General features: G+C 48.8%; 5 protein-coding genes and 1 long non-coding RNA gene across 14 annotated transcripts in view; 3 read left to right on the plus strand and 3 right to left on the minus strand.

Annotated features, from left to right (window-relative positions):
- DDX19B (DEAD-box helicase 19B) overlaps positions 1-1,605 on the minus strand; it is a 39,018-nt gene extending 37,413 nt beyond the window's left edge. Inside the window, exon 1 of one of the 2 annotated variants that reach the window (XM_084906740.1) lies at positions 1,408-1,545. In XM_084906740.1, the coding sequence (XP_084762866.1) occupies positions 1,408-1,464 (57 nt within the window). In that variant the 5' untranslated portion in view covers positions 1,465-1,545. Of the gene's footprint in view, positions 1-1,407 lie in introns of both variants that reach the window. The other variant, XM_084906741.1, reaches the window with a different exon arrangement.
- Positions 1,606-5,155: 3,550 nt separating this feature from the next.
- Positions 5,156-28,246, plus strand: AARS1 (alanyl-tRNA synthetase 1). Its single transcript, XM_084906694.1, has 21 exons — positions 5,156-5,257; positions 7,495-7,651; positions 10,406-10,594; positions 11,189-11,334; positions 14,007-14,198; positions 15,520-15,664; positions 16,008-16,153; positions 16,722-16,830; positions 16,984-17,134; positions 18,376-18,500; positions 18,891-19,035; positions 19,784-19,962; positions 20,543-20,656; positions 22,469-22,675; positions 23,190-23,374; positions 24,560-24,668; positions 25,241-25,354; positions 26,217-26,336; positions 26,462-26,548; positions 26,983-27,096; positions 27,721-28,246. The coding sequence occupies exons 2-21, from the start codon at positions 7,508-7,510 to the stop codon at positions 27,904-27,906; spliced, it is 2,907 nt and encodes a 968-aa protein (XP_084762820.1). The 5' UTR covers positions 5,156-5,257; positions 7,495-7,507; the 3' UTR covers positions 27,907-28,246.
- Positions 28,247-29,517: 1,271 nt separating this feature from the next.
- EXOSC6 (exosome component 6) lies at positions 29,518-33,328 on the plus strand. Its single transcript, XM_084906788.1, has one exon. The coding sequence runs from the start codon at positions 29,572-29,574 to the stop codon at positions 30,388-30,390; it is 819 nt and encodes a 272-aa protein (XP_084762914.1). The 5' UTR covers positions 29,518-29,571; the 3' UTR covers positions 30,391-33,328.
- Positions 33,329-33,685: 357 nt separating this feature from the next.
- LOC311633716 (C-type lectin domain family 18 member C-like) lies at positions 33,686-69,455 on the minus strand. Of its 2 annotated transcripts, XM_084906747.1 has the most exons (13): positions 69,357-69,455; positions 51,810-52,054; positions 51,147-51,238; positions 48,428-48,667; positions 45,046-45,143; positions 44,538-44,659; positions 44,258-44,365; positions 43,526-43,618; positions 43,087-43,193; positions 42,380-42,509; positions 42,052-42,148; positions 39,356-39,447; positions 33,686-33,791 (listed from the first exon to the last, which is right to left on the minus strand). In XM_084906747.1, exons 2-13 carry the CDS (start codon positions 51,946-51,948, stop codon positions 33,709-33,711), a joined length of 1,401 nt encoding a protein of 466 aa, XP_084762873.1. In that variant the 5' UTR covers positions 51,949-52,054; positions 69,357-69,455; the 3' UTR covers positions 33,686-33,708. The 2 variants fall into 2 exon arrangements, with proteins under 2 accessions (XP_084762873.1, XP_084762874.1); XM_084906748.1 differs by lacking the exons at positions 33,686-33,791; positions 69,357-69,455 and adding an exon at positions 38,462-38,868 and having other exon boundaries at positions 51,810-52,146.
- On the plus strand, positions 60,706-101,000 carry PDPR (pyruvate dehydrogenase phosphatase regulatory subunit). 6 transcript variants are annotated; one of them, XM_084906695.1, is made up of 18 exons: positions 60,707-60,917; positions 73,127-73,413; positions 75,915-76,048; positions 79,718-79,799; positions 79,892-80,055; positions 80,920-81,041; positions 81,810-81,927; positions 82,620-82,769; positions 83,944-84,136; positions 85,242-85,366; positions 87,775-87,930; positions 88,100-88,233; positions 88,575-88,723; positions 89,189-89,301; positions 90,556-90,650; positions 92,129-92,218; positions 94,488-94,670; positions 96,470-101,000. In XM_084906695.1, exons 2-18 carry the CDS (start codon positions 73,190-73,192, stop codon positions 96,872-96,874), a joined length of 2,637 nt encoding a protein of 878 aa, XP_084762821.1. In that variant the 5' UTR covers positions 60,707-60,917; positions 73,127-73,189; the 3' UTR covers positions 96,875-101,000. The 6 variants fall into 6 exon arrangements, with proteins under 6 accessions (XP_084762824.1, XP_084762823.1, XP_084762821.1 ...); XM_084906698.1 differs by lacking the exon at positions 73,127-73,413 and having other exon boundaries at positions 60,706-60,917; XM_084906697.1 differs by lacking the exons at positions 79,718-79,799; positions 79,892-80,055 and having other exon boundaries at positions 60,706-60,917.
- LOC311633739 lies at positions 91,350-116,229 on the minus strand. Of its 2 annotated transcripts, none has more exons than XR_014797006.1 (8): positions 115,756-116,229; positions 107,275-107,561; positions 105,553-105,686; positions 103,038-103,249; positions 101,732-101,924; positions 96,292-99,043; positions 94,703-94,830; positions 91,350-92,283 (listed from the first exon to the last, which is right to left on the minus strand). It is a non-coding gene; the product is annotated as an uncharacterized lncRNA (long non-coding RNA). The 2 variants fall into 2 exon arrangements; XR_014797007.1 differs by having other exon boundaries at positions 103,038-103,160; positions 115,756-116,226.
- Between the last annotated feature and the right edge of the window lie 5,667 nt (positions 116,230-121,896).

Below are 121,896 nucleotides of genomic sequence, written 5' to 3' on the forward strand. Positions count from 1 at the left end.
CTTGAGACATTAATGAAAGTACCAGTATAAAGCCAGCAAAAGGAAGCACAGTAAAATATTTAAAACATTCTTTATTTCAGCTTTTATTACTTTTGTGTATGCTTTATAGTGTACATAATATATTTAGCAAAACAGTACAGTATGCAATATCTAAATATGTATATATTGAGAATGCATGTCCAAAAGTTTCTGACAGAGCCATGTAATATAAAACAAGCTATAGAGCTTATTTACTCAATTAACAGTGCCAGCTAGGCATGAGAAACTCTGACATGAATAAGCTAAGGGCTACAGTAGAGGAAGGGGATGCCATGATGAGAATGGGACTATTAAATGGAACCAGGCATACTGAGTGCTGAGACCTCCACCTTCTCCTCCCACTCCACTGACACTGGTCAGACCTCTACCCTCCAGGCAGGAAATCTGAGGATCCTCTCTGCAAAATCTAGCCTGACAGGAGGAACAGTCTGAGGACACTAAATGGTATAGCCACTTTGGAAAACAGTGTGGCACTTATTAATTTAAAAAATTGGTGGTGGGCCCTAGCTGGTTTGGCTCAATGAATAGAGCATCAGCCTGTGGACTGAAAGGTCCCAGGTTTGATTCCTGTCAGGACACATGCCTGGCTTGCAGGCTCGATCCCCAGTGAGAAGCTTGCAGGAGGCGGCCTATCTCTCTTATCATTGATGTTTCTCTCTCTCCCCCTCTCCCTTCTTCTCTAAAATCAATAAAATATATTTTTTAAAAGGTGGTGGTGGTGGTAACCATTGTTTAAAATTATTTGACTCTGAATTATGTGCATATTACTTATCAGTTATAAAAAATAAGACAAAGTCCTTATTCTCGAGTTCAGAGGGAAAAAAAGTAAAAGAAGTAGGTTCAAAGCAATATGAGAATTTAGAGTGTCTAGGTGATAGAAATTAATTCTACATAGTAACATTTAACTCATATCTTGCTTCCTTGGTGTCAGTCCCAGAACAAAGATAAGCAGATCAGGAGAGGATTTACTGACTGCCAGGCCTACTGAGTGGCTCACTCATTATCACTAAACAAGCTGAGGAAGCACACAGATATGACTAACCCCTGGACCCTAAACACAAAAACATCAGAATCGGGAGATGGAAAATAACACCTACAAAAGTGATTCCAACCCACGGTTTGATGCAATCTATTATCCGGATTCCAGGAAGATAGGCAGGTGGCTGGGCTCTTTATAGATGGGAGCACCCACCTGTGTTTACATAACATGAGAGTGGGTAAACAAAGATAGCTCAGGGTTCTGGCCCCGTCCCCGCCGGCCGGCGTCCTCTCGGGCCCAAACCAACCTAGGGAGTGTTCGTTCCCGTGGAGCTGATCCCCGGCCAAAACTGATTCTGACCCTTTTATGGATGGCGCAAGCCAACTCACCGACTCGGCCGCCGCTTCCTGCTCATCCACCGCCAGGGCCCACGAGTCAGTGGCCATGCTCCCGGGCGCGGGCGGGACGCTGGTGCTAGCGGACTCGCCGGCTGGCACGGCGCGATCGTGGGCTCCCGGGGTCGCGGTGAGCCCGGCTCCCGCCCCACGGAGGGGTAAGTCATTCGCATCGGCGCCGGGACCGGAAGCGGCGCGCCGCAGTGACGTCTAAGTCCGCGTCGGCCCTGGCCCCCTTGGGGCACTCCCTTCTGTCGCCTTCAGACCCCCACCCTCAACCTTGCTTAGCTCACGCTTTCTTTTTTTACTTATTCTTTTTTTAAATATGTTTTTATTTATTTTAGAGAGAGAAGAGACAGGGATTGAAAGATAGAAACATCAATGAGAGAGAAACATTGATTGGCTGCCTCCTGCACACCCCTACAAGGGATGGAGCCTGCTACTGGCACATGTGCCCTAGCCAGGAATGGAACCAATGTCCTCTTGATTCATAGATCGACCCTCAACCACTGAGCCACCTCGGCTGGGCTCACAGCTTCTTATTTAACAACTAGAACAGAACTGAGGTAGTTACCTTAACGAGGCTACACTCTTGTCAATTGCCTCCAACCGAAGAGCAAAACCACATTTCTGCTCAGGATAGTGACATAGAAGCGGCTCATACAGATTGAAGATATTGAAACACAAAACCATTACAAATAGTCACCAGCCAAAACCGGTTTGGCTCAGTGGATAGAGCATCAGCCTGTGGGCTGAAGGTCCCGGGTTCGATTCCGGTCAAGGGCATGTACCTTGGTTGAGAGCACATCCCCAGTAGGGAGTGTGCAAGAGGCAGCTGATCGATGATTCTCTCTCATCGATGTTTCTAACTCTCTATCCCTCTCTCTTCCTCTCTGTAAAAAATCAATAAAAAATATTAAAAACAAAACACAAATAGTCACCTAATACATTCTGGAGTGGGAGAGACTTCCTTTCTGTTATGTACACTTGATCCTCTGAAATTTATTTTCCAAGTGCTTGTTTTCCTTTTAAAATTGTATTTCAGACAAACAAGAAAGGGAATAATATAACAAACATCTAGGTTACCTCCTCACAGCTTAAGAAATAAAACAATTAAGACTCCCAAGAGACAGCAGCTCTCCTGAATTTGGTGCTCATCATTCCCATAAATGCTTTAAGTATCTGTTGCTTTCTCTATTAAAAAACAATAGACTAGCAGAGATGGCTCAGTGGTTCAGCACAGACACATGCACCAAGAGATCACGGGTTGGGTTTCCAGTCAGGGCACATACCCGCGTTTCGAACTGGACCCCCAATGGGGGATGTGCAGGAGGCAGCCCATGGGCATTAATGTTTCTCATCATTGTTTCTATCTCTCCCTCTCCGTTCTTTTCTCTCTAAAATCAATACAAACATTTAAAAACAACAACTAAAAATAAGCATCAGGATTCTAGACTCTCCTACATCCACCTTCCCAAACCTGCATAATATGAGACTCCTACCAAGGAGAAATCTGGTCTCAGAATGGAATGTGGAGAGGACTCGGGAATAAAGAGCATCTAGATTTGAATTCAGCCTCCTGCATTTGACTCCCATGTGGCCTTAGGAAGCCTCTTCTCTGCAATCATCGTAAATACCTATCTCACTGTTCAAGGGTCCAATGAGGTCACCAGGCTAAGGCCATCGGTCCAGCGCTGGACCAACAGCGAAGGCTCCATAAATACTAGCTATTACTCGTGCCCCACCCCCAGTGGCGAGGCAAGGATGACACCTAGATGTTGAAGAGAGGGTCATCCTCTACCCTTTGAAATACTCACATCTCCCACGGGCAGGGAAGCAGAAAGCACCTCAAGGCCTAACCTGGGCCTCGGCCAGCGGCCCCGGCCATCGCGCGGCAGCATGGCCGTTGGCCCCCCACCAACGGCCTCCCGAACTCATTGGCTGCGGCGGAGGACCCGCCAGCCAATCAGCGAGCCAGGTTCCTGCGGGCAAAGGCCAGGTCTAGGCTCCAGTGGGGGCGCCTTGGTGTGAATTTTGTCAATTTTTGATAAATGTAAGGCTGCCGGGCTGGACTTGGGGACTTACAAGGACAAGGCAGTATCTGCTTTCTTTAATGTTGATCTTCTGAGACTAATGCATAATAGACACTCGTTTGGTGAATAGTTAGATGAGAAATGCACACCCCCTCGGTAGATCAAACTTTTAAATCTTTGTCTCTGAACAAACAGGTCAAAAAGTTCATTCTGGAGTTTAGGCCTTTGCTACTCCAAGTGTGATCCCCAGCAGTACAGCTTTCTCCATGGAGCCTATTAGAAATGGGAAATCTGAGGCCCCACTCCAGATCTACTAAATCAGGATCTACATTTTAATGTCCCAGCTGATTTCTACACCATCTTATGGTCTGAAAGCAACGATTCAGTCACTCCTGTATGATGCTAAAAGTAACCTAGGTGCTAGGGAAGAATCAGAATCTAGGACCAGTCTTTACAAAACTGAGTATTTTAGTTGAACTACCTTGAGCCCCTATTATCTTCCCCATGCTCCAAGGTGAGGGTCTACCAATGTTCAGTTGCAGAGCAAGCCGTGTGTATAGCGTTTACTCTTATAATAGGTCTATTTGCTTAGCCCAGAATAAGAAGTTTCCTAAATATTTAATTCACACGTTGCATTGAGATAGCTTCTACTAGTCAGGACACATGCCAGGGTTGTGGGCTCGATGATTCTCTCTCATCATTGATGTTTCTGCCTCTCTCTCCCTCTCCTTTCCTCTCTGAAATCGACAAAAATATCTTTTTAAAAGGTAAAATTTTTCTGCAATATCTTTAACTCTGTTTTGAACAGTAGTACAATTGTATACCAGGGTATTTTGATATATCGGATACTGTAGGTTGTAGAGTATGGACTTTGGAATTAGAGGTGGGCTTGGATCCTGGCTTGGCACCATATTCTTCAGTGTGAACTTGGGCAAGGCAGTTACCTCATCAGTAAAAATGGCATGGCAGCTGACCAGCCTCATACAGTTTAGAAATTAAATGTTAGAAGTAATCTATATGAAATTATAAGAATATGTTTTTATTGTTCAGAGGAAGGGAGAGGGTGAGAAAAACATTGATGAGAAACATCCATGGGCTGCCTCCTACACGCCCCTACTGGGGATCTAGCCCCCAGCCTGGCCATGTGCCCTGACCACGAATCCAGTGGGCAGCTTCCTGGTGCATGGGATGAAGCTCAACTGAGCCACACCGGCCAGTCACCTCTGTGAAAATTTTAATACAATATACCTCACACATAAATATTAACTATTGCTTTGCAAAGGCAAGTCAAGGGGCAGATGCGAAATTCAGCTATTACATTACTTCTTCCACAACTATTGTACATCCAAGGAAGTCTGACAAGGACAAAGGGGTGTATCCGTAGGCACATGATATCAGAATCTTTCAGGGCTGCATGCTGTTCTGTAACCACAATGATCAAAACTACATTCTCAAGAGCTGTGACCTGTATCAAACACACGTCACCGTCTCCCCTTATGAACCATGTCAGCTATTAGGACTTTCTATATGGAAACCAAAACGTCAGCCCTCAGGAGTCCGCACCCTACTCCGTCACGTGACGTGCCCCTTTCCTTCTTTTTCCCCCTGCCGTTGCATCAGCCAATTTAGAGCTGCTTTCCCATAAACCCGCTGAGAAGCCCGGTTGATTGGCATACTCGTAACCAATAAAGTCCCGTAGAGGTGAGGCGCGGCGGGGCACTGTCGATCCTCGCGCTCTGATTGGACGGGGCGCTGCGCGTTGCGGCCGGCGGTGGTTTCTGGCTGTGCATCTGCCGGGTGTGCACCTACAGGTATTCGCGGGCCGCTGGCGGTGGGCCGTGGGAGGGAGGAAGGGACGGCGACCTCGGGGGGAGTAGGCAGCCTTGGGGATCTCCCGCGAGGGCGGCAGGCCCGGGGGCCGGGAGCGCAGCGGCCGCAGCGGCTCCTTAGCCAGGCCTCGCCCTGCCTCTGGAGTTGGACCTTGGGCCGGAGCCGGGGTCGGGGCAGCTTCCTTGCGGGCACGACATCTCTTAAGTTTGTATCTCCTAGGGATGAGCGGAACGTTGGGGGTCCAGGGTGACATCTGTATGAACCGTATTAACTGAATGACCTGATAGTGGTCCAAGCCCTATCATGCTCAGCTATTACTTTCTCAGACAGTCTGCGTTTCCTGGTGTGCTTTTAAGTTCAATCAGAGTTTGCTCTTAAAGACTTATTAATACCTAGTCATGGAATTGTTAGCGACCACTATACTAGACGCTGAGGACATAGTACCTGTCACGGAGAAGCAAAGGCCACTCGTGGTTTGCACTGGTTTAGAAATTGCAGCCTGATGGGGAGATGGCTTACACAAGCCATCAAATGCATGGAAACTGAAGGAAGATGCCCGGGGCTTTGAGAATAAAATGAGAATCAGATCGGCCAGAAGAAGGCTTCCTAAAATAAGTCTCTTTGAAATTAAGATATCAAGCATGAGAAATTAGAAAAAATAGATAGTTGACCTGGCAAACGAAGAGCTTGTTGAAACGCCCTTCAAGGCTAGTGTGACTTAGGGTACTCGGGACTCTCCCAGTTCCTGCTAGGAAGTGGAATCTGAGAGCCGCCTTTGTATCCCATACCGCCTGCCAGCTTATTTATATTGAGTAGATGAATGGGTGGTGGTGGTGGTGGTGATACCGTTTTTTAATAGTCCCAGGATTTATTGGGATTATTGTTGTCCATTATAGTGGATTCTTTTACATCATGCTGAGGTTATTTCCGTATATGATTGTCTCCCCATTCTCCTTGGTTTGTAGGACCAAGGTATGCATTCAGTAAGTTGAATGAAGAAGCAAAAATGGAAAGTTCCTGCTTACTCAGGTAGCCCAGGTAGAGGATGAGCAGTGAACATTGCAAAACAGCTAAAATGGTGCCGCTCAGAATTACCACCGTGAATTCATTTTTGTCACCTTTATTGAGATTCATTGAGAGCATGATGAGAAGGGATAAGGAAGAACGTGGTGTGACAGAGTTTCGAGAAACCCCAGCCTTGACACCTTATGGACACAAAGTCCTCATCTGTAGAAATTTCAGTCAGATATTTATTTGGCTCTGTCAACCAGTGTTTCACCATCTTTTTGATCAAAGGGCTTTTGTTTGAATAATGAGTTGATTGAGTTGTGAATAAATCAATTGAAATTTTGGTTAAAACAAAATCTGAAGAGAGTTTCATGTTCACTGTATACAGCCTTAAAAATTTTTTTTAAAATATGTTTTTGTTGATTTTAGAGAGAGGAAGGGAGAGGGGGAGAGAGATAGAAATATCAATGATAATCATCGAGATAGGCTGCCTCCTGCCGACCCCCTACTAGGAATCAAGCCTGCAATTCGGGCATGTGCCCCAACCATGACCTCCTGGTTCATGGATCAACACTCAACCACTGGGCCACAGTGGATGGGCAACATAGAGGTTTTATTTTTATAAATATTTTTTTTTATTGATTTCAGAGAGGAAGGGAGAGGGAGAGAGAGATAGAAACATCAATGATGAGCTGAAACCGGTTTGGCTCAGTGGTAGAGCATCGGTCTGCGGACTGAAAGGTCCTGGGTTCGATTCCGGTCAAGGGCATGTACGTTGGCTGCGGGCACCAGGAGGCGGCTGGTTGATGTTTCTCTCTCATCGACGTTTCTGGCTCTCTATCTCTCTCCCTTCCTCTCTGTAAAAAATCAATTAAAAAAATTAAAAAAAAGAAAAAAAGAAAAAAGAAACATCAATGATGAGAGGAAAATCATTGATCAGTTGCCTCCTGCACCCTCCCCCCTCCCCACTGAGGATTGAGCCCACAACCTGGGCATGTGCCCTTGACTGGAATTGAACCTGGGCCCCTTCAGTCTGTAGGCTGACACTCTATACCCACTGAGCCAAACCAGCTAGGGCAACAGAGATATTTTAGATCAAACCGTTTACCAGTGACCTGCTTTGACTTGGCCTAAGAAGCCAGGGGTCTTATGTAATGCCTACTTATCTCTTAGTTTTTTCCTCATTTTTTTCTTTGGTTATTTTCCGTAGGATTACTTTCAAGATGGACTCAACCCTCACAGCAAGTGAAATTCGGCAGCGATTTATAGATTTCTTCAAGAGAAATGAGCACACCTATGTTCACTCATCTGCTACCATCCCATTGGATGACCCCACTTTGCTCTTTGCCAATGCGGGCATGAACCAGGTAAGGCTTTTTCAAAACCCTTCTTCCTGTCTATTTGTCCATATAGGAGGCAGAGAGAGTGATAAAAACAAAGCGCTCATAGTCCTACAGAATCCCGGATCTGTCACTCACTGTGTGGTCTTGTGGAACTTACTTTAGTCATTGAATAATAATAGTGCTTGCCCTTAGATTGAAGAAAGGAGTACATAAAGCTAATGCATTAAAAATGTTTAGCACAGCCGAACCGGTTTGGCTCAATGGATAGAGCATCGGCTTGGGGACTGAAGGGTCCCGGGTTCGATCCCGGTCAAGGGCATGTACCTTGGTTGCGGGCATAGTATCTCCAGTAGGGGGTGTGCAAGAGGCAGCTGATCGATGACTCTCTTTCATTGATATTTCTAACTCTCTATCTCTCTCCCTTCCTGTCTGTATAAAATCAATAAAATATATTTTAAAAAAATGTTTAGCACAGTATTTGAGTAGGTACTCAAATATTAGCTTTTTAAAAATATATATTTATTGTTTTTTTGTTTTTTACAGAGAGGAAGGGAGAGGGTTAGAGAGTTGGAAACATCCATGAGAGAGAAACATTGATCGCCTGCCTCCTGCATATCCCCTAATGGGGATGTGCCCTCAACCAGGACACATGCCCCTGACCGGACTCGAATTTGGGACTTTTCAGTCCGCAGGCGAATGCTCTGTCCGCTGAGCCAAACTGGTCAGGGCTATTATTTTTAGTTGTGATGAGAAGTCCCGATATCCATAGATAAAACCTGTATGCCTCTTAAGAAAAATGCAACTGAAAGTAAAATTGTCAGGCCATGTCAAAAGAAGAACATGGGTAAGCAGTTACATCCTGTGTTTAGTTTATTAAGTTTTGCCTTTGTTTTCCCCTAAGGAAAAAGCTGTTTTATTACAATCAGAAGCTGGGTTAGCCTTGCTGAGCCCGGAAGAGAGTTGTTAACTGTTGTGATTCTCCTTCATATCTTCATTATCTTTGTTGTTGTTTTTTCCTTTATAAAGCAAGCCAGTTCTTCATGATTCTTTTAAAGCTTTGCTTTCATTCTCATTCTAGGACATGCACAGTTTTATTGGGGTTTTTATAGTCTCTCTCTCTTTTAAATTGATTTCAGAGAGAAAGGGAGAGGGAAAGAGATAGAAACATCAATGATGATGCCTGGCCAGTATAATTTAGTGGTTGAGCCTCATCTATGAACTAGGAAGTCAAGGTTTGGTTCCCAGTCAGGGCACATGCACAGGTTGCAGGCTCCTGGGCATCCAGTGGGGGGTGTGCAGGAGGTAGCTAATCAATGATTTTCTCATTATTGATATTTCTATTTCTCTCTCCATCTCCTTTCCTGTCAGAAATCAATAAAAATATATTTAAAAAGAAGAAGAGACATCATTTTCATTTAAAAAAAATATAATTACTGCCATAGCTGGTTTGGCTCAGTGGATAGAGTGTTGGCCTGTGACCAAAGGGTTCCAGGTTTGATTCCAGTCAAGGGCACATACCTCGGTTGCAGGCTCCTCCCTGGCCTAGACCCTGGTCAGGACACATGTAGCAATCAACAGATTGATATGTTTCTCTCATATCAGTGTTTCTTTCTATCGTTCCTTCTCCCACTCTCTCTAAAAATCAATGGAAAAGTGCCGGGACCGGTTTGGCTCAATGGATAGAGTGTTGGCTTGGGGACTGAAGGGACCAGGTTCGATTCTGGTCAAGGGCATGTATTATACCTTGGTTGCGGGCGCATCCCCGGTAGGGAGTGTGCAAGAGGCAGCTGATTGATGACTCTCTCTCATCGATGTTTCTAACTCTCTATCTCTCTCCCTTCCTCTCTGTACAAAATCAATAAAATATATTTTTAAAAATAAATAAATAAAAAATAAATAAAAATCAATGGAAAAGTATCCTTGGGTGAGAATTTAAAAATATATATATAATTACTAATTATTTCATTTTAATTCATTCAGTTTTACATATTCACAAGTGGCTGGTAGTTACCACATTGGAGAGGTCTAGTGGGAAAAATAAGGCAGAGTTACACATATAACAATGGTGTACCATAGCAAGGTGATACTGTCTCCCTACACATCCAGTCATGTTGATTTTACTCCCTTAATGAAGGTCTCAAATTTTTTTTTTCTTCCTTCTCACCTTTACTATCAAGCCAGTACATCGTTTTATTTTTTAATTTTTAAAAATATATTTTTATTGATTTCAGAGAAGAGAGAGAGAGAAATATCAAGGATAAGAGAGAATCATTGATCAGCTGCTTCTTGCATTCACCCTACTGGGATGGAGCCTATAACCTGAGCATGTGCCCTTGACCGGAATCGAACCTGGCACCCTCAGTCCACAGGCTGACACTCTGTCCACTGAGCCAAACCGGCTAGGGCGCCAGTACATCACTTTTAGAATAAGCTCTTCCAGAAAGATGATATAAACCCTGACTGTCAGATTTGCAAGGAAGCACGTTTCAGCACATCCACCTGTGGCTATTCGCTGAGATCTGGCAGGCCTTTCCCCTGCACACGTCCTGTCACTGGTGGGGACGGTGAGAGAACTAGAATCGGGGAGAAGCTGCTCCAGGATAGGTTGCCTCTGCTGTAGCCTCACAGGGCCACCTGCCTCTGAATAGAGGTTTCTCTATTCCCTGCTAATTAAATCACAAACTGAACAGTTTGTGTGTGCAGTCTTCCTGTCAGTCTGTGGCCACCTATTCTACCTACAGCTCTTTAGAAGTTGAAATGTGCCCTTTTTTTTTTCAGTTCAAACCCATCTTCCTGAACACTATTGATCCGTCTCACCCCATGGCAAAGCTGAGCAGAGCTGCCAATACCCAGAAATGCATCCGGGCTGGGGGCAAACACAACGACCTGGACGACGTGGGCAAGGATGTCTATCATCACACCTTCTTCGAGATGCTGGGCTCCTGGTCTTTTGGAGATTACTTCAAGGTAAGGTCAAAGCAGGACGTCTGTTGGGGTTTTGAGCAAAATAGTCATTACTACTAAGGGAAGCGGATTCTAATTTTGCTTGTTTAGAGTATGAAATATCACATAGGGAATAAATCTTCTAAATGATGATATTTTTAAGACTTCCTTGTGGCAATACTTATAACTTGATGATTATAGTTCACATTTGGATTTCTTGCATAAATCACTAATCAATCCTGAATTCTGTTGAGTTTACTTACTTATTTTTAAAAATATATTTTTATATTTCAGAGAGGAAGGGAGAGAGATAGAAACATCATCGATGAGAGAGAATCATTGATCAGCTGCCTCCTGAACACCGCACATTGGGGATCAAACACGCAACCCAGGCATGTGCCCTGACCAGGAATTGAACCATGATCTCCTAGTTCATAGGTCAATGCTCAACCACTGAACCATGCTGGCCAGGTATCTGCTGAGTATATAATGAAGATATTATCGTTTTCTATCCGCATTCTCAGGATCTGGACTTTTTGTCCTCATACTAGAATAGTAGAATAAACCAAACACTGGCTTATCCATGTTCCACATCTTCCTTTTTGTTCCTTTTCGTAGGAATTGGCATGTAAGATGGCTCTGGAACTTCTCACCCAAGAGTTCGGCATTCCGGTGGAAAGACTTTATGTTACTTACTTTGGTGGGGATGAAGCAGCTGGCTTAGAACCGGACTTGGAGTGCAAACAGATCTGGCAAAACTTGGGGTAAGACTGCAACTCACATTTGAAGGGAATGGAGGAGTAAAGTGATTGGCGCAGAGTAGGCTTTTAGGACTTGGAGTGCATTGCCATTTCCCATGTCACGATGGAAGTGCGATGACTGGGTAATTATTCTTTGGTACGCACATTGTTTCTTAGCAGGTTTGATTGGTCATTCTATTTTATTTTATTTTTTTAAATATATTTTATTGATTTTGTACAGAGAGGAAGGGAGAGAGATAGAGAGTTAGAAACATCAATGAGAGAGAGTCATCGATCAGCTGCCTCTTGCACACCCCCTACTGGGGATATGCCCACAACCAAGGTACATGCCCTTGACCGGAATCGAACCCGGGACCCTTCAGTTCCCAAGCCGACGCTCTATCCATTGAGCCAAACCGATCTCGGCTGGTCATTCTATTTTAGAAAGCCAACATAAAGAGTCATATATATTTTTTTCAATGTATGCATTTAAAGTCATATTTTTAAATTTTTGTATATTTTTAGAAATTGTGCATATAATTCATGTGTTGTAAAAATCCAAACTACATAGAAATGTAAACACAGAAATTAGAATATTTCTAAGATTAACCATTGTTAATAGTTTGCTATCCCATATATACTCTTGCAGGCCTTTTTCATTTCTGTAGCCCTATGTGAATCTTTTTCAACAAAGTGATATTCTTAATATGAAACAGTTTATTTCTTATGGAAATGTAATGGCATCAAACAGGTCTAGGACAGGAAGTTGTTTTTGTTTTTGATTTGGGGATGTGGACTGAGGAGAGGTCAGACCTTGGTTAGGGATGCAGGAGAGGAGTAGAAGAAGTCATCTGGGTTGTTTTTTTGTGTGTGTTTTTTTTAAATATATTTTTTATTGATTTTTTACCGAGAGGAAGGGAGAGAGATAGAGAGCTAGAAATGACGATGAGAGAGAAATGTCAACCAGCTGCCTCTTGCACACCCCCTACCGGGGATGTGCCAGCAACCAATGTACATGCCCTTGACCGGAATCAAACCTGGGACCCTTCAGTCCGCAGACCGATGCTCTATCTCTGAGCCAAACCGGTTTCAGCAGCCGTCTGGGTTTTTAAAAATGTAATGTAATTGTAAAGTAAAATCATGTAGCATAAAAGGTAACATGATAGATGAGCTCTATGTGTCCTGTGCTTTAGACTGAATAGAATCTGTGAAGTGCTGTATCACAAGGAATCTGTGGAGCAATGGGGTGCCCATGGTGTCCTGTAGACAGCTGGGGTGCCCATGGTGTCCTTGTCTCATCTTCCATTTTTGGTTGTTTTGTTGTCTCTTCTTGTTCTTTTTACTGAACTCTGTTCTTTAGTATGTAACTTAAAAAAAAAAAAAAAATACTATGTATGGCCTTAAGCTAATATCTTTTTTTTTTTCCTTTTAAATCCTCATCTGAGAATATTTTTCTTTTTCTTTTTCTTTTTTTTTTTTTTTTTTACATTTTTTTTAAAAATTGATTTCAGAGAAGAAGGGAGAGGGAGAGAGAGATAGAAACATCAATTATGAGAGAGATTCATTTATTGATCGGCAGCCTCCTGCACGCCGCTTACTGCGGATCGAGCTCACAACCCAGACATGTGCCCTTGACTGGAATCAAACCTGGGACCCTTCAGTCTGCAGGCCGACACTCTCCACACTGAGCCAAACCAGCCTATCTTTTTTTAAAAAATATTTTTTTATTGATTTCAGAGAGAGGAAGGGAAAGGGAAAGAGATAGAAACATTGATGATGAGAGAAGCATTGATCGGTCACCTGTGCACTCCCCCTACTGGGAATTGAGCCCACAAACTGGGCATGTGCCCTGACCAGGAATTGAACCTCGACTTCCTGGTTCATGAGCCACACCAGCTGGGCTAGTGTATAACTTTTTAGTAACGTAAGCAATGCTGTCTTTCTTTTTTTCCTTTTTTAACTTTTACTTCAGATATATTATTCCATCCAGCTTCCCCTTGTACTTGGCCTGAAATTCCTACGTGGTTAGACTCTGTAGTACTTGAACATTTTGGGCAGTAACATATGTGAAACTTAAATAATCACCTTGACTTTTTGAGTCCTGTTTTACTTAGCTTTCTCTGTGTCTGTGCTTTGTTTATTAAGTAAGCACAATCTTTTTGGATTGCTTTATTATCCAACAACTTTCAGCAGTTAGCTATTTTTGAAATGTTTTAATCTTATTAGATTCTTTTTGGTATCATTTTAAGGTAAAATGTAGATGACTAAATTGGGGTGTTTAGCGGTAACTTTAATCAGCAGGTTTTTTTGTTTTTTTTTAACACTTCTGTCATATAGTCATTTTTTAAAATGAAGAACCATTTGTTAAGAAAATATTTGCTTAAATTTAGGTGGTATGCAGCATAAATGTTTCCATTTTTAATGTGTTCCTTTCTAGGTGTTATCCGTATCTTAGAATACTTTTATTTAGTCATGTTTGGAGCATAAGTATATTTTGTATTCTATTGTTATCAGTCTTGAGAAGAATCATGTTCTGCCTCTTTAGCAGGGTCTGTATGTAGGCTTGGCATTAGTAATTGCTGGAGAGTGGTCCATCTTTGTAGAAATTTATAAGGATCTCTTTTTACAGTAGATGCAAGTCTGTGCTAAATCCTGTCCGTGGTTATAACGAGGCTTATCCTCCCCACTGTGTGCAGGGTGGATGACGCTAAAATCCTCCCCGGCAACATGAAGGATAACTTCTGGGAGATGGGTGACACAGGCCCATGTGGTCCCTGCAGTGAGATCCACTATGACCGGGTCGGAGGTCGGGATGCTGCACATCTTGTCAACCAGGATGACCCCAACGTGCTGGAGATCTGGAACCTCGTGTTCATCCAATATAACAGGTGGCCATCTATACTGAGATACCCCGTATAACTCTTCCAGGCTTTTCTCATATATCTGTAGCCCCGTGTGCTTCTTTTTCGACAGAGTGGTATTCTTCATATGAAAGTTTATTTCTTAGGGAAATGTAATGGCGTCAAACAGATCCAGGACAAAGGAAGTTTGGGTTTTTGTTTTTATGTCCTTGAGCTGCACAGAGAAAGAGGAATCAGGCAGGTAGCTGTCTTCTCATCCTGGTCTCTGGGGACTGGGGCAGTGCTAAAGCAGGCACTGAAGGCATCATGGCATCGTGTGGCTCACTCTTTTATTTCTCAAGTTTTCCCTCTGATCTCTGGGTCAGAGCTGGGGCTATTCTTTTATAAATGAGTTTTATTCCCCATGATACCTTCTTACCCAAGAATAATTTTTTCCATTGATTTTTTTTTTTTTTTTTTTTTTTTTTTTTGAGAGAGGAAGGGACGGGGAGAAACAGAGAGAGAGAAACATCTATGTAAGAGAGACATATCGATAGGTTGCCTCCCATCCACACCCCAGTTGGGACTGGGGATAGAGCCTGCAACTGAGGTACATGCCCTTGACTGGAATCAAACCCAAGACGCTTCAGTCTGTGGGCCAATGCTCTACTGAGCCAAACCTACTAGGCCTAGACTGTTATTTTATTTTTTATATATTTTATTGATTTTTTCACAGAGGGGAAGAGAGAGGGATAGAGAGCTAAAAACATCGATGAGAGAGAATCATCGACCAGCTGCCTCCTGCACACCCCCCACCGGGGATGTGCCCGCAACCAACACACATGCCCTTGACCGGAATCGAACCTGGGACCTTTCAGTCCGCAGGCCGACACTCTATCCACTGAGCCAAACCGGTCTCGACTATTTTATTTTTTTTAAAATATATTTTATTGATTTTCTACAGAGAGGAAGAGAGAGGGATAGAGAGTTAGAAACATTGATGAGAGAGAGTCATCGATCAGCTGCCTCCCCCACACCCCATACTGGGGATGTGCCCGCAACCAAGGTACATGCCCCTGACCGGAATCGAACCTGGGACCCTTCAGTTTGCAGGCGGACGCTCTATCCACTGAGCCAAACCGGTTCCGGCTAGACTTATTTTAAAGCTTAATTTTTTTTGAAACTTTGCCTCCCTTCTAAATGAACCCCAGAATACTTCTTACCTTTCTCCCTTCACTCCCCTCCTCCCACCAAGTCAGGCAAGGTCAAATGACAAGTCCTGATCTGCAAGCTGCTGTGTAAATGAGTTTTAATTGACACAGAGAGGTCTGAGTCCTCGTTTCACCTTCCCTTTTCTCTTATCATGCAGGGAAACCGATGGAACTCTGAAACCTCTTCCTAAGAAAAGTATTGACACAGGGATGGGCCTGGAGCGACTGGTGTCTGTGCTGCAGAATAAGATGTCCAACTACGACACTGACCTCTTTGTCCCTTACTTTGAAGCCATTCAGAAGGTACTGGCCCTTTTGCAAACACTGCCAGCTTGTGTGGAAGTTTTCAGGTGGGGCTCTTAGCAGTGCTGTCTAAAGTAGAATAACCAGATGCTTTGCCAGCTGATGGTCCTTTGACCCTCTGCCATCTTTACTGCTAATAACACAAGGTTCTGGGCACAAGGCACTATAATGTGTGGAGAGCAAGGGGCTGGCTGAAGGCTCTCTAGCCCCATTGCTCTCCCCTTTCTTGGCAAGATGATTGTTCTTCCTCCGAATGCCCCTCAGTCCTCTCGGAACCTTTTAGGGCAAGGCAAGGCCAGAAAGGCTGTTTCCTCATGTGCTGCCTCCTGGATTTTATCTGTAGGGCACAGGTGCCCGGCCATACACTGGGAAAGTTGGTGCTGACGATGCTGATGGGATTGACATGGCCTACCGGGTGCTGGCTGACCATGCTCGGACCATCACTGTGGCTCTAGCCGATGGCGGCCGACCTGACAACACAGGGCGGGGGTACGTTACACTTGGGGCCATGCTAGGACTCCGTGGAACTTAAAGCTATGTTTTGTTATTGTTTCTTTGTCTTCTAGGTAATTGGAGGGAAGCTTTATTTGTTAAGGGATGAACTGAGTTTCAGATCACAGTAAAGAGTTGTCGCTTTATTAATTCTTTGCATAAGTACAGAGGATATGGATTGATAGAATATTGGCAGCAGTGGGGTAGGGGTAGGTCTTGACTAGCTCCAGGCAACTTCTTTACTGACAGGCAGGGCCTGGGATGGGGGAATCATGTCCACCATTTGGTCTGTACTTGCCTCCATCTCTGGGGGCAGGAAAACAAACTACGATTACCCCAGGTCATCCTTGATGCATATTTGTGGATATGTTACTGAGTTTTGTGTTGAAATTCATGTTAATGACCTTGGGGAATGCAAAGAGAAGCAATCATAGGATAAAAGAAAGTCCTTGAAAGAGAAAGACAAGAAGTTGGTCATCTTGCTTTGGATCGAATTCCAAAGAACTTCTACAAAATATTCAGCTGGGAACTTACCTAACGGAGGACTGGGTTCTGCCTCTTATAGGTATGTGTTGAGACGGATTCTCCGCCGGGCAGTGCGATACTCCCATGAGAAACTCAATGCCAGCAAGGGTTTCTTTGCTACATTAGTAGACGTTGTCGTCCAGTCCCTGGTATGTCTATTTCCCTGTTTGCTTCTTCTATACAAAGCACATACCTTGAGGGGGCTTGGGAGGGAGGGAGCATACTGTTAATGAGCTTTTTTAGAGGGGGTCCTGGAATAGTCCCTGGCTTCACTGGGTCCTCATTTGTTTCCCCTCTGCCAGGGAGATGCATTTCCTGAACTAAAGAAGGACCCAGATATGGTGAAGGACATCATTAATGAAGAGGAAGTGCAGTTTCTCAAGACTCTCAGCAGAGGGCGTCGCATCCTGGACAGGAAAATTCAGAGCCTGGGAGACAGCAAGACCATTCCCGGTGAGGACCAGTTTAGTTTTTTCCTTTCTCCAACTAGGCTGTTTCATCTTCCTGGAAGAGGCAAGCTCTTTTTTTACAAACTGACAGGGGACTCCCATGCCTCCAGAGGCTGAGCATAGCTTGGTTAGAAGCTTTTAAAATTATAAAATACATTATTATGGTAAAGTATTCAAACAACATAAATATAAAAGTGAAAATCCTTTCCCCAAACATATTTCTCAAAAGTTACAGCTCTTAAGAGCTGGATGTATACAAATGTGTGTGTGTGTGTGTTTTCCAGCAAAAATGGGAACAGATAATTCTGGTTTTTGAAAATTGCTTTATTTTTTTACCAGACAGTACAAATTCATTCTGAAAGTTTTTTTTCTTTTTGAAATCCTATATAATAAAGAGGTAATATGCAAATTGACTGTCATGCCCTCACAAGATGGCTGCCTACAACCAGGCTGATAGAGGGGTTAGTGAGGGACGACCAAATGACTGAACAAGAAGGTTGCATGGGATGACCAGGTCGGCAGGGGAGTTAATGAGGGACGACCAAACGACTGAACAGCAGGCTGTGTGGGGTGACCAGGTTGGCAGGGGTGACCAAACTACATGGGGTGACCAGGCGGGGGGAGGAGGGGAGTAAGTGGTGACTGGCTTGGGGGGGTACAGTTAGGGGCAACCAGGCCAGCAGGGGAAGCAGTTAGGGGTGATCAGGCTGGCATGCAGAGGTAGTGAGGGGCAATCAGGTCGGCAGGGGGGGCAGTTAGGAGTGACCAGGCAGGCAGACAGATGAACAATTAAGAGCCAGTAGTCTAGGATTGTGAGAGGGATGTCCTACTGCCAGTTTAGGCTCTATCCCTAGGATGGGGCCTAAACTGGCAGTCAGACATCCCCCAAATGGTCCCGGATTGGAGAGGGTGCAGGCTGGGCTGAAGGGACCCACCCCCCCCCCCAGTGCATGAATTTTGTGCACTGGGCCTCTAGTATAATATAATTTACAAGGGGAAAGGCTGATGAATTTCACAAACTGAACACACTTGTTTAGATTAAGAAACAGAACTTCCCTAGAGACCTCTCGTGCTTCCTCCAAGTCATTTCCAAAAGATTTGATGGCTTTTGTGACAAGTGCATAGCCCCAATACTCACCTCATCTCTTTAATCCCTGGTCACTGTCAGTGTCCTCCTGGAAAGGGCCTGGGGGCTAAAGGCAGGGGCCATCCACAGTACTTGACACATTCCTTTGTGCTGTACAGGGGACACTGCGTGGCTTCTCTATGACACCTATGGCTTTCCCGTGGATCTCACTGGTCTGATTGCTGAAGAGAAGGGCCTGCTGGTAGATATGGACGGCTTTGAAGAGGAGAGGAAACTGGCCCAGGTAAAGAATTTGGGGAGTGAGCAGGAGAACTAACACCCACCAAGGCAGGACTTGGCTGCAAAGCAAGCAAGAGTTTCCTTTCATTAAAGTCTTTGAAATCCCGTTTTCCCTAGACCGGTGGGTCTCAGCTGGGGGCATTTTGGCACCCCAGGGGGCAGTTGGCAATAATGTCTGAACATATTTTTGGTTTACACAACAGGGGGCATGCTACTCGCATCTAGTGGATGGAAACCAGAGGTGCTGCTCACACCCTACAGTGCACAGGGCGGCCCCACAACAAAGAATTACCTGCTGAGATTCAAAACCCTGATCTACAGTTTTACATTGGACACAGTTGAGCAGTTTGGAGTTCTACATTAGGATAACTATGCTTGCTTCTCTTACTGGCAGCTGAAATCACAGGGCAAGGGAGCTGGAGGGGAAGACCACATTATGCTGGACATCTATGCTATTGAAGAGCTTCGGGGAAAGAGTCTGGAGGCAACAGATGATTCTCCAAAGTACAGTTACCGTTCGGACTCCAGTGGGAGCTACGGTATGTTACTGAGCTCGTTTGGGCATTTGCAAGAGACACCTGGGGTGCCTGTGGTAGCTTCTCCATCAGTGCAGTAAGGTCATGCTGTGTAATTTCGTACTCTTTTGAAGTAATTCTAGATCCATAGGGAGTGTTTTGTTTTTAAGTTTACAGGGTGATTCCTTATACTCTTCACCCAGTTGCCTGTCATTGTAACATCGGATAGGAAAACAGGAAATGGACATTATATGATTCACAGTGGCTGTTGAAGTTTGCATTGGGGATAGTAATATTCTAAGATATGAAAAATCAAAAAGGCACTATACGTTCTTCCCCCTTTTGCTCCAGCAGAGATATCTAAATCTACCCAAGCAAGCTCACAAAAGAGTATATTCTTTGTGAATTGACCTTGAAGTAGGGAATTTATTACTGCTATTAAAGAACTCCTAATCACATTCACCACATTTCTGCTCAGTAGCTGAGTTAGGGTGACCAGCTGCCCCAGTTTCCCCAGAACTGCCTCAGTGCTGACACTGAAAGTCTCGCATCCCAGGAAACCCTTGGGTCCAAGCAAACCAGGACAGTTTGGACGCCCTCTGAGTGCTGCATTTTCTGGTCTGGAGCCAGTGTGTTAAGCCTTTTCATGGAGTCTAGTGGAGCTTGCTTTCAAACAAAATTATATAATTAGGCCCTTTGAGAAATAGAATGCAGCAAAAGCCTGGTAAGAATGTGTGACCGAAGTCATTGACCCCGTCCCCCTCCTCTGCAGCGTTTGAGAGCGCCGTGGCCACAGTGATGGCTCTGCGCAGGGATAAGATGTTCGTGGAGGAGGTGTCCACGGGCCAGGAGTGTGGAGTGGTGCTGGACAAGACCTGCTTCTATGCCGAGCAAGGAGGGCAGATCTACGACGAAGGCTACCTGGTGAAGGTCGATGACAGCAGTGAAGATGTGAGCCAACACGCATGCTTCATTGTTAGCCAGAGCGGGGGTCTGACAAAGGGCAGGCCTGGTCTGGGGCAGCTTTGCTGGCCTTGGGGAGCAGACCCAGAGTTTTGGGTTGTGTTCCAGTCTGCAATTCTGAAGCTGAGGGAGCTGCCTTCTGCTCCATGTTGCTGTCTTAGCCATTAGGTCCCCTTGTAGCAGGGTCCTTGCAGCCAGATGCATGGGTTGATCCTCAGTTTCTCTGTGCTTTCCTCATAAATAGGGAGAGGCAGCTCTCGGAGGGGCAGCATCCTTGTCAGAGTCTCAGCCTTTAGCTCTGCCACTGCTGACTGTGGTCTTGGATGAGTGACCTAGTCAAATATGTGTCCATATATAAGATGGCCTGTGCACATAATGTAAATATGTACATAATGGTGCATGTGTATGTATAGATAATAAACATGTCGCATTAATGGTGTATAAGTATATACATGCATGCCAGTGAAGAATGTCTTAGAGAATGTGTGTATGTGTAATTTGTATCTGTAAAGAGAATTTATATACATTTGTTGGTTTATTTATTGGTCTCCTCCTTGACTGCCTTCAGAAAACTGAGTTTACAGTGAAGAACACTCAAGTGCGAGGAGGGTATGTGCTACACATAGGAACGATCTACGGCAACCTGAAAGTGGGAGATCAGGTCCGACTGTTTATTGATGAGGTGAGTTGAATTATATTGGTCAGCATTGAATCTGGTTAATATTCACCTCTTTTTTTTTTTTTTTTTTTTTTTAATTTTAACATTGCTTTTAGAAAGAGACACAGAGAAACATCGCTTTGTTGTTCCACTTATTTCTGCATCGATTGGTTGTTTCTTATATGTGCCCTGACCAGGGATTGAACCTGCAACCTTAGCATTTTGGGATCATGCTCTAACCTGAGGTACCTGGCCAGAGCATTTTTTAAAAATTTTTATTCAGCTTTGTTGAGGTATAATTGACATGTAAAATTAATTATAAGGAATTTTAAAGTTCAGTCATATGCCACTTAACAATAGAGATATATTCTGGGAAATGCGTCGTTAGGTGATTTCGTCATTATGCAAACAGCATAGAGTGCACTTACACAAGCCTAGATGTTATGGCCTCCTACGCACTAGGCTGCATGGTATATCACCGTTGTACATGTGGCCTGTCATTGACTGAAACATCGTTGTGCAGCATGTGACTGTACATCACAGTGATTTGGTGTATTTACTATTCACCTCCTCCAATAAATTGGTCCATAATTGTAAGGGATGAATCTGAGAGTTAAATTTATATATATGCTCCCATGTCAGACCACAGTGATTTCCATTGTGATCCTATAGACTTGTTTTCATGAATTGCCTTTCTCCAGGTTAACTTCAAATACTTCTTCAGGACCCAAAGATCCTGTATTAATTAAGAAATAGATTTTAGCCCTGGCATGTACCTGAGTTGCAGCTTCCATCCCCAGCCCCAGTTTGGGCTCATGCAAGAAGCAACCAATCAATTCTCATTCCTCCCTCTCTCTCTCTGTCTTCCCTTCTTCCTAAAAATCAATGGGAAAAAATATTCATTGGATAACGATTAACAACAAAGAAATAGATTCTATTGTATGTGACGAAGCTCCAAAATAACAGTAACGTTTATTTATTTATTTATTTTTATATATTTTTATTGATTTTGTACAGAGAGGAAGGGAGAGAGATAGAGAGCTAGAAGCATCGATGAGAGAGAGTCATCGATCAGCTGCCTCTTGCACACCCCCTACTGGGGATATGCCCGCAACCAAGGTACATGCCCTCGACCGGAATCGAACTCGGGTCCCTTCAGTCCCCAAGCCGACGCTCTATCCATTGAGCCAAACCGGTTTCGGCCAAAATAACAGTAACTTTAAATAAGATAGAAATGTGCTTCCCACCTAAAAGTCCAGGCATAGAGGCTGTGCCCCACAAAGTTATTGGGCCCAGCTTTTCCTTGCTTGTTGCTTTGCCATCATTCCTGGGGTGTTGCCCTTGATTTCATGGTCCACAAAGGTAGCCATCAGATAGATATTCTAGGTCTGGGATCGGCACTGTTTTGGAAAGGGCCAGATGGTAAATACTTTTGGCATTTTGGGACATAACAATCTCTATCACAACTGCTCAACTCTCATTGTGGCACAAAAGCACCATAGATGATATGTGCACATATGAGTGTGGCTGAATTCATAAACCTCTTTATAAAAATGGTGACAGCCAGATGTGGCTCACAGGCCATGGTTTACCAGCTCCTGTTCTAGGCAGTGGGATAGCATGCCCTTTCCCGTAAGGGTATGCTTACAGCTCATTGACTGGAACTTATCACATGGCTACACTTAGCTGCAAGAGAAGCTAGGCTGTGTAGTCTTTATTCTAGGCAGCCATGTGTCCAGCTAAAAATTACAGTACTTGGGAAGATGGGGATGGCAAGTATTGGGGGACAACCAGCAGTCTGCTGCAGATCCCTCCACCAGCCGCCTCTCCTTACAGCCCCGACGGAGACCTGTCATGAGCAACCACACAGCCACCCACATTCTGAACTTCGCCCTGCGCTCCGTGCTTGGGGAAGCTGACCAGAGGGGCTCCCTGGTTGCCCCTGACCGCCTTCGGTTTGACTTCACCGCCAAGGGAGCCATGTCCACCCAACAAATCAAGAAGGCTGAGCAGATTGTTAACGAGATGATTGAGGCCGCCAAGGTAGGCTGGATAGTGTGTAAGCTCTTGGGGCATGAACATCACTCCTTGCTGCACCCTCACTTTCTGTCCACAGAGTGTCAACCCACATGCTCTCGCTCCATCGTATCATATTCTGTCCTGCACACAGATTTGCTTAAAGCAGTGATTCTCAGACTGTGCTCAGTGGGGGCAGTGCCGGTGCTCAGCAGAGGGTCTGAGGGCCTCTGGGGAGCGGCAGAGAGAGGTCCTGCTCCACTCCCTGTTTAGGACAACCAGAGCCCTTCTAGGTATGTCTGCTTTACATAAAGCACAGCCATGTAAGATTTGGTTCACAGTCTAACAAAACATTCTTGGGAATTTCTATTTTGATTTCCTCGACTATACATAGTACCTTCTTTCAGGAGGCTGTGGCACATGAGGGGCAGAGCCAGGATTAGACACCCCAAGCCCTGCCTGCAGGACCACACTCGCTTTAGTGCTCCCTGCTAATCTCCAGGACCTTTCCCAACCTCTGTTCTGTCTTCTTTCCCCGCAGCCCGTCTATACCCAGGATTGTCCCCTGGCAGCAGCGAAAGCCATCCAGGGCCTGCGCGCTGTGTTTGATGAAACCTATCCTGACCCTGTGCGAGTCGTCTCCATTGGGGTCCCAGTGTCCAAGCTGCTAGACGACCCCTCTGGTCCTGCTGGCTCACTCACTTCTGTTGAGTTCTGTGGGGGAACGTGAGTACCTCAGGGGGAGCTGTAGTGGGGCCCGTGGCATTTCCCCTAGTGGATGTAGGTCCTAGACCGGCTCTCGTTCATCTAAGGTTTAAACAAAGCCCCAGAAGCGCAGTTGGCAGACAGCATTCCCAGGAGTCTCACGTCGCAGTGTGTGTGATTCCCCGGGTTGTGATGAAGTGTTCTTCTAAGAGGAGGAAGCACTCCCCACACTCTGTGTGCTCTTGTTCCTGTGCTGATCCCATAGAGCTGGGATTCGTGGCCTGTGAATTCAGGATTCAGCAAGGCCTTAGAGTGCTCATCCAGCCCCTGGTCTGGTCCCAGCCCCTTTCCCTTCCTGGGGCCTCACTTAACTCCCTTTGCTGCTTGAACAGCATCTGAGCTATTAATCTCATTGTCCCAGAGCCCGAGTCAGACCCCTTGGTAGGCCCAGCTCAATTTGGCTTGGGATAGCCACTTATTTCCGCCAACTTGAATCCCTCCATAGCACTTGGTACCTCCCTGGGGTCTTCCGGGATGTTCCTGCTTCTGAAGGAAGCTTGGTGAAGCATTCTTGGGGCCTTTCAGGGCCCATCCAGGGCCTTCTGCAGGCCCCAGGCAGGCAGAGAGCAGGAGAGCATGTAGAGGGTGAGGGAGTATATGGGGACCAGGCTCCAGGCCTAATTTTGCCCTGACACTTTGCATAGAACTCTTTAGAGCACAGAAGCAGCTTTCAAAGACTCTATGCCTCACAGGATGACTGAGAGATAGTGAGAATTTGAGGTTCTCGGAGCAACAGGGAACAAAACCTGTTTGTTTAAAGGGTTGTAGGATTTTAAATTAATCTCCAATATTCTCAACTAATGAACTGGGATAGAAAAATATAGCTTATGTTCCACTAGAGAGAACCAAAAACATGAATGAATGTAGAGTCCACCAGCAGTTATATGATATTGGGTATTAAGGACTACAGTTTCATTTGATCTCATTTGATTTTCCTAACAGCCCTGTGAGGGAGCATAACACCTATTCATACATGAGAAAACAGGCTCAGAAACATGGCGTCTAGCTTAATGTCACAAAGCTCAGCTCCTTCCTGGCCAAGCTGGATGCTGCAGCCTGGCTGCAGGGCCAAGGGCTTCGGGGGTGCTATGGGGACCAGGGCACCTGGGCTTCCTCATAACCACGGGCTTTGTGTTCTGCCATCAGTCACCTGCAGAACTCGAGTCACGCGGGAGCTTTTGTGATTGTGAGTGAAGAAGCGATTGCCAAGGGCATCCGGAGGATCGTGGCTGTCACAGGCGCTGAAGCCCAGAAGGTGAGGAGATTGGGCTGGTTTGTGGCTTAATTCAGCAAGGCAAGAGGAGCTTAATCTTCAGGTCCACAGATGGTTATGTGGCTGCTGCAGTCAGCAGCAGAAATACCTGGCAGAAGTAAGCCACCAGAGCAGAAGGCTTTACAGCTTAATCTTACTTTTCATCTGTACAATACATGCAGTCCTGCCTTGTACCCAGTAATATCTGTGTCTAGGAAGGTTAGCCATAGTTTTGCTGTGACTTCCAGTGTCCCCAGCACTTACTCACGTTGCCCTGGGGGTACGTGCCCAGTTTGAGACGGGAATGGTTGTGTGTGGTGGGGACTGGCTTGTGCCTGATGTGTGCTGAAGCCTCGAACCTGAGCTAGTGCATCCTTTCCGCTGGCATGTGAGGAAGGTGCTCTTCTTTGGGTCAAGAGGCTGCAAACACCTGCTCCCTGAAGGAGGAGAAACTTCTGGTGTCTTAGGGATGTGCTGTTCCATTGCCCGCCATCAGCGATGGCCACAGCTGTTTATAGACAGAATAGTGAAGCTGAAAGGTATCTGGAGTTACAGCTCTGATTGTCCCCTCCCAGGCCCTCAGGAAAGCAGAGAGCTTGAAGAAGTCTCTCTCTGTCATGGAGGCCAAAGTGAAGGCCCAGACTTCGCCCAACAAGGACGTGCAGAGGGAGATCGCTGACCTTGGAGAGGTAGGTGGCTTCCCGCTCTTCAGAACCTGCTCAGTGCTGGATCCTAGGCCTGGTGATCAGACACACACTGTTCCTAAACCCTCAAGTCTTGGTTCTCAGTGCAGCGGGCCTTTGGACTGATTCTGTTGTCACACAGCCTTGCAATAGGGAGTCTATATGGATCCCGGAACCTGCCTGCAGCCCATTGCCAGGAGCAGGGGGCCCGTCCCAAGCATGTGCACACTGGTGTGGAGGGAGTTTGGGGAGGAGCTGTGGGTGCCCGGTTTCCAGGCCTTCCGGTGTTTGTTAATATTCAGGGACTTCCAGTAAGCCCTTCTCAGGCTGTGTTCACCGCTTGGTAGGGACGAGGTCGTACAGGGCTCCCATCTCTTTATTCTGCCTTTCTCACCAGTCCTGCTTGTTAAAGCTGCTGTAGTTAACCCTGGCTGGTGTGGCTCAGTAAACTGAAGGGTCTCCGGTTCCATTCCATGTCAAGGGCACGTAACCTGGTTGCAGGTTTGATCCCCAGCCTGGTCAAGGCAGCTGCTGAAGGCAACCAATTGATGTCTCTCTCTCATTGATATTTTCCTCTCTCTCTCTTGCTCCCCTCCTCCACATCCCTCTTCCCTTCCACTATCTCAGAAAGTCAATGGAAAAAATATCCTCTGGTGAGGATTAACAAAACAATGAAGTGCTGTAGTTATTCATAAGTGACTGACCTCAAGACCGATGAGATACCATTTTTTTGTTTTCTCTTTCCTTCTGGACACTAATCAGGGCGGACTTCAGTGTTCAAAGCTAGAAGAGTGGGTGGGCTGGGCTGGATCCTCACATCCCCGCTCCTGTGGTTCATAGCTGAGTGGTCTTCCGGTTCTGGTTCCAGGCCCTGGCCACTGCAGTCATCCCCCAGTGGCAGAAGGATGAGTTCCGGGAGACTCTCAAATCCCTGAAGAAGATCATGGATGACCTAGACCGGGCCAGCAAAGCTGATGTCCAGAAACGAGTGAGTCCTGGCAGTGCTGGTGGCTGGAAGGGAACCGACAGGAATTACCCAGAACAGACCCCTGTCTGGGTGTCAGTCTGGGCCTTGGACCTGAAACCTCTCTTACGGACCTTCCTCCCTTGTAGGTGCTGGAGAAGACAAAGCAGCTCATTGATAGCAACCCCAACCAGCCCCTTGTCATCCTGGAGATGGAGAGCGGCGCGTCCGCCAAGGCAAACGGGGGCTCCAGGGGCGGGGCTCAGGGGCTGGGTCTCCAGGCATTGCTTGGTGCCTATCCGCTGCTTGTCTCCTCTGGGGGCTCACCAACTTTCTGGTGGCTGCAGACTGAGTTTTGTGGCTCAGAGTGGAGTGGTCATCTGAAGGCCCACTCTCTCTGGATTGAGGTTAGGCTAAGCCATGGAGAGATGTGGTGGCTGGCGAGCTGTGGCTCTTGGAGATGGGAGGCAAACCTTAGAGAGTCCGAGGGTGGCCAGGCCCTGTGCTTGGTCCTTCTCCATGCAGGCTCCTAGGACCAGCACCTGCTCTAGGAAGGAGAGGGGAGGTGGGCAGGGAAAGCTCCGAGAACTGAGCTCTGCAAACTCGCTGCACTTATGGGGAGCCTGGCCCCTTCCCCAGGGCCGTGGCCTGACGCCAGGTTCTCCCGCAGGCCCTGAACGAAGCCTTGAAGCTCTTCAAGACGCATTCCCCACAGACGTCCGCCATGCTCTTCACAGTGGATAATGAGGCTGGCAAGATCACATGCTTGTGTCAAGTCCCTCAGGTCAGAATACCCTGCAGCCCTACGCCAGTGGGTGCCTGTAGCTTTTCTGAGGGAGCTCAGTTCTTACGGTTGTTTGCCCAACCCCCAAGTGTGTTTGTGCAAACCCCATTGGAAATGGTCCTTCTCTCTTAAAAAAAATTGATTTTAAAGACAGGAAGGAAGGGTGAGGGAGAAAGGAAAGGAGGGAGGGACATCAATTATCTGCCTCCCAAACATATCCCAACTGGGAACTGAACCCACAACCTGGGTATGTGCCCTGGCCAGGAATCGAACCTGCCACCTTTTGGTGCGCGGGAAGACACTCCAACCAACTGAGCCACACTGACCACGGCAAAGAAATAGCCCTTCTCCTGCCTTCCTGTTAGTCCCCTCCAGCATCCCTTACCCTCAGGCCCTCTCCTTGGTGGATTTGTTTAACTGTGCTGGCTGATTCCTGGTTTTATCATTCAGTATATCTTGTCTTAACCAGGTACAGCTGTAGGGTCTGCCTCAGCCCCCGGCAATATCACCCAGGGCAGGAGTGGGTGTCTGTGGTCCCCCATCCTTTTTCTTTCCCTCCCCTCTCAGTGCCTCCCTCAGTTCCATCCTCTTTCCTGACTCCCACTTCTCCTTCCTGTCTTCCAGAATGCAGCCAACCGGGGCCTGAAAGCCAGTGAGTGGGTGCAGCAGGTGTCAGGCCTGATGGATGGCAAAGGTGGTGGCAAAGATGTGTCTGCTCAGGCCACAGGCAAGAATGTGGGCTGCCTGCAGGAGGCGCTGCAGCTGGCCACTTCCTTTGCCCAGCTCCGCCTGGGAGATGTGAAGAATTGAGGGGAGGGGTGGCTTCCCCTTGGAAGCGTCTCCCCCACACCCAGATATATCCGCCAACCAGGAGATCTCCACCTGCCACACGGACACTGGAATCTTGGGACCTTTAAATAGCCCCACTTCTCCTCCTAACTCAGCAGTAACTGGAACTCACTTAGGCGCCCATGTTACATTTCTGCTGGAGCCCTACACCTCAGCACCATCTGTGTAGAACCACTATCCCAGTATTGCTACTTACCATTGTCATGCTTATGTCTTTAGACAGTTCTCTGCAGACCCGAGGCTCTAGGTCTGCGGGAAGGAACCATTTTTGCTGCAGAGAATAAAAGGACCATGTGCAATACTCGATATCCTGAGATTTCTATCACTATCCATCCTCCCACCACCACCACCACCTATAGGTGCCCCTGTGTGACAGCCGGTGGCTCCGAGTGAAGACTAAATACTGTGGTTCTGGCTGCAGTCCATACAGCATCCAGCCCCAGACCCCTGGATTTTGGGAATGGCCCCCCAGGATTGCCTCACGATGTTTGTGGAGGTGGCCCCCAGGATGGAGCAGGAGTGAGATGGAAAGGCGTGAACCACCAGAAGATCCACAGAGATCCTGGGAGCAGAGAGAAGCTCCTTTTGTGGAGCCTCTCGTGGGAGAACTTCCCCATTTCTTGGCCTGTGTCCCTCTTCCCTTCCCCTTTGGGATGTCCCCTGAGACAGGAGGTATTTAGGGCACATCAGTTGCCTCCCCCAACTCCTTTGCCCCATCATTCCTGTTTCCTTAACTCAAAGATGGAGAGTGAGCATGGACACCCTACCTGGCCCTGAACCACTTCACCCAAGCCTGATGCAGACAGTTGGGTTTGGAAACGTGTGCTGGTAGGTTAAGTGTCCTGCTGACCTACACTGGCTTCAGCTGGTTTCCTGTCCTCTGGGCACAGCAGGCTGGCTGACACGGAGGGAGGGGGAAAGGCAGGTCTGCGCTGTCACAGTAGGAGAAGGGTGCCAAAACCCTGGATCCAAGCACATGCTGGGCATACAAAGCTTCACAATCCAGGGCAGCAGAGATAATTCCAACAAGTGCCAGCCAGGGTACAGGAGTGAGCAAGACAAAAAGTCATTGCCCTCTTGGGTAAGGCAGTGGGGAATACATAAAACAGTCACACAAGTAAGTGTAGAATTAAAATAAATACAATCTTGCCCTGCTTGGTGTGGCTCTGGCTAACATCAACTCATGAGCCAGGCCACAGATTCCCAATCAGGGTACATGCCCGGGCGTGGGCTTGGTCCCCGGCAGGGGGCGTGCAGGAGGGAGCCAATCAGTGATTCTCATCATTGATGTTTCCATCTCTCTCCCTCTCTGAAATGAATAAAAATATATTTTAAAACATTAAATAAACACACTCTTCACAAGTGAAAGGAAGAAGACACGTGCCCTGGGATTGCCCTGGTCCAGGAAGCTAGAAGTCAGCCGGCGAGCTCAGGTCCCACCTTTGCAGGCCTGCCAGGGGAGCCCACCCTGGGAGCCTTTCACCGCCTTTGCGGCGGGCCCGGGGCTGGGAAGCGCTCGCTGTTCACCCTCCGGGACGGCAGGGGGCAGTGCGGCGCCGCCCGCTGCTATCCCGGCAGCCCTCGCGAGCGCGCGCGGCGGAAGCGGCTCGCACGCCCAGCGCCGCCATGCCCGGGGACCACCGCCGCATTCGCGGGCCCGAGGAATCGCAGCCGCCGCAGCTGTACGCGGCCGAGGAGGACGAGGCGCCCGAGCCCCGCGACCCCTCGCGGCTGCGGCCCGTGTACGCGCGCGCCGGGCTGCTGAGCCAGGCCAAGGGCTCGGCCTACCTGGAGGCGGGCGGCACCAAGGTGCTGTGCGCCGTGTCCGGGCCGCGCCAGGTGGAGGGAGGAGAACGCGGCGGCGGCGCGGCGGGGGCCGGGGGCGAGGCCCCGGCCGCGCTCCGGGGGCGCCTGGTCTGCGACTTCCGCCGCGCGCCCTTCGCGGGCCGCCGGCGCCGCGCGCCGCAGGGCGGCGGGGAGGAGCGCGAGCTGGCGCTGGCCCTGCAGGAGGCGCTGGAGCCCGCCGTGCGCCTGGGCCGCTACCCGCGCGCGCAGCTCGAGGTGTCGGCGCTGCTGCTGGAGGACGGCGGCTCGGCGCTGGCCGCCGCGCTCACGGCCGCCGCGCTCGCCCTGGCCGACGCGGGCATCGAGATGTACGACCTGGTGGTGGGCTGCGGCCTGAGCCGCGCGCCGGGGCCCGCGCCCGCCTGGCTGCTGGACCCCACGCGGCCGGAGGAGGAGCGCGCCGCCGCCGGCCTCACCGTGGCGCTCATGCCGGTGCTCAACCAGGTGGCCGGGCTGCTGGGCAGCGGGGAGGGGGGCCCGACCGAGAGCTGGGTCGAGGCCGTGCGCATGGGCCTCGAGGGCTGCCAGCGCCTCTACCCTGTGCTGCAGCAGTGCCTGGTGAAGGCTGCCCGCCGGAGGGGCGCCGCCGCCCCGTCCTGACCGGAAGCCGGAGGAATAACGGACGCCCAGGACCTTGCTGCCACCACCGCCACTGCGCGGCCCTGAGAACTCCGAGCACCCGAGACGATCTGGGGAGACGTGCCCGGAACTGATGCACTGGACAGCTGTGTTGGAACAATTTTGTACAAACTGACTGGTTCAAGATTTTTTTTTTTTTTCTTTTCTATTTAAGCTGGCTCTTCTTAGCCCCGATCCACGTTGGAAAGGACTTCGGCTGGGCGAGAGGTGGAAAATGGGACCTGACGCTGCTACTGACTTGTGAGGGGTGGACCCTATGCAGACCGGCTAGGGACTCCCTCCTCTGTATGTAACTGGGCTGCTTTTGAGAGAGCGGACAGGGAGGGCTGTGCCTTCTCACGTAGATTTGAGCTAACACAAAACAAAAACTCTTTTCTATCTGAAAAGCCTTCTCTTGTGGTTCTTGGTACGGGGTTTAAAAGAGCAAGGCTGTCTTGAGCTTTGTCGTGTGTTCTGGGGACGCCTGGTGTGAAGGGCTAAGGGCAAGCAAGGTCTAAAATGTGTTCTGTCTTTAGTGGGACATGAGCAGAAGAGACAGGCTAAAAGGGAAGAAGCTGCGGGGGTTTCTGTGGGGGAAACGTAGCTTTGGAAGAGAAGCTGCCCCTCAAGTGCCAGAGTCCGAGCCGCTGCTGAGGTGTGATGAGCGTGGAAGGCTGTGTGCCTCCAGGGGCATTCTGGGTGCACACCAGCCTCTGTTTTGGTGCTGGGAAGGGTTTGGGTGTCGGTGGAAGCCAGACCCCACCCTTTCTTGGCCGTGTGCAGAGCCACACAGCCAGAGGCCTCCACTGCTGGTAGGAAGGAAGTGAGGGCCTGGACTGGCTTCATCATGGGTGTCCCTTACCCAGTCCCAGCTGCTGGGAGAGAGCAGATGAACCACCAGGAGTGAGAGTTGGATGTTGGGAATGCAGATGCACCCTGGTCATTCTGCAGGGCAAAGCCGGCCTGGCTGACTGGCCACAGGGATAGGATCTCCCCTGGGGGGCTCCTGAGCCCCAGGGGTTTGTGCTCATGTCTCTATTGGAGGAAGGCAGGGCAGCGTAGTCTCCTCTGTGCCTTGGTTTGGTATGACCTTCTGAACTTGAGTGTCTTGGATCTGCTCAGCTCCTCTAGGAAGGGCTGGCCTGGAGCAGCCCAAGGACCAGAGTGAAGCTCAGAGACAACCTTGATGGCCAGGGAAAAATACAAATTTAGTTTTTCCCCTTCTGACACATTTCCAGAATGGGATTCGAGGTTAGGGGTTCTGTGCATGGCACTGTTATAGCAGCGTTTGCTGCAGACAGGGGTGGTCCTGCAGATAGTGGGGGGGTCTCCCTGCTCTGCCTCCTCCCCACCTTTCCTAGGTCATTGGCCAGGGCTGAAGAGCAGCCTGGTCATAGGTCCTCAGCCGCACCAGTCCCCCTAGTCTGGGCTAATGGTTGCAGTCTGCAAGCCTGGGCTTCCTAAAAGATAAATGAATGCACATTTGGGATAGTGCAATGGGCAGAGGTCAATCCGCCTCCTCAAGTGTCCTCAGGGTCAGAGGCAAGGGCTGGTGGTCGGGGAGGGTGGTGGGGGCGGTCTTCCCCACAAACCTCTCCCTCCAGGCTGCCAAGCTCCCTTTTGAAGCCCAAAGCACGTGGCCTGGACTTGGTCCAGTTCTCAGGACGAGGTCATCCAGCAGCTTAGTAGCCACCAAACCCCATCCCGAACCTGTGCTTCCTCTAGGCAACTTCCCAAGAGACCCGGCCACAGTCTGCACCCACCCTCTGCTGCCCCAAACCCTGGGGAAGCCCTTCCTTCTCCCCCCTGGAGTCCCCTGGGGACACATGATCTTAAGGAGGTCACCCCTCCTCCAGGCCTTGAAAGCAGGGCCCATCTAAATGGATGTGAGCGCCTGAGGGACAGCTGCCATCACTCCCATTGCTTCCCTGTTGCTGCGCCTGCACCCCTCAGAGGGCCACCGGAACTGGGTCCGAGCCTGCTGGGCAAGGGGGCGGTGGTGGGATAGGAAACCTGGAGACAGCAACAAGGACTGAAAAACTGAGTTCAGAGTTCGCTCAGCCTCCAAAGTGGCCGCGTAAAAAAAACACATGGGAGCCCTAACCGGTTTGGCTCAGTGGATAGAGCATCAGCCTGCGGACTGAAGGGTCCCGGGTTCAATTCCAGTCAAGGGCACATGTCCAGATTGCGGGCTCGATCCCCAGTGGGAGGCGTGCAGGAGGCAGCCGATCAATGATTCTCCCTCATCATTGATGGTTCTCTCTCCCCCTCTCGCTTCCTCTCTGAAAAAAAAGCAAGCTAACAAACAAACAAACAAAAACACACCTAAAAACATGAAAGAACTGTGGGAGAGAACCACGGATTTCACATCACAGATAATTTCACAACTGCACCAACAGGCACCTCCCCAAAAACAGGCATAAGAGTCTCACATACGAGGCAGCTATCCAACACGTGCAGTTCTGCCTCATAGAGAAATACAAGTTAAGGAAATTGGGTTACCCATGAGTACACCTCTTCTTGTAACCCAAAACAAACACTGCTCACACAGACCCTCAGGCTGCCTCCTGCAGGGAGAGGTTTGGCCGGTTCTCTCTCTGTCATCCTGGAGGTGCAGAGGCTCATCAGAGCAGCGCGCCCAGCCCTGCCATCCCACCTCCGGGGACGAGAGCCGGGCAGGACCCAAAGGCAGCCGGAACCGTTGGACTGGTCCCAGGGTGTTTACACGGATGCTGTTCCTGAGAGCAACCACCTGCCCGTGCCTCCGCCTCCCCCGCCCGCCAGACAGCAGCACCCACCCAATGGCCCACCGAAGGGCCAGGAGCTCACGCAGCTGGCACAGATGCCCCGCCACAGGGGCCAGCGGGTGCACACACCCTCCCAATGCCTGGGACAGCGGCACGTTGGCTGGCAGAGGTTGGTGACATTTAAAAGTTTCTTGAAGATTTCTTTAAGCTTCCCAAGTTGACGGCCAAGATTTCACCCAGAAAGGTTCTTACTGGTTACTTCTCCCACACCTAAGCCTGCAAACCCGCCTCCCCCCCCACCCCCAGGGCCCCGCAGCGAGGCTCCCCCGGGAGGAGGGGCACCCTGGTCTGAGGGCAGCATGCTGACCGGTGACGTCGGTGAGAAGGGGCCTGGGAATGAGCCGGGCCGACTCCCTCAGCCCAGACCGGGGAGGAGGGACCCCGTCAGGTGCCACAGTGAGTAGGACGGACGCAGCCTGAGCTGGGGTCCTTGTTCCATCCCTTGTTTGGGAACCCAGCGCCCCAAACGTGCCTCCTTCTCCAGCAGGAAGACTCACCGGGTCACGGCTGTGTCCTGCTGCCTCTTGGGGCCGGGCCGGACCGGGCTGGGTGTGGGCTTCTGAGCCATATCTGAATCTGAAGAGAGCAAGAGAGTGGGCAGAGCGTGAGAGGAGGGAGGAAGGGATGAAGGGAAGGAGGGGGTACAGGAGGAAGGGCCAAGAACATGTGGGCTCCCGCTTGCCTTCGAAGCTGGCCCTTCCCTACACCCCTCCGCCCTGAGGTGGGCGGTGCCCCGCATGGCCTCCTATGGACCTGGGTCCTCCTACCCAGGCCTGGGGCACATGTGTCAAACACAAGGCCCGCGGGCCAAATCCAGCCCGCCAGGCCTTGCAATGTGGCCCGCACCTCGCTGTCATCACTGCACTCCGCTGTCAGTTTATGACATTGTCAGTTTATGACTGTTCAGTAAACCATTCGGCCCGCGATTTAGGCTGGATTTTAGATTTTGGCCCCTTCTCTGATTGAGTTCGACACCCCTAGCTCAGAGGGACCGCCTTCATCCTTAGAGAACCATGGCATTGAGATGAAACCCCACTCTTGGGCCTCAACCCCGTCTCCCAGGCCCTGGAGTTTGGGGGTGGTGCTGTCAGAAGGCAGGAGGAGGGGGGGGGGCGGGGAATGTCTGTGATCCTCATGTCCTCTGAGCAGACACTCAGCCTTGGTCAGGGTTAATCCTTTGGTGTTCTCCCCCTGCCTGCCTGCCCGCCTGCCCCATTGCCATGTCCACACCCCACAGCTGCCTCTGGGCCAAACCCCTGGGCTGGCTGTGTCTGAAACGGCCTGAATGCTCTGAGTGAGTGCCAAGGGAGCAGTCAGTCTGGGCCCAAGAGCGGACACCCCACTGCCCTCTCTCAGTGGGAAGTCGAGAGTCAGCTGAACCCAATTCAGGGGATGGGGAGCTGAGAAGTCAAGCAATGTAGCCATCTGTGCACCAGGCATGGGAAGGTTGTCTCATTTCTGGGCTCCTCCCGCGTTGACTACCCTAGAGATGGAGGACGATGGAGGGAAACCCTGCTTCCTGCTGGGTCCCCCCCGGCCCACGGCCCACCAAGGGCCTGGCACTAGGAGGCAGGTGCTCAAGGGATGTCTGCTGAATGTGTGAATGGCATTCCATTCATTCAGTTCTGGGCTTTGTTTGTGACTTTGAGGCCCCTCCTGGAACCCACCCCTTTCTGCCTGAATCTGTGGCCCTCACCCAGGGCTCCCTGTGGCTGGCAAGACCGTCATGAATGGGAGCCTTCTCCTTGTCCCCTTCTCAAGACTTCTGCCACACGGTCACCAGGAGCATCCGCTTGCTGTGGTGCGGAGACTGGCAACGATGCCTGAATCAATTGTGATAAAATAATATTAGCTAATAGGTGATTATAAGAAGCATGAGAATAGGTAAGACTTACTGAGCATTTACTATCCACCAGGCACAGTTTTAAGCATTGTTCTTACTTAAAATGTACTTAGTCAACAAATGACATGTTGATGGCTAACATTCATCAGTGTTGTCTCGCCGGGCCCTGTTCCAAACACTTTAATATACTAACTCACTCTCTTATTCTCATTTTACAGAAGAACATGAGGCAGAGAGATGTTTTAGGGTGACCAACTCCTTTGGTTTCCCAGCATGTGGGACTTTGCTCAAACTGGGACAGTTCAAGACAAATTGGGACAACTGGTCCTTCTTGGTGTTAAGTAACTGGCCAACATCAGACAGTTAGCAAGTGGCAGAGCGTGGCCTCACATTGGGGTGGTTTGACGTTAGCCTCCAGCTCTTTGCCTCTCTCTCTCTGGTTCTGGAGCCAGAGCCCCTGTTTGAAGTAGCTGAGGTCTTGGTAAAGCCCAGATAGCCCTCCTCGCCGTCAGAGTTTCCCCAGGACAAAGCTAGATTTGGGGCAGCTGAGAATTTGCTCTTCTCACGTGTTCCCAGATGACGCCGATGCTACTGGTCTGGGGATGGACATGGGGAACCTCGGCATTGTGCTCTGGTGCCCAAGGCTGCCACGGACTTCTCAGGTAGGACCAGCTGATGGCCACCTCCACCCACAAACCCTGAGATGGCCCCCAAGGCGAGTCCTTTGCTGTGGCATTGAGGGACCAGGCCTTGTGGCTTCCAAGGGCACTGGACGGCCACTGTCAGAGCCCGAGCAGAGGTGGGGTGGCCACAAGGTGGCGCCAGTGTCGCGGCTGCTGGAGTACACTCCTCATTCCTGCGCCTGCAGCAGGGACTGGAGTCCCCAGACGGGCTCTGTAGCAGAATCTGGGCCACTGTTTCTGGCCACAGAGACACCTAGCCTGGCTCTCTGACTCTCCCTGGGATCCTGGGACCAATTATTATCCCTCCCTTAAAAAAAAAAAAATTATTGATTTTTTACGGAGAGAAAGGGGGAGAGATAAGAGAGTTAGAAACATCGATGAGAGAGAAACATCCATCAGCTGCCTCCTGCACACCCTCTACTTGTAACCAAGGTACATGCCCTTGACCGGAATCGAACCTGGGAACTTTCAATGCGCAGGCTGACGCTCTATCCACTGAGCCCAACCGGTTTCGGCTCATTTATCCCTTTTGTTTTTAAATTGAGGTGAAATTTTTGTAACATGAAATTAATCAATATGGTGGCATTTAGTACATTCACAAGGCTGAGATTTACCTAGGTTCCACATTTACCTAAGTTCTATAGCATTTTCATCATTCTCAAGTAAAATCTGTACCCATTAAGCAGCTAATCCCATTCTCCGGCTGCATTATTTCAATGGCTTTTCCTGTTCTGATTAGGCCTGCCTGTGTCCTTACAGCACTGCAGAGAGAGGAGGGAGGAGACAGGGCCACAAGAGCCCCTATTATTCCATGTAAAAGGGATAACGCAAGATGTGGCCTGTTGTGATTATCTTCTTTCACTTAAAATGCATGTTTAAGGTTCATCCACCCGGGGTATGTGTCAGTACTTAATGCCGTTTCATGGCTGGATGGTATTTTTCACTATATGTATATGCATACACGCCACAATTTTCTTTAACTACAATATGTTGTTATTCATTTTTATTTTTATTTTTATTTATTTATTTTTAAATATTTTTTATTGATTTTTCACAGAGAGGAAGAGAGAGGGATAGAGAGCTAGAAACATCGATGAGAGAGAATCATCGATCAGCTGCCTCTTGCACACCCCCCACTGGGGATGTGCCCCCAACCAAGGTATATGCCCTTGCCTAGAATCGAACCCGGGACCTTTTCAGTCCGCAGGCCGACGCTCTATCCACTGAGCCAAACCGGTCCCGGCTGTTGTTATTCATTTTTAGAAAGAGAAGAAGGGAGTAGGATAGAGAGAGATAGAAACATAGATGAGAAAGAATAATTGATCGGCTGCCTCTCGCATGTCCCCCACTACAACTCGGGTATGTGCCCTGACTGGAACCAGGGGCCTCTGAGCCACACCCGCGGGGCCACAATTTCCTTACGTATTCATCCATCGGTGGACATTTGGGACATTTCTACCTTTTGGCTGTTGTGAACGATGCTGCTATGACCTTTGTGTGTAGGGATTTTCTTGTTTTCAGTCCTCCTGTGTACATGCCTATGAGTGGAGTTGCTGTGTCACGGTCGTTGCGTGTAACTTTTGAGGAATGGCTGCGCTATTTTTCACAGCGGCTGCACCATGGGACCGTCCCGCCAGCAGTGCATGCGGGTCCCAGGTGGTCCACGTCTTCCCTGACCCTTGTGATGGTCTGTTTCTTTGGAAACATCCACCCTCATGGGTGTGAAGTGGAGTCTCCCTGTGGTTTTGGTCTGGATTTCCTCATGGCTAATGGTATTGAACATCTTCGCCTATCATTTTGGAGAACTGCCTATGCAAGTCCTGTGCCCATGTCTACACCACTGTCCTTGGGATAAATTGGTTTTTCTGCTACGATTAGCCAGAGCTCACTCGCTCTTTCTTTCTTTCTTTCTTTCTTTCTTTCTTTCTTTCTTTCTTTCTTTCTTTCTTTCTTTCCTTCCTTCTTTCTTTCTTTCTTTCTTTCTTCTTCCTTTCTTTCTTTCATATATTTTATTGATTTTTTACAGAGAGGAAGGGAGAGGGATAGTCAGAAATATTGATCAGCCACCTCCTGACCCCCCCACACTGGGGATGTGCCGGCAACCAAGGTACATGCCCTTGTCCGGAATCAAACCTGGGACCCCTCAGCCCGCAGGCCAATGCTCCATCCACTGAGCCAAACCGGCCAGGGCTAGAGCTGTTTCTATTGGCTGCAACTAAGAACTGTGACGGATACACTTCTCCCCACCCATGGTCCCGGCCACACTTCTACCTCCAACTAGCAAAGCAACTCGACGTGGGCACACGGCCATGTGCCAGTGGGCGTGGCACATTCTGGACCCGAACAATAGTGCCTGCCCGGGTCTCTGCACCACTGCAGGGAGAGGAGGGGGCCAGGGCCACAAGAGACCCCAGAGTAGACAATCACAAAGAAAAAATAACCACGTGGCGCTGCAAAGAGAATGAAGGGAGAGGGCGTGATGGAAACACAAAGCCACAGAGGCCGTGCTGAGAGGAGCTGGAGCAGGGCATAAGGGACACGCAGGAGCCTCCTAAATCGATGCGTCACTCAGGGATGAGGAGCCTGAGAACACCCCTGGGGTGAGCAGGGGAGGGACTAGGCTGGGCAGGAGGCAGCGGCAGGGGAGCCCGGGCCTCTCTGGTCTCCCAGGGCCCTCCTGGCTGGTCTGGATCCCCTTCCAAAGGAGCATTCACAGGCGTGGCTGTTTCATAACTTAGTTTAATCTCTGGTGAGGTGCATCCCGGGCAGCGAGGAACCTCCGCCTGCCCCAGAGGGTCCCGCCCAGATGGAGAAGTGTGGGCTCATCTGACCCCTCTCCGTGGCTCAGGTTTCAGCACCTGATTAAGGCCCATCCCCCCAATCAACAGCAGGCTGGGGGCCTCCCTCCCCTCCCCCTATGTCAGGCTTCCTGTTGGCCCTGCCCCACTTCCTGCAAGGTCTGAGACCTCTTTGGGTATTGGGATTGAGGTCCTGGCCTGGCCCGGTTCCGGACCAGTGGACAGGCAGGCAGGTGGGCTCAGGGCTGGTGCGCCTCCAGGCAGTGGCAGGGGAGAGGCCTGGCGAGCGTCTCAGGGCCCTGGGTCCCACCGGGAAATGTGCTCCTCAGCTGGGAAGGAAGCAGAACAGAGCGAGGGTCCCCGGCCGCCCCGGGCACCCTGGGTTGGGGACCCGCTGCACCTGGTCCAGAAGCACCCAGGGCCGGGGTCCCCTGGGTAGCTCAGGACCCTTCCAGAAGGTGCCGCTGGGAGCCGGTTCTGAGCTCGGCTTCACCTCGGCCCCCCACCACTGGGCTCTCGAGAATCAGGTAACATTGAGGGACCCCACAGGTCCCCCAGTAGCAGCTTTAGTCACAGGAGGACGGGACCTTGGAGAACCCCCGCCAGGCTGTCCTTGGTCCTGCCGCGTGTGGATGTGCTGTGTGTGGGCCCACCTCCCTCCCCACCCCCCCACCCCCCCCCCCGGGCCTCTCGCTGGGCATCCTGCGTGTGATCTGCTCTCTAGGCCTGTGATCTGCGTGTCCAGGCGCCCGGATGGGGCCAGCAGCCACCCCCGGGGACAGGCACCGCGGGAGGGGAGCGGGGGCGGGCCCTCACCGAACCGGCAGATGTAGCGGTTGCGGGTTTTACAGCGCTGGTCGTTCCAGTTGAAGGCGGCCGAGGCCTGCAGCTCCACGCAGTTGCCGAACCTGCCGGGCCAAGGTGCCGGGCGCTCAGGTGGGAGGGCGTGAGGCGTCCGGGAGTCTCAGGTCCTCCTCCCCAGCGGGCCACCTGCACCTAAGAGGCCTCCGTGCCTCTAGCCCACATGTGTCAAACACAAGGCCCGCGGGCCAAATCCAGCCCGCCAGGCCTTGCAATGTGGCCCGCACCGCGCTGTCATCACTGCACTCCGCTGTCAGTTTATGACATTGTCAGTTTATGACTGTTCAGTAATCCATTCGGCCCGCGATATAGGCTGGATTTTAGATTTTGGCCCCTTCTCTGATTGAGTTCGACACCCCTACTCTAGCCTGTAGGTGGGGCTTCTGGGAGCCAGACCAGCCAAGCGCCCATCGCTGCCCGGACCCCTGCAGTGTTCCCAGGGAAGCCGGGAGAGTCCTGGCACACCGCCTGCCTGGGGCAGCAACTCCACCCGCCACTGCCCCACTGCGGCACTCAGCCACACCGGCCAACGGGGCGGGGAGCCGACCGGGAACAGGCATGCCCTCCCTCCCGGGAGGGAGCCTGCACCTGGGAGCCCAACCAGGCTGCCTTCCTCTAGGCCAGGGGTCGGCAAACTCCTTCGTCAACAGAGCCAAATATCAACAGGACAATGATGGAAATTTCTTTGGAGAGCCACATTTTTTAAGCTTAAGCTTCTTCTAACGCCACTTCTTCAAAATACTAGACTTGCCCAGGCCGTGGTATTTTGTGGAAGAGCCACACTCAAGGGGCCAAAGAGCCTCGTGTGGCTCGGGAGCCTCAGTTTGCCAACCACGGCTTTAGGTGATGGGCCAGAGGCATAGGCCTGGCTGCCTTCAAGGAGCGGGGGGCTGGGTGAGATAGTTGTGGGGGGGCTGGGTGAGATAGTTGGGGGGGTGGAGGGTGAGATAGTTGGGGGGGGCTGGGTGAGATAGTTGGGGGGGTGGAGGGTGAGATAGTTGTGGGGGGGCTGGGTGAGATAGTTGCGGGGGTGGAGGGTGAGATAGTTGTGGGGGGGCTGGGTGAGATAGTTGCGGGGGTGGAGGGTGAGATAGTTGGGGGGGCTGGGTGAGATAGTTGGGGGGGTGGAGGGTGAGATAGTTGTGGGGGGGCTGGGTGAGATAGTTGGGGGGGGCTGGGTGAGATAGTTGGAGGGGTGGAGGGTGAGATAGTTGTGGGGGGGCTGGGTGAGATAGTTGGGGGGGTGGAGGGTGAGATAGTTGGGGGGGGCTGGGTGAGATAGTTGGAGGGGTGGAGGGTGAGATAGTTGGGGGGGGCTGGGTGAGATAGTTGGGGGGGTGGAGGGTGAGATAGTTGGGGGGGGCTGGGTGAGATAGTTGGAGGGGTGGAGGGTGAGATAGTTGGGGGGGGCTGGGTGAGATAGTTGGAGGGGTGGAGGGTGAGATAGTTGTGGGGGGGCTGGGTGAGATAGTTGGGGGGGTGGAGGGTGAGATAGTTGGGGGGGCTGGGTGAGATAGTTGGGGGGGTGGAGGGTGAGATAGTTGGGGGGGTGGAGGGTGAGATAGTTGTGGGGGGGCTGGGTGAGATAGTTGGGGGGGTGGAGGGTGAGATAGTTGGGGGGGGCTGGGTGAGATAGTTGGGGGGGTGGAGGGTGAGATAGTTGGGGGGGGCTGGGTGAGATAGTTGGGGGGGTGGAGGGTGAGATAGTTGGGGGGGTGGAGGGTGAGATAGTTGTGGGGGGGCTGGGTGAGATAGTTGGGGGGGTGGAGGGTGAGATAGTTGTGGGGGGGCTGGGTGAGATAGTTGGGGGGATGGAGGGTGAGATAGTTGGGGGGGGCTGGGTGAGATAGTTGGAGGGGTGGAGGGTGAGATAGTTGGGGGGGGCTGGGTGAGATAGTTGGGGGGGTGGAGGGTGAGATAGTTGGGGGGGGCTGGGTGAGATAGTTGGGGGGGTGGAGGGTGAGATAGTTGTCGGGGGGCTGGGTGAGATAGTTGTGGGGGTGGAGGGTGAGATAGTTGGGGGGGGCTGGGTGAGATAGTTGGGGGGGGCTGGGTGAGATAGTTGGGGGGGGCTGGGTGAGATAGTTGTGGGGGGGGGGCTGGGTGAGATAGTTGCAGGGGGGGGGTGGAGGGTGAGATAGTTGCAGGGGGGGTGGGAGGTGAGATAGATGGAGCCCTGGGTGGCCACACAGCCTGACCACCTCCACCCTTGTCACCCCACCCTGGGCATTCCTAGGCTCTGAAGACCAGGGCAGGGCCACAGAACCAGAAGGCACTCCGTGCAGGCTGGCTGGTGGGTGGATGCTGTGTGAATGGATGCAGGTGGGTGGTGGGTGGGTGGCCACAGAATCCGGGAATCGGTGCACTGACACAGGCACAGGGCTGGGGAGGGGGATGGACAGTCGACGGGGCGGACCATGGGGATGGGGGAGGTACGGATAAAGCCTCCTTGGGTTCCCTGGAGCATCCTCATCTCAGCCCCATGCCCACCCCCGGCTGTGCCCTGCCCTCCTGGCACCGGGTAGCAGGGGAGGCTCAGACCTCAGAGGCTCGGCCAGGCTGGTGGAGGTTCTTCAGTGGGATCTCAGGGCTTAGCGAACAGGCCCTGGGGAGAGGAAGGGCCCAGGGGAGGGAGGGCAGCCCAGACTCACCCCTGGTTGTCAGGCTGCCCAAAGGCAAAGCTGGCGAAGGCCTGGAGCTCCCCGGTGGCCCAGCGGAAGGCGTCCTTGGCGGTCTTGTAGGTGAGCCCTGGGCCGGGCAGTCCAGGAGGGCGGGAGCCTGAGCCCGCGGCCTCGCGCCTGCCTGGTCCCGGCCCTGAGGCCCCTCCCTGCTCTGGCGTTCCCCGGTGGCTCTCTCTCACTGCCCCACGGGGCTCCGAGCCCCCACCCCCCTCCCCCCGCCTCGCTCTCTGCTGGTGGGTGGGGGCTCTGGTTTCCACGGCCCAGATTCCTGGGGGCGGCCCAGCCCCCCGACACTCACCGATCCAGAAGTTCCTGGTCTCAGAGTCGCTGTGGGTCACCTCGTTGGCGGTCTCCAGGCGGCCCAGGTAGAAGGAGAGGATGTCCTGCACCTTCTGGCTCTCGATCTGGGCGAGCACCCCGCCCTTCCCCTGTGTGACCCCCGCTCTGGGTCATGCCGGCAGGGACCCAGAGCTCAGGCAGCCCTTGCTGCCGCCCCACCACGGCCACGAATGGCAGATACGCGTACTGGCTGTGCTGTCGTCGCCCTCCCCCCACCCTACAGCCTCCCCCTTCCTCTCCCCCGCCTGCACCGGGGCCCAGCCTGGCGGGGTCCTGCCACTGGAGGGTTTTGGTTTGCTTGCTCAGTGCCTTAGACACATTTGAGTTGGCTGCCAACATGAATAATTCTAGACATGCCAATGAAAGTCTGGATTTCTGGTTCTGAAAAATCCCGAGTTCTGGCCTCCCCGACTCGTATCCCTGTTGGCAGCCGGCAGCTGGAGCTGAGTCAGGACAGCTCCTTAGACGGGGGCTGGGTGGGCCTCATTCCGGGGCCCTCGGCTCATTGCGAGACCTCCTGGTCTCCATGGCTCTGAGTGGACACCCCTGCTTCATGCTAATGATGAGAAGATGTCGAAGGAACCGCCCCTTAGCCCAGGATCCCTCCTCAGTCCTTGAGACCCTAGAGGGGTGGGGCTTCCTGGGGAGGCAGGGGTCAGCTGTCACCTGGCATTTCATCTTGGCTCCGTAATAGGTGTCCGCCTCCGGAGACACCACGAAGCAGTCTCCGTCGATCCTCAGGTCACAGGTGTGGAAGGGAAAGTGCACCTTGGCTGGGGGCAGGGGAGTCAAAGTCGTCACCCCTCCCACCCTGCCAGGGAGCTGAGCTCAAGGTACCACCCCCTGGAGAGTGGGTGGGGCCAGTGGTGTGCTGGTAAACGTATAAAAGCCAGCTCTCGGCCTCAAAATCAATCAATCAATCAATCAATCAATCAATCTGTGATTTGTAGCATTTGCCAATTCCCATGGTGTAAATACCCATACCGTGGCCCATTTCAAGCTACCAATATCACTGACCAGGAAAGTACAATAGGCAATTATGTGGTGGCCTGAGCCAGACCCGGCACCCTACCCGGCTTGTTGGGGGCCTGGGGTCAGAACTCACTGGCACATTGGGCTCCCCCGTAGCCGACGTCACAGACACAGGAGCACTCCTCTTCCCGGAACCGGCCATGCACGCACTGCATGCTGCACCGCACTGCAGGACGGGGCGGGAGGGGGGACTGCGCTCAGCCACAGCACTCCACCCCATGCCGCCCCCCGCAGGCCAGGCTGCGGACATGCAGGGACTGGCCAACCACAGAGAGGTCCCCTCCCAAGGCTCCCAACCGCTGCCCCTCTGGGCGTCTTTGGTTTGATCTTGTGGAGAGAAGCAAATTGGGGTGGGGCGGTGACCTGGCCGTGGCCACAGAGCTGGGGAGGGGAGACAGTGGGAGAGGAATCCACTTTGAACCCTAAGTCTGCCTTCCACCACCTCAGGATGTGTGGGGCCACTCCTGATTCTGTTTTGAACCCCCTCCCCCCGCCCCCTGCACAGCTCAGGGTCTTGCCGGCAGTAGGTGCTCAATGGATGCTTGTTGAATGACTATATGCAGTGCTCAGATCAGCAAACACCCTCCTCCCCCCCCCAGCACACTTGGTATGCCCTCAAAACTCATTCACAGAGTGCAACACAGCCCCTGGACACACCACACAGCGCCTGTATGCACACACATGCCCACATGCACTGGGCTCAGCCCCTCCTCTCCCCCAGGGGCTGCCTGAGTGTGCACCAGGCCCAGACTCCCCTCGCCGGGCCCCTCAGGCCGCTGTGGTCTGCAACTCCGGGGCTCCTCACCTTGGCAGAATCTGCCCGTGTAGCCAGGGGGGCAGAGGCAGCGGCAGGAGCTTACGTTGAGCTGTCCGTGGTTCCGGCAGCTCATGCGACAGGGGTTCCTGGGGACCTCTGGCCAGAGAAGGAGGGACCTCTGAGAGGGGCTGCCCCAGGCAGGGGCCTCCCGGGGGGCTGGGCCCAGGCTTCTGGGACAGCCCCTCGGGGCACTGCCACTCTCTCCAATCGCCCGTCACGCTCTCAGCTGCCCGCTCCCACAGGAGGCGGCGGGTAAGGGGGCACTTACCACAGAGCCCCCCTGCGTGGTCCCAGGCTTTGAAGCAGCCCGAGACGCTGGCCGTGCAGAGCGAACACCAGGCACCTTTCTTGTAGGGGATGATTGGCTGCCCGTTGACCTCCCAGTTGCCTCTGTGAGAGCAAGCACCGGAGAGGGGCTGGGAGCCTGCCCCACCCACCTGCCCCTCAGCTCAGCCAGGGGACTCGGGGAGCTGGGTGAGACCAGGAGATTTCCCAGAAAAGGAGAGAGGGCCTCCCAAGGAATCCTGGGAAACCTCCTGCAAGCAGAGAGTGCTTCCAGGAGGAGGCATCCATCCGAGGAGACTCCACCTCCTGCGTGGCCAGGATTGTGGTGCGGCCACCTCGCCACCCAATCCCTAACCCCCTTTCTTCCCTCTCTCCCTCAGGGTGGAGATCTATGGGTAAAGGCCTTGTGGGTGAGTGGGTAGACGCCTCTCCCAGGGTGAATGTGTCCTCACCCCAGCCTGACAGCCCCGGGGGGTTGGAGGGGAGCTTACCCAGGAAAGTAGGCACAGACAAAGGCTTCCATCCCGGCCTGGTCCCCAGAGCAGGGATGACGCCCACAGCCCAGCTGGCTCGAGGTGGCCCACACGAGCTGTGGGAGACACAGTGGCTCAGAAGTCCTATCGGGCCACCCCCAGACTGGGGCCAGCAGCACAGGTGATGCTCTGGCCCCAAACGAGGCAGGCAGGCAGCTCCCTCGCCTCCCCGGGGGCCTCAAGAGTAGCAGCTATGATGATCAGGGCCGTAAGGATGGGTGGGAATGGTCTGGGAGGCTGTCTGGGTGTTCAGGGGTGTGGAGAGTGAGGGCAGGCAGGTACCTGAAAGGAGGGAAGATTGTGGAGGGATGAAGGAGAGATGCTACAGGAAGACTTGGACGTGAAAACCTTGTGACAGATTGCAAAAACTCTGGCCCCACCTCTTGCTTCAGCTCCTTTTTAAATGTGGCTTTGTAGTTCTCTGTGTCAAGAGAAGTACTCTCTTTCCCACACCCTGAGTCTGGCTGGCCCTGTGGCCAATATCAGAGGTGATATTGAGCCAGTTTTGTACCTAGGCCTCAGGAGACCCTGCAATTTTCTACTCACTCTCATAACACCATGCTCAGGTCACCTCATAAACAAGCCTACTGGAGGCTGAAAGACCTCCTAGGGCTGAGATGAGCCAGTTAGAGCCACTCTAGCAGCCAGCTTCTGCCAACCCCGCAGCTGATTGAGTTGCACGAGTGGGTCCAGCCAAGACCAGAAGAACCTCCCAGCTGATCCCAACCCAAATTGTGTATTTGCAGAATTGTAAGATGCTACGTTATGGAGTGTGTGTGCATCCAAAGCTAATCAATACAGGTTGCTAACAGTATTCAAAACTTAGATTTAAAGTTTTAGATTCAGTGACAATGTGGAAATAGAACAAGTGGTCAAAGCACAAGAAGAGCTAAGCAAATTGGTAGCCGTTAAAAATGATAGGTGTGGCTCTAGCTGGTTTGGCTCAGTGGAGAGAGCATTGACCTGCGGACCAAAGGGTCCTGGGTTCGATTCCGGTCAAGGGCACGTGCCTTGGTTGCAGGCTCCTCCCCGGCGTGGGCTCTGGTCAGGGCTCACACAGGAGGCAATCAATCTCTGTGTTTCTCTCACATCAGCGTTTCTGTCTGTCTTTCCCTCTCTCTTCCACTCTCCCTGAGAATCAATGAAATAATATCCTTGAGTGAGGATTAACAAACAAATAAAAGACAGGTATGAGGCAGGGAGAGATGAACATGTGGTCATATGTATGTGTCCAACAATGAAAGAATATGCATTAAATATATATATATATATATATATATATATATATATATATATATATATATATATATATATTTAAAGAGGAAGCGAGAGGGAGAGAGAGAAACATCAATGATGAGAGAGAATCATTGATCTGCTGCCTCCTGCAGGCCCCCTATTGGGAATCGAGCCCACAACCTGGGCATGTACCCTGACTGGGAATCCAATTATGACTTCCTGGTTCATAAATCGATGCTCAACTACTGAGCCACACTGGCTGGGTAGAATATGCATTCTTTTTAGGAATTCATGGAATTTTTCCAAATGTTGACCCCATCAGCAAACCACAAAGCAAGATTCATCCATTACCAAAGAACCAATATCCTATAGGCCATGTTCTATGACTTCCATGCAATAAAATCCAGAGTAATTTCGAAGTAAAGAAGAAAGTATAGTTTAGAAATTTAAATATACATTTTAAAATCAAAGGCAACATCATGATGGGAAGTAGGAAACACTTAGAACTTAAATGATGTTGAAAACACTATCAAACTTATAGAATGTGGCTAGCAAAGTTTAGGGGGAAATCTATAGCTTTAAATGCATAAAGCAGTAATGAAAAAATGCTTAAAATTAATGAGCTAAGAACCCATATCACGAATATAAAAAGAGATAATAGAGTAAGTTGAATAAAATAGAAGAAAAAAATAAAAATAAAAACAGAAATGAACAAAAAATTTTAAATGAAGACAAAGATTTGTTCAAATAGAGAAACCGTTGGGAAAATTGGTCAAGACTAAAAGAGAGAAGGCACAAATAAATGTGGGGCTTTTAAAAGGACATTAGCTACACAGGAAATACTTTAAAATCTCTGTTTAATTCTAGTTTTAAAAATCTCTGTTAAATAATGAACAACTATGAAGTATTTGTTTTCTCACTGTCACCATCTAACTGCCATTCTATTGTACAGATTCAAGGAGTTTCTATTACCTTTAGAATTGGATGTTAATGAAAAGCAAACCACCAATCAGTTTTTTCTATTACCAATACATTTTTTAGAATCTGAAAGACTAGTTCTAAAAGTCAAGAGAATGAATGGCTACCTATTTATAACTAACTCATAAAATAAACTTTGCAATACATTTTTTTTAAAAGAACAACTATGACCAAATACATTGGAAAACACAGAACGGACAGTTTTCTATGAAATAGAAGTTGGCAAAACTCTCTCAAGAAGAAACAAAAAATCTGAAATGATTTATGACCATTTCTTCCTTTTCCTTCTATATTTTAAAATATATTTTTTATTGATTTCAGAGAGGAAGGGAGAGGGAGAGAAAGATAGAAACATTAAGGATGAGAAAGAATCATTGATCGGCTGCCTCTTGCACACCTCACACTGGGGATCAAGCCTGCAACCCAGGCTTGTGCCCTTTCCTGGAATCAAAGCTGGCACCCTTCAGTCTGCTGGCTGACACTCTATCCACGGAGCCAAACCAGCTGGAGCTGATAATTATTGAAGCTGGGCGACAGGTACATGGGGGTTCATTGTAGCATCTGACCATTTTGTTTATGTTTGAAATTTTCTGTAATAAAACTTTTAATCCTGACCTGAGGATATTTTTTTACTGATTTTGAGAGAGACAGGAAGGGGGCGGGGGAGAGAGAGAGAGAGAGAGAGAGAGAGAGAGAGAGAGAGGGAAAGAGAGAGAGAGAGAGAGAGAGAGGGAGAATATCATCAATCAGTTGCCTCCTGTTCGCACCCCATCCAGGGGTCAAACCCACAACCTACGAACATGCCCTGAAAAAAAGTAAAACTGCCCTGCTGACGTGGCTCAGTGGTTGAGCGTCAACCTATGAACAGGAGGTCACAGTTCGATTCCCAATCAGGGCACATGCCCGAGTGGCGGGTTTGACCCCCCAATGTGGGGCGTTCAGGAGGGAGCCGATCAATGATTCTCTCCCATCGTTGATTTTTCTTTCTTTCTCTCCCTCTCCCTTTCTCTCTGAAATCAGTAAAAATATATGTTTTGTAAAAAGTAGAACCACACAAATTGGAGGAAAAGCAGCCACTAATCTTAGGACAAACTCCAGCCCCTCTGAGCCCGCACCCTGGCCTCACCTGAGTGTAGTGGCTGCAGGTGGCGTTGAGGGCACACTCGGCCGCCTCGTGGCTGTACCGCTGGCCCTCCGCAAACCACAGGCCCACCACGTGGACGAAGGACGCCACGCCCACGGGCAGCAGCTGCACGTTCCAGCCCACCTGTGACGTGGCCGCCTGCGTGGGCGCCCGGCTTGAGGCTGGGACGCCACAGAGGGCTGCCCTGGCCTGAGCCTGTCGGGCGAGGCTCTCACTCCAGTCCTGGGGGCGGTACAAACAGAAACATCAGCAGGGGGTTCTCCCTTGCCATCCTCCCCACATCCCCGGGGTTGCTAGCTGCAGAGAGCACTGGGCCAGGTGTCCTGCTCGGCTGCCTGACCACTACTCTGCGCTGGTTTTACCCAGTTCACCGGGCCGGGGAAGGTCTGGTAGGACTGGCACAGAGCTCTCCAAGGCCTGTTGGGAAGGGCCCTGATGCTGTCTGGATACCCAGCCCAGAGCCGGCTCCACCCAGGACTGGGAGCCTCCATCCTCCTGACTCCTGTGGGCACCCTCAGGCCCTGATCCAGGCACCACCATCCTGGGGGGACAGGTGCCCCGGAGGGAGCAATGGGATGGGTTTCTGCAGTAATCTTTCCCGCCTGGGAATGAGCGCGCGGGCAATGCCCACGCCTTCCGTACTGGTTCTGGGTTGGCCATGAGGTACGCCTGGCCCTGGCCATGTCCAGCTGCTCCCACTCGGCTTCCCTTCTGTGATGCCAAAAGCTGCAGCAGCTGGGCCTCTGTACCCTATTCCCCCACCCACTCCGGCCTTGGCGTGTGAAGGGCACCCACAGGGAAGGGGGCCGGCGGGGGCGTTGGGGGTCTCTCTGGTCCCAGAGAGCAGTGTGTTCTGGAGCAGTTGTAATCTGCTCTCCCTACCCAGGCACCAGCGGACCTCCCCGCACCCCCACTCTGCAGCACCTCCTCCTCTGAAACAAGGCCCTCTGCAGGCAGGATAATGTATAGAATCCGGTCGCCATGCCCTGGGCCACCTAGACACCTCATCACAGCTGTGGGACCTCCAGCAGTCCCCTAATCTGCATAAGACTCAACATCCCCATTTCCCATCTGTAAAATGGGAACACTAAGGCACCCATAAGCTGAGACTATCATGAGGATTAAATGGATGCAGAGCCCAGCTGGCTCAGTGGCTCAGTGGTTGAACGTTGACCTGTGAACCAGGAGGTCAGGGTTCGATCCCCAGTCAGGGCACATGCCCACTTTGTGGGCTTGATCCCCAATAGGGGGTGTGCAGGAGGCAGCGGATCCATGATTCTCTCTCATCCTGGATGTTTCTATCTCTCTCTCCCTCCCTTCCTCTTTGAAATCAATAAAAACATATTTTTTAAAATAAAGTAAAATAAATGGATGCAGGGAGGAGAGTGCATTGCCGAGGGCCTGACTCACAGCAGGGGGCCCTAGTGACTTTACTGCTGGTGGGGCTAGAGCTGGGAGCAACAGGGCCCACTGGGGCCCCTCAGCAACCCTGAGCCACCCCCAGCGCCTCAACCCCACGGGGAAAAAAGCTGTAGAAGCCCACGGGGGTGCCCAGGACCAAGCCGCAGGTATGAGGGAGGCTGCGTGGGGACTTCTTTTTGCATCTTTTGTGAAACGCTGTTTTCTAAGAGTTTGGCAAAGAGGGCATGAAAAGTGTAGAAACGGCGCCCTGATCGGTTTGGCTCAGTGGGCAGAGCGTCGGCCTGCAGACTGAAGGGTCCCGGGTTTGATTCCGGTCAAGGGCATGTACCCGGGTTGTGGGCACATCCCCAGTAGGAGGTGTGCAGGAGGCAGCTGATCGATGTTTCTCTCTCATCAATGTTTCTAACTCTCTATCCCTCCCCCTTCCTCTCTATTAAAAAAAAATCCATAATATACATTAAAAAAAGAAAAGTGTAGAAACAGCTGATCGGGGTGCCCTCACACCAGAGTGTGGGGAGGGGCGTGGGTGCCAGGACCTGGGCCTGAAAGAGGGGCAGAGCCACTGCAGCGCAGGGAAAGTGGGAGAAGTGACCCCCCCCCTCCATCTCCCAGTCCCACCCCCACCTCCTGGGAAACTGACCCAGGAGCTCTCAAGGTCACCCGTGCTCAGCCAGGGGAGGAGGAGTCTGTGGGAGGCAGTCATGGGGAGCCCTGCCCGCTCCCACCCGGCCCGCCCTCCCTCCCAGGCCTGTGCGCATCGGCTGGGGTAGCGGAGGTCCCACACCTTGGGGGCAGAGTTTCTGGGCCCCAGGATGACACCTCCAACCCCAGAGCCCCAGCCAGGGGTGGTGGGAAACCCTGTACCACTGACCGTAGTCCCCGTGAATGAGCAGGGAACTTAGAGGGGCCTCCTTTCCCCAGACAAACCCGTGAGGAAGCAAGCACTGGGTCCCGGCCCCACACAAGCCCCTCCCCTGAGCAGGATGCTTCTCCCTCCATCCTGCTGGGACTCCTTTGTGAAGCTCCTTCCATGCCTCCTGGTCTCCAGGACGACCGGGTGGGAGGTGAGGAAAGGCCAAAGGAGGGCCCTTCTGGGAAGCAGGAAGCTGCGGAGCCCCCAGCAACCAGGCCCATCCCGCTGCGTGCCAGGGGGCTGGCTGCCCCTTCCTTCTGCCCTGCTCAGGTGGAAGGCGCCTGGTGCCCGCAGGGCCCCCTGAGCCCTGTTCGGGACTGCCCTTCCACCGCCCCCTCCGTGAGCCGGGCCGGGCCGGGCACTCACCAGTCTCTGCATGTTGGCCGCAGGGGGGTGCACCCGGCTGCGCAGGCGGTTGTGCAGGGAGAGGAGCAGGAAACCCTCCTTCCTGCTCAGGGCTGGGATGGGAGACAAGGTCAGGGCCACCGGAGCCGCGGGCCCGTGCCCTGGCTGACGGGGTGGGGTCACCATGTCAAGAGGAGAATGCAATCCTGCCCTTAGGAAACAAGACCTGAGGCGGGACGGGAGGACCCGGAGCAGAGAGATGGGGGACTAAGAGGTGGAGAAGAGTCGGGGTGAGAGGGACAGGTGTAAAGGAGCTTGGCTGAGAGCTGGGCGTGGCGAGATAGAGGCCATAGGGGCTGGGGGTTGGGTGTGGGGAGGACACCGGCCCTGGGCTCCCAGAAGCCCCCTGCCTCGGGCTCCTCTTGGCCACTGGGGTTCTCCTAGGGCCCCAACTGCAAACTCTAGACTGCATTCCTCCTTGACCCCCAAGCCTGGGCCCGCTCCCCTTTATCCTTCCTCCTCCCCCATTCATCTCGGCTCTTGGCCCCTGGACTGGCCGAGGGCTGCTCTTTAGACCACATCCGCATGCCCAAGGCTCAGGCCTCGTGCTAGCTTCTAGAAGCCCCTTAGAGCCCCTGAGCCACACCATAGCTCCTCCATCTGGCCTCGCCCCGGGCCCCTTACCTCCGGGCATTGGCGCCTGCTCCTCCCGCAGCTGGAGCGGCCGCACCTCTGCCCAGGCCACGCAAAGGAGAGCCAGGAGCATGGGCAGGAGGCCAGGCCCGCGGCCCCCCAGCCCGGAGGCGGGCTCCAGCCACAGCATGGGTCTGCAGGGCGATCTGGGAGCAGCCTGGCTCCGCCGACCAGCGTCCGGCTCTCGCTTCCCAGGCTGGACTGAGCTATTCACAATCTCGAGGAGTCAGGCTGGGCTGGCAGACAAAAGGAGGAGGCTGGTGAGTGATCATTGTGTCCAAACAAGCCTCCCATCCAGGCTGGCATGAAAGGGATAGACAGCTGCAATCCCAGCCGCCCCCCCCAACCGCCGACCTACCAGCCAGGCGGTGTGCACTGACCCCGTGGCCCCTGCTAATCATTGCAGGGTTCTCAGAGCCTCGGGCGCCCTTGCGGGCCTTGCTGATTGGCCCACGGACATTCCAGGGCTGCGGATTAACAAGTGATGGCGGTGCCCTGGCCGGGACAGTGTCCTTCCTCAGAGGCTTCCCACTCCCAGCCCCAAGCCCAGGCGGGAGGCCGGGGCCTCAGCCGTGTGCCCTGCGTGCGGGCAGGAACTGGGCAAGACCCCAGGGGAGTTCTTTCCTTTCTTGGGAAGCTAGTCCCAGCCCCCAGCCATGAATTAAACATGGGCAGGTGGTAACTGTACACCAGACAGGTGCCGTCGGTGGGTGGGCACTGGGGCCGTAGGCTCAAGGGAAGTGGGCTGGGAGGAAAGGGTGCTGTAGGAGCGTCTGTCTGGGCAGTGTGGGGGCTGGCTCCCCTCACACCTCCCCTCTCCCCCCACGGTCTCCCATGTGACTACTGGCCAGGAGCAGGCAAGGCAAGAGGCAGGACAGCACGTGACAGCCTTGGCTGGCCTGAGTCCTGCAGGGAACACGTTGGCCCCTAGACAAACAGCCGGTGTAGTTAGGGGGCAGCAACTTGCCATGATGCTTGGGGTCTGGCCACGGCTACACAATCCGAAGAGAATATATTGATCTGCACCATGGCTCACGTTTCTTAGAAAACAAAAGGCTGTCTTGCAGGCCACAGGCAAATTGTCCACGTTCCCCACAGCGCGGATCAGAGGGTATTCAGCCGCCCAAAGGACAGCCTTGCAAGACAACTACCTCTTCCTTCTGCAGTTTGTGCGACCCCTGACCCCCGGCCTGACACTCTCTGAGCCCGGTGTCAACTCCCTGGGAGCTTTGCTGAGATGCAAGCAGGCTTGTAAATAATAATGGTTTAATCCAAAAAAAAAAAAAAAAAAACAAAGTTAAAAAATAGGTGGCAAGTGGGGAGTGTGGCAGGAGAGCTCATTTTCCAGGTCCGTAGAGAATATCTGAACACTGAATACTTGAATGCTGGCATTCAGACCCAGGCCAGGTCAGCTCCAAAGTCATTCTCTTGACCAACCTCAACGAGCCCTTCCATCTTGGACTCTGAGGGCCTTGAGTCCAAGGATGCCCCAGATCCAAGTGTCTGAGGGGCCCCGACTCCATAGAGCCCCGCTTGGGAAGGACAGTGGGAGGAGCCTGGCCCATCCCTCCTCCAAGGCTTCACCAAAGGAGCATCTTCTCAGTCCTTGGCGTGCACAGGAGTGCCACGCGGGGTTATCTCCTCTCAGGGGAGATTTGATTAACCCTGACATCCTGCACTCTGTAGGAGGGGCCCTCTGGACGCAGAAAACCTGTGAATTCATATGCCACAGCGCCACCTACTGGTCAGGTAATATGGCCAACGGCAGTAAACTAATATCACTACGGTGTTTCCCAAACTTTTGACGTATGTGTACCCCTTCTATAATTTTCGTAACGCTAAGTAACCCTCGAACTCATGAGAACGTAGAATTAGGCACAGCTAAGCACGGTGCAGTGCATATCCCCACCAAACTCTTCCCGTACCCCTGGGGGTACGCGTACCACACTTTGGGAAACACTGCACTACAGGATTAGCCCCGTTTCACAGATGGGCAAAAAGGACCCCAGCCTTCCCTTCGGTCAGTGTGGGTCAGCGGAGGTGCTTTGGTGGGACCACTCTGGCTAGAACAGGAGACCCCCCTGGTCCCTACACACACTCACTTGCTCCAGGTTGTCTGGGTCTCACCAGTAGGAACGCAGACAGGTGACCGGTCACCTTAGAGCCTAGCTCCTCAGAGCCCCTGTGTTGGGAGCCACCAGAGTTGAGACAAGCAACTCCGTCTTAAGAAAATACAACTCCATCTTAGAATTAAGTTCCTTCTAGCAGAAGTTATGCGGTGCCCTGCGGGTTTGGCCAGAAGCTAAAGATTAACCTGCCCCTTAACACGTCTTGCTCCGGAGGATCTCTGCAACTCCCCTTCCTGATCCTCCCCCATAGCTAGCCCTGCCTTGGAATGTTCCCATGGCAACTCAGCCAGAGTCAGCCGCTGGTTGAATCAGAGCCGCGCCAGTAACCGTAAAGATAAGACACCACTCTAGCAACTAAAAGTTAGGACACAGCCCTAGCAGCTAGAAGTTAGAGTGCCGCCCTGGCAGTTACCCAACCCTGTGTTGCCAGATACCTTACCACCTTGTCACTCAGTACCTAAACCAATTATACACTGTCAAAGACCCCGCTGCGTAGGCAACCCTGCCCCCCCTTTGTTCCTGCTGTATATATACTGCTGTTCCAAAAATAAAGTTTGAGGCTTGATCAGAATTCTGTCTTGCCTCCATTTCTCCGTGCCCCTGTCCCTTCTTTTCATCCTCCACAGGTCCTCCCTCTCCCCACGTTGTCGTGCCCCGCGGGTCGGGGCACCCCCGTCCACATGTGCTTTCACTCCCTCAGCCTGCAAGGGTCAGACGGACATCAAAAGCAACAACCTCTGCTTTTTTCCTTTTGTATTTTGATAAAACACCGAAGAAACTAGAGCTGATAAAATTTACCTTGGAGAAAACCTCAGAACTGGTTTATCTGGTGTCGTGGAACCTCTTACTGCTTTTAATACACGATTAGTAGTAAAAAAAAAATTAAAAAAAAATAATAATAATAATAAAAATAGTCAACCTCTGACAGCCAGCCAAGCTCCTTACATTGATTGCTCTTTTCCATATCTCTGTTTCTAGTCATTGGGTCAACTCGGCCTTACATGCCCTCCTGGCCACTTGTTCTAGCAGGGGTCCTCAAACTTTTTAAAGTGGGGGCCAGATCACGGTCCCTCAAAGAGCTGGAGGGCCGGACTATATTAACTACTAATTCCTACTGTAACACCTTGGCTGCGCTCACTGCCCAAAAAACCTGGCGGGCAGGATCAGACTCCCCTGGGGGCTGCATGTGGCCTGCGGGCCGTAGTTTGAAGACCCCTGTTACAGGAAACGGTAGAGGTCACTGGCTTCAGACATATAACCTTGGCTCCAGTCCCAGACCTTCCCACTAGCTGTGTGATCTTGAAAAAGTCGTGTTACAGCCCTACCCAGTTTTGCTCAGTGGATAGAGCGTTGGCCTGGGGACTGAAGGGTCCGGGGTTTGATTCCGGTCAAGGGCACATGCCTGGGTTGCAGGCTCGATCCTCAGTAGGGGGCTTGCTGGAGGCAGCTGATCAATGATTCTCTCTCATTATTGATGTTTCTATCTCTCTACCTCTCTCTTCCTCTCTGAAATCAATAAACATATTTGAAAAGAAAAAGTCATGGTGCATCTGAGTCTACTAGTACATCATCTACTAAAAACTTACCTCTTAAGATTGCCATAAAGGTGAAATGTATAAGATAAACCCTTGTCCCGTGTAAAGCACACTCTTAAAGAACCAGCTTAAGGCCCTTGCTGGCAGGGCTCAGTGGATAGTGTTTTCCCACGCACCGAAGGGTCACAGGTTCGATTCCCAGTCAAGGGCATGTTCAAGGGCATGTACCTGTGATGCACGTTTGATCTGGGTTTGGGGGCATGCAGGACGCAACCAATCGATGTGGCTCTCTCACATCAATGTTTGTTTGTTTTTTTCTCTCTCTCCACTTCCTCCCTCATTTCTACTCTTTCTGAAAAAGCAATGGAAAAAAAAAATCCTTGGATGAGGATTAAAAAAAAAAAGAAGCAGCAGTTTAAGTTCTCCCTCATCCACATAGCTTTAAATAACTATCATTTCTTCTTCTAATTAGTTGGCACCCAGGCAACTTCTCTAGATACTAGAGAACTTCCTGGAAAGTTCTTTAGAAGTACTTACCTGCCCTTCAGCCTTATTATTATTAATTATTATTTATTATCTTCGGCCTTATTACATCACTTCATTTGGAGGGTCTTGGTTTAAATTTCCCCCAAGGGATTCTAATGCATTAGAATCTCTAGTGCCTCACGTAACACCTACTTGAACAGTTCACTATTTCATGTGTGAAAAGACCCAGATGTGAGTCCTTGAGAATGTACTTCTAAGCCTCATCTTCCTCGTGGTGAGTCAGGGCTGCTCTCATCTCTAGGACACAGATTCAGGGGACATTCCAATGAGGGAATGCAGTCAGGGCAGTTGGCCCCGGGCCAGGCACAGGAGCGAGCTGCTGTCTTCCTCTGTCTTACTCAGACGACAGGAAGTAGTTCCATAGCACCCAGCACAGTGCGAGTCCCTTGCAGGTGTCTTACTGCATAAACACACCAGGATCTGTGGATGCAAGTGGATGTGGTGAGAGCACTGGCTGCTTCTCATAGATAACGTTCTGAAAACTCCCCACGGCTGTGACCAAGAACACACACACACACACACACACACACACACATACACTCCTTGTTTCCACATAAACATGGGCTCATATGAGTGATGCATCAAGTGCCAGGTTTCTAGCATGAAGTCAGTTGTGAGGCAGGATGTTGAACCCAGGGACAGGCAGTAACCTCAGGAGGAATGGAGGCTTTCTCTCTCCTGCCAGGCCAGCACCGCAGGGAGGGGACAGAACGCCTGTATCTACGGCACCTCGGTTTCCACATTCTGTTTTGCATTTGGTAACACAGGAAGCAACAGTGTGTGTTTTTGTTTGTTTGTTTGTTTTTAAAAAAATATATTTTATTGATTTTTTTTTTCAGAGAGGAAGAAGGGAGAGAGGTAGAGAGCTAGAAACGTCGATGAGAGAGAAACATCGACCAGTCGCCTCTTTCGGATGTGCCCACAACCAATGTACATGCCCTTGACCGGAATCGAACCCGGAACCTTTCAGTCCGCAGACTGACGCTCTACCACTGAGCCAAACTGGCTTCGGCAGGAAGCAACAATTTTATGTGATGGCAAACACAGTTGAAGAATATTTCACAGACATGGTAACGGTCACCCTGTGGGCCTGTGACCAGGGCCCTTGAGAGAAGATCCCATTTACCTAAGTTCCTCAAATGGCTTCAGGACCACACAGGACCACATGCTAACGCTGCACAACAAAGGGACAGAGAGGGCTGGACAGAACGGCACGTTTACAGATGCGGACAATGAGCTGTGGCACTTTACAGTCATTACAGAGGCGCTTTGACACATGGAGAGAGTGGACCGGAAAGGAGGTGTGAGCTGTGCTGCTGGAGAACCCTCACCGAGACGGGCTGGGCAGCCTCTCCCACACCCGCCCATTCTGGGGAAGAAGGGGTGAGCGGGCAATGGGACCTCAGCCTGGAATGGCGTTACCTTTGCCTCCCTCCTCCTCCCCCCGCCGGGGGACACTCTGGGGTGTAAGGCACGAGAACTGGCGGGAGGAAAGATGTGCTCCAAGCCCCAGTTCTTGGTGTGCAAGGGGATTCCTGGCTGAGAGCTTGCGAAACAGGTGCTAAAGATATCCTTCCCGTCTCTCGTAATTTCTGTCCTTGAGAGACAGAAAAACAAGAAGGACTGCAAAGGATAAAAATAGCTGCGCCTAAATACCACGGGAAAAATGGCCCACGAGAAATGCGTAATTCTGCAAGGGATGCTCTGCTCTGGGAAGTCTAGGCTCTCACAAGGAATAACCCTGACATTCTGTGGAAAAAGGAGAGCTAAAAACGTAAACACACTCAACGCTCTTAAAATACTGCACTGGTGCTTATGAGAGTCTGCCAAAGTACAAGTCAACATTGGCAATGGAAGATGTTTTAGGATGTAGCCTTTTTTTTTGGACTTAGCATTTCAAAGCAGAGGCCAAAAATGGGGATGGGTGAGAAAGAAGGCACATTGACTATCAACACATTAAATATCACTTTGGTCCTCATTTCCTACAGACAACTAGGTTTCTCCCAAATTCATATGTCTGGAAATGGCATGAGCCAGATGGCTCATAAAAAAAACAACAACATCAACGACAACACAAAACCCATAAAAACTTGTGAAGCTTTTCTCTTGAAAGAGCCACTTCTGGGCACCAGGAATGGCTCCCCCAAGAATATACCTCAGCCGGGTCCGGTTTGGCTCAATGGATAGAGCGTCGGCTTGGGGACTGAAGGGTCCCGGGCTCGATTCCGGTCAAGGGCATGTACCTTGGTTGCGGGCATATCCCCAGTAGGGGGTGTGCAAAAGGCAGCTGATCGATGACTCTCTCTCATCGATGTTTCTAATTCTCTATCTCTCTCCCTTCCTCTCTGTACAAAATCAATAAAATATATTAAAAAAAAAAAAAAAAGAATATACTTCAGATCCATTAGTCTGTCCCCTCTTCTTTTCTGGGCAGAGTTTTGGGCTAAATGACTCCAAGCATTAAGCCTTTAGCTAAAATATTAAGGTATTTCTCTAGGACAGAAGCCCAGAATGGCCTGAACTTTTCATGAAGCAGAATTAGCAAGAGGCAGAGTTTCTGTTCTCAGGCAGCGAGATGTCATGTGGGCTGTCTTGTGTGAGTTAACTGGCAAGTGTGTGGGGTATGAAGTATGCAGGTTGCCCTAACAGTGGATAGAGCATTGGCCTGCGGACCAAAGGGTCCCGGGTTTGATTCTGGTCAAAGGCACGTATCTTGGTTGCAGGCTCCTCCCGGGCCCTAGAGTGCATGCAGGAGGCAACCAATCATTGTGTTTCTTTCACATCGATGTTTCTGTCTGTCTTTCCCTCTTCCACTCTCCCTAAAAAAGATCAATGGAAACCCTAGCCCAGTTGTTAGCAAACTGTGGCTCGCAAGCCACATGCAGCTCACGAGCCACGGTTTGCCGCTCTGTTGACTAATGAGTTTGCCCGCCACTGCCCTGGCCTGGCCGGTTTGGCTCAGTGGATAGAACATTGACCTGCTGACTGAAGGGTCCCTGGTTTGATTTTGGTCAAGGGCACATGCCTGGGGCTCGATCCCCAGTGGGGGGGGGGTGCAAGAGGCAGCTGGTGAATGATTCTCTCATCATTAGTGTTTTCTCTCTCTCTCCCTTTCCCTTTCTCTCTGAAATCAATACAAATATATATTTAAAAAAAAATTAGGAAAGATCCAGTGCATGAATTTCGCGCACCAGGCCTCTAGTATAATAATAAAATCATAATATGCTAATTAGACTGGACATTTTTCTGGATGACTTTGGGACGAAGTCACAATAGCGGGGGTCGAGGCGGCTGTCTCAGCAGCAGGGGCTGAGCCCCTTGCACAAATTTTGTGCATTGGGCATCATATATATCTACATATACATACACGTACACATACATACATATACATATACATATACATATACATATACATATACATATACATATACATATATATATATATATGCTTTTGTGGTGAGATAGGCTTGAATCCAAGAAATGGAACAGGAGAGAGTGTAGCCCAACACTCAGGGGTGGTTATACCATTAGATTGCTTTCCATGCAAAGGAAGTTTTACTGAACAATGTGCCAAACACTGTTCTAAGTGCTGCGGATACAGTCATGCATTAGATTAAGGTTTTGTGTGAGGGCAGGGCTCACAACTAGTTGGTAAGGCAGTCAACAAACACTTTCCATAGGGTTGAATTTTTAAAAATATATTTTATTAAAAATATATATTTTATTGATATTTTACAGAGAGGAAGGGAGAGAGATAGAGAGCTAGAAACGTCGATGAGAGAGAAACATCGATCAGCTGCCTCTTGCACACCCCCTACTGGGGATGTGCCCTCAACCAAGGTACATGCCCTTGACCGGAATCAAACGCGGGACCTTTCAGTCCGCAGACCGACGCTCTACCACTGAGCCAAACCGGTTTCTGCCGTGGTGGTGAATTTTATAAAGGAAAGAAAACAGGGCAATGTGATAGTAAAGAGGGGAAGGGGGTGTTCTAAGGTGATGGAGTGAATGATTCCTCTTTCCCAGGCTAGAAAATGCAGAGTAAGATCCTGCCTCCCAGGTGGAGCAGGGCAGCAGGCTGGATTTGTTTGATTGATTGACTTAAAAATATTTTTTTATTTATTTCAGGGAGGGAGAGGAAGAGATAGAAACATCAGAGATAATTTATTGGCTTCCTCCTGCACACACTCCCTATGGGGATCAAGCTCGCAATCCGGACATGTGCCTTGGACCGGAATCAAACCTGGGCCCCTTCAGTCACAGGCAGCAGACCCGATTTCTAATCTGCTGTGTTCGAGTTTTGCCCACGAAGAACCGAATGATTCCAAGAAACAAAGTGACTGTCCGTCCATGAAGCCGCCTTTGCGTCCTGAACTAGAGTGGCTTTCGGCTGCAGTCCCTCCCTGGGCCAGACCGGTGAGCACCCTCGAGGGAAGAGAGAACCCGCCTCCCCACACCCCAGCGGGGCTGCCGCCATCTCGGACGTCCCGGTCGCACTTGCAGAAATTAACAGCGTCCGAGGTTGCGGTTCCAGAGCGGCCTTGAGAGGAGACGCCTCCAAATGGCCTTCAGCTTGGCTGAGGCCGGGGCGGGGCACTGCGAGGCCCAAAGAGCCCCACGTGCGGGGCGGGGGCCGCGCGGTGACGTCACGGCGCGCGTGCGCGTGGGGGGTCACGCACGTCGTCCCCTTGCTCGGGGCCGTAAAGCGCGGAAGGTCGCGGCCCGCTTCCTAGGAACCTTCACGCCCTCCGCCCCACCCCCTCCCGTTCCCGGCCCCCCACTCCCTTCCCGGCCCTGGGACCCCAGGACCCCAGGACCCGGTGACTGTGGAGGCTGCTGCCGGCCTCCCGCCGGGGGCTGCTGAGAGCGGAGCCCGTGGGGCCCGTGAGGTGAGGAGACGGCGGCGGGCGCTCTGACGTCCCCGTCCGCGCCGCCTTAGCGCCCCGGGACCCCGGCGCCCCCCTTTCCGCTTCGGTGTGTCTCCGGGGTGCTCCCCGCGGCCCCTCGTTTCCCGTCGGTTCTGCGCGGTTCTCCCGGGAAGGCGCGTCCTGGCGCCAGGGCTCCGCGGGCCCGGGGAGAGCGGTCCGCCGGGTCCCGCTCGGTCTCGGCGGCGGCGCTCGGGGCGGCGGAGGTCGTCCCGGCCTCGGAGACCCGCCGGCGGCCGCCGCGCTCCCGCTCCCGCTCCCGGGCGTTCGGGGTGACCTCGCCGCTGGCTCCCGCCTCGGGCTCGCCCAGCCCCGCGGCGCAGACGAGGCGCGTCCGGCCGCTCGCCCCTCCGCAGGCGGCGGCGTTTTCCCGCGGAGAGTGCGGTCCCCGGGCTCTGCTCGCCGGTGGGACTGCGGGGCCCGCGGCGCGGTCCGCTGGGGGCGCCCGGGCCGGGCCGGTCTCCGCTGGTCCCCGCGGGTCTGTGTGGATGGCGCGCAGATTTGGTTCAGGAATCTCGAAGCCCATTTGGCCCGGGCCTGGAGCCTGACGCTGGAGGATGCAGGTGGGGCTGGGAGGTGGGGTGCATCTTTCCGGTGCAAGGGATTTACAATAATTTCTTAAACTTGCCTGATCACCTGGCACAGTTGTTTGAAAAACACAGCGCCCTGACCAGTAGGACCAGACCCTCCAGAGAGGCAGCCGGGGAGGGAGTTAGTGTGTGAGAGTGTGTGAGTGTGTGTATGTGAGAGTGTGAGTGTGTGTGTGTGTGTGTGTGAGTGTGTGTGAATGTGTGTGTGTTTGTGCGTGTGCGTGTGTGAATGTGTGTGTGTGTGTGTGAGAGAGTGTGTGAGTGTGAGTGTGTGTGTGTGTGTGTGTGTGAATGTGAGTGTGTGTGTGTATGTGAGTGTGAGTGTGTGTGTGAATGTGAGTGTGTTTGTGTGTGTGTGAAGTGTCCCAGGCCGCTCTTATGCGGAGGCAGGAGTGGGAAATGCTCTCTGTATCTGTGGTCCGGTCTTCCTTGTGGCCCGCAGCCCATGAGTACACTAGGCTGCATCCCACAGAGGAACAGCTCGGGGAGTTAGAGCTATCTATCCTCTTGCTCTTAGTGAGAGCAGATCTGAACCGGCCCACTATTGTAGTTGTTTAGCAGAAATTAGTCCTCTCAGCAGAGAATGTTGTACAGTTTGTTTGTAATACAATATATTTTGCCTTTGACATCTTTAGTGTCTTCCTTACTGGCTTTCCTTGTTTGTTGCTATCAATCCTTGCTCTGCTTTTGCTACCAAACCTATTAGAACAGACTCTAGTTCCTTCTTTTCCTGTTGTTTGCATCTGTTTTGAATCTGCCTTCTTCCTCCCTCCCCCTCTCATTTTACTGACTCTGTTGAAGGCCATGATAAACTCATTTGTTATTATGTTTCTTCTGTCATCTTTGCAATTCTCTTTTCTCTGTTGGGGATGTGCCATGTGGTTCTGTCCTCTTAGTTACCCTTTCTTTACCCATCTGGTTTCATTTTATTTTTAAAAAAATTTATATGGTCTTATTGATTTCAGAGAAAGCAAGTGAGAGGGATAGAAACATCAATAATGAGAGAGAATCATTGATAGGATGCCTCCTGCACGCCCCCTACGGGGATTGAACCCGTAAACTGGGCAGGTTCCTAGACAGGGAATTGAACCTAGACCTCTCGGTTTATGGGACTAGTCAGGGCTCGTAGGGTGGGGACCAATTGCTATGCCTCTTACGTTGATGTTTCTCTCTCTCCCAGTCTCCCTCTCCACCTCTCTATACGATTTCATGCTAACTACAAGTAATAACAGTTTTACTTCTTTCTTTCCAATTTGGATGCCTTTTTTCCCTCCCTTATTTGTTTGCTCTGGCTAGGACTTCAGTACTATCCTTTCTAATAAAAAGGGAACATGCTAATTGACCCTCACACTGTTGCAAAGATGGCCATGCCCACAGCCAATAAGGAGGGAATATGCTAATTGCTGCCATGCCCTCAAAGATGGCAGTGCCCACAGCCACAAGATGGTGGTGCCCAGTCCCCTCAGCCCCACCCGGGCAACAGGTGTGCTGCTCTGTGCACCTGCTTCCAGAGTCCCCCAGTCCCCTCAGCCCCCTAGTCACCCAGGGTTGGCCTGAGGCACAGGCAAGCCTCAGATGGCGACTGCCCAGCTACCCAGGGCCAGCCGGAGGTGCAGGCACGCCTCTGATGGCAGCTTCCCAACTGCCTAGGGCCACCTGAGGCTCAGCTAACCAGGGCCGGCAGTGGCAGCAGCCTGATCTCTGTCTGTGTCGCCTTTTTGCTTCTGAGGGTTCCCGTATTGTGAGAGGGGGTAGGTGGCCTGAGGGACCCCCCTCCAGTGCATGAAGTTTCATGCACCCGGCCTCTAGTGTTGAATAAAAATGGTCAAAGTGGACCATCTTGTCTTATTCCTGAACTTAAAGCTTTCAGCTTTTCACTCGAGTATGACGTTAGATGTGGGTTTGTCATATATGGTCTTTATTATGTTAAGGTATGGTTCCCTCTATTCCACTTTGCTGAGATTTTTAAAATATTAATAGATAATGGATTATGTCAAATGTGTTTTCTGAATCTGTTGATGTGATCATATTATTTTTATCCTTCATTTTGCTTATGTGGTGTGTCATGTTACTTGGTTTTCAGATATTGAACCAAGCTTGCATCCTGGGAATAAATCCCACCTGGTCATGGTGTATAATCTTTATATAATGTACTAGAGGCCGGGTGCATGAAATTCGCACACAGGGGGAGGTGGTTCCCTCAGCCCAACATGCAATCCATGGGATCCCTCTCCAATCCTGGATCCTTCGGGGGATGTCCAACTGCCAGTTTTGGCCCTATCCCTGGGACCACTGGCTCCTAACTGCTTACCTGCCTGCCTGATCACCCCTAACTGGTCCCCTCTCACTTCCCCCCGCCCATCAGCCTGATCACCTCTAACTGCTTCTCCTCTGCCTGCCAGCCTGATTGCCCCTTAGTTCTCCCTCTGCTGGCCTGGTTGCTCCCAACTGCACCCTCCCCCCTTGCTGGCCTGGTCACCCCTCACTGCCCCCCTCTGCCAGCCTGGTTGCCCCTCACTGTCTCCCTTGCTGACCTGGTTACCCCATGAAGCCTGCTGGTCAGTCATTTGGTCGTCCCTCGCTAACCCCCCGTCTACCTGGTTACCCCATGCAGCCTGTTCGGTTGTTACTGTGAGGGTGTTGTGACCAATTTGCATATTACCCTTTTATTAGTATAGATTGTTGGATTTGGTTTGCTAATATTTTGTTGAGGAAATTTGTCTCAAGGTATCTTTTGATTTCTTCCTTGATTGTTTTTTTTATTTTTTAAATAAATCTTTATTGTTCATATTATTACAAATGTTCCTCATTTTCCCCCCTCCATTGCTCCCCTCCACCAGGTTCCCACCCCACCCTCTGCCCTTTCCCCACTCCTCATTGTCCTCATCCATAGGTGCACAGTTTTTGTTCAGGCTCTTCCCGCACCCCCCTACTCCCCTTTTTCCCAAGAATAGTCAGTCCACTCCCCTTCCATACCTCTGATTCTATTATATTCACCAGTTAATATTGTTCATCAGGTTTTTTAATTCCCTTGGCTTTTAGTTTCACTTGTTGATAGTTACGTATTTGTTGATCATAATTTTTATCTATATCTTCTTCCTCTTCCTAAAGAACCCTTTTCAGCAATTCATATAATTCTTGTTTGGCGGTGATGAACTCCTTTAGCTTAAATTTATTTGTGAAGCTCTTTATCTGGCTTTTGATTCTGAGTGATAACTTTGCTGGGTAGAGTATTTTTGGCTGTAGGTTCTCATTATTCATCACCTTGAATATTTCTTGCCATTCCCGTCTGGCCTGCATGGTTTCTGTTGAGAAATCAGCTGACAATCGTATGGATAGGTAACTACCTGCTTTGCTCTTGCTGCTTTTAATATTCTCTCTTTGTCTTTTGCTCTTGGAATTTTAATTATGATGTGTCTTGGTGTGGTCCTCTTTAGATTCCTTTTGTTTGGGGTTCTGTGCACTTCCTGGACTTGTAAGTCTATTTCTTTCCCCAAGTGGGCGAAGTTTTCTGTTACTATTTCTTCCAGTATTCTTTCGGTATCTTGCTCGCTCTCTTCTTCTGGGACCCCCATAATTCTGATGTTGGTTCGTTTGAAATTGTCCCAGAGGTTTCTTACACTATCTTCAACTTTCTGGATACTCTTATCTTCTTGCTTCTGTGGAGGAGTGTCCTCTGGCTCTTTGTGTTCCAAATCTTTGACTTGATTCTTGCGATCTTCCATTCTGTTTTTAGGACTCTGTATAATATTTTTTATTTCAGACAATGTATTCTTTATTTCTAGTTGATCCCTTTTCATATTCTCATAGGTCTTGTTTATTTTATCGGCCTTTTCTAGGAAAGTCTTGAAAAACCTTATAAGCGTGGTTTTGAACTCTATATCCAGTTGCTCTTTTCCTCCATTTCTTTTGTGATCTGTTTCCTTGTCTCGGCATTTTCACAGCTTCCCTGAGTTGGTAGGGTGGCTCTGTGTGCTAAGGTGTCCTATATGGTTCAGTGAGTCAGCCTCCCAGTTACCTGAGGTGGACAGTCTTGGTGTAGCCCTTTGTGGGTTGTGTGTGCAGTCTTGTTGTTAAGCCTTGCTTGTTGTTGGTTTCACTGGGAAGCGTTGATCTCCAAGCCAATTGGCTATGAGGATCAGAAGTGTCTCAGCTTGGAGGGTTTCTGTATTCCTCTTGAATGGGGCGGAGTCTTGGGGTGGGACAGACAAGCTTTATTGAATCCCCGCACAGTTGGTTGCAGGCATGCACACCTCTTTGGTATAGGCGCAGACAAGCTTTAGATTCCTGTCTGTTCCTCCCTAGGAGAGTCCCATTCACTGCGAACGAGAAAGCTAGCCACTGGAAGGGCTTGTGTGCTCCTCTTGGATGGGGCTGAGTCTCGGGTGGTGCAGACAAGCTTTATTCAGCTCCTCCCTATGAGGGTTTGGTTTCTGAGTCGCGCAGTAATGGCCGCTGGCTTCACACACACCTCCGAGAGATTTCTGCCCACTGCCTGACAGTCTGGCCTCTCCCTGTCTGGGGCCGTCTATCAGCACAATAGGGTGGTTCCATTTTCCTCATGAACAAGAAAGCTAGCCATGCATTAGCTGTCCGTCCTCTCCGCACGCAGGGAGTGAGCCAGTAGTGAGCTCAGCCTGCCCTCTCTGCACTCTGTAAGCAAGCTGGCAGCGAAGTCCGGCGGCCACCTTTTTGCACACAGTTCTCCACACCTTCACAGTTCCTGAGGTTCAGAGTGCCTTTTCTCTCCTTCCCAGATGGAAGAGCCTCCTCTCAGCCAGCTGTCCGGCGCTTCAGGGCGATATTTCCCCTGTTTTTCAGTTCTAAATTCAGTTCTAAATTCAAATTTGTTGTGGTAGGCTGCATTCGGGTGTCTACTCTATGCCGCCATCTTGGTTTCTCTCTGTTTTTCTTTTTATTATTCATTTTTTACAGAGAGGAAGGGAGAGAGATACAGAGTTAGAAACATTGATGAGAGAGAAACATTGATCAGCTACCTCCTGCACACTCCTCACTGGAGATGTGTATGCAACCAAGGTACATGCCCTTGACTGGAATCGAACCTGGGACCCTTCAATCCACAGGCTGATGCTCTGTCCACAAAGCCAAACCAGTTAGGGCTCTTCCTTGATCTTGTTAACCCACTCATTGTTTTAGCAGCATGTTATTTAGTCTTCATGTGTTTGTGTTTTTTCCCCCCAATTTTTTTCTTGTCATTGATTTCTAGTTTTATACCATTGTGGTGAGAGAAAATGCTTGATATGATTTCAGTCATCTTAGATTTATGGAGACTTGTGTTGTGGGCTAACATGTGGTTTATCCTAGAAAATGTTTCACATTTTCTGAAACCAGTTTGGCTCAGTGGATAGAGTGTTGGCCTACTGACTGAAGGGTCCCAGGTTCGATTCCGGTCGGGGACATGTACCTTGGTTATGGGCACATCCTCAATGTGGGGTGTGCAGGAGGCAACTGATCGATGTTTCTCTCTCATTGATGTTTCTGACTCTCCCTCTCCCTTCCTCTCTGTGGAAAAAAATAAGATATATTTTTTAAAAAAGAAAAAAATGTTTCACATGCACTTGAAAAGAATGTTTCTTCTGCTGCTTTTGGGTGAATTGTCTTAAAAATACCAATTATGCCTACCTGGTCTAATGTGTCATTTAAGGCTACTGTATCCTTGTTAATTTTCTACCTGGATGACCTATCCATTGATATTAATGGGGTGTTAAACCCTTATTATGACTGTATTATTGTCTTTATATCTTTATATCTGAGAATATTTGTTTTATATATTTAAATACGACCCCCCCCCCCCCACACACACACACACACATACACACTAGTGATCTGGTGTACGGATTCGTGCACATTGGAAAGAAATTAGTTAGAAAAAAACTTTAATATCACTATTTGCCCTTTCTCTATAATAGAAGTGTCAACCAAATTCACAATCAACAATGACAGATGGAAACACATGCATACGCGAGTCAACTTAGCTTTTTATAGAATAAACTTGCTTAATTAGACCTGCTTTGTGATGTAGCTAAACTTTTTCCAGCCCAGTGAAGCACCCCAACTTCTCTTTCAGGTAACTGTCAGCAACACAGCAGTAAATATCAACTTGAAGCAGAGTATTATTATTATTACGCAGGGAGAACAAAGGGTAAAATATTTGACTGCAACAGTGTTTGACTATATTCTGCACAGTTAGAAAACCTGAAGTCATTTTCAAGGTTTACCATTTCTTATTTTTTTTCTAGTTAAATTTATAAACTTTCTAAATCTTTGTTTTCCTGCTTTTAATGAAAAGAAAATAGGGCTGAAACCGGTTTGGCTCAGTGGTAGAGCATCAGTCTGCGGACTGAGAGGTCCCAGGTTCGATTCCAGTCAAGGGCATGTACATTGGTTGCGGGCACATCCCTGGCAGGGGGTGTGCAGGAGGCATTTGGTTGATGTTTCTCTCTCATCGATGTTTCTAGCTCTCTATCTCTCTTCCTTCTTCTCTGTAAAAAATCAATAAAATATATTTAAAAAAAAGAAAAGAAAAGAAAAGTTTACTGAGTCTCCTATCTAGCTACTCTAGGATTTCTATGAGGATCAAATGAGATGAGACACAGGGAAAATGCTTCACAGACATTTGGTGAAAGTGTAAAATGTTTGCACCTGGCTATAAAGCAAGTTGTATTCCTGGGCTGAAGAAACTGCAAGGAGGCTAGTTGTTGCTACTTGACATCATTAACTGGTGCCCACAGCGACCATTTCCTGGCTGGGCTGTGGGCTGCATTTTGAGCCATGGAGTCTCAGCAGCATTGGCTGTGATTTGTGTGCTCTGGGTGTTGCCAGGACTTGTGTCTCACCTGGGGGAAGCCAAGTATTTCTTTGTGGGCACCAGGTCCATGGTGCTGTTTCTCTACAAATGGCCAGTGCAAGTCATGGAAGCTCCTGCATTGAACATCTGCACCCTGATGGTCAGTGCGCATCATAGTGACCAGTTGGATGGTCAGACACTTAGCATATTAGCCTTTGATATATGTAGATATATGTACACACACACATCTACACATTGGATGTGTAGATGTTTATGAGTTATTATTAGGTTGATACCTTATCATTATGGAATGCCCTTCTTTGTCTCTTGTTACATTCCTTGTTTGAAAGTCTATTTTGCCCAGCTGGTGTGACTCAGTGATAGAGCATAGACCCATGAACCAAAAGGTCATAGTTTAATTTCCAATCATGGCACATGCCCAGGATTGCAGGCTTGATCCCCAGTAGATGGTGTGCAGGAGGCAGCATATCAATGATTCTCTCTCATCATAAGTATTGGTACTTCAGCTTTGTTTTTCATTTTCCATTTGGGTGAAATATCTTTTCTATCCCTTTACTTTCAGTTTATGTATGTCTTTCTATCTGAATGAGTCTCTTCATGGCAGCATATATATGTTCACTTCTTGTTTGTTTGTTTGTTTCATTCATCTACCCTATATCTTCTAAATGGAACATTTAGTCCATTGATATATAAAGTAATTACTGATAGGTAAGTAGTTATTGCCATTTTAATTGTTTTTTGTAGTCCTCTATTCCTTTATTATTTTCTTGCTCTCTTATCTTATAGTTGGTGACTTTCTATAGTGTTGTGCTTGTATTCCTTTCTCTTTATTTCTTGTACTAGGGGTCTGTTGTACAAAATTTGTGCATGGGTAGGGTCTCTAGGCCTGGCCGGTGACCAGGACCAATCAGGTTCCCCACCTCCCCACCTTCTCTTTCCCTTGCCACCCACGCACCACCACCACACAGTTTCCTATTTCTCCACCTTCTCCTTCCCTCGCTTCTTCAGCACCGTCTGCCACTGGTTACCTGCCATGTTCCGCACCATCCCCTGGTGGTCACACACATCATAGTGAGCAACCAAACTCCCATTTTCCTGGTTGAACTCCTGAGGGGACATTTTGCATATTAACCTTTCTCTCTCTCTCTCTCCTGAGGGGACATTTTGCATATTAACCTCTCTCTCTCTCTCTCTCTCTCTCTCTCTCTCTCTCTCACACACACACACACACACACACACACACACACACACACACAGACTAGAGACACAGTTCACGAAACTCATGCACTCAGGGTGGGGTCCCTCAGTCTGGCCTGCACCCTCTCTCAGTCTGGAAGTCCTTGGGGGATGCTGGACTGATGTGGAGGCGAGAGAGGCTCCCCCCACCGCCACTGCGCTTGCCAGCCATAAGCTTGGCTTCTGGCTGAGTGGTGCTCCTCCTGTAGGAGCACACCACTGGGGGCAGCACCTGTGTTGAGCGTCTGACCCCTGGTGGACAGTGTGCATCCTAGCGACAGGTTGTTCTACCCTTTGATCGATTTGCATATTAGCCTTTTATTATATAGGATATATCTTGTAGATTTTTGGTTTGTGGTTACCATATGCTTTATTTATCCAAAGTATGTTTATTGTAGTCTATTTTAAGTGGATGGTTGCTTAAGTTTGAACACATTCTAAAATCACTACAATTTTTACTTATCCCCTCCATTTTTAAAAATATATATTTTATTGATTTTTTTACAGAGAGGAAGGGGGAGAGAGAGAGAGCTAGAAACATCGATGAGAAACACATCGATCATCTGCCTCCTGCACACCCCTCTCTGGGGATGTGCTCGCAACCAAGGCACATGCCCTTGACTGGAATCGAACCCAGGACCCCTCAGTCTGCAGGCCGATGCTCCATCCACTGAGCCAAACCGGTTTTGGCCCCTCTCCATTTTTGTCATTACTTTTAACTTCTGGGGTGTGTGTGTGGGTGTGTGTGGGTGTGTGTGTGTCCCTTGATTTGTTGTTAGAAATACTAGAGGCCCAGCATGCACAAAATTGTGTATGAGTAACTTATTTCCGCTCTGCCCATTGTGCCCTGCCCTCCACCAATTGTAGCTCTCTTCCGCTAGCAGCTCGCTGCCCCACCCTCCATGCTCATAGCTCTTCACTGCTAGTAGCTCCCCACCACAAGTAGCTCACATCGTTATAATCTCACAACCACAGGCCTTTTGTGATGTAGTCTAGAGGCCCGGTGCACGAAATTCATGTGCCGTGGGGAGGTTCCCCAGCCTGACCTGTACCCTTTCACAATGTGGGAGCCCTGTGGTTGATCTCCCCAGAGAGATAGGTCCCGCCCACCCATCCAGGGCTCCCATGATGGATTGCCCCAAAGAGGTAGGTAGGCTGGAGTCGGGTCCCACCTTCATGCCGCTCAGAATCGCCGGGATTCCCTGCGTTGCTGCGTGGAGCCGCCAGGACCTGCCTCCACGCAGAGCTGACTCCAAGCCATGCATGCAACATCAAGTCCTCGCCCACCTGTACACACACCCGCTGCACAGGTGGCCTCCTGGTGATGGATTGTTACAGCGTGAGGGCATCATAGTGTGAGAGTGTGATGACCACATAGGCTTCTATATACATACATTCATATATATGTGTATACACCTATACACACACACACACACACATATATATATGTAGGTGTATACACACGCACACCACACACACCCACTAGAGGCCTGGTACATGAAATTCGTGTATGGGTAGGGTTCTTAGGCCTGGCCAGCAATCAGGGCCGATCAGGACCTTCTGGCTGCTGACCAGGGCTTTCCTTCCCTGACTGCCTGCTGCCAGCCAAGGCTTTTCTTCATTCCATGTTGGCCCCTGGTGAGTGCACCTCATAGTGAGTGATTGAACTCCCAGTCTCTGGGTCAAACTCCTGAGTGGACACTTTGCATATTAGCCATATTATTTCCTATTTTACCTTTACATTTTATAGTTGGTTGATGAATTGCTTTTATTAAATGTTTGCCTTTTTCAGTAAGAATTTTTCTTTCCTAGATTTTTTACAGAGAGGAGGAGAGAGGGATAGAGAGCTAGAAACGTCAATGACAGAGAAACATCGACCAGCTGCCTCTTGCACACCCCCTACCGAGGATGTGCCTGCAACCAATGTACATGCCCTTGACCGGAATTGAACCTGGGACCTTTCAGTCCGCAGACCGACGCTCTACCACTGAGCCAAACCGGTTTCGGCAGAAATGTTCTTCTTGAGGACATCAGGACCTCCGTGCTGTCACATCCCAGTGGACACTCCGCCACCCGCTCCACCCTCAGCACTGTCTGTAGTTCGCCACTTCGTGGAACCTGTGCCTGGTTTTCCTTCTACCTTACTAAACGCTCCTCCTTCATCTCTTTAGCCACTTGCATTTGTCTGTACTCTGATTCTGCCACGGCGTCCAGTCCTGTCTCTAGTCTCATCATCTCTGCCCAGTCTGAATGCTGGGGACCTCAGAGTGCTTGTTGCTCGAAACGTTAGGGTTTTCAACATTGTGCATATGCTAATGACTCCCAGCGTCCTTCCCATTTCAGATTGTGTATCCAGCTGCTACTTAGTGTTTCCACGTGGATGCAGATGGTTATATTGTACTTAACTCTAAAAGTTGAATATTCAACTGTGTACACACACACACTCACACATATACCCGTACACACTCACCTTCAGCCTCCAGGCTCACTCCCGGTTCCTTCCTGCTCCTCACACTATAGCAAGTGGCCCAGTTGCTTAACCCAGACACATAGGCAACGTCCTTAATTCTCCCTCTTTGCATGTTAGCATCTTGTTTGTTGGCAAGTAAGTTCTGCCATTTCTACTTCCAAAACAGTCCAGTCATGCCTTGACTCCGCTGCCCCCTCCTTGTCTCAGCCACCGTAACGTCCCCCTGAAATACTGCTGTAGCTTCCCAGCCCAGCCCTGCTCTTCCTCTCATTCTGCAGTGCAGTCTCCACCATGGAGCTAGGTTGGTTTTGGAAAATAGGTCAGATCATTTCATTCTCTCCTTTAGTATTTTCCTGTTTACTTAGAATAAAATACCCACATCCAAGGGCGGTGTGTAGTGACTTTCTGCCTGCCTCTCCAGTTTTCTCTTAGATCCTGGCCCCTTTGCTCCTCACGCTGGGGACAGGCTGGCTTCCTCTCTGTGCTTGGGCTCATCAAGGTTTGTCTCACATCAGGGCCTTTGATAACACTTGTTCCAGCAACCTCTTGGTGCATGGGACCATGTTCAATCCACTGAGCCACAGTTTCCTCACCTTCATACATACTCAGCCTCAGCCTGCCAGGCACATTTCTACTTTGGAAAACCAGGCAGAGGTATCACAGAAGCCAAGAGAGGGCCATGTTCAATCTATTGGAACTCTCAGATAGCTGGTTCCATTTCATCGGTCACATCTTTTCACAATGTCACCTTCTTCCTTCTTTCCTGATCATGGTATTAAAATTAGTTACTCTTTGTGACTTACTTTGTTTATTGTTGCCACTTTCATGTACACACCCTCAAACAGACTCCCTTCCTCTCAGATATATAGGTTACTAAAGGCTGGGACCTCTTTATTATTGCTCGCTGCTGAATCCAAGTTAGCTCAATGTATGGGATTCAGTCCTCACCTACTTGCTAAATGAACAATGGTGGTTTTTATTTCATCCTTTTCTCATGAATCATATGCACTCAGCACAGTGGAATGAAATGTTTGTTTTTTCTGTCTAGGTCAAGTGCTGGGGATCTCCTCCTGACTGAGTGAGCGCACACCTCCCATTGCTGACAGACGTGATGTTTTACCGGTTGCTATCGGTGGTCCAAAGACAAAGAACCAGCCGAGGATGGCAGAACTGGTCCTCAGCCAGGAGCGGTGCATCAGCGGCCGAGGCGCATTCTGTCGCCCTGCCTGCCCAGGCGCAGGTGGTCATCTGTGGCGGGGGGATCATGGGCACATCTGTGGCCTATCACCTGTCCAAGCTGGGGTGGAAGGACATTGTCCTTTTGGAGCAGGGCAGGTGAGGATCCACTGGGCATGAATTCCCTCCTGTCCTCTCCTCCTCCCTTGGGCGATGCTGTCCCACCACTAGCTAATCAGGGTTGCTAGGGCCATGAGAAGACTCACAGGTGGAAACCCTGCACTGGGTTTGGTTTGTTGATGCCTAGAACTCATGTTTCCTGGTTTTGGAGAGCTGGCAGAGTCCAGCAAACCAAGTCTCTGAAGCATGTGTTTATTCACGTTCAGAGCACATCTTGCCATCTGTTCTCCTCCTTATACTAGTAGTCAGGCAGCAACACAAACCCTGGGGCCAAGAGTTCCCCCAGGAGTCAGCCTGAAATTGCCTGCATCCTGCTCTGTTTACTTGTTTGTTTTATATATATATATATATATATATATATATATATATATATATATATATATATATATTTTAATTTACTTCAGAGAGGAAAGGAGAAATAGAAACATCAGAGATGAGAGAATCATTGATTGGCTGCCTCTTGCATACCCCACATTGGGAATTGAGCCCACAACCTGGCCTTCAGCCCTGATTGGGGATTGAACCATGATCTCCTGGTTTATAGGTTGATACTCAACCACTGAGCCACGCAGTCCAGGCTGCTCTATTTGTTTTTGTTTTTCATTTAAGTAACTTATTGTGAAAAAACTTAGGATTTACAGAAAAATTGAGTATACAGAAGGGAGTTCCCATATAACTTACCCCCAACTTTCACTTATTAACATCCTATATTAGTGATATCAACTCATAAACGACCCAACGTTTATATGTCGTTATTAACTACTAGAGGCCTGGTGCACAAAATTCGTGTGGGGGGGTGGAGGTAGGGGGCGTTGTCCTTCAGCCCAGCCTGCACTCTCTCCAATCTGGGACCTCTCGAGGAATGCCCGACAGGCATTCCAGGACTGCTGGCTCCCAACCGCTTGCCTGCCTGCCTGCCTGCCTGATTGCTCCTAACCGCTTCTACCTATCAGCCTGATCACCCCTAACCACTCCCCTGCCAGCCTGATTGACACCTAACTGCTCCCCTGCCAGTCCAGTTGCCCCCAGCTGCCCTCCCCTGCAGGCCTGATCCCCCCAACTGCCTTCCCCTGCTGGCCTGATCACTCACAATTGCCCTCCCGTGCTGGCCATCTTGTGGCAGCCATCTTTGATCACATGGGGTGGTCATCTTGTGTGTTAGAGTAATGGTGAATTTGCATATTACCTCTTTATTATATAGGACTAGAGGCCCACTGCACAAAATTCATGAATGGGGGGTGGGTGAGTGTATGTCCCTCAGCCCAGCCTGCACCCTCTCCAATCTGGGTCCCCTCTCACAATCTAGGGGACTGCTGGCTTTCAACCACCTGCCTGCCTGCCTGATTGCCCCTAACTGCTTCTGCCTGCCAGCCTGATCACCCCCTAACAATTCTCCTGCCAGCCTGATCAATGTCTTAACTGCTCCCCTGTTGGCCTGATTGCCCCTAACTGCCTTCCGCTGCAGGCCTGGTCCCTCCCAAATGCCCCACCCTGCAGGCTTGGTTGCCCCCAACTGCCCTCCCCTGCAGGACTGGTCCTACCCAACTGCCCTCCCCTGCAGGCCTGTGTCCCCCTCCAATTGTTCTCCCCTGCTGGCCTGATTGCCCACAACTGTCCTTCCCTGCCAGCTATTTTGTGGTGTCCATCTTGTGTCCACATGGGGGTGGCCATCTTTGACCACATGGGAGTGGCCATCTCGTGTGTTGGAGTGATGGTCAATTTGCATATTACCTTTTTATTATATAGAATAGTTCATAGTTTTTTTTTTGAATTCTTCATTTTGCCCCTAGTTCTTTATCTGTTTCAGGATTTTGTTGTTCTTTTGCCTTTGACAAATTGGACATTTAAAAAAAGTTTATTATTTCTTAAAAGGCAATACATTGACATAAGTCAGAATAGAAAATTGTAGAAGAGTGTCCAGGGAAAGTCTCTCTCCCAATCCTGACCTCTGGCTTCAAGTTTCTCTCACTGGAGGCAAGTTAAGTTTCTGGTGAATCTGTCCAGATCCCCTCTCTCTATATTCTCTCTCTCTCTCTCTCTCTCTCTCTCTCTCTCTCTCTCTCTTATATATATATATATATATATATATATATATATATATATATATATATATATATATATACATACACACACACACACATACATATACACTATATCTCTTCAATATATACTGAAGAACACAGATCTGGTGTAAATGAGTGTTCATTTATTTGTTCTCTGTTTTATACAAGCGGTAGCATTCCTAGCCATGCTTTTCTCAATAGGATTGCTTCACATTGTGGGATAAAAGCTTTCTCATTCATTTTTATGGCTGTATAGTATCCCACCATGTAGGTGAACTCCAAAATGTGAAATCAGTGTCATGTCAGTGGGCATGTAGGTGTTTCCATCTTTTGATATGACAGACTGTAGTTGGGACTTGAACGGGCTGCATTCACAGGTATGAGTCCACCTAACAGCCTTTGGGATCCATCCTGCAGGCTGGCTGCTGGCTCTACGAGGTTCTGTGCGGGCATCATAAGCACTGCCAGGCACTTGAGCATCGAGCAGAAGATGGCAGACTATTCAAACAGACTGTACCAGCAGTTAGAGCAAGAAACGGGGATCCAAACAGGTAAGCAGGGGGTCTGCCGTTTCCTGGGCATTGTGTGTGGTCCCACAAGAGTTGGCCTGGTGAGTGGTAATTCAGACCCGAGTTGTAGTTTGGGCTCTGCTACTAGTCAGAGTATTACCTTGGGCAAGTCATTTTGCTTTTGAGCTGTCTTTGTTTCCCTATTTTTACTTGGTTTTATTTTAAAAATGCTTTTCTTGATTTCAGAGATGAAGGGAGAGGGAGAGATAGAAACATCAATGATGAGAGAGAATCATCAGTGGGCTGCTTTTTGCATGCTTCCTACTAGTGATTGAGCCCACAACCCGGCTTGTGCCCAGACCAGGAATTGAACCTTGACCTCTTTGTTCATGGGTTAACTGATCAACCACTGAGCAAAGCCGGCCAGGCTTTGTTTCCCTATATTTAAAATGAGATTCAATCATCATTCCAGATCCTTTTCAGATGCTATAATTCTTGTGATAGTAAGGTTTTCCTGGACTATTTCCTATATATTTCACTTGTTGAAGGATAGTAAGTGGAGGAGGAGGAAGAAGAGGAATTTAAGTTAGGTGCTTAGGCCGAAACCGGTTTGGCTCAATGGATAGAGCATCGGCTTGGGGACTGAAAGGTCCCGGGTTCGATTCCGGTCAAGGGCATGTACCTTGGTTGCGGGCATATCCCCAGTAGGGGGTGTGCAAGAGGCAGCTGATCGATGACTCTCTCTCATCGATGTTTCTAACTCTCTATCTCTCTCCCTTCCTCTCTGTACAAAATCAATAAAATATATTAAAAAAAAAAAAAGTTAGGTGCTTGGAAGTTAAGTCAGAGTTTGACCCATTGGAGTATACCAGTCGCTAGTAAAGGCGTTCCTCACTCTACAGCTTTCTCACGTCTCTCCTTACCTGTGTAATTGGTGGGGAGGACACAGGGGTTGTAAGCCAGCTAGCACTGGAGTGAAGGAACTGTCCCAGGAAGAGAAAGACCCATCTACACGCTGGTCCATTCGATCAAAGGCAGAGAGAAAGGCCATCAGTTTGCTGTAAGGGGACGGGTTAGTGGAAGCCCAGCCTGGAGCCTGCTCTGGTGGCTGATGAGACTGTGGTGAGCACACAGGCATCCTGAGTGGTAGCCAGGCCCAGTGATGAAATTCCAGACACTTCATATGTCAGGGTCGCTCTTTTGAAGACATCGCACAGAATGAATCGGAGCTCAATGGAGACTATCCTGACAGAGGGTGGTAGCTTTGACTTTTGCCAGCTGCAGTGGCTCTGCCATGTGCTCAGTAGCAGACTATTCAAACAATAGTCTAAGCACAGTGTGTGGTTTACCTCGCCAGCCCTTTTCAAAATCATGTGACCGCTGACAACATTTTCATTAGGGAAAGGGAGGTTTGAAATTTTGATCACAAGTAAGGGTTTATCACATTTCCATTTTCTATAGTTCATACTGTCATGAAGTAAACTGTAGAGGAAGACTGGTTGTCTGGTAGGTAGGATTTGGGAGCCGTGGAGGGGGAGAGATGCCAGGAGAGGATCCAGAGGCTGGAAGAAGGGGCTGTGTATTCTGGGGCACATGGCAGGGCCAGGACAGGTGAGACAAGGACGCATCCTGGGGTGACCGTGCAGTCACAGCGCTGAGTGGGGCCCCTTACACGGTGTGCCCCTGGCGCCTTGACCCCCTGGTGTCACTGCACTTGGCCAGGCCTCCTGTGAAGGGCAGGGCTCTCCAGGGAACGTGGTGAAAGTGCTTCCTGCTGCCGCACAGTCTCTGGCTCTGACTAGGGAAGATGCTGCTCCAGGCAGGACAGCTGGGAAGCAGTTCCTTTGGTTGGGTTTAATGATGGCAACAAGGTACTTGAGTCAGATATTAACTGGGTTTGAGTCAGAATAAGGTTCACAAAATGGGCCAGAGACGAGTGCATTGCCCGGCCTTGCATCCCTCAGGTGGTGGGATTGCACAGGAATCGGGGTTATAGGTTCTTTTCTGTAAAGTGAGGGAGCTTAGCTTGCTTTCTGGATCACCATCTGGAACCCTTATAGGCCCGACTTCTCCTTGGTCCTTGTGGGCAGTGAGGAAGCCAGGTGAGGGAAAAGGGGATCAGCCTCAGTTTCACATCGTGGTTGTTCACCAGTGGCGCAGGGAAAGGTGACAGGGCCCAGGAGGAGAGGTCTCCTGTCCCGCAGCTGGGCAGGTGCCTGCCATGTCACTTCACTCACGGACTGCTGTTGGGATGAAATAAGGATGAAGTGACACACGTGCCCCTAGGTTTAAGGGAAGATGTTATCTGCTTTTCCTCTGAAAACAGTCCATTTACTCGAGATGTTCATTCACTACCTGCTAATCGGACTCAGCAGATGACCCCCAATCCTCACCCCGACTGTGATGTTAGTGTCGGCAGTGCTTCAATCTCAGTGTCTTTTGTCAAGTGAATGAAAGAGGTAACATAATAGCTTTTATAATCTTTGGAAAATATTCCATATAGTCATTGATCTTATAATACAACTCATTCTTTTATAGCTGAAGAAACCTAGATTCAGAGAGTTGAGTAGTTTTTCCAAGTCAGTGATAATGCATTTATAAAAAATTATTTAGTGGGTTAAAAGGAACATATATACAGTGGTACTCTGCTATATGTAATCTATGGTAGTGAGCAGAAAATGACTTTTGAACCCTTTGTCTGAAATTCAGGCTGTGTTAGCCACAAGTCGTTGGACTACTCTGGTGAACAACTATATTTAAATACCAATCTCTGAAATTTCAGTTCTCCAAACTGAGACATTCTTGTCATGTCAGCGAAGGGTATATTTATATGATTTCTAAAGAAACTACGAAAATAAATTATTCTCATTAATAATTCCTTTGAAATGATAACTGATTCAACTCTTTCTCATAAGAGCTAAGATACATGGCATTTTAGGGGACTTGTAATTGACCCAAATGTAATAAGGTGGAGTCTGGTATGTTGATTTCAAACAACAGAAAATGACTCTGGCTGCAGTGGGCACAGGGAGTTTGTGGAAGGCTGTTGGTGCCTTTAGATTTGTCAGGAGGTTGCCAGAGGCAGCATGGAAGCCAGGACATGGGTCCCCACTGCAGGCAGGGCCTCAGCTGGAACAGGAGCTGTCTGGCCTGGATGCTCCGCATCCGTGATGAGTGACCTCCAGCCATTCACTTACTTGCTCAAGGCTGAGTATTCTAGGGCAGTGGTTTGCCGCTCTGTTGACTAATGAGTTTGCCGATCACTGTCATATACTACCTTTTACCTCTTTACACACAATATGCCACAATTGCCTAATCCTCACAGCTTCCAACTACACGGTAACATTTAGTCCAGTCCAGTGGTCGGCAAATTCAGTCAACAGAGCGGTTTGATGACCACTGTTCTAGGGGGTTACCTGCCACCAAAACTCTGGGGAGAAAATCTAAACAGAGTGAAGACTATGAGTCTGGGTTAACTCCACCCGCCCCCCAAGTGTTTTTTAGTGGTGGAAACTTAATTTTTATTTTATGAGTGATTTCATGTGCATTAAAATCTCATTTGATCTTCACAAAAGTCTGAGCCAAGAATGTTTGGATGGTGGCAGTGCCGGGGCTCATCACAGGTCTTCTCACTTATAATCCCGGGGGCTTGCCTCTTGGCCACCCCACATTTATCCTGGTTGGTCTCATTCCGGCTGTTTGTTCTTACAGGTTACACACGGACAGGCTCCATCTTTCTGGCCCAGACTCAGGACCGGCTGATCTCCCTGAAGCGCATCAACTCCAGGCTGAAGTATGTGTGAGCTAGAAGCCTGTCCTGGCGTTACTGCCCCTGCCCTCTGTCGGAGGCCGGTGATGTCATTGTCCCCTTGTGTTCCGTGGCAGTGTGATAGGCATCCCTTCTGAGATCATCTCCCCCAAGAAAGTGGCTGAACTGCACCCTCTGCTCAACGTGCATGACCTGGCAGGGGCCATGCACGTCCCCGAGGACGCGGTGGTGTCCTCTGCTGACGTGGCTCTCGCCCTGGCAAGTGCTGCCTCCCAAAATGGTAAGCAGGCTGGGGACAAGGGAGGAAGAGGTTGTCGGAGAAATTGTCTCACAATAGGCAATGACACCAGCTCAGCTACTGTGTTGTACCCTGGCTCTTTTATTTTTTAATAAACTTTATTGATTTCAGAGAGGAAGGGAGAGGGAGAGAGAGAGAGAAACATCAATGATGAGAGAGAATCATTGATTGGCTGCATCCTGCACATCCCAAACTGGGGGTCGAGCCCACAACCCAGGCATGTGTCCTGACTGGGAATAGAATTGGGACCTCCTGGTTCAGTCCATGCTCAACCACTGAGCGACACCAGCTGGCCTACACTGGCACTTTTTGTTTTAATACTCTCTGTTACTGTTTTTCCTCGGGGCCATGTTTTTCTCATTAAAGTCCTGAGGAACCCTGTTTTAGTGCTGACTTAGTATGCTTCAGACTTAAAGAACTCCTTTCCCTCCTGAACTGAGGGCTCCAAGGTTAGTACACTCCTTGGGAACTTAATCCACACTTGGATCATGTCCTGGGTCTGAGTAAATGAGGGGAGGACACCTCAGTGTCCATGGTGATGTGCACTTTGAGTGAACTGACTCATGATGTGGGTAGATTGGATGTAAGCTCTCCTATTTGAACTTTTCTCCCTGCCCCTTTTATGATCCCTGGAATCGAATTGTGCACTCAAGTCTTTTTTAAATTTGCCTGCCATTTTTAACCTCGGGAAATCTCATTTACAGTCCCTAGGAGTGTTTTGTTTTTTAAAATGAAAGCTTTGACCTGGCCTTTTCAGTATTTCTTATGAATTGAGAGTCTGCTGCAGTTGCCTTAATTGTGGACCATCTGAGGAGCAAAGCCCAACCCTTTCTTTACCTTGGACAGGGGTTCAGATCTATGACCGGACAAGTGTTGTTCACGTGATGACCAAAAAAGGTGAAGTGACTGGTGTGGAGACAGATAAAGGACAGATCGAATGCCAGTATTTTGTCAACTGTGCTGGTCAGGTAAGTCAGCAGCAACAGCGGGATCTCTAGTTTTCTTATTTACCTTTTATCTTCAAGACTTTTTGGTGTAGAGACTTAAGATCATTTAGTGAGAAAGAGATGCAGGGAGCACCATGAGGGCTGGAACTCGGGGCTCTTGTGCTTGAACTCGGAAACCTGCACTGCTCCCCTGTGGAGCTACAGTGTCTCTTCCCCTCCTCCCTGGTGAACTGTGCTCCCCGTCCGGGCCTGGAAGCACTTGCGCATTGACATAAGTCCCTGGCATTGGACCTTCCTGTGGTGATTTGTTTCCTTCTACAACCTAGCAGGTAAAGTACTAGGCTGTATGATAGTGTCAGGAGCATAGATTCAGTTTCCAGACCTCTGAGCTGCTTGTGCTTTCAAGACAAATTGGTCCTTTCTGTCCACTCTACAGCTTAAGGTGATCTAGGGATACTTCCTGTTCTGTAAGCTCATTTATGATGGTACTTGGGGTTGTCTTAAAGCCAGGCATTTCGTTAGAAGGCCTCCTTTGCTCCCCATTAGCTCCTTTTACTATGGGGAAATCTGTCTTCTTTTGATCTAAAAGTAAGTTTATTACTTAAAACATCGTGTTGTTCCCCATCCAGATAATGAAACGAAAGCAGGCTGAATCTTGGCTTCCCACTGCTGACATTGTTGCAAGAGCACACGCAGGCCACTTGAAATTAAACTCTTTTCAAGTGGCTGAACTTGCTCATTTGTCTTTCTGTTCCTCTTCCACCCACAAGTCAATCTGTCCGTTTGTAGTGGGCATACGAGCTGGGTCTGTCCAACGAGGAGCCGATTAGTATCCCGGTACATGCCTGCGAACACTTCTACCTCCTGACTCGCCCCTTGGAGACCCCTCTGCAGAGCAACACGCCAAGTGAGGACCTGCTCTTTGTTTTTAATCTTGTTTCCTTGCCACTGTTCTGTCCTCTGGAGGAAGACTCTCTGCGAAGGACAGACTGCGTCTGAAAGAGCCTTTTCTTTTCTAGAGCATGCTCCAGGGAGGTGGCCCAGTTCTGACTTTTCTTTAAGAACTCTTTATGAAAGGATGGCCAAACGGGCATTCTACTGAAGCAGTTTTTTCTGCACGCTAATTGTACTCCCAGACAGAGGTCTAAGTTGACAATATTTGGAATATAACCTGGAGTTTTTTACTTGAATGCTATAAACTCAGGCTATTCAGTGACCCTGAGTGCTGTGGAGAGGGCTGATCTCACTCCGAAGGTCTGAATCCCTGCAGTGGGCTCGGCAGTGCCCCCTTTTCTTAGGCTTTATGTGGCACAGTGGCAATTAACATAGTTTGGTTGTGAGGACTAGTCAAAGCTTCTACGTAACTGATTGGGTAAAGGGTAATCGGAGAAAGTCTCCGTTGTGAATCTGCGCGGGGAAACCTGGATGGCCTGGAAAGGTATTTAAAGCTGATGTGCTATGAGATGCTGTTCCGTTAACAAAGCCAACGGTGAGCGGGTGTTTCTGCTTTGCTTTTTTCTGACTATTTAGAAAACTGGCTCACATCTAACCCCTGCTCTTCTCTTCCACTCCCTACTCCCTTATTGTTTCTCTCCTCAGACATTGTGGACGCCGATGGCAGAATTTATATTCGCAACTGGCAGGGCGGCATCTTGTCTGGGGGCTTTGAGAAAACCCCAAAACCAATTTTCACCGAGGGCAAGAACCAGCTGGAGATTCACAACCTACAGGAAGACTGGGACCACTTTGGTGTGTGAACTGTATAATAATAAAAGCATAATATTATTAGATCAGACAGCCAAACAACCTTCCAGGCCAAGGCAGAGGTGGTTAGGGGTGATCAGGCAGGCAGGCCAGCAGTCCTGGCAGTTGGACATCCCCCAAGGGGTCCCGTATCGCAAGAGGGTACAGGCCATGCTGAGGGACACACACACACACACACACACACACACCCTGCCCGCCCGCCCCCGTGCTGTAATTTTATGCACTGGGCTTTTAGTAGTAGTAATAATGTCTTGAACTTATCTAAAATGTTACATTTTTTAAAGCATTTTCAAGAACAGCATCTCACTTGGTCTTTGTAACAGCCCCATTTGGAAGTTAGAGTTTGCTGGGTCTCAGGACAGTTACTTGGTAGCAGATTCAGGAGACTATTCTTTTTTTTTTTTTTTTTTTTAAGGAGACTATTCTTGATTAGTGGACTTTTAGCTTACTACTATTCACCTAAAATTACTGCTGAAATTTTAAGCTAGGAGGAAACCTTTTCTTAGGATTTCATAGAAGATTAAAGACATTTTTAGAAAGCAGAATTATTTTGTTAATGTCTGTTACTCAATTTTAAAATACTTTTTATTTATTGAATAGTTAATATATTCACATATATTCCAAATATAAAAGATATGAAAAAGGTCTATAATGAAGTTTCTTTCCTAGCCTTAATGGATTTTTTTAAGGTAAACTTTTTATGGTAGAAAATGTCAAACCCTACGTACCTACCAGCCAGCTCCACGGTCTGGTGTCGTCTGTGACCACTGCCCACTGGACTGCTCCCAGATGATGGACTCTCTTTAAAACAGACTGAGCATCTGTCCTGGAAGCCATGCCAGCTTAGGGGGCCTGCCCTTCATGGCATCTCCCTCGGGCTCCCCGAGAGAGCTTTAGCGCCGAGCCCTTTGAGACCCTTATCTGTAACGTGTTTGCTCTCCCACAGCATCTTCTGTGTCAGTCTGCAGGCCAGGCACCTCGGAGGCGTGCTCCATAATCCCAGCAAGGGCTCTGCTCTCTGATAAACGGCCCCGTTGCTCTTCTGAGAAACCTCTTCCCAGAGATTTTGTGAAAGGAGGCGAGGAGTTAGGAAGTGTGAGGAGCTGGAGGTTTGAATTCCCTGAGCTGAGGACTCTGTCTGGCTGTTTTTCTTGCTCAGAGCCCCTGTTGAGCTCCCTCCTGCGTAGGATGCCAGACCTGGAGACGCTGGAGATTGTGAAGTTGGTCAACTGCCCCGAGACCTTCACGCCAGACATGAGGTGCATCATGGGCGAGTCCCCTTTGGTTAAGGGCTACTACGTCCTGGCAGGAATGAACTCTGCTGGCCTCTCGTTTGGTGGAGGAGCTGGAAGGTAAGTCTTTGTCCTCACACTCAGTTCACTGGGCTGCTTTCTTTCTAGAATGACTTGTTAAATTTCAAAAAATATATTTAATGTGGTATGTTATTATAGGAAGGTATATGTAACTTTAAAGTCCTTTCAAAGTAATTAACATGGAAGGCTCTCCTGATGTTCCTGAAATGTGCAAAATGTTTTTGGAACCCGTTTTGGAGTTAGTCACTAAGCCTGTGGGATGGTTATACTTGTGTATACTTGTTACTCTTTCCGCTGTAACAAATGTGGGTCCTTTGTGTATTTAAATTTGGGTACATGCAAGTGTGGTGAGTGAGATAGATGATCATGCTGAATACCACTAGTTTTTATTTAATTGGTAATAATAAACATTTAACAAGCTGGTCATGAAAGGACAGATATTGTGTGGTTCTCTCTGCAAGCTAGTCTAATTCATAACGGATGGCACAGGCAGTAAAATGCTGGTTGCTAGGGGCTGGGGTATGGAATGGAGAGTGATTGCTTAATAAAGAGTTTTAGTTTGAGAAGATGGAAGGTGGTGAAGGTTACACAATAATGTGAATGTAGGATGCCACTGAACTATACACTTGAAAGTGGTTTAGATGGTCAGCTTATGCTATGTGTATTCACAATTTTAAAACTTTTTAAAAAATTAATGAGGCCATTTTTCTTGAATGATTGTAGAATGGCTCTGAAAACAGTTATGGAAGTGGAGTTACAAAAAACCTGTGGAGCAGAGGAAATGTGTTCAGATAACTATAACCTCCTGTTTTTACAGAGACTGTTTTATAGACAAAAATACATGGATGTATAAATTAGAGTACATTTGTATACCTTTTAGTCTTATTTCTTCCTAGATGCGCCCGCGTCTTAAACACTTTCTGGGGAATCCTATCATTAGAGCTAAAATCCTCATCGTGGTCTTGTGAGCGCAGGAGATGGATCCATGTTTGTTTCTTCCAAAAAGTTAAGGAAATTGCCCAGAATTGCTCACCCAGTCTCTGTCAAGACAGGATCTTTGATCGTGTTGGTTTTTGATTCCTGATACAGTGTTGAGAGTATCACATCTGAGTCCCAACTACTAGTGTCCCCCTCCCCCCCACAGGTACCTCGCCGAGTGGATGGTGGATGGTTACCCCTCAGAAAACGTCTGGGAGCTGGACCTGAAGCGCTTCGGAGCCCTGCAGAGCAGCCGCACCTTCCTGCGCCACCGCGTCATGGAAGTCATGCGTGAGTGGAGCTTCGTCCTGCGCTCCTGCATGCAGGTGTCTTTCTTTGGCGCCTGTTCTGTCTTTCAGAGGGCAGGTTTTCCTCCGTTCTTCAGTAATCGCTTCAAGCTGAGCTTGTGGTGTTTAACTGTTTCAGGCTTGTGTTGGGGACATGGTGTCCCTGTGATGTTTGCGGAATGTTCTCTCTCGCATCTTGTACTTGTTTACGTCACGGGGCAGGACAGTGCACTGACTTTCAGGTGTAATTCCTGCCAGACTCAGGCAGCAGCTTCTATTGATAGTATGTTCCCAGCATTGCCTGCTTCCCACTGTGTCCGGAAAGCCGACGTCACGAGTGCTCTGGCTCCCCACTTGGTCTTTGGGATCACGATTTGCTTTCCAATGCAGTGAACTTGCCAACTTATTCTCAAAGCTTCAAGCTTCTCTGAGTGACTTCTGTCCTTAACCCTGATACTCTGGCAAGATAGAAAACCACTTCTCATGTACATACAAGACATGTCTCTGCCTCTTCTCCTTGTTCTTGCTTCCCTCCACCTTTGAAGGATCCAGCTCTTCATTTTAACTTAACTAGGTACTCTTCCTTGTCTTGCATTTGTTTTCTAACTTTTATTTTGGAATTAAATCAAATCAGGTTGTAATTTCATTTTTTTTTTACACTGGGGAACTATTTATAGACTTTGCCAAAATATGTCTAAACTAGAGGCCTGATCTGTGCACAGTTGGGGTCTCTCGGCCTGGCCTGTGCCCTCTTGCAATCCGGGACCCCTCAGGGAGGTCAGAGAGTCAATTTTGGCCTAATACCCACAGGCCAGGCCCAGGGACCTGTACTGGGCCTAGTATGCATATAAGATCTTTGGTTAATCACTTCCTGTTCTTTCCTCTTACCCCTTCGGAGATTCATCAGACTGTTCCATGTTTCCATGCCTATGTGCGGAGCGGCTGCCCCCTGGTGGTCATTGTGCGTCATAGCTATTTGCCAGTCAGCTTGTCAGCAAGTTGCTTAGACTTTTAGACAGACAGATAGACAGACAGACAGACAGATATTTTTGGGATATTTTGGGCATATTTATGCTCAGGACTAAGTTTCTACATTGGCTGTGATCACTATTCTTGATTAAGAATGAGCTGCTCACCCTGGCCAGTGTGGCTCAGTTGGTTGAGCATTGTCCCGTGCACCAGAAGGTCACCAGTTTGATTAAGGGTCAGGGCATGTGCCTGTGTTGTGGGTTTGATCCCCAGTAGGGGGCGTGCAGGAGGCAGCTGATCAGTGTTTCTCTTTCACATCGATGTTTCTTTTGTGCTTTCTCCTTTTCCCCTCTATCTAAAATCAGTAAAAACTTTTTTTTTAAGAATGAACTGCTGGTTCAGTAGCTGGTGGTTCCATTCATCGTGAGCATTTGCTGACCTTTAACACCTCGATGCCTTATGGCGGAGAATTCATATCTGGGGGAGGTTTGGGGCTCGCAGCAGTATGTGTGATTGCTAAGCTTCCTTCTTTTTAGCAAATATTTTGGTTAAAATGTTGAACTGCCCTAAGTCCAGATTTCCCCATCCATAGTTACTTTAGAACATAAGCAAATCATAACAGCTTGACTTTCTCCTTGATGACATGACATGTTAGATGGCATTTTCTGATTCTCATAAAATAGAAATCGTAGGCATGATAGAACCTAAAATACCAGAGATGGACAAGTTGTCACAATATAAGAAAACCGGGGTTTTAGTTTCCTGATTTTTAGTTTCCTAACCTCCCCCACTCCCCAAGGTCCCTCCTGTGTGGAATGGTGTGAGGTCAGGTCTTCTCTTCGGAAGGGATAGAGGCCACACTCTTTCTGGCTATTTTTACTCATTGCTGTTGCAGACTGGACATTAGGAGAACTGAATCCTGACCCTAACTTGTTATGTGAATGATGTCACTGGACAATACTGTGGAAGCCGACAGGTTTCAGAGCTACCAAATGAGGTGTGCTGTGACCTTTCACTTCAGACATGGGCCAGCATTACAGAGGAAATGTCTGTAATGGGTCTGAGATCCCAACAGCACAGGCACTGTGAAGAATCAAGTGCCATTTTTTCACACTTGTAACCACTTGAGACCTTCGATATCTCCTTCCTCTCTCCTACAGAGCTATCAAAGTTTAGATCTACTTACGGATTTGGAACCATAATTGCGAACAGGGATGTAGAGTTGCCATGTGCCTCACAGCCATATAACTGAAGGGGTGACACCAGCTCTTGATACTTTTCTTTCTCCTGGAACATGCCTGTTATACTGGGTGCCGTATGGCAAGTTATGCTATGTTAGCCTGGAAAGATGCTCTTTTGAATGGGAGCAACTCAGAGTCTAGTGGGTAGTGTGCACTCAGCTCCCTGGCGTGGGCTTTCATGGACTGTTCTCCTCGGTTCTAGCTCTGCTGTATGATTTGAAGGTTCCTCGTTGGGACTTCCAGACCGGGAGGCAGTTACGCACATCCCCTCTCTACGACCGGCTGGACGCACAAGGAGCCCGGTGGATGGAGAAGCATGGATTCGAGAGGCCCAAGTACTTTGTGCCGCCAGGCAAGGGTAAAGAGGCGCATTCTCATTTTTGTTCACTTTTTTCGCTTTTGAGAATTAATACAGTTTATTTTTAAACGTATAGAGTTAGAATGTGTTCCTGGAAGAATAAATAATAAAGCCTAACTATACAGGAGCCTCCCCAATATAAATCTTCCTTTGTTTTTCTGGTCCGCAGACCTCCTGGCTTTGGAGCAGAGCAAGACTTTCTATAAGCCGGACTGGTTTGATATTGTGGAGTCTGAAGTCAAGTGCTGTAAGGAAGCTGTGTGTGTCATTGACATGTCCTCTTTCACAAAGTTTGAAATAACAGTAAGTAATTGGAAACCAACATAACAGATTAGGAGACGGTGCCTCCTTTTTTCATCTCTCTCTTTAAAACGGATTCTGTAAGAACTCTGGTATATTTTAATATCATATCTTCATTACATTTTCCTGAATTCTTAGCTCTTTGTTTCTGGTTTTTAATCTGCTTACAGAGACCCATTTATCATTTGAACCAACAGCTAGCTTTCTCTGGTGCTTCTTACAGTGATAATTAAATCTGAAAATATTATTGGAGTGAATTTTTGTAGCAAGTCACATTGCTCAGGAGGCCGTGTTACCAGCCAGATGTTCTTGTGCTTTCTCTGCTTCGTGTCTTAACTCTGCAGTCCACCGGAGATCAGGCATTAGAAACCCTGCAGTACCTCTTCTCCAATGACCTTGACGTGCCCGTGGGCCACATCGTGCATACCGGCATGCTCAATGAGGGCGGAGGCTATGAGAATGACTGCAGCATAGCGCGCCTGAACAAGCGCAGGTGAGGTCAGCTGCCGTGCTGGCTCCCTCCGGCACTGGTCCCGGGTTCTGTGACAGCAGAGCACCAGCTCCCCCAGGAGCCCTGAGTCATACCAAGGACAGAACCACCTCACTGCCTCATGGCCAGTCCATTACCAGTCCAGTACAAAAAAAAAAAAAAAAAAAAAAAGTCACCAGAAAGAAAAAAAAAATCACCAGATTATGCAAAACTGGATGTGGAAAATTAGTTATCCTACTGGAAGAAGACGTCTTATCTTGTATTAGTAGGTCTGTAGAGTGACAGAAGTCAGTCTTCTGCTTGTCCTTACATGATGTCCCCTCAGGTCCCATGCTCCTGGCCCTCTGAAGGCTAAGAGTTCATTGGCCAGTATTCTACCCACTGCTTTGACACCAGCTCAGAACTTGATTGCTTCCCGATCCTCTTCTCTGCTGCCTGGTTTTGATTGCTTGTGGGTCTCACTTTCAGTTTCTTCATGATTTCTCCAACCGACCAGCAGGTCCACTGTTGGGCCTGGCTTAAGAAGCACATGCGGCTGGACAGCGACCTGATCCTGGAGGACGTCACCTGGAAATACACGGGTACTTCTCTCCGGGCCCCGGGGAGCTGACCCAGATCTGTCAGGACTAGGAGCGGGGCAGAGGCTCGTGGTTATAGAAAATTGGTCTCTGGTACTTCCCGAGTCTTTTAAGGGAAATGTGGAATGAGTTCTTCAGTTACTGTTTTGTTCACCGCTATGTCCCCTGCAGCCAGCATGTTAGGAGTGTGAATATTTGTTGAGTGAATGAGTAAATAATTTTTATTTTCTCTAGTTTTCTAGATTAAGTAATTTTAAAGCATTTTTATATTTATTATCTAATTATTATTTTCCTCAAAAAATTTCCTTAGCTTTTTTTTTAATGAGTGAATAATTTTTAAAAATATGTTTTTATTGATTTCAGATTGAGGGAGAGGGGGAAGAGAGAATCTTTGATCGGCTGCCTCTTGCATGCCCCCTACTGGGGATTGAGCCCCACACCCAGGCATGTGCCCTGACAGGAAATTGAGCCCTGACTTCCTGAATCATAGGTCAACGCTCAATCACGGAGCCACCCCGGCTGGGCAGAGTGAATGATTAAGGGCGACTTAAGTTTCCTGCCTGTTTCAGGGTTCAGTTGGAAGAGCAGCCCTCCTCTAATGCCAGCCCACCCCCATTCTAGGTGTAACTCCTCCCTCCCCCCACTTAACCTACTGCTCCTGCCCGCCATTCCAGCAGGCCCTCATTCTCAATTCATGGTAGCAGCAAACATTACAAACTCTTGCTACCAGATTGGCAAACTACAGAATCTTATTGAGCCAGAGTTGTTTTGTGGCTGAAAGAAGATCGTTAAAGTGTACTTAGTACAGGCTGCTGTCACAAGCTGACAGATCCAGAGTGATTGGGCAGCTCTCCTGTCCTGATTTGGGAGGGGGCTTTTCCATCATGTAGCCACACTGAGGAGATGAAGAGAATGGAAAGTCTGCAGGAGAGTATGTCCAGGCCTAGAGGTGGGCTCCTGTCTCACTGGCCAGGACGTGTCTCATGCTCCCATCTGACTGCAGAGGCGGCTATGGAATGTTGCCTTCCCGTGTCCTTAGGGACAGGAAACACTCGAGTTAGTTCTTATGCCAGCAGTCAGCAGCTGCAAGTAGCAGGCCTGTCGGGAGAGGTGCCCTTGGACCGCCTAAACAAAGGGATGCTCTTGTGGTCTTGCCACCCAGGCCTGGTTATAGGTGAGCAAGCCCACAACAGACCTTTCCCATTGGCTCAGCTGTTTCCCTGGAGCGGCCAGACAGCGCTTGTTCTTTCTGTTTAGCCCTCAATCTGATTGGTCCTCGAGCTGTGGATGTGCTGTCCGAGCTGTCCTACGCCCCGATAACTCCCGACCACTTCCCAAGCCTCTTTTGCAAGGTGAGTGCCGGTAACTTTCTGGTTTTTGAATGGGCAGGGAATCTTTTTAAGAGATGGCAATTGCATGTTCTTACTATGGCAGTAATACCCACAAAATGTATTGATTTATTAATAAAATGACAGAATAAACTCACTTATTTTTCACCCTTCAAGGTCTCCTTATTTAATAAGCATTAGGATATATTTGAGGTGGATTTAACTTCTCTGAATATCAGTTCTGTACATTCATTGCTTTCTATAACAGCAGATACTACGTTACAGGATTATAAAACGCCAGTCAGGGTCAGGTCCCTTCTCTCCAGCAGCTCCTCTCTCTCCCATGCCCAGAGGCAGAGCAGCTTCTGTGTTTGTGGCATCTTCAGGTAATAAGTGGTGTAGGTGAATTCCTAAACAACTTACATAAGATTCTTTCTTATACTTGGCAACTATAACCGAGTGAAACAAATTGTAACTGAACAAAAAAGAAATAACTGCGTCCTCTCGAAGTGGTTGATTTGAGGTCCACATGGAGAAATGTTTTGGTCAGCCTGTAACAAGCAGGTTGGGGACAGTTCTCAAAGGAGGCTGTTCGATGTTCAAACCAAAATTGAGATCCACCTACTAATTGATTTTAGTTTTCCTTTTCCTCTGTGGCAGAGTGAAAGCCACAGAAAACTCACTGTTAGCCATTACCAACTCCTTCAGTGTCTTTGCTTTTTTAAATTTTTATTGATTTCAGAGAGGAAGGGAGAGGGAGATAGAAACATCAATGATGAGAATGACTGATCAGCTGCCTTCTGCATGTCCTGCACTGGGGATTGAGCCAGCAACCCTGTCATGTGCCCTTGACCGGAATTGAACCCAGAACCTTCAGTCTACAGGCTGATGCTCTACCCATTGAGCAAAACCAGCTAGGGTTGTCTTTGCTTCTTGATGATTGATCCATCGTGTGTGCCTGCAGAGCACCATGCGATGCCGGACTTCCTGTGGAAAGTTTGCTTTCGTGCCACCTGGGACAAGCACTTTCCTTCCCAGGAACAGGAACTGAGACAGAGGTAACGGAGCTGCTGTTTTGAACATCAGACCCCAGGATAGCAGGTGAACCGTGTTCTCGGCACCAGCGTTATCTTTTGTGGGCAGGTGCCTAGGACTGTCTGCCGAGTGCCCTGGAGGAGACTCCTGGTCTTCATTGCTCCATAAAGACAAATCTTTAGCAGGACTTTGCAAAAAGTACTATTTCCTATTTTATCAAAGACTTTGCCTCCCCTTCCCATCAGCAGCTTGGCTAGCACTCCTGATATTCAAAGAGAGGATATTGTAAAGGCTTTGTTCCATTCCTAATGACCTGGAGACCTGAAAACAGATCATTCTGAGGATGAAATTCTTCCATTCACATGTCTCTTTTAGGGTCAGAGGATGCACAGCCAAGGAGAGGGGTTTGCCTCAGACACCATCCACTTCCCTTGGAGTTCTGACGCTGTGTCCCTTTGCTTCCACAGGAGATGAGTGTGGGCTATGCCAACGGGATCCGGGTGATGAGCATGACCCACACCGGAGAGCCGGGCTTCATGCTGTACATCCCCATAGAGGTGAGAAGCAAGGACGGGGTGCTGGTCCCACACGCTGAGCACTGCAGGGGTAGAGCCTGTTGTGCCTGGGTAATGGAATAAGCTGCGTTAAAGACATTTTAGCATGTTTAACTAAGGTATTTACTTTTTTAAAAAAATACATAATATGTTCACATGGTTTTAAAAAACCCCAAACCAAAATATTCATTTCCATTTGACCAGTTTCTACTATGTGATCTTAATTTTTTTGTCATGTCAGAAATTTTTGTGAATATGGAAGTTCAAAGACATATTTTAACCCTCTTTAGACCCACAGAAGCATATTGTTGTTCTTTTTTTTTTTTTTTTTTTTTTAATGTGTTTTTATTGATTTCAGAGAGAAAGGGAGGGTTAAAACCGTGACCTTCTGGCTCCTAGGTCGATGCTCAACCACTGAGGCATGCCAGCTGGGCATTTGTTTTGTTTTTCTTAACAATTTATCATAGAGATCTTTTTCCTATGAGTATTTAAAGAGAAAGAGCTTCCTCTTTCTTTTTTCCTTTTCTTCATAGTGGCATATTATTCCATGCTATAGTTGAATCATTTATTTAACCAGCCTGGTACTAATAATAGACATTTATGGTGTTTCTAGTTCTTTTACTATTATAAAAATTCGGCAGTGTACAAGAGTGTGCCAACACACGGAGGTGTCAAACTTTAGGCTGATAGGTGCAAAGCAGTTGGTCAGTGCAGCTTTAGTTGTGTGTGCGCGTGCATGCGCGCACGCGTGTGTCAGAGAGAGAGAGAGAGAGACTGAGCAATTTTTCAAAACCACCTGCAGGGCCTGCACAGTTCTGCCTGCCCATTTTCCACTTGTTCTTTTCTGATCTTATGCTTATGCAACGAGTCTTCTCTACCTCTCTACCTCCCTCCCTCCCTCCTTCCCTCCCTGCTAGCCTCTGAACATGCCAGCTTGCTCCTGCCTCAGGGCCTTGACTTGCTGTTCTCCTTCCTTTGGCGCCCCTTCTATCAGACAGATACTCCCAACCTCTTGGCCATACTGCTTCAGGTCAGATTCACATGCCACCTTCTTGATGAGACCTTATTTAAAGTTGCAATCCCAAGCCTGCTGGCATGGCTCAGTGGTTAAGTGTCGATCTATGAACCAGGAGGTCTCAGTTCAATTCCCAGTAGGCACATTCCCGGGTCATGGGCTCGATCCCCACTGTGGGTGTGCAGGAGGCAGTCAGTCAGCGATTCTCTCATGATTGATGATTCTCTCTCCCTTTCTCTCTGAAATAAAAAAAATAAAGTTGTAACCCCACTCTCAACCCCAGTTCTCCCTATCCACCTTTCCCGATTTAATTTTCTCCATAATAAAATATACATTTTTTTCTTTTATTCATTGGATTACCTGTTTAAATGTAAGTTTCCTGAGGGCAGGTATATTTGTCTTTTAAGTTTTATATTCTCAGCACTTTGGCGAGCTACTTGGTATATAGAGAATGCTGCTTGAGTAAATGTTCTGGTCCTATCCTTTGTCCATTTTTGTGTTGAATTATTAGTACTTTTACCAGTTTTTTGGCATTCTCTGAATCTTACAGTTCTTGCTGTAGAGCTGTACAATTTTTTTGCCAATTTGCCATTTGTCTTTTGACTTGTGTTTTTGTATGTAGAAGGATTTTTAAAAATTTACTTTTTTATTATGGAAAATGTTTCATCTATTGCAGAAATTCTATTTTTATATAGTTGATTAGTCTTTGTGGAAGGGGCTTCCCCACTCGGGGCTACAGTTTTTCCATTTTCCTTCTAGTGCCTTTATGTTAGTTGCCATTTACAGGTTTGTGGTTTCTTTTATATTTAAATGCTCCATCCCCTCAGTGTCTCTTGGTGCACTTTATGAGATACAGCTCAAACTGTATTTTTCCATCTAAATAACCAGTTGATTTGAGATTCTACCTTTGTCAGAGACTAAGTGCATTTGGGTTCATTTCTGGACTCTTTTACTCTGTTCTGTCTGTCTATTCAGATCCAGGATTACAGTTTTAATTATTCATTATTGCATATTTTAATGTCTGTAAGTATTGTACTTATCCTCTCTCAGAGCTTAGAAATGAATGTTGCTTTCATGGAGCTTACGTCTGCATTAAGGGTGACCCTGGCTCCTTACTCCTGGGCTGCAGCACTTTGGTTTGTTGATGAGACATCCTGAGAATTTTATACAAACCCCTCGCCATCCAGATTAACGGTGTCAGCATCAGGCTGAAATCTGAAGGTCTGCTGCTTACTACCCTTCCATCTTTCCCTCTAGTATGCCCTACATGTCTACAATGAAGTGATGAGTGTTGGGCAGAAATACGGAATCCGGAATGCTGGGTATTATGCTCTTCGCAGTCTCCGAATTGAGAAGTTTTTTGCCTTCTGGGGTCAGGATTTGAATACCCTCACCACCCCCCTGGAATGTGGACGAGAGTCTCGGGTGAAATTAGATAAGGTACTGTGTCCGTGCGCACTCCTGTCACTTACCTGCCCGTGCAGGATCTGTGTTAGAGCAGGCAGCGGCTGATGTGGAAGGAAAGGGTGGAATCCTGAGACCTCGAAGATAGCATGAGTGAACTGTGATGATTAGGATGTCCTCAGAATGATTAGTATATCTATGGGATAGAACATCTTCATATGAGAACAAGAGACCAACAGCACCTGTATTCAGCACTTTGTTCTCTTTTAGACTGAGTGCTTTCTGGGGAAGGTTTTCTGAGTAGAATGTAGTGACACATGAACATGCCATGATTATTTGTACAAATTAGTTACCTTCCATTCAACTGCCTAATTTTTGGTTTCTTTTCAAAGTATTTTATTAACATGATTTTTAAAAAAATATATTTTATTGATATTTTACAGAGAGGAAGGGAGAGAGATAGAGAGCCAGAAACGTCGATGAGAGAGAAATATTGACCAGCTGCCTCTTGCACACCCCCTACCAGGGATGTGCCCGCAACCAATGTACATGCCCTTGACCGGAATCGAACCTGGGACCTTTCAGTCCGCAGACCGACGCTCTACCACTGAGCCAAACCGGTTTCGGCTGAACATGATCTTTAAAAGTCAATACTGAAGAGAATGTTGGGTGAATTATCTTCTCCATCTCTGAACCCCAACTGTCTCACTGCCACCTTTATCAGTTTCTTGTCTTTTAGAATTTGTGTGTTTTGAACCAATGAGTGTTTATTGACCTCAGCAAAAAAAAAAAAAAAAAAAAATAGGAGGGTGAAACAAGGGCATAGAAGTAACAGGAGGGTCTGGGCTGCCTTCGCTCACTGGGAAATCAGAGAATAGGAGGCCTCAGCCCAGAATGAGCTGCCGCTGCCTATTGCTCCCTTGGTTGCACGTCTCATGGAGTCCCTTAGAGGTGAGGGGCCATGTGCCGGGGACGGGGGTTGAGGAAGGGAATGGCACTGGTGTGCTCCTTCGCCACTTTTTCCCTTTTTTATTTTTAATCCTCACCCGAGGATATTTTCCATTGATTTTTTTGTTAGCATGGGAGAGAGAGGGAAAGACTGTGAGAAGCACATTGATTGGTTGCCTCCTGCATGAATCCTGACCAGGGCCTGGGCCAAGGAGGAGCCTGCAACCGAGGTACGTGCCCTTGATCAGAATCAAACCCGGGACCCTTCAGTCCAAAGGCTGATGTTCTATCTACTGAGCAAAACCGGGTAGGGCCCCTGGCCACTTTTCTAACCTAGATGGTTGGATACTACATCTTTGCTATATTAGCAGTCATTCCCTACCAGTATAGATCTACAGTATTCTAAGAAATTATAGATAACAATTTTTCTGATATAAAATGAATATTCATTGTAGAAAATAGAATATATCAAGAAAATTAAAGTCATTCATACTTTATCCTGCTCTTGTTTTTGTACCTATGCATATATAAACATGTATGCATTGAATACAGATATATATGCATGGACTTTTTGTTGGAATTATATAAAAACGCTGTTTTTTCTAAAATATTCCAGCAAGTGTTTTTGGAATATTGATTTTTCTTCCTAAATATTTTATGTCGTCTTGTTGAAATCGGTGTTTATAAAATAGAAAACAAACATGGGTACCTGTGTTACAAAAATTCTCCGAAGGCGTCTTCTGTGGTGAATGCAGTTTTTCCCACGGTGGGCAGACCCCTCTCCAAAGCCTGCGCTGGGGTGGGGGGGCGCTGCCCTCCACCAGTGACCCAGGGGCCCCTCCTCGGTGCTGCTCGTGAGGTGGCTCAGTGTTGCCTTTCTTCCCCAGGGGGTGGACTTCATCGGTCGCGAGGCCCTGCTGCAGCAGAGGCAGAACGGAGTGTACAAACGCCTGGCTATGTTCGTCCTGGACGACCACGACACAGACCTGGACCTCTGGCCGTGGTGGGGAGAGCCCATCTACCGGAACGGGCTGTACGCGGGCAAGACCACCAGCAGTGCCTACAGCTACACCCTGGAGCGCCACGTGTGCCTGGGCTTCGTGCACCATTTCTCCGAGAACACCGGGGAGGAGCAGGTGGTGACAGCAGACTTCGTCAACCGGGGAGAGTACGAGATTGACATCGCAGGACAGCGGTTCCAGGCCAAGGCCCGGCTCTACCCGGTCGCCTCCCTCTACACCCATAAGCGCCGGAAGGAAGACGTGGAGCTAAGTGACTTGCATGGGAAGTAATACCAGGCAGTCTCACCATCTCAGCCTCTGTCCTGACCCCGTCCCTCTTCTCGATTTAACCTTTACCTTCCATCTCTTAGCGCCGTGATATCATTTTAAACTTTTTGCTTTGCAGCCTCTCGTCCTTTCATCTCTTCCTCCCTGTTGCAGTTTCCCATCTCCTCACACTCAGTCTGAGCTGTTTGTCCCATCTGTCCACCCGTCTCAGACTGCCACGGGGACAGGAGCAAGCCCCACTTGTAGAAGTGGGTGTGGTGGCGGGCTGATGTCACATGCTGTGTCGGGAAGCCAGGGAGCTGGGGGTGAGCAGGCCAGAGTCCATCTCCGTGGCGCCAGGTGTTCTCAGAGCGCCTGTTCGCGGTGATGAGTTGCTGTGGCTTGTGACGGCCCTGAGACAGGTTGTGCCGTCAGCCAGGCGGCTGCGCTCCTGGTCCTGTACTGTGGGTTGGCACTGTGATACCTCTAGCAAGATGACCATCTACCTCACATGAGAGGCATCAGGCGGGCTGCGGAGAAAAAGTTAAGCTGGCATTATTCCCAGCCTCCCCAACAACTAGTTCTCGACCTTAGGGCCAGGGCCACCGCCTGTAATTTTCTTCATCGCTTGTTAGTCTCTGCACTGAGGGGCTCTGCTTGTTTGGGTGAGTAAATAAGTAAGCCACAGTGTTTGAAAGGGAAAACCATGTTGCTTTTTCCAGACGAAAGGGTCTTAACCTCAGAAGCACCAACACCAAACAGTGCCGCTCTCTCTTCCTGTCCCTTCCGTAGGAGGCTCATTAGCTCAGCACACATTTCCCCCCCTTAGGAGGGAGGGGAAGGCAGGGCAGCCACATACTGAGTTCAAGAGGACTGGACTGCCAAGTTCTGCTCCCTCGGGTACAGCACAGCCACAGCTGACTCACGTGGGTGCTGAGTGAGGAGGGGTATGGGTGTGAGCCTCGCAGATTGCTTTCCACGTCCTCTCAAATAGAAAGTGACTTGGAGCCTCCAAGAGGGTCATCCACAGTTAAGAAGTGTCTCTCGTTTAAGGGTGAAAATTGAGTGACATCAGATTATACTAGTCATCCCAACATTAAATTCTTTTTTTTTAAATATGTTTTTATTTCAGAGAGGAATGGAGAGGGAGAGAGAAAAAAACATCAATGATGAGAGAGAATCATTGATCAGCTGCCTCCTGGGGATTGAGCCTGGCCTGTGACCTTGACAGTAATCGAACCTGGGACCCTTCAGTCCACAGGTGGAAGCTCTATCCACTGAGCCAAACCAGCTAGGGCCCAACACTTAATTCTTAATTTCCCCTTGCACCTAAGCTGATTTCTTAAAAGCATAAACTGCTGCTAGAGATGTAACTAACTGCAGCCTTTGTTGTACTGGCATCGTAAATGCATTAGCTCTGCTAGGTCTGTAAGACTTAGTAAAGAAGGTGCCAGCCTGCTCTGGCTGCTATTTACCCCCTAATCAGACTTTCTGCTTCCAGGCATGTCTTGCCATTTCCCCAGCGAGTGCCCAGGTCTTAGTTGACTGATTAAGGGGGCATGTGATTAGAATTGCTTGGAAGGCCTTGCTATTCTGGTGCAAATGTGTATTTAATGGCTGGGAGATGTTGCTCCTAGGCACAGAGAGAAAGGAGAGGTGTGCCAACGCAGAGTAAGCAGCAGGGAGCTGACTGGCCCAAGAAGATGGAAACAGGTGCTAGAGGGCTTACAGGTATTACACACTCTGTACTGTTCCAAAATCACCTTTTCTAGTGACGCATGAATTTCACCCAGTCCATAGTAGAGGCCGCAATAAGCAAGTGACGGCCTCTACTATACCCTGTACCGCACATTAGTTTCGGGCACTTCACAGTCCATCCTTGAAGCCTCTGTTCAAATGCAGGCAGTGTGGATTTGGTAGTCTTCTCCGTTTGGTCCTAAATCTGAAGGGGTTGACCGACTCCCACCTTTAGCACAACTGACAATCACACCTCATTTGTGTCATTTCCATCTCGGGGGCAGTGAGGCCCCAAGTGTTTGTGTGACAACTCACCTCTAAGAGATTCCAGGGGTTCTGGGCTCCTGTGAGTGGGGGGATGGACTTTAAGACGGTTGGCACTTTTCTCCTCTGAACCTCTTGGGGGGGGCTCTGCACACTTCTCTTGTCAGCATGTTCCGTTGAGGGATCTTTAACCTAAAACACAGGTGTGTTAGCCTCATCCAGAGGAAGAGCCTGGGGTTGCAAGTCTCCCGTGTGCCTCCTCCCTTGAGATAGCTTCAAAGGCCCTCCGGTTTCTTGGCACGGCCACGGTTGTTGACTTAAAGCGTGTTATCAGAAAGGTTCCCATCTGTGATTCTGTCACTGAAGTCTAATTCAGAGTTTTAAGAAAAAGGGACAAATGTACCTGCTGGATAACCTGTTTGACGCCCTTTACCTTGTGACGTAGTCCAACCTGCATGAGCATGAGCATGAGCAGGACATGCTGCCGGAGACACTAAGAGACAACTCCTACCACAGTGCTCGTGCTCTCCTGGGGAGTTCCTGAACCCCCAAATCTGGGCAATGCCATTCAGGCTAGGGCCAAAGACCACTTAGCCCAGTGGTCAGCCTGCTTCCCTCTGGCCCAAAGATCCCATTTCTGCAGGAGTGGAGCACAGTGACAGAGACGACTCGCTGCCCTGATTTCTGACTCACGGACACTTGCTGAAGTCTGTCCTCACCATCCTTTTAGACCCTGAGGCAGGTAAGAGGGGCTCTTCTGTGACCTGTGGTCCTGGTTCTGACCTGGAAGGCTGTGCCCAGTAGGAGAGCTCACTGGCCTGCTTTCAGGGGTTAGCTGCCAGGTTCATTTTTGTCTCTGGCTCCTGTGCAGTGTAGGCAGCAAGGATCCTTCTTAGTATCTAAGGCTTACTACTAAAGAATAGCCCCTTACCCCGGTCCCTTACAAACTGACATTAGCAGCATTTTATCAGCACGATATAGGGGCAATTTTCTTGTGAGGAAAGAATTTTCATCTCACATCATGTCTAGGCACATGGGTCAGGAGAAGCACAGTTGAGTGGAAGAAATGGTAGGTGAAACAGTAAGATGTTTCCCGAATTAACTAGGACATCCAATTTTAAGTTGTACTACAGCCATACCACCCTGAACGCGCCCGATCTTGTCAAATTTTAAGTTGTAAGCTGTAGTTCTATAAGTCAGCACCCCCATACCACCCCCTGCCTCCACTGTCAGGTGCTGAGTTGTAAGGCTCCTTCATCGTCAGTGTGGGGCTCACATGTGCAGTCCCTCATCACTAACAAATGCACTATTTTCCAAGAGGACTATTTTTGTATGTGTTTGCCTTCTCTTTGTCCATTACACACCAGGGTTGTTTCTTCATAATATGATTCTTGGCTTCTCTGAACAGTGTCCTTGGAGAATTACACATTTCTCATGGGCCATTTTCCCCATGGTATTTAGACGCAGCTATTTTCATCCTTTGCAGTCCTTTTCTGCCTTCTCTTGTCTGTCTCTCAAGGACAGAAATTACGAGAGACGGGAAGGATATCTTTAGCACCTGTTTCGCAAGCTCTCAGCCAGGAATCCCCTTGCACACCAAGAACTGGGGCTTGGAGCACATCTTTCCTCCCGCCAGTTCTCGTGCCTTACACCCCAGAGTGTCCCCCGGCGGGGGAGGAGGAGGGAGGCAAAGGTAACGCCATTCCAGGCTGAGGTCCCACCGCCCGCTCACCCCTCCTTCCCCAGAACGGGCGGGTGTGGGAGAGGCTGCCCAGCCCGTCTCGGTGAGGGTTCTCCAGCAGCACAGCTCACACCTCCTCTCCGGTCCACTCTCTTCATGTGTCAAAGCGCCTCTGTAATGACTGTAAAGTGCCACAGCTCACTGTCTGCATCTGTAAACGTGCCGTTCTGTCCAGCCCCTTCTGTCCCTTTGTTGTGTGCAGCGTTAGCATGTGGTCCTGTGTGGTCCTGAAGCCATTTGAGGAACTTAGTAAATGGGATCTTCTCTCAAGGGCCCTGGTCACAGGCTCACAGGGTGACCGAGCCTTTCTGCCCCCATGAACATGGTATTATCAAGCCGGAATTCAGTTGTTTTTCTTTTCATATTACCAGGTTTATAAATGAATAAACAAACATTTTAATTACTCTTGCCATGTCTGAAATATTCTTCATCTGTGTTTGCCATCACAAAAGATAGACATCACACATAAAACTGTTGCTTCCTGTGTTACCAAATGCAAAACAGAATGTGGAAACCGAGGTGCGGTAGATACAGGCGTTCTGTCCTCTCCCTGCGGTGCTGACCTGGCTCTGAGAGAAAGCCTCCGTTCCTCCTGAGGTTACTGCCTGTCCCTGGGTTCGACATCCTGCCTTACAACTGACTTCATGCTAGAAACCTGGCACTTTATGTATCACTCATATGTCACCCTGGGAAGAGAAGCAGCCAGCGATCTTGTACTGTACTCAGCTACCATCAGAATTTAGTCACTGGACTTTAATCTGTTTATCCAAATATTCTCTGAGGAACCACATCTGGGAATCCACAGGTAACAGGACTATAACAATTCATCTTATATTCTAAACCTCCTCCTTTAATTTCCAGATTCATTATTGACCTTTTTTTTTTTTTTTTTTTTTAATAACACACAGAACATCCCACAGGCTAGTGGCTGATTCCAAAAGAGGAGTTCCAGAAATAATTTGCACAGTGACATTTCTGGAATGTTGGAAAAGCCTCCCAAAGTGACTGCTTTGAGGAAGATACTCTCAAATTACATGTACTTTCTTCTTACTATGGTGTACAATACACTTCATCTATTTCGTTAACTCATTCTAGGGAAAAAGCAGCCCAGTGAACTGAGTGTGAGGACAAAGACTTACCTTCCAGCTCCTCCACCAAACGAGAGGCCAGCAGAGTTCATTCCTGCCAGGACGTAGTAGCCCTTAACCAAAGGGGACTCGCCCATGATGCACCTCATGTCTGGCGTGAAGGTCTCGGGGCAGTTGACCAACCTCACAATCTCCAGCGTCTCCAGGTCTGGCATCCTACGCAGGAGGGAGCTCAACAAGGGCTCTGAGCAAGAAAAACAGCCAGACAGAGTCCTCAGCTCAGGGAATTCAAACCTCCAGCTCCTCACACTTCCTAACTCCTCGCCTCCTTTCACAAAATCTCTGGGAAGAGGTTTCTCAGAAGAGCAACGGGGCCGTTTATCAGAGAGCAGAGCCCTTGCTGGGATTATGGAGCACGCCTCCGAGGTGCCTGGCCTGCAGACTGACACAGAAGATGCTGTGGGAGAGCAAACACGTTACAGATAAGGGTCTCAAAGGGCTCGGCGCTAAAGCTCTCTCGGGGAGCCCGAGGGAGATGCCATGAAGGGCAGGCCCCCTAAGCTGGCATGGCTGCCAGGACAGATGCTCAGTCTGTTTTAAAGTGAGTCCATCATCTGGGAGCAGTCCAGTGGGCAGTGGTCACAGACGACACCAGACTGTGGAGCTGGCTGGTGGGTAAGTTTGATTATTTCTCATAAGAAAGTAGGTTTGCATTTGTGAGTATGTAAAACACACAGTTTATTCTTATTTACTTACTAGAGGCTCGGTACACGAAATTTGTGCACTTGAGGGTCCCTCAATTCGGCCAGAGCCCTCTCATCTTGGGGGATGTCAGACTGCCGTGGAGGAAGGAGAGGCTCCCGCTATTGCTGCTGCGTTCTGGCTGAGCAACGCTCCCCCTGTGGGAGCACACCGACCTCCAGGGGGCGGCTCCTGCAGCGAGGGTCTGCCCCCTGGTGGTCAGTGTGCGTCACAGGGACCATTTGGTCGATTTGCTATTAGCCTTTTATTATGTAGGATTTGAATTATAACTGTAAACCTACTTTTGCCTACACCTGTATTTTAAAAACATATTAAAGATGGAGGGAAATTCTTCATATCTTTTGTATTTATAAATGCACAAGTGCTTCCAGGGTCCGGCGAGGGGAAACCAGTTCACCTGGGAGGAGGGAGGAGGCCTCGAAGCTCCACAAGGGAGCAGTGCAGGTTTCCCCGTGGGAGTCTCCAGCCACACAGGGCAGTGTGCCCCGACATCGGGTTACTTTGTCCCTAAATAATCTTAAGTCTCTACACCAAAAAGTCCCGAGATAAAAGGCAAATAAGAAAACCAGAGATCCTGCTATTGCTGCTGACTTACCTGACCAGCACAGTAGACAAAATTACTGGCATTCAATCTGTCCTTTATCTGTCTCCACACCAGTCACTTCACCTTTCTTGGTCATCACGTGAACAACACTTGTACGGTCATAGATCTGAACCCCTGTCCAAGGTAAAGAAAGGGTTGGGCTTTGCTCCTCAGATGGTCCACAATTAAGGCAACTGCACCAGACTCTCAACTCATAAGAAATACTGAAAAGGCCAGGTCAAAGCTTTCATTTTAAAAAAACACTACTAGGGACCACACCCTGAGACTGTAAATGAGATTTCTCTGAGGTTAAAAATGGCTGGCAAATTTAATAAGGGACTTGAGTGCACAATTCGATTCCAGGAGTCATAAAAGGCGCAGGGAGAAAAGTTCAAATAGGAGAGCTTACATCCTATCTACCCACATCATGAATCAGTTCTTTCAAAGTGCACAGCACCATGGACACTGAGGTGTCCTCCCCTCATTCACTCAGACCTGGGGCATGATCCAAGTGTGGATTAAGTCCCCAAGGAGTCTACTAACCTTGGACCCCTCAGTCCCGGGGATTGGGAAGGGGGGTGGGGGGAGAAACCTCTGAAGTCTGAAGGGTACTAAGCCAGCACATTGAATGTCTATTTGGGGAACTGAAATTTCAGAGATTAATGTTTAAATACAGTCTGTTCACCAGAGTAGTCCAATGATGCAAGGCCGGGCAATGCACTCGTCTCTGGCCCAATGGACCGGGGGCCCATTCTGTGGGCCTTATTCTGACTCAAACCCAGTTAATATCTGACTCAAGTACCTTGTTGCCATCATTAAACCCAACCAAAGGGACTGCTTCCCAGCTGTCCTGCCTGGAGCAGCATCTTCCCTAGTCAGAGCCAGAGACTGTGCGGCAGCAGGAAGCACTTTCACCACGTTCCCTGGAGAGCCCTGCCCTTCACAGGAGGCCTGGCCAAGTGCAGTGACACCAGGGGGTCAAGGCGCCAGGGGCACACCATGTAAGGGGCCCCCCTCAGCGCTGTGACCGCACAGACACCCCAGGATGCGTCCTTGTCTCACCTGTCCTGGCCCTGCCATGTGCCCGAGAATACACGGCCCCTTCTTCCAGCCTCTGGATCCTCTCCTGGCATCTCTCCCCCTCCACGGCTCCCAAATCCTACCTACCAGACAACCAGTCTTCCTCTACAGTTTACTTCATGACAGTATGAACTATATAAAATGGAAATGTGATAAACCCTTACTTGTGATCAAAATTTCAAACCTCCCTTTCCCTAATGAAAATGTTGTCAGCGGTCACATGATTTTGAAAAGGGCTGGCGAGGTAAACCACACACTGTGCTTAGACTATTGTTTGAATAGTCCGCTACTGAGCACATGGCAGAGCCACTGCAGCTGGCAAAAGTCAAAGCTACCACCCTGTCAGGATTAGTCTCCACTGAGCTCCGATTCATTCTGTGCGATGTCTTCAAAAGAGCGACCCTGACATATGAAGTGTCTGGAATTTCATCACTGGGCCTGGCTACCACTCAGGATGCCTAGTGTGCTCACCACAGTCTCATCAGCCACCAGAGCAGGCTCCAGGCTGGGCTTCCACTAACCCGTCCCCTTACAGCAAACTGATGGCCTTTCTCTCTGCCTTTGATCGAATGGACCAGCGTGTAGATGGGTCTTCCTCTTCCTGGGACAGTTCCTTCACTCCAGTGCTAGCTGGCTTACAACCCCTGTGTCCTCCCCACCAATTACACCGGTAAGGAGAGACGTGAGAAAGCTGTAGAGTGAGGAACGCCTTTACTAGCGACTGGTGTACTTCAATGGGTCAAACTCTGACTTAACTTCCAAGCACCTATTTAAATTCTTTCTCCTCCTCCAAGAACCAATGCTGCCACTTGCTATATCCTTCAACAAGTGAAACATATAGGAAATGGTCCGGGAAAACCTTAATGTCACAAGAATTATAGCATCTGAAAAGGATCTGGAATGATGATTGAATCTCATTTTAAAAATAGAAAAACAAGCTTGGCCATTATGGCTCAGTGGTTGATCAGTTAACCCGTGAACCAAGAGGTCAAGGTTCAAATCCTGGTCTGGGCACATTCCCTGGTTGTGGGCTCAATACCTGGTAGGGAGCATATAGGAGGCAGCCCATTGACGATTCTCATCATTGATGTTTCTATGTCTTGCTCCCTTTTTTTCTCCCTTTAATTTCTTCTCTGAAATCAACAAGGACTTTTTTTTAAAAATAATAAAACAAAAATAGGGAAACAAAGACAGCTCAAAAGCAAAATGACTTGCCCAAGGTAATACTCTGACTAGTGGCAGAACCCAAACTACCGTGTTTCCCCGAAAATAAGACCTAGCGAGTGGAAAGGTAAAACATCCCCTGAAAATAAGACCTAGCACAACTTTGGGAGAAAAAATTAATATAAGACACTGTCTTATTTTCGGGGAAACAGGGTACAACTCGGGTCTGAATTACCACTCACCAGGCCAACTCTTGTGGGACCACACACAGTGCCCTGCTTACCTGTTTGGATCCCCGTTTCTTGCTCTAACTGCTGGTACAGTCTGTTTGAATAGTCTGCCATCTTCTGCTCGATGCTCAAGTGCCTGGCAGTGCTTATGATGCCCGCACAGAACCTCGTAGAGCCAGCAGCCAGCCTGCAGGATGGATCCCAAAGGCTGTTAGGTGGACTTATACCTGTGAATGCAACCAGTTCAAGTCCCAACTACAGCACCGGTCTGTCATATCAAAAGATGGAGATACCTACATGCCACTGATTTCACATTTTGGAGTTCACCTACATGGTGGGATACTATACAGCCATAAAAAAAGAATGAGAACCCTAGCTGGTTTGGCTCAGTACGTAGAGAGTCGGCCTGCAGACCAAAGGGTCCAGGTTCGATTGTGGTCAACGGCAAGTACCTTGGTTGCAGGCTCCTCCTGGCCTGGGGCTATGGTGCAGGAGGCAAACATTGATGTATCTCTCTCACATAAAAGTTTCTGTCTTTCCCTTTCTTCCACTCTCCCTAAAATCAATGGAAAAATATCCTCAGGTGAAGATTAACAACAAAAAATAAACGGAATGAGAAAGTTTATATGCTACAATGTGGAATAATCCTATTGAGAAAAGCAAGGTAAGGAACAGCAAGGAATACTGTCACTTGTATAAAATGGAATAAATTAACACCCACGCACACCAGTACATACTGACGAAAACACGTCTGTTTCTATGTGGAGAGAGCATCTGGATTGATACACCAGGAACTTAACTTGCCTCCAGCAAGGGAAACTTGAGGACAGAGGTCAGAGATGAGAGAGAAACTTTCCCTGGACACTTCTAGAATTTTCTATTCTGACTCATGTGAATCTATTGCCTTTTAAGAAATAAATAAGAAATTCCTTTAAATGTCCAATTTGTTACAGGGAAAAGCCTGAAACAGATAGGAATACTAGTAATAAAATAAAGAATTTCATAAAAATTTATGAACTGCCCGGCTGACATGGCTCGGTGGTTGAGCATCGACCTGTGAATCAAAAGATCATGGTTCGATTCCTAGTCAGGTCACATGCCCTGGTTGTGTGCTTGATCTCCAGTGTAGGATGTGAAAGAGGCAGCCAATCACTGATTCTCTCTCATCACTGATGTTTCTAACTCTCTCTCCCTCTTCCTTCCTTTCTCAAATCAATAAAGATATATTTTTAAAAATACATACAAAATCACTATGAACTATAGTTAATAATAACATGTTGATGTTGGTTCTTTAGTGAGCCGGTAACATTAATATGTTAATAACAAGTGAAACTGTAGGTAAGTATGGGAACTCCCTCCTGTCTTCTCAATTGTTCTGTAAATCTAAAACTCTTTCAAAACAAGTTACGTAAATGAAAAGCAAAAACAAACAGAGCAGGATGCAGGCAATTTCAGGCTGACTCCTGGGGGAACTCTTGGCCCCAGGGTTTGTGTTGCTGCCTGACTACTAGTACAATATAAGGAGGAGAACAGATGGCAAGATGTGCTCTGAACGTGAATAAACACATGCTTCAGAGTCTTGGTTTGCTGGACTCTGCCAGCTCTCCAAAACCAGGAAACATGAGTTCTAGGCATCAACAAACCAAACCCAGTGCAGGGTTTCCACCTGTGAGTCTTCTCATGCCCCTAGCAACCCTGATTAGCTAGTGGTGGGACAGCATCGCCCAAGGGAGGAGGAGAGGACAGGAGGGAATTCATGCCCAGTGGATCCTCACCTGCCCTGCTCCAAAAGGACAATGTCCTTCCACCCCAGCTTGGACAGGTGATAGGCCACAGATGTGCCCATGATCCCCCCGCCACAGATGACCACCTGCGCCTGGGCAGGCAGGGCGACAGAATGCGCCTCGGCCGCTGATGCACCGCTCCTGGCTGAGGACCAGTTCTGCCATCCTCGGCTGGTTCTTTGTCTTTGGACCACCGATAGCAACCGGTAAAACATCACGTCTGTCAGCAATGGGAGGTGTGCGCTCACTCAGTCAGGAGGAGATCCCAAGCACTTGACCTAGACAGGAAAAACAAACATTTCATTCCACTGTGCTGAGTGCATACGATTCATGAGAAAAGGATGAAATAAAAACCACCATTGTTCATTTAGCAAGTAGGTGAGGACTGAATCCCATACATTGAGCTAACTTGGATTCAGCAGCGAGCAATAATAAAGAGGTCCCAGCCTTTAGTAACTTACATGTGAGAGAGGATGAGACTGTGTGAGTGTGTATGAGAGAGGGGTGGCAACAAATGAAAAGGTGACAAGGAGTAACTAATTTTGATGTCATGGTCAGGAAAGCGGGGACATTGGAAAAGACGCAATGGACAAAATGGAAGCAGCTACCTGAGAGTTCCAGACAGAGGAACAAGTGTCTAAGGCCTGATGTGAGACAGGCCTTGATGAGCCCAAGCACAGAGAGGAAGCCAGCCTGTCCAAGACCAGCCTGGCTCCATGGTGGCGACTGCACTGCAGAATGAGAGGAAGAGCAGGGCTGGGCTGGGAAGCTACAGCAGTATTCCAGGGGGACATCATGGTGGCCGAGACAAGGAGGGGGCAGTGGAGTCAGAGGCATGACTGGACTGTTTTGGAAGTAGAAATGGCAGAACTTACTTGCCAACAAACAAGATGCTAACATACAAAGAGGGAGAATTAAGGACGATGCCTATGTGTCTGGGTTGAGCAACTGGGCCACTTGCTATAGTGTGAGGAGCAGGAAGGAACCGGGAGTGAGCCTGGAGGCTGAGGGTGAGTGTGTACGTGTGTGTGTGTGTGTGTGTGTGTGTGTGAGTGAGTGTGTGTGCGTGTATACATTTGAACTTGTAGATGCATACTTGCATCCACGTGGAAACACTAAGTAGCAGCTGGATACACAATCTGAAATGGGAAGGACACTGGGAGTCACTAGCATATGCACAATGTTGAAAACCCTAACGTTTCGAGCAACAAGCACTGGGAGGCTCCCCAGCATTCAGACTGGGCAGAGAAAGACGAGACTAGAGACAGGACTGGACGCCGTGGCAGAATCAGTGTAAGAGACGAAGTTAGTAAGGTAGAAGGAAAACCAGGCACAGGTTCCACGAAGTGGTGAGACAGTGCGGAGGGTGGAGCGGGTGGTGGAGTGTCCACTGGGATCTGACAGCACGGAGGTCCTGGTGTCCTCAAGAAGAACATTTCAGGGGAGAGGAAGGGAGGACATACGGACAAGAGCAAACTGAAGATAAGCAAGATGTGGGAGTGGGGACAGCTCTGTAACAGTTTGCTCTCATGGGGAGCAGAAAAGCAGGGCAGAAACGTGGGAAGAATGTGGGGTACAGCAAGGTTAGCTGGTTGTCTGCTTTGTTCTTTAAAGAACAGTTTACTGATTTTTATGGAGAGAGGAAGGGAAAAGCGAGAAACATGGATGTGAGAATGTAACACTGATCAGCTGCTGCTTCATGCCTCTGCCTCCCCCCACCACAGTGCTTGGGATGCCACCCAAGCAACTGAATCACACTGGCCAGACTGCTGGCTGGTTTTTTACTTGTTTGTTTGTTAAAATATACTTTTTTGATTTCAGAGAGGAAGGAAGGCGTGATGTTTTATGTGATGTTTCTGACTGAGCGAGCGCACACCTCCCATTGCTGACAGCCGTGATGTTTTACCAGGGAATCATGGGCACATCTGTGGCCTATCACCACTAATGATGAGCATCACTGGCACGCCCCACACTGGGGATTGAGCCCACAACCCAGGCAGGTGCTCTGACAGGGACTTCCTGGTTCACAGGTGGATGCTCATCCACTGAGCCACACTAGCTGGGCTAGCTGGGTTTTTATTGTTTTAGTTTTTAAAATATATTTTTATTGATTTCGGAGAGGAAGGGTGAAGGAGAGGCAGAAACATCAACGATGAGAGAAAATCATTGATCGGCTGCTTCCTGCGCACCCCCCACTGGGGATGGAGCCTGCAATCTAGACATGTGCCCTTGACCAGAATTGAACCCTCAGTACACAGGCTGATGCTCTATTCATTGAGCTATACCAGCTAGGGATTAGCTGGGTTGTTTTGTTTTTGTTTTTTAAGATGGGAGCTGTTAAGAATATATCACAACTAACACCTATCCTCTTCAAACTATTCCAAAAAATCCAAGAGGAAGGAACCCTTCTAAATTCTTTTTATGAGGCCAGCATTATCCTAATTCTAAAACCAGATAAAGACACTACAAAGAAAAAGAACTACAGGCCAATATCCTTGATGAACATAGATGCTAAAATCCTCAACAAAATATTAGCAAATCAGACCCAGCAATATATTGAAAATATCATACACATAATAAAACCACAAGAGGGATTTATTTCAGGGATGCAAAGCTTGTCAATATTCCCAAATCAATAAACATGATATATCACATAAACAAACTGAAAGACAAAAATCACATGGTCATATCAATAGACACAGAAAAAGCATTCAACAAAACCCAACACCCAATCTTTATAAAAACTCTCAGCAAAGTGGGAATAGAGGAATCATATTTCGACATAATGAAGGCCACATATGACACACCTACAGCCAGCATCATACTCAATGGACAAAAATTAAAACCATTGCCCCTAAGAGCAGGAACAAGAAAGGGATGCCCGCTTTCACCCCTTTCTCAACATAGCACTGGAAGTCCCACCGACAGTGATCAGACAAAAAGAAGGAATAAAAGGCATCCAAATTATAATGTATGAAGTAAAACTCTCATTATTCACAGATGGCATGACACTGTACACAGAAAACCAAAAACACTAAGTGTAATAAATGAATTTAGCAATGTAGCAGGATTTTGTAAACAAAATTAGCACCCAGAAATTTATGGCATTTTTATACACCAATAATTAATTCTCCAAAAGAGAAACTAAACAATCCTATTTACCACTGCAACAAAAAATTAAGGTACATGGGAATAAATCTAACCAAGTAGGTAAAAAACATACTCAAAAAAGTATAACATGTTGGAAAAAAAAAAGATAGAGGAAGACATAAACAGATGGAAGAATATACCGTGCTCATGGATTGGTAGAATTAACATCATTAAAATGTCCATGTTATCCAAAGCAATCTACAGATTCAATACAATCCCTATTAAAATACCAATGACAGTCCTAGCTAGTTTGGCTCAATGGATAGAGTATGGCCTGTGGACTAAAGGGTCCTTAGTTCAATTCTGGTCAAGGGCACACATGCCTGAGTTGTGGACTCGATCCCCACTGTGGGGCATGCAGGAAGCAGCTGATCAATGATTCTCTCTCATCAGCAATGCTTCTATCTCTCTCTCCCCTTCTCCTTTCCTTTCTGAAATCAATAAAAATGTATTTTAAAAATGAAAAACCAATGACATATTTTACAGATCTAGAGCAAATACTCCAAAAATTTATATGGAGCCAAAAAGGACTCTGAATAGCCGCAGCAATCTTGAGAAAGAACAACAAAGTTGGAGGATCACAATACCAGATATCAAGTTTACTACAAAGCAACTGTTCTCAAAACTGCCTGGTACTGCCGCAAGAACACGCATATAGATCAATGGACCAGGACAGAGAACCCAGTAAATCGACTCAGGCCACTTTGCTCAATTAATATTTGACAAAGGAGGCAAGAATATACAATGGAGCATAGACAGTCTCTTCCATAAATGGTGTTGGGAAAATTGGACAGATACATGCAAAAAATGAAACTAGACCACCAACTTACACCATATACAAGAATAAACCCAAAATGGATAAAAGTATTAAATGTAATTCAGGAAACCATAAAAATCCTAGAAGAAACTATAGGCAGCAAAATCTAGGGCACCTCGTGAAACAATATATTTATGAATACATCTAGGCCAAAGGAACTACAGGGAAAATAAATAAAAGGCACTACATCATAAAAGCTTCTGCACAGTGAATGAAACCATCAACAAAATGAAAGGGAGCCTTCTTAAAGGAGAACATATTTGGCAATGACACACCTGATAGAGGGTTAATATCCAAAGTATACAAGGAACTCATACAACTTAACAGAAGATAAACAGTTCAATTTTTAAAAACGGACAAAGTACCTACATAGACACTTCTCCAAAGTGAACATACAGATGGCCAAGACACATATGGAAAGTGCTCAAAGTCACTGATTGTCAGAAGATGCAAATTAAAATGACAATGAGGTATCACCTCACACCTGTCAGAATAGCTACCATCAACAAATCAACAAATGACAACTGCTGGCGAGGATTTGGAGAAAAGGGAACCTTAACACACTGCAGGTGGGAATACAGACTGGTGCAGTCATTATGGAAAACAGTATGAAGTTTCCTCAAAAATTAAATATAGAACTGCCATTTGACCAGTAATTCCACTTCTAGGAATATAGTCTAAGAAACCCACAACACCAATCAGAAAGAATATATGCACCTCTATGTTCATAGAAGCACAATTTACAATAGCTAAGATCTGGAAACAGTCCAAGTGCCCATCAGTAGATCAGTGAATCAAAAAGCAGTATTACATTTATAACATGAAATACTATGCAGAAGTAAAAAACAAAGATCTCCTATCCTTTGAGACAGATTGGAGGCACCTGGAGTATTTTTTTGCTAAGCTAAATAAGCCCGTCAGAGAAAGCCCATCACATGATCTCACTCATATGTGGAATGTAATGAACAAAATAGATCCAGAGACATAGAAGCATGGAACAGATTATGGAATCTCAGAGGTAAGGTGAAGGTGGGTGGGTGGGAAGAGATCAACCAAAGAACTTGTATGCATATATGCATAACCCATGGACACAGACAACAGGGTGGTGAAGCCTGGGGTGGGGGATAAGGGAGGGCTAAAAGGGGCCAATGGGGGAGGAGGAAAGGAGACATATGTAATACTTTCAACAATAAAGATTTTTTTAAATGTTTTTATTGATTTCAGAGAGGAAGGAAAAGGGACAGAGAGACAGAAACATCAATGAGAATCATCTATCAGCTGCCTCCTGCACACCCCACCCTAGGGTTTGAGCCTGCAACCCAAGCATGTGCCCTTGATGGGAGTCAAACCCGGGACCATTCAGTCCACAGACCGACACTCTTATCCACCTGAGCCAAACTGGCCAGGGCTTAATAGTATGTTTTAAAATATGACTCCTCAGGCAAGGGAAATAAAAGAAAAAAAATAAATAAATGGAACTACTGTGAATTAAAATGTTTTAGCACAGCAAAAGAAACCATCAACAAAATTAAAAGACACCCTACTGATTAAGAGAAGATATCTGTCTATGCAACATTCAAAATACATAAGGGACTTAATACAACTTAACACCAAAAAGCACAAAACAAACAATCTGATTTAAAAATGGGCAGGGGACCTCAATAGACAATCCTACAAAGAGGACATACAGCTAGCTGGCCAACAGGCTTATGGAAAGATGCTCAACATCACTAATCATCAGGGAAATGCAAACCAAAACCGCAATTAGGTAACACTTCACACGTCAGAAAGGCAATAATCAATAAGTCAACAAACAACAAGTTTTGGCCAGGATCTTGGTGAGCTTGTAACTTGGTGCAGCCACTGTAGAGAAGGTCCTCAAATTTTTTAAAATAGAATTACCACATTATCCAACAATTCCACTTCTGGGTATTTATACAAAGAAATCCAAAGTACTAATTTGAAAAGCTGTATGTCCCCACCCCATGTTCATTGCAGCATTATTTACAAAGGCCAAGATATGGAAGCAACGTAAGTGTCCATCGATAAGTGAATGGATTTAAAAAGCTGTGGTACACGTATACAATGTTACTCAACCATAAAAAAAAAAGAAAAAGAAATCTTGTCATTGCCACAACATGGACCTAGAGGATATTATGCTAATAAGTCAGACAGAAATCAAATATCATATAATTTCACTTATATGTGGAATCTAAAAAAATAAAACAGAAACAAACTCATAGATACAAATTGATAGTTGCCAGATGGCAGAAAGGTTGGGGGAGGGGAGAGGAGGATGGGTAAAAAAGGAAAAGTGATTGCCCTGGCTGGTTTGGCTCAATGGATAGAGCATTGGCCTGTCCACTGAGCCCAGGTTCAATTACAGTCAAGGGCGCATGCTTGGGTTGCCGGCTCCCAGTGTGGGGCAGCCAATCAATGATTTCCTCTCATCATTGATCTTTCTCTCTCCCCCTGTGCCTTCCTCTCTGAAATCAATAAAAATATATTTTTAAAAAAGGAAAAGTGATTAAAAAGTACAAATTGCCAATAATAAAAATAGTCACAGAGAAGTAAAGTATAGCACAGGGAATACAGTCAATAATATTGTAATAATTATGTACATGGTACTAGACTTATTGGGGTAATCACTTAATTACATGTCTAATCTGAAACTATAATAATATAATATTTTATGTAAAAAAATGTTTAAATACTTATAATCAGTTAAAAAACAAGTCAGTGCCCGGACAGTGTGGCTCAGTGGTTGAATGAACCAGGAGGTCAGGATTTGATTCCCATTCAGGGTACATGCCTAGGTTGCCGACTTGATCCCCAGTGTGGGGCATACAAGAGGCAGCCCATCAATGATTCTGTCATCACTGCTGTTTCTCTCTCCCCCTCTCCCCTCCTGTCTGAAATAAATAAAAATATGTTTAAAAACAAAAAAAATTACAAAAACAAGTCAGTAGTGAAATGAAAATAAAAATTTGTTTAAAGTGGATACAACTGCGGAAACCGGTTTGGCTCAATGGTTAGAGCGTCCGCCTGCGGACTGAAAGGTCCCAGGTCTGATTCCGGTCAGGGGCATGTACCTTGGTTGCGGGCACATCCCCAGTAGGGGGTGTGCAAGAGGCAGCTGATAGATGATTCTCTCTCATCGATATTTCTAACTATCTAACCCTCCCTCTTCCTCTCTGTAAATATCAATAAAATATATTTTAAAAGAATAAGTGGATACAGGTGTGAGGAAAGGAAGGTACCAGAGTCTATTCTAGTAGGTTTGGTAGCAAAGCTTGATAGCAAAGGAGGTAAGGCCAGTAGAGAAGAAAGTGAAGGTAAATAAAACGTATAATCACCTTTAAAATAAATCACACTAAAAATATAAACTGACTTACAACATTCTCTGCGGAGAGGACTAATTTCTGCTAAACAACTACAATAGTGGGCCGGTTCAGATCTGCTCTCACTAAGAGCAAGAGGATAGATAGCTCTAACTCCCCGAGCTGTTCCTCTGTGGGATGCAGCCTAGTGTACTCATGGGCTGCGGGCCACAAGGAAGACCGGACCACAGATACAGAGAGCATTTCCCACTCCTGCCTCCGCATAAGAGCGGCCTGGGACACTTCACACACACACAAACACACTCACATTCACACACACACTCACACTCACATACACACACACACTCACATTCACACACACACACACTCACACTCACACACACACACATACACACTAACTCCCTCCCCGGCTCCCTCTCTGGAGGGTCTGGTCCTACTGGTTCAGGGCGCTGTGTTTTTCAAACAACTGTGCCCGGTGATCAGGCAAGTTTAAGAAATGACCACAAATCCCTTGCACCGGAAAAGGATGCCCCTTGGGCCGACGCCCCCCACCTCCCAGCCCCACCTGCATCCTCCAGCGTCAGGCTCCAGGCCTGGACCAAATGGGCTTCGAGATTCCTGAACCAAATCTGCGCGCCATCCACACAGACCCGCGGGGACCAGCGGAGACCGGCCCGGCCCGGGCGCCCCCAGCGGACCGCGCCGCGGGCCCCGCAGTCCCACCGGCGAGCAGAGCCCGGGGACCGCACTCTCCGCGGGAAAACGCCGCCGCCTGCGGAGGGACGAGCGGCCGGACGCGCCTCGTCTGCGCCGCGGGGCTGGGCGAGCCCGAGGCGGGAGCCAGCGGCGAGGTCACCCCGAACGCCCGGGAGCGGGAGCGGGAGCGCGGCGGCCGCCGGCGGGTCCCCGAGGCCGGGACGACCTCCGCCGCCCCGAGCGCCGCCGCCGAGACCGAGCGGGACCCGGCGGACCGCTCTCCCCGGGCCCGCGGAGCCCTGGCGCCAGGACGCGCCTTCCCGGGAGAACCGCGCAGAACCGACGGGAAACGAGGGGCCGCGGGGAGCACCCCGGAGACACACCGAAGCGGAAAGGGGGGCGCTGGGGTCCCGGGGCGCTAAGGCCGCGCGGACGGAGACGTCAGAGCGCCCGCCGCCGTCTCCTCACCTCACGGACGCCACGGGCTCCGCAGCAGCAGCTCCACAGTCACCGGGGTCCTGGGATCCGAGGTCCAGGGTCCTGGGGTCCCGGGGTCCTGGAGTCCGGGGCCGGGAACGGGAGGGGGTGAGGCGGAGGGCGTGAAGGTTCCCAGGAAGCGGGCTTTACGACCTTCCGCGCTTTACGGCCCCGAGCAAGGGAACGCCGCACGTGACCTCCCACGCGCACGCGCGCTGTGACGTCACCGCGCGGCCCCGCCCCCGCACGTGGGGCTCGTTGGGGCCTCCGCCAAGCTGAAGGCCATTTGGAGGCATCTCCTCTCAAGGCCGCTCTGGAACCGCGGCCTCAGACGCTGTTAATTTCTGCAAGTGCCACCGGGACGTCCGAGATGGTGGCAGCCCCGCTGGGGTGTGGGGAGGCGGGTTCTCTCTTCCCTCGAGGGTGCTCACAGGTCTGGCCCCTCGTGGGTCTGGAACCCAAAAGCACCCTAATCCAAGGCGTTATAAATAAAGGCTTCTTGGTTTTACAGTCGCCTTTTTTTGGGGGGGCGGGGAGGCTTTGGGGTCTTCCAGGGCGAGGCTCTAGGTGAGCTGATGGGAAATCTGGTTGGCTGTCCTGACTCCCTCCCTCCAAGGCAGGATTAGGGGACCCTGAGTTCCGGGCTGCACCCTTCTAGCTTGTCTGGTCAGAAGAAAAGGGATCGATCTCCACAGGATCTTCTGGTCACCTACCGCTCCCTTACTATCCCGGGGCCCTATTTCTTCCCTTTATAGAACTACCAGAGGCCGCTCTTTCCTTTATAGAACACCCAGTCGGGGATCTGTCAGACCCCAGCAGCAAGCTAACCTACAGATGGGAGTGTCTGCTCCCTTGTCAATGCATGTCATGGTGACTGGTCCAGCAGTGGACCAATCAGTTGGACACTTAGCATATTATGTTTTTACTAGAGGTCCAGTGCACAAATTTGTGCACGGTGGGTCTCTCTGGGTGGCCTGCAGCTCTTAACCTGCCATCCCTGCTCATCCCCATCCCACTATGACTGCCGCAGGCTCTCACCCCATCAGTCCCTCTTGGGAGAGGCTTGCCAGCCACGAGCCCTGCTTCTGGCACCCTTCCAAGGGGAGTGGCCTGTGGGATCGGGCTGAAACTGGCTCTCCAACAACCCCCAAGGGGTCTTGGATTGCGAGAGGGCACAGGCCAGGTTGAAGGACCTCTCCAGTGCATGTTGGGGCAGGGAAGGGACTGCAGGAGGGCTCCAGGGCGTGTCCAGCCCCGCTAACTCAGTCCCAATCTGCCGATCCCCAGCAGCAAGCTAACCTACCGGTGGGAGCATCTGCCCCCTGGTGGTGAGTGCACGTCATGGTGAGTGGTTGAGCAACCTTAGCATATTATTAGCATATTACGCTTTGATTGGTTCTTCTGCATTTACGGAGTGTCAGTAAAGTTTCCAGGGACCCTTGGGTCACCATGCCAGCCCACAACCTGCATACTGTATATACACTTTAGCTAAAGACTTAAAGCTTGGGGTCACCTACCTGTCCCCCCAAAAAAAGAGGTGCTAAGCTTACAAATCTGAGGTATATTCTTAGGATGTACTCTTTCCCGATGCCCAGCTGTGGCAGCTTCAGTAAACAAGAACTTCACGAGTTTTCTTGATGAATCAGCCATCTGGCCCATGCCGTTTCCATGCATAGGAATCTGGGGGAACCTGGCTGTAGGAAATGGTGGGTGAAATGAAGTGATATTCCCTGTGCCCATTACATTCTGTTTGCACGCAGGAGGTTGTGAACAAGCTGTATAGATTTCTGACGGCTTCCTCACCTGTCACCTTTTGGGTCTCCGCTTTAAAATGCTAAGTTCGAGCCCAGCTGGTGTGGCTCAGTGGGTAGAGCGTCGGCCTGCAAACTGAAGGGTCCAGGGTTCGATTCCAAGTCAGGGCACATGCCGGAGTTGTAGCTCGATCCCCAGTGGGGGGCTTGCAGGAGGCAGTGGATCCATGATTGGCTATCATGGGTGCTTCTCCCTCCCTCCCTCCCTCTCCCTTCCTCTTTGAAATGAGTAAAATATATTTAAAGTGCTAAGGCTGAAAGCTCCTTTCATTGTCAGTGTTGACTTGTACTTTGTAGGTTCTCATAAGCACCGCGTTCTATTTTTTCAAGAAGATGAGTGTTTTAGGCTTTTCTTTTTCCATAAAATGTCAGAATTATTCCTTGCGAGATTCTTGACTTCCCAGAGCAGAATTACACATTTCTCATGGGCCATTTCCCCCATGGTATTTAGACGCAGCTATTTTCGTCCTTTGCAGTCCTTTTCTGCCTGCTCTTGTCTGTCTCTCAAGGACAGATACTACAGAGGTGGAGGGGTATCTTTAGCACCTGTTTCACAAGCTCTCAGCCAGGAATCCCCTTGCACACCAAGAACTGGGGCTTGGAGCACATCTTTCCTCCCGCCAGTTCTCGTGCCTTACACCCCAGAGTGTCCCCCGGCGGGGGGAGGGGGGGGGGAGGCAAAGGTAACGCCATTCCAGGCTGAGGTCCCACCGCCCGCTCACCCCTCCTTCCCCAGAACGGGCGGGTGTGGGAGAGGCTGCCCAGCCCGTCTCGGTGAGGGTTCTCCAGCAGCACAGCTCACACCTCCTCTCCGGTCCTCTCTCTCCATGTGTCAAAGCGCCTCTGTAATGACTGTAAAGCGCCACAGCTCACTGTCTGCATCTGTAAACGTGCCGTTCTGTCCAGCCCTCTCTGTCCCTTTGTTGTGCAGCGTTAGCATGTGGTCCTGTGTGGCCCTGAAGCCATTTGAGGAACTTAGGTAAATGGGATCTTCTCTCAAGGGCCCTGGTCACAGGCCCACAGGGTGACCAAGCCTTTCTGCCTCCATGAACGTGGTATTATCAAGCTGGAATTCAATGAAGGTTTTCTTTTCATATTACCAGGCTTGTAAACAACAGACACTTTAATTACTCTTACCATGTCCGTGAAATATTCCTCATCTGTGTGTGTTTGCCATCACAAAAGATAGACATAACGTATAAAACTTGTGTTGCCCTAGCCGGTTTGGCTCAGTGGAGAGAGCATCGGCCTGCAGATTGAAGGGTCCCAGGTTCGATTAAGGTTAAGGGCACATGCCTGAGTTGCGGGCTCAATCCCCAGTAGGGGACGTGCAGGAGGCAGCCAATCAGTGATTCTCTCTCATCGTTGATGTTTCTATTTCTCTCTACTCCCTTTCTCTCTGAAATCAGTAAAAATATATTTTTTTGAAAAAAAAAACAACAAACAACAAACTTGTGTTACTGAGTGTAAAAGAGAATTTGGAAATCTAGTGAACTTATAGAAAAAGAGATTAAAGAAACAATCCCATTTACCATTGCACCAAAAAAAAATTAAGATACCTAGGAATAAACTTAGCTAAGGAGGTAAAAGACCTGTACTCAGAAAACTACAGGACACTGAAAAAAAGAGATAGAGGAAGACAAATAGATGGAAGAACATACAGTGTTCATGGATTGGTAGAATCAACATAATTAAAATGTCCATACTACCCAAAGCAACCTATAGATTCAATGCACTCCCCATTAAAATACCAGCGGCATATTTCACAGACCTAGAATAAACTCTCCAAAATTTCATCTGGAATAAAAAAAAAGACCCTGAATAGCTGCAGCAATCATGAGAAAGAAGAACAAAATAGGAGGAATCTCAATACTAGATATCAAGCTATATTACAATGCCACTGTTCTCAGAACAGCCTGGTACTGGCACAAGAACAGACATATAGACCAATGGAATAGGATAGAAAACCCAGAAACCAACCCAAACCACTATGCTCAATTAACATTTTACAAAGGAGGCAAGAACATAAAATGGATTTAAGGCTGTCTCTTCAATAAATGGTCTTGGGAAAATTGGACAGATTCATGCAAAAAAATGAAACTAGACCACCAACTTACACCATACACAAAAATAAATTCAAAATGGATAAAGGACTAACATGTAAGACGTGAAACCATAAAAATATTAGAGGAATCCACAGATAGCAAAATCTCAGACATATGCCGAAGCAATATCTTCACTGATACAGCTCCTAGGGCAATGGAAACTAAAGAGAGAATAAACATTTGGGACTACATCAAAATAAAAAGCTTCTGCACAGCAAAAGAAACCATCAACAAAACAACGAAGCCCACTGCGTGGGAGAATATACTTGCCCATGTTATCTCTGATAAGGGTTTAATCTCCAACATTTACAGGGAACTCATACAACGTAACAAAAGGAAGATAACCTAATCAAAAAAATGGGCAATGGACCTAAATACTTTTTTTTGAAAGAGGACATAAGGAAGATCAAGAGACATATGAAAACATGCTCAAAGTCACTACTCATCCGAGAGATGCAAATTAAAACAACCACGAGGTACCGTCTCACACCTGTCAGAATGGCTGTCATCAACAAATGATAAGTGCTGGCGAGGAGGATGTGGAGTACAATGATCAAAATCAGGAAATGAACAATAAAATATTTAACCTACAAACCTTATTCAAATTTCAACAATTCTCCCACCAATATTCTTAAGAACAAGATTTTTAAAAATTTCTGGTCCAGGACCCAGTCCATGCTCACACACTGCATTTAGTGATCACGACTGTTTCCTTTCATCTGGAACAGTTCCGCAGTCTTTACCTTTCATGATGGAATGCAGGCCAGTTATTTTATAGAATGTCCCCAGTTTGGGTTGTCTGGTGTTTTCTCATGATTAGATTCAGGCTGTGCATTTTTAAAAAAATATATATTTTATTGATTTTTTTTTTTACAGAGAGAAAGAGAGAGGGATAGAGAATTAGAAACATCGATGAGAGAGAATCATCGATCAGCTGCCTCTTGCACACCCCCTACTGGGGATGCGCCCGCAACCAAGGTACATGTCCTTGACCGGAATCGAACTTGGGACCCTTCAGTCCACAGGCTGACGCTCTATCCACTGAGCCACACCGGTTTCAGCTCAGGCTGTGCATTTTTGACATGATTACCACAAAAGGGATGTTTCCTTAATGTATTCTATATGAGGCACATAATAACTATTTGTCCCAATATATATATATAAAATTAATTTTGGGGAGGTGCTCATCACACACACACACCAAAACGTTTACCGAATTTTTATCGACTATTGATGCTTTTCACCCGAGCAGTGATTACTATGGTGGTTGTCAAATGGTTCCTAGAGTTTAGTTCTTTAGGGCTTTCAACTGAAATCCTGGTGCCATCTTGAATTCTGATCTTTATCTTCTTGGTACCGATTCTGCAGAATCCTGGCTAGCTTTACGGAAGTGTGGGTTTAGGCTTTTAGGGTCCCCTCTTGTAATATTTCAGACTTCAGTGAATGGAGGGAGACCTGAACCTGTTTTTAAGGTCCCAGAAGCCTTCAGTTTTGTCACTCTAGGCTGCAAGTCTTTAAAGAACTCGGTTAATTGGTTAATTTCTCTTGTTCCACCTGAAGTCTTATGCCTGGGGAAAACCTGGATCCTTGGCCTCCTGCCAGAATTGGCAAATGCAAGTGGCTGCAGATTGTCAACTTGCCTTTCCATGGTTCTCCCCTCTGCAATCTTTTTTGTTTTGTTTTAATCTTTATTGTTGAAAGTATTACATAGGTCCTTCTTTTCCCCACGTTCACCCCACCCCCCAGGCCCTCACCACCCCATTGTGTGCCCCCAGGAGATATATATATACATACACACACACACACACACACACACACACACACACACACATACATACATACACACATACATACATACAAGTTCATTGGTTGATCTCTTCCCACCCATCCTCCCCAGCCTTCCCTCTGGGGTTTAACAGAATGTTCTTGCTTCTATGTTCCCGGGTCTATTTTTGACCATCAGTTTATTTGGTTCATTAGATCCCACATATAAGTGAAACCATGTGATACCTTTCTCTGATTGGCTTATTTCACTCAGCATAATACTCTCCAGGTCCATCCATCCTGTGGCAAATGGTAAGCGCCTTTTGTTTTTATTGTCAAGTAGTATTCCATTGTGTAAATGTACCAGTTTTTTCTTTTATCCACTCATCAGCTGATGGACACGTAGGCTGTTTCCAGATCTTAGCTATTGTAAACTGTGCTGTTATGAACAT

Source organism: Pipistrellus hanaki (assembly GCF_964339955.1).
Source record: "Pipistrellus hanaki genome assembly, chromosome: 15".
Lineage (NCBI taxonomy): Eukaryota > Metazoa > Chordata > Mammalia > Chiroptera > Vespertilionidae > Pipistrellus > Pipistrellus hanaki.

Bases quoted from the DNA above. Each gene is read 5' to 3' on its own strand.
- AARS1 (XM_084906694.1), top strand. From the start codon at position 7,508: ATGGACTCAACCCTCACAGCAAGTGAAATTCGGCAGCGATTTATAGAT. The intron at 7,652-10,405 runs GTAAGGCTTTTT...TTTTTTTTTCAG, and splicing joins CCAATGCGGGCATGAACCAG to TTCAAACCCATCTTCCTGAA. The intron at 17,135-18,375 runs GTGAGGACCAGT...TGTGCTGTACAG, and splicing joins AGACAGCAAGACCATTCCCG to GGGACACTGCGTGGCTTCTC.
- EXOSC6 (XM_084906788.1), top strand. From the start codon at position 29,572: ATGCCCGGGGACCACCGCCGCATTCGCGGGCCCGAGGAATCGCAGCCG.
- LOC311633716 (XM_084906747.1), bottom strand. From the start codon at position 51,948: ATGCTGTGGCTGGAGCCCGCCTCCGGGCTGGGGGGCCGCGGGCCTGGC. The intron at 51,239-51,809 runs GTAAGGGGCCCG...CTCCCATCCCAG, and splicing joins GCAGGCGCCAATGCCCGGAG to CCCTGAGCAGGAAGGAGGGT. The intron at 44,660-45,045 runs GTAAGCTCCCCT...TTGCTCTCACAG, and splicing joins GTCTGTGCCTACTTTCCTGG to AGGCAACTGGGAGGTCAACG.
- PDPR (XM_084906695.1), top strand. From the start codon at position 73,190: ATGTTTTACCGGTTGCTATCGGTGGTCCAAAGACAAAGAACCAGCCGA. The intron at 88,724-89,188 runs GTGAGGTCAGCT...TCTCACTTTCAG, and splicing joins GCGCGCCTGAACAAGCGCAG to TTTCTTCATGATTTCTCCAA. The intron at 92,219-94,487 runs GTGAGAAGCAAG...CTTTCCCTCTAG, and splicing joins TGCTGTACATCCCCATAGAG to TATGCCCTACATGTCTACAA.